At 40.7% G+C, this 144,179-nt stretch overlaps 1 protein-coding gene and 2 pseudogenes across 5 annotated transcripts; 2 read left to right on the top strand and 1 right to left on the bottom strand.

The window, feature by feature from the left end:
* The window catches only part of LOC138395993 (calnexin-like), a 2,264-nt pseudogene extending 1,103 nt beyond the window's left edge, over window positions 1-1,161 (bottom strand).
* Window positions 1,162-27,459: 26,298 nt separating this feature from the next.
* On the top strand, window positions 27,460-139,223 carry SGK1 (serum/glucocorticoid regulated kinase 1). 5 transcript variants are annotated; one of them, XM_069487732.1, is made up of 14 exons: window positions 27,460-27,528; window positions 69,262-69,477; window positions 109,074-109,149; window positions 134,030-134,105; window positions 134,527-134,602; window positions 135,006-135,110; window positions 135,216-135,299; window positions 135,418-135,549; window positions 135,776-135,888; window positions 136,237-136,360; window positions 136,808-136,903; window positions 137,367-137,522; window positions 137,629-137,718; window positions 138,130-139,223. In XM_069487732.1, the coding sequence occupies exons 1-14, from the start codon at window positions 27,460-27,462 to the stop codon at window positions 138,295-138,297; spliced, it is 1,581 nt and encodes a 526-aa protein (XP_069343833.1). In that variant the 3' UTR covers window positions 138,298-139,223. The 5 variants fall into 5 exon arrangements, with proteins under 5 accessions (XP_069343833.1, XP_069343836.1, XP_069343834.1 ...); XM_069487735.1 differs by lacking the exons at window positions 27,460-27,528; window positions 69,262-69,477; window positions 109,074-109,149 and adding an exon at window positions 131,051-131,179; XM_069487733.1 differs by lacking the exons at window positions 27,460-27,528; window positions 69,262-69,477; window positions 109,074-109,149 and adding an exon at window positions 132,893-133,010.
* Window positions 100,487-101,125, top strand: LOC138395594 (ras-related protein Rab-5C pseudogene; annotated as a pseudogene).
* Window positions 139,224-144,179: the final 4,956 nt, after the last annotated feature.

Raw genomic sequence — 144,179 nt, 5'->3', positions numbered from 1 at the left:
GATCAGGCATGCATTGGAGCTCATCATCTAACCAGACTTCAGGTTTTGTGGCCTCTACATCTGGAATCTTAGCAGGGGCATCTTCATCCCAGTCCTCTGGCCTGACAGCATCTGGTTCTGGTATTTTTGGTCTTTCATCCCGATCCTCAGGCTTCTGTTCTTCTGGGGCCTCAATTTCATGTGAAGGATTTGCAGCAGGAGTTATGTCATTTAGCAGATCTCCACTGTTCACAAGAGATTGCTCAACTAATATTACATATTAAAACTATTATCTGGATTCAAGATTAGTGTGTAAAGATGTATTTTCTTATCAGTAAAACAGTTCTTCAGATCTGCGTCTGGCCTCTTAACATGCTTTTCTTCATAAATACCCATCATAGGGTTCCTGTGGTAGAAGATGAAGTGTAATTGATAATCCTGTCCACATTTATCTGGACCAAACCTAATCGTATAAGGGGTCTTGTTGTAGAACTGATCCAGGTCGAGTTCTGGTGTTTTACAATGTAACAGAAAGCAGTTCCACATGGGCACCACCACATTCTATTCCATTTTGGAAATTAACCTCATACAGAACAATGAGAGGCTTGGTATCAAATAGGAAGGGCTTGTTCAGTTTAGCAAAAATGGCATGGCATTTGGCCTGAGACATCAATACAAGTCTTTTATCACCTGAAGTTTTGATTCTTTCATCTCATCTACCTCCCACTTTCCATCATATTTATCAATTTCATCATCAGTATCTTCTTTCCTGGCTTTGGATAAAATCCATCCTGACAGAGTTCCTCTGTCAAAGGAATCAGCTAAATATACTTTCCCTGTTGGAACTGGAGCTTTGTAGGTAAACTTTACAGATGGACGAGGAGTGCTGGTAACTGGTACTGAGTCTTGTACCTCTTCAATGACATTGTCAAGGTCATCCTTGATACCAATCACATCCCCATCATCTCTGTCATGAGCCTGAACGATAGCAGTTCCAAGGGCCAGTAATATACACAATAACCACTTCCTTTCTATGATCTTGAGCCTCCTGGGGACGCTGGTGGAACCCAAGCCTTCTCCACCCACACACCTAGCCTCACGAGGCAGTGGAGACACTGGCAGAGGGGACCCATCCGTCAAGTGCCACTGAACCAAGCAAGAGGTCTCAGCTACCACTGCCATGCAAGTGAGCCCTATTGCACTAAGCCTTGTATTCTTTTTCTTAAAGAAGACTCTCCCTAAGCCCTCACAATACTTGAAAAGAAACTAAATATTCTACCTCCTAGTCTGATGAACTTTGCAGCCTTTCAGATCTTGCCAATTCATTTACACAGTGTTAGAACCAGAAGTTACAGTGGAGAATCTGACCAGTGGTAATTTCCACTAAGAGTAGGTCATTTTTTTTTTCCCAATGACTTATCCATGCTGAACATTTTGATGCCAAAGATTGAGAAATTTTCCCTTCCCCACCCCCAAACCTCCACCCCAGTAGTTTTCCTTTTCACATACGCCTCTTCATTTCCTGATTCTGGCCTGGACTTGAAGCAAAGGTACCTGAGTCCAGCCAGAAACACTGTTATTACAATAGTTTTGGCCTAATAGGGGCAGGAAATACCAACAACCTTATGTGAGCCCCTCCCCAATGGAGAGCCAACCTGAATGTATAAACTCAGGGCCCTTGCATAATTCAGATGATGCTCAGATTAGATCTGAATATTTGGAAACACCTTTCCTCCGTATCTCTTGAGGCCACTGGGTAGGTAATGAATCCCCACAATGAAATGGTGAAACAAGGACCTGTAGTAATTTTTTTTTTTAAATGTAAGCTCCCAAGGAAGAACAAATAACATTTCTACTGGAAATATTGTTCCAAATACTAATGTTAATTGTTAATAGAAATAAAATAAGATTTTCAGCAAAAACAGAGAAGATTCAGGTCTTATTACTTGAGAAAAAGAATTATCAGATTTGTTGTCCAGTCCTTGAACAATTAAATACGTTCACTTCAGTCCCTGACTTCCAGGTAAAATGAGAGAGAGAGAGAAAGAGAGAGAGAAATTACCCATGAAAACTGCTTGATCCTCCCCTAAAGATCAGAAGCTAATTCAAAAAATACATCCCGGCCGGGCGCGGTGGCTCACGCCTGTAATCCTAGCACTCTGGGAGGCCGAGGCGGGTGGATTGCTCAAGGTCAGGAGTTCGAGACCAGCCTGAGCGAGACCCCGTCTCTACTAAAAATAGAAAGACATTATATGGACAACTAAAAATCTATATAGAAAAAATTAGCCGGGCATAGTGGCGCATGTCTGTAGTCCCAGCTACTCGGGAGGCTGAGGCAGTAGGATCGCTTAAGCCGAGGAGTCTGAGGTTGCTGTGAGCTAAGCTGACGCCACGGCACTCACTCTAGCCTGGGCAACAAAGTGAGACTCTGTCTCAACAAAAAAAAAAAAAAAAAAAAAATACATCCCACAAGGCTATGCATCCTGCTTTCAATCAACCACGTCACTATCAAACTGAAGTCATCAGTATCTGCATTATAAAGTTTGAAACTTAATTCTCTTCTTCAACATTACCTGACACAGGTATTTATAATAATCTCTCTTACTTCCGCCTTGGGCAATTTTGAAATCTTTATTGTTGCTTGCAGTATTTGCCATAATTGTTTTGTAGTTCTGTGTACGATGCTAGTAGATATTATTCAGGTAAAACAAACATTTCAGAATTTGAATTGGCCTTGTTGTGACCTGCCTGATGAATCACTCTGGGTTCCCAGCACCGACACAAGGCTGTTCCCCAAATTAATTGGGGAACCCTGTTTACACTGATTCAAGTACATGCCTGGGCTGGAACTGCTTCGGGGAAGAGCACTGAGGCGAGGCCTGTAGGCAGTTAGTTCTTGCCCAGAAGTCGAAATGACAGTGGAGGGTATGGCATGAGTTTCTCAAAACAACTCTCTCCATGGGAGGCCTGGACTTTTTCTCCTCGTATAGTTGGTTCTAAACGTAATTCCATGACTTTTATTTGTTTAGCTCCCAAATATTTTAGAGTTGATGCACCATCCATTGAAGATGGTCTCAAGACTGACAGTGGGACTGGGCAGAGGGTGCCTGGTGACTGGAGGTGGCCCAGAGAGTGTCCATCTCCTGCAGAGTTCCTTATTCAGAGTAAGAACCCAGGTCTGTGTCTGTGAAGAAATGATTGATTGAATAAATGCACGAACACACTATATAGGCTTAGGAGCTAAACTTTATAGGGAATGAGGCCCTGCCAACCCCAGAGGCTCAGTTAGACAAGAGCCTGCTAATCCTAGTGGCATCTTGGTGTGTGATCAGGGCCCACCAAACAACCCAAGTCAGAGGTAAACAAGGACTTGACTCTTCTTAATCATACTATTGCTAAATTAATATGACTGTCACTGACCATCAATGCCACTGAAATCTCTATTATCCGTTTTACAACCTACTCCCCCTGGCTGTTTTTCCCCACCCATGCACTACCAACATTTCACCCTTTTGACTATTCATTCCAATCTCCTCCCAAAGTAAAAGGATTAGGGAGGGTTTTTAAAACCAGTTTTTCTCTTAATGAGGTACTCTTGTGAAAATGAGACCAGGAAATGGGTGGGGGTAGGAGGGGGCAGAGTGTAAAGAGAAGAGAGTGAAAAGCAATTTGGATGTAGCTGTGGATTTCAGGTTGTCATAGAGCAACTTCTCTCCAAGTTCATTGAAAGTAGAAGAGGTAAGGTCTATCCAAGAGGTAAGGTCTATTCAGTAAATCTGGAGTTTGCCCACCAGTGAGGCTCAATGTCATCATAATCCCCAATCCCACTAAACCTGGGAGCAAAATGGAATACAAGCACTAACAAATGGACCTCCCCGTATCACAAATGAAGAATGAAATCACACCGAAGAGGGTGGGGAAGAAAAGAATTAGCCTGAGTTGGGAAATAGAATTTTGTCTATATACTAAAAGGATAAAGAGAAAAGAACTATACACATACATTATACTCAAGTAAATCTGTGTCTCTCATGCGGATGAGTTAGCAGTTCTGAAACTTGTATGTGTATACTAGGATTGAACAAAAGTTAATCTATTGTGGATAAAGAGAACCAGGTTTCTCACTGTGAGAGAAAGAAGTTACAAATTAGGAAAGAGGAGGGGAGGCTAGAATGAATGCTGTGGATCAAAAGCAGAGGTATCAGGATGAATGCATGGGTGTAAGTGTATGAGAGAGAGAGCGTACGTGTGTGTGTGTGTGTGTCTGTGTGTGTGTGTGTGTGCACAGATGGGCTACCTTTAGCAGTGATGGCCTAGAGCCATACTCCCCTCTCCACCCTGTTTTGGAGGGCTCTTCTAGCGTCCTCAGAGAGTGAAGGAAAATATATTTTGTGAGTGTTTTTAAAGAAAGTAGATACCAGGAGGCCAGCAAGGCACAGCCCTGGAGCAAAACTGCATTGAAAGACCCCGTTCCCAAGATAACCTCCATCCAGGGGCCATGATCTAGGTGCTGCAAACTTCTTTTACTGCATTTCAACTCTCAGAGACTACTGCTAAATTTTAGGACACACTCATGATCTGTATATTTGTTTAAAGGTGAAAGTCCTCCTGTTTAAACTTTGTGGGAGAAGAGCAAACCAAACTTTTGGGCCATTTTTAAGCCATTTTGGAATTAATGAATGATCCAAATGAAAAGCACAGCTATCTCAGAGATACCTCACACGGATAGACTCAAGAAACCACAAGCAACCAAATTACTTTCTCCAGGGAACTTTCCCATCTATTAGTCACTTGCACATCTTGGAAGAGAGATTAGTCAAACAGAGAGGCTCGATGCCACATGGCGTGAATCACTGCCGGTTCTGTGAAGTCTCTGAGGGGTACTGACAAGCAATCTACTCCTCCGTTTCCAAAGAAGGATTTACTTATTGAGTTCAAGAATGAGGGAAGATAACTTCCTATCAAACTGAGACTTGAATGAGATTATTAGCAGGTACCCAAAGACCTATGTTGATGGAGAGTGTGGTGGCAGCTACTCCTACCATGTGAGCTCTGTGATTTCTCTAACCTAGGATTTTTTTGTTTTTGTCTTACCACTTAGTAGAGAGAAGATTTTCTATTCTAATAAGTCTCCCTGTCCTGTAACGTCTCTCTTAATCAGACCCACAGCTCCAAGAAACCATGAGGGTTTAAATCAAACTTCAATGTGTTTATTCCCTTTGCCTCATTGTGGTTAAGCTAAGAGATTGACAATAGAAATATAAAAGGAATTTGAAAGAGATAATAATACCTAAATCATAGGGTAAAAAGCCTAGGCAGCAGCTAAAATGCTTGTGCACAGCGCTGTTTTGGATCTCGAAGAGATGCACCTAGAAAGAGCATCACTATTTACAAAGTTTACCCTACAGTACAGCTGGGTATTCAGATTTTTGAAATTTATTAGAAAATGTATTTCAATGGAGTAAATTGAAATCTATTGAGTATAGAATAATTGTTAAACCTAAAATTCAGAATTCCTTGACTCAACAAATATCGATTGTTCAGATGAACAGAAAGATGGGCCTTGCTCTCGACAAGCTTATGAATGGGAAAAGGAGACATAAACAAATGAACCAATAATCTGATGCCACATAACGTGTGAGAAGGATGTAGAACAGCATAAAGGAAAGAGCTATTAACCCTGCTGGTGCCACGTGTAGTAAAGAGAGGGCCCTGCAGAAACTGACATCTGAGTGGTCACTCGGCAGGCTTTTGGGGAAGGAAGTGGAGGAGGAGAGGGACAGGGCTTTCTTGGAAGCAAAGATAACAACAGGTGCAAAGTAATGAAATAGTATCTTGTCCTATAAAACTCAAGTCAGTGCTACTGGTGAGTTCCACGGTGAAGCAACAGGAGGCAAAGAGATGCCTGGAGTGTTATGTCATTCCACGTTTTAACCCCACAAGTCCTTACTGGGAAGATCGGGGGCCTCTGTCTTTTAAATCAAGGTTCCCTCTTTGCAATTCAGTTCCATGATCCCAGTGGTCACTACACATTCCAAAATTCTCTCAAACAGGACCTGCTGCAGAAGATGAAATAGGAGATTTATCAGCTTAAAAACAGAAAAAAAAAAAAAAAAGGAGTTTCTGTGGCTTTTTGTAGACATTCCATTAGATGGAGCAAGGCTGGCATCACAGCCAGCAAGGAAAAGTACAAGCAATTTATACACGCCTCCAACTCATCGCCTCAATGTATCCTGAAGAATTCGTCAACCTTCAGAGAATCACAGATTCATCCAAGGTGAGGTCATTATGTTGATGTTGGCAGGCGTAGAGAGCAGGTTTTGTCAGGCCTATATCAGAGAAAGGGCCCAGAAGCTTAAGAGGCAGGCTCCAAGCTAACCATGAGCTGAGATGGTTTCAATGGCTCTTACATCATCACTTATAAGAGAGTTATTTTTACAGGAGACCATCACTAGCAAAACATAAGCTGGCTTTCACTTTAAAGGAAAGACGCCAGCCTCTAAGCTCTTTGATTGCCTTCTACGTAACAGAAGAGGTTGTTAGTATAGTGAACAAGCCAGAACAGGGATGCAGAAGCCAACTCTTCTCCATTCCAGCAATGAGAAGTTCAATGGGAGGTGTGGTCTGGAGCCAACCACAGGATGCAGGAGATTGGAGAAGAGCTCTCCTTCCATTCAGTCCCATGGCAAAGTACGTAGCCTTCTTTCCTTTGCAAAATAACCACCGGCTACTTCTCAGAGAGATGCTACCAAGATGCTTCAGCCTAGAACACAAGTGAGTCACGGTTTGTACAACTCAATGGTGCTGCCAACCCGCCTCTGCTCTCCCTCACAGTTTTTGTTTTCTTGGTATGATAATTAGTAGTTGGCACTATGAATGTGTCTCCTGAGGAAAAAAGAAAATGTGGGCACCTGTTATTTCTGGAATGAGTGTTCTGTGCATGCTATTGAGGTAAGCCGTTCACTCAGAGTTCAAGTGCTGGCCAGCATATCGTCACTAACCCGGAGCTCCACTGCCCTCGTGCTATGTTCTTACCAGTCCAAGAGGGAAGAACATGACTTTCAGCTCCCACTGTCTGTCTTCTGCTGAGCTAGACAGAGAGCAAGCTTGCTTCAAAAGAAAACAGGAGGTTTAGAGTTGACAAAAACTTGAAGGTTATCGTGTAACGGTTCCCAAACTGGGCCACACATTAGATCTCTCTGGGGTCTTTTTTTAAAAAATACCAGGGCCTGGGCCTACCCCAAGAGCCATGGGGCCGGCCAGGGCACCAGTGCTCTTTCAAAGCCCCCATGGACTTCTCATGGGCAACCAAAGTTGAGAATCACTGAGCTTGTTCATCAAGGTCGTTCCAGATGAAACTGAGACCCAAGAGGCTGATAGATTGTCCCAAGGTCCCACGTCTTATAAAATGTGCCCTTATCTGTGTGTCTGTCTTCTTCTAGACTATGAAATCCTTGAGCACCTGAGCCATAATGTTGACATTTAAATCCCCAGTGCCTACCAAAATACATGTTTGATCAGGGCAGAAAGCCAAGAAGAAAAGGAAAAACTAGAATCTTTTCTTCCCTTTGCTCCACAGCCTTTTGCTGAGAACAATTGTTGTTAAGATAAACTTGCTGTGAACTTTTTAGCCCTAGAAGTAAGTCATTAAATATCAGATTCCCCAAACTTATGACCCATTCATTTTTGGAAAAATTCCATGAGTTGGATTGCCCCCCAAATCCCAAGACAAGTGACTCTACCCTAATTAATCCAGCTGTTTGAAGCTAAGTGCCTGACCTTGTTCAAGACCCCATGCCTCACTAAGCTCTCATTTTGTGGGGTCTCATTTATTTCCCTAGTTAAACTTGACATTTTCAAATTAATAGGCTGCTCAAAATGGCATGTCTTGCTTCAGAATCAAGACTCCAGAGTGAAGGAAAGAATTATGAGAAGTGTGTGCTGTGATGAAAAGATGCCGGCCTAGAGCCTGAGGTGCTGCTGAGGCCTCGGTGCAGAGTTCCAGAGTGTTCCCTGGCTTCACTGGCTCTATCCACCACCCACTGGGCACCTATCACCTGATAGTCAGATGCATTCAAATCAAATTCAGCCAGCGTGCTGTGGCGTAGGAACTCAGAATGGGGGCCCTGGGACTGTGCCACAGATATTTCAGGACCGACCCATGTCCCCTCCCTTCTCGCCCTGGCCACGTTAGCGCATGCTGGCCAGCCTTACAAATGTCCACCTTTCCACACCTGCATTCCTTTGCCTGAGAGCTTTCTCTGGACCCCGAAGCCCACTTTGCCCATCCATGTGGCAGACTAGAGGTGCCAGAGAATGAGTATCTCGTCCCCACCCCTACTATGACCTTCAACTTGAAGCTGATAGGAATTGGGGTCTCTGGCTCCCATCCCCCTCAGGTGCAGGAACCCTGAGACCCATGTTGAGGTTTCCCTGAGAAGCAGCCCCCACCCCCTACCCCCGCAGTGTCACCTGGCTTGCTAATTTATTTTTTATTAATGCCTTCCCTGCCCGCACCCTTTCCCGCTTCCCGGCTGGGGTTTCTAAGCATGTCCTCCAAATAATTGAATCCTGGTGTCATGCTCTGCTGCTGGGGACACCCAAGGCAGACACAGTGGCCCTGTCAATTTAAAGGCATTTGATTTCAGGAGAGCCATTTAACCTCTCTGACAGCAGCTGTCCTCAGATATAAAAGAAGGGAAGGATTTTGACGTCCCACATGGTCATAGCGGCAGGCAAAAGGCTGCCTGCCCAGGCTGCCGCAGCCCTCCCTGAATGGCAGGGCCTCCCGCCCTGGCCTCATGGCTAAGTGCGGCCCTCCCCACACTCCTCTGGGCCACCTGAGCTCCCTTGAATTCTCGCAACGTGCCCTGTTCTCACTTGCACATGAGAGAGACTCACTCGCTGTCCCTCTCCCTGGAACACTCTTCCTCCTTCTGCTTCTTGGCTCCCTCCTACGTATCCTCCAGCTCTCAGCTTAAATATCACTTCCCGTGGGGAAGCCTTTTCAGATGCCCAGTCTGGGATCGCATTCTCGCTCTATGTTCCCAAATATAGCGCTCCATCATGGCGCTTGGCATGAGTGACTGTAATGCCCATTTCCGTCCTGAGTCCTCCTCCCCCCTCACCCCCCAAGCACTGTCACCACTAATCTTTACACTCCTTGAGGGCAGGAACCCAATTAATTCTGCTTTCTACTGTGTCCCTGGTACCCAGCCCGAGGCCTGCCATAGCAGGTACTTAATAAATAACTGTTGAATAAAATGCATACATGTTTACTGAACATTTGCATTGGAAAATAAAAGGATTTGGGAATAAAAATTAAAACAAGGCTTCCCAATGTAAGTTCTGCCTTATGTGGCTTGTACTGTGACAAAATATGGACTTTTTTGTCCCCCTCAGCTCTTCTGCTTTGAAGCCCAGGAAGAAGAGGGTGTGTAAAAGACGAGCTTCCCTCCAACTGAGAATAGCTTTATCTTTTTATCCTACTCTGAGTTATCATTTTTATTTTTTAATTTTTTACTTTTAGAAATGGGGGCCTCACTATGTTGCCCAGGCTGGACTTGAACTCCTGGTTCAAGGGATTTTCCCCCCTCAGCCTCCAAAGTAAGTAACTGGGACTACAGGCATGGACTACCATGCCTGGCTTATCATTTTTAACATGAAAATTTTAAAAGTTGAACAGCACTGTGTTAAAGTAATCCAGCCCAATGCTCATAAAAACGTGGAGTTGGAATGTGGAAAAGAAAGGTTAACAGCAAACATTGTACGTGAGCAATGTTTGGAAGCAGAGGCCGTCATATCTGTCAGCTGTTAGGGTCACTGCAGCCATCCTAGGTGCTGGCCTTTCTGACAATCCTTTGCACTTGGGGGCCTGATGGACTTTATCTCAATAATCCCTGGATCCTCTAGGGATGGGGCTGTGCTCAAAAGGCCACTTCCAACCTTGTCCAATGATCACCTCTCCTAGGGTAAAGTCTAAATCTCTTAGCATGGCATCCAGGCCTCCTGGGGCCCAACTTTCCTTACCTTCCTCTCCTGGTTCATCATCTTCCTCCATATTCTGCCGCACACTTTCCTTGTCTGTTTCTTTGCAGGCATAACCTTGTTTCACATCCCTAGGAAGTTGCCCCTGCTGTTCACCCAACCACAGAACTCTTTCCCACCCTTGCGTCAGTTTTGCCCGCCAACCCCTATTCGTCCTCTGGGACTCAACTCAAGCCCCAGGCAGCCTTCCCTGAGCTTCCAGATTAAAGCTCCTCTCCGGTTCCTGCTGGCTCCTGCCTTTCCCTCCAGCACAACGTTTGTGTATTGAAAACATGTGTTTGCTATGCCCCACCTACTCCATCCTGACACTTCATGAGCTTCTCGAGGACAGGGTGCATGTCTTATTCACCTTCGTCTCCGTAATGCCAAGCACAGGGCCTATTATGATTCAATAAATGTGTGCTCAAATATAATCTAGCCCTTGCTTGACTACCAGCAGACACACTTTAAATAAATAGCTGGTGGTTGATTTACCAACAAATTATAATTAAAAAGGTTTTGCCAAATGCTCTTTTAAATGCATTTAGTAAATTTGCAGAGATTGGAAAAGGGAAGTATCTTGGCTTTTAAAAAGTTCTTATGATGTGCACAGGTCTGTCATTTTTGAATGCTGTTATCACAGACAACAGGCCTGGTGTGAAACACCTGGGCAGGGGAAACGCTTTCCAGGCTTTGCGCTACACACTGTAACTTATTCCTCAGATTTCTCACATATTCCAATGTGTGGCAAGTATGACTGTATGTTGATAAGTTCCTAAGAAGTCTGTGTTCTATTTTTTTTTATTATTGTATTTTTTGAGACAGAGTCTCACTCTGTTGCCTGGGCTAGAGTGCCGTGGCGTTGTGTTCTATTTTAATCAAACTGAATAGGAGTGGTCCTTTGTTAAGATGAATGAAATCTGCAGTTCGGCACTGGAATTCATTTCCGAAGGAGGGGTTATCCAAGAAGGCTTGCTCTGGCCCCGCCCTGGCGCCTGTCCTAAGAGCACCCGAGGCCATCGTGTCCACACCCAGGCCAGGAAAGGGCAGGGTCCCATTCAAGGTTCAGCTGCAGCCCCTGGGGTGGGAGGCTGCCACACCACTTCGCTTGTCCCAGGCTTTCAGCACAGCTTCTCCCGAGGTTGGGTTTCTGGGGCTCTTGCTTGTTCAGACCTGGCACACTCCTCACATCCCCTGCAAACCGTAATGGCAACTGTTTAGTGAGCTGTCGTCAGACAATTACGGCACATTTGCACAATACCTGCCCTCCTTACACAGGTGGAGTACCTGACATAATTTTTGAAATCATTTTCCCAAAGCTGGTGTGCAGGTGTGCTGGGGAACACTTGGGCCATCTGACTCCACACCTGCACCCATGATAAGTGGTGTATTAAAACTGTGATCATCATCATAGCTTTTGTGTTTTTCACATGTCTCAGCTCATTTTATCCCCCTAAAAGCCCTTTTAAGAAAAAGGTGTCCTCCTCTTTCTGATGAGGGAGAGAAGGACGGAGAGGCACAACACTGCCAGGAACCCTGGAGTGGGGGTAAGGACATACTTCATAAACATGCCAGGCACCACAAGAAATAAATTATAAAATCACTCACTGATAATTTGACTACAGTCTTGGGGGTGTCTAGTAGACCCCAAAACTGGCTCACAGTAAAGATGGCTGAGTTTTGCTCTGTTTTCTAGCCTACATTGCTCTAGACTATAATTATGATAAGGCAAATGTGTTTGCAATTTTAGCTCCATGAATAAAAGAATTCACAGTGAATTCTCTGTTAGCACCAGGAATATGGCCTTAAGTGAAGACTCATTATCTCTTGCTATGAAGTATGATAGGCAGTCTTTAGATATCTGAAGATCTCAAACGTCCACTTAGTCTGAAGGCCCAACTATTATTGCACAGTAGAAGGAAGAGTGAGGCTGAGACTAGGGCTTGAAGATAGCCCTGGTGAAAATGAGCTATTGGTTTCATGGGACCCTCCCAGGGAGTGAAGTGCATGATAGATAAATAAACCCCGCAATAGAAAGTGTGGCCTTTGTCCATGAAACAACATGATTGGTTTGTACCACTTGCCGTAATGTGATAGCTGCTCTTTCTGGATTAACATCCTATTGATTAATGATGCCCATTAAAAATCAAAGCATGCTGAGGGCTGACCTTCATGAAAGATTGCAAAGCTGTGTGTATCTGATAGGGGGCTTGGGAAAGGGGAATGACACTGAGAAGACTTTCCTTGATAATTCTGGTAATTAAGGATTTACATTAGAAGGAGGTCAGGTCATGACAATATCAGTTTTAATTTGTCAATAAGCAATCACAGTGGAAACAACCCAAATGCCCATCAATACATGATTGGATTAGTAAGCTGTGGTATATGTATACCATGGAATATTACTCAGCTATAAGGAATAATGAAGATACGACATCTCTATGGTTCTGGAGAGAGTTGGAACCCATTATATTAAGCGAAGTATCCCAAGAATGGAAAAACAAGCATCACATGTACTCACCAGAAAATTGGTTTCCCTGAACATCACCTAAATACACATCTAGGAACGACACCAATCGGATATCAGACTGAGGTGGGGGGTGGGGGAGGGGATGGGTGTATGCCTACCAATGAGTGCATTGCGCACCCTTTGGGAATGGTAATGCTTGAAGGTGCTGACTCGGGAAGGGGGGGTGGGGAAGGGAGGGATATATATCTACATGATGGGTGCAACGCGCACTATCTGGGGAACAGACACGCCTGGAGCTCTGACTTGGGGAGAAAGGCGGTACATGGGCAACGTATGTAACCTGCAATTCTGTATCCCCCATAACAATAAGATGAAAAAAAAAAAAAACAAATTAAAAAAAAAAATAAGCAATCACAAATTGTAGTCACTGACCGCATCACCACCAACGTCCTAGGTGCCAAGTGGCACATCCCTTTCCAGTATTAGAGAAACTGCCAATCCTGCTGGAATGACTTAGTACTTTTATTTCCAAGCAAGAACACAATACTATGTAGAAAAAATTAGGTCAATATTTAGCTTAAGCATCTTCTGGCAGTAGATAATCTTAAACATACAGAGAATGTCTGTTTCCCTTGACCAAAGCCTCATTGTGTAGCATTGCTGTTATAAATCCATCAGCCTTTATGTACCACAAAGGAGCTCAGGGCCTTTGCCCCTGCAGGAACTCTTCCCCAGTTAGCCACATGGCTCTCTCCATGGCCTACTTCAGGCCTTCATGCAAAGTCACCTTCGCAGAGATGCCTTCCCTGACCATTCTTTTTAAATCTGAGCCTTTCCTCCACCAACCCTGGCACTCACAAGCTCCTTTCCCATTTTCTTTTTTCTCAATGATCTACTCTATTTTATACCTGCTTGTTTTGTCTCTTGTCTATCTCTCCCCACGAAGATACAAACACCATGAAAGCAGGGATATTTGTCTTTATTCCCCACTATTAAAATCTCTGTGCTTAGATGAACCCACAATACATAGCAGCCATTCAGTAACTATGCGTTGGATGGATGGGTGGGTGGATGGATGGATGATCACTGGAGCCATGACCTCTTTCAGTTGTCTGGAATCCAACACGGAGACTATGGGGCCAGAAGTAAATAAAGGACAATCTGATTTTTCAGTTCTTCTCTCTCTGCTTGCTGGCGATTAAACCATCCTCTGTACAAGCTAAACATACTATTCCAGTCCTGAATTTCTGTGTTGATCGTATCATTACATGGTAACTTCTTCACTTACCCAGGACCACCCTGTGATAATGATCCTTTGGGGAAATCCTAGAAGAATAGTATTTTCTAATTTGATTAAAGGGATTAAAGTGGTTACAGAAGATGTGTCTATGTGGGACTTAAGTCTTTATATGTAGTCCAGTGTAGAATCTGCCCTCCCCTCAAGGGCCAAACTCTGCCTACAGGTTAACAGTCCAATTGTCAGTGGTACTTTTTATGCACTTAAGAGCAATTCATATTTGCCCATTTTAAGTGTTTTAGATGCTAGTTCTTTTCTCTATGTATCAGGGACAGTGTGGCCACCAATACCCTCACTTAAAGAGGAATTCCCAGGTGATTCTGTTGGGCTTATTTGATCAGAGTTTCCTGCACTTGACACTACTCTTCCTCACAAGACGGCCTGGAGTGTGGCCTTTTGACTGAATCCAAATTTTAAGAACAAATCCTTTTAATAAACGGATTTTTCCTGTGAAGTTTGGATTTAGTCGAGGGGCCGCACTTGGGGATCTGGAGGGCCACATGTGGTCCTGAGGTCACAAGTTCCCCACCCCTGAATGGTCTACATTCATATACAGAACATTCTTGTCTAACAAAACTGAATGTATCCAATATGAGTAATATTGTGCAAAATAAAAATGAAAAGAGATTAAATTTTAAAGTTGGTGTCATTTTCCTATTAAAGGTCTTAATACTCACCCCAGGGAAAGAGCATATTGCATGATATTAAAGGCACTTGTATTTTTTGTGGTGCACTAAAGCTCTCCATTACTGAGGAAAAAGATTTCCACTCAATTAAATCATGAAGCACAGGATTATGCAGTTTGAGTCCCAAGACATAAAAAGTTTGAATAGACTGTACATAGGTAAAAACTAACTGGAGGGAAGAAGAAGGGATGTGCCGTGATATACGTTAACACTATGGTAGTATCTATTACAAGCAGTCAAAGTACTTCTCTTCCTTTGTTCTTTCATGCGGTTACCCTGAATGATATAAGTTTTTTCCAGTAGAAATGAATCATGCACCTTTAAGTTGGATGTGGCTACCTGAGTCTAGAGGGTTTTGGTCCATGAGTGGTGCGTAGTCTGATGTCTGCTATTGCATTTTGTTTACTTAGAATGTAAATTAAATTCTTGAGTTGGTACAAACCAGTGGATAAACAGCAGGCTGAAATTTTTATGGTGAGAAAAAGTAAAACACAGTGTATCCTCAAAAAAAATTTTTAAATGTAAATTGGGTTTGGAAAAAGGCTGACACATTGATTATTAAATGTTGTTATTTAATCTGATTTTTTTCTCTTTTTTAAAATTTTTATTTTATTTTTTGTAGAGATGGGGTCTCCCTATGTTGCCTGGTCTAGAACTCTTGACCTCAAACCATCCACCTGTTTTGCCCTTCCAAAGTGCTAGGATTATAGATGTGAGCCACCACACCCAGCCTAATGTGATTTTTTTCCAAGAAATTTGAATTGTTGGAGTTTAAGGAGTCAATGGAATAAGGAAAAGTTGGGGGAAGTATTATTAAGTTCTCAGCCTGGTTTTGTTATTGATTTCTTTTTAGATGCAAAGTAAATATAATAACCTCTGGGTGGTTGATTTTATTACTCTTTACCTGAAAAATAGTAATAACATTATGGTTAATAATGGTGTTTTTCTCTCCAAATGAGGCTTTGCTGATTGGATCATTTGATAAAGCCATGGAGTTCATTAGGATAAGGTTGTGCCCCCAAAACCCACCCAAGCCTGTTTGCCTTCCCTGTCATACATTGTGCCCCAACTTAGGCACATTGCTGGTCCCAAGGAAGACCAGAGGAAAGAACATAAACAGAGCAGCATGTGGCTGATGCTCAATAAAGACTTGCTGAACGAGTGTTGCTTGAAATTAGAGCCTCAAATGTTACATTTGGCGGCAGTTATTGATAACTGTCATCCTGTTTTAGCTAAATTTGGCTCTTTCATATTGCAGAATATATCTGAGGATGAAACAATAGGAATCTGAGTGATACTGAAAATTGTCATTTACATGTGTACCCTATTAGTTCCATGACAATTGAAATGTGATAAATGTCATTCATTTATCATTATCATTTTCATTACCAGCTTCCTAAACACACACACACACACACACACACACACACACGCGCACACAGAAGCTTCCAGGTCACCCCAATCTAGGCTTCACTGCATAGCAAAGCTGCCCATCCTGCATTGTCTGGGACTTAGACCTGAGAGAACCACAGCCTGTTTGAAACTGACTCCCCAAGAGCCTACCAGTTTCTTTCTTTCTGCTCTCCTTTTGACGGGGAACTTGAAAGAAAAAGCTGTTATATATCCCTGGAGGTGACAAAGAGCCTAGAAGAGGACTCAAAAGGCTAGATCCAGCTCACAGATGATTTTTTTTGTTTATATTATAAAGAGTTTTAAAATTTGGGAAATTTTGCATAAATACATGGTTTTGCAGCTTCTCTTGAAATGTCAGAAGATCTGGCATCACTGGGCCAACATTTCCACGCGGCAGCAATTGGTTGGAGTTGAGTAGCAGCCACCCCTTTCAGAGGGCCCCATTCCTCTCAGTGCCATACGGTGCCCAACTATGTCACTCATCTCCTTTGCCCACCCGGCCCACAACACATTTGAAATTGTTGACCAAGTTTTAAGTTGCTGACTCAACCTAAACATTTGGGGTGAGACTGAAGGGTCCATAACAGTGAGAAAAGCCTCAAAAATATAAATTAATTTATCATGCGATCGTAGCATCAGCTCCTACAATGTCTAGCATATTTGTACTCACAACTGCCCTCTCTTTCAATTCCCCATAGCAAGAAGCAAATAATTGCATAGAACTTCTGGGCTGGGCATTGTTTCAAAATTCATACGTTAACTCATTTCAATTTGCAGAACAACTCTATGACGTAGGTACTATTTTTATCTCCATTTTCAAACGAGGAAACTCTAGGGCAGAAGTTAAAAAACTTGCCCGAGATCACAAGGCTAGGAGGCAGCAGGGCCAGGAATTGAAAGTGGGTAGTCGGACTCCAGGGTCTTGGCTTCTGGCCACAACATTATGCTTCCACACCCCATATCCATTCATTCAAAATTTAATTCTTCAAAATATTTTTCCATGTTTATGAAAAATACTCTTGATCCCCTAAATAGAACAGGTTTTGCCTCCTTGGGCCTCCTAGACACTCTGTGATTACTGTCACCATAACACTTGTCACATAGCCCTGAAATTGCCAGTGAAACTCTAGTCTAACTCTGAAGCAAAGGGAGTATCTTATTTACCACCATGTGGTGTGCAACAGACATACAATAGTGTTTGTTGAATGAAAAAATAAAATGTGTACTCTTTAACTTCTGTATTTCTACCCTCTGGGACAAAATTGTCATGTCAAAATTGGACCAAGTAACAGGCTACTGAATGGTCTCCGTTGCCTCTGGACTCCTATCTTTCCAAAGCAAAGTTCTCCTCTGCAAATACAGATAATAATAGCTTGTTCTCAAAAATATTGTAAGGATTTAATGAGAAAATGCTTATAAAGTGCCTAACCCAGGTCAGTACCTGGCACTTAAAAGGCACTCACAATACAGTACCTACCATTGTAGATGCTCCTGGAATATTTTAATCAATATCCTTTTTATAGAGTTACCCCCAGCAGAACTTCAGCTCCAGCTTCCAGCCCATGCATGTGACTCCTTTCTCATTTTCGACCTGTGTTTCTCCAACTGGCATAAATGAGAGGGTCCCGGAAGCCACAGAATGAGCAGGTTTCAGCTTCCCAGGAGCAGAAATTATACTCAAGGACTTGACATACATGGTGAAGAAGGCACATTACTCTATGTTAACCCTTATGAGCATATATTTTCAGCCTATAGCAAAATTTGCATGAATGTTTCAAAAGAGAAAACATAAGACTTAAAGAAAATTCTTAGTTGCAGATGGCTGCTTTAGGTTAACATCCTCAGACCCCTCTGGAAACTTAGGGTCAACTGCCCTGTGAAAGTACTATCTGGCACCCAACAGTTGCTCAAAACCCTTCCTGCCTACCAAACTTCTGTCTGCTCTTTTGTAGCCACTGGTTTCAATGAGAATCTCCTCTGTAAATGTTTTCAGGTAGCAACTGTAACAAAAATAAAGCCAACCCTTACTGATCTCCTGCAGTGTGACATCACTCAGTGAAGCAACTTACATATATTGTATTGCTTAATTTTCTAGGAATTTAGAGACATAGGTGCAACTATTGTCTCCTCTTTATAGACGGATGACAGGCTTGGAAGGCTTAAAAGACATGTTCCAAGTCACACGGCATAGCTGTCTTTTAGTGAAAACAGATTCAAATCCAGACATCAGCACGCAGCCATTAGCGCACATTGCCTCTAGTCCCATAACCCACTGTTTCATTATTATTCTTATGTTGATTTAAATATGCATATCGGATCTTTGAGAGAAAAAGGTGCAACTCTTGTCCTTTGTTTAGACTCTCTCTCAGTTTTCCCCCACACAGTGCTGGTATACATTTAGTAGACTAAATAAATACAGCTTAGCCTATATACCATTAAAAATAGAGGAAAGTTTTATTTTAGATCCTTTCTTTTTCCTGAGGACTTCATCTTTGTGCACTATCTAGAATGCCTGGCAATAAAACATAAATTTATATTATGTTTTAGAAGCCTTTCAATGGTCCATTTCATTATAAAAATAGCACACTGGGTAAAAATAAGAGTATTACGCCTTCAGTACACTTTAAGCCCTTTCAGAAAGGCTAAAATACTGGCACTCTGTTCAGCCAAAGCTGAGAAGAAATTCTAAGCATAACTCTTCAATAAAATCCGACATTAAAAATAGAATTATAAAGTGATAGGTTAGATAAGCAATAAGTATTTTTAAATATAAATAAATAAATGAGAATTTTAGAAGAACATATTGGTCTTCCCCCTCCTTGTTCAACAGCTTCTGTCCAAATGTGAAGTCTACTTCAATGACAAGATGGTGTGGAAGGAAAAGCCAAATCAAATGAGAAACACAATCACTAAATGGGGTTAACCACTTATAATATTTGGCCTTTCACAATTCAGATAATTTGGGGTTTCACAAAACTTTCCAAAGTAGCCAGCTTCTATTCAGAATGCATTATGATATTTTTAAGTAAAAATTATATCTCCCATTCCATCTGGAAAAGTTTAAAATTTCATTCAGCTCCTTATAGATTCCTGTTTTTTTTCTTTTATTTTTTGAGACAGGATCTCCCTCTGTTGAGCTATGATGACACCACTGCAACCTCAAACTCCTGGGCTCAAGTGATTCTCCTGCCTCAGCCTCCTGAGTAGCTGGGACGACAGGTACACGCCATCATGCCCAGCTGATTTTTCTTTCTTTCTTTCTTTTTTTTTTTGTAGAGACAAGGTCTCGCTCTTGTTCAGACTGGTCTCAAACTCCTGGCCTCAAGCAATCCTTCTGCCTTGGCCTCCCAAAGGACTATAGGCATGAGCCACCAAGCCAGTCTCTCTCTCTCTTTTTTTTTTTTTTTTTTAAATAAGTTCCTGCATGTCCAATGGATTACTTTAGGAACTGATGGAAAGTTTCATAAAAATCTTATGATGCAAATTCAAATTTTTCTAATCACTACAAGAGTCTTGTTGGGATAAGTTTATCTCTTTTGACTAAGAAGTTTACTTTATAGGGAGAGCCTGTTTGACTGATCTTGTAATCAGTAATGGAGAAGAAAAACAAAAAGAAAAAGAACAGTCACCCAAATGAACAGCTACAACCTCTTATGCAAATTTTATTATATAAGCAGCTATAAAAATAAGCATCGGAAAATCAGTCAGAACTTAAAGTGTGACAGACACTTAGTCCTGAACTCAGTGCATAGGGAATAATTGAGTTCCCAACAAATACTGGTTGTCCTATTGCTTCATGGATACATTTTATTATTATTTTCTATTCTATCTTCTGTAGATTTAACATATACTTGTAATTGGCTCAGTTCACACAGATTCAAGGGGAGGAGACATAAACTTCACCTGTCAATGGGTACAGAACTAAAGAAGTTGCAGCCATGTTGAAAAACTGTCACATATAAATATAAACATATAGATATACACATATATGTATATTAAATTCCCTTTAAATTCCTTTTAAGTCTCATAATAAACTAATTGTTAGATAGTATTTTGTTATTTTTATTTTAGCTCATCCAGGATCACATAACTATTTTTTTTATAAACTTTTTATTTCAGCATATTATGGGGGTATGAAAGTTTAGGTTACATATATTGCCCTTCTCTGCCCCCGAATCAGAGCTTCAAGCATGTCCATCCCCTAGACAGTGCGCATTGCACTCATTACGTATGTATACACCCATCCCCTCCCCCCGACATCTGCCCGACACCCAATTAATGTTATTCCTAAATGTGCTCTTAGGTGATGATCAGTGAAACCAATTTGATGGTGAGTATAACTATTAAATAGTAGAGGCAGGATTCAAATCCACTTATACTAAACCATATTGACTTGAGGGGAGATCCCATTAGTTTTAATGCTCATTATTGCCACTCCAATAATTTTGAGCTGATAGTATATTTATGGTGGCTGATTTCCCTTGAAAACAAAGTAAGCCAGATAAGATGGTATTGTATTCAGTTTAAATAAGCATAATTTACAAAACAGATAAACCTCAGGTAGACTTTGAGAGGGTTTCAAATTGAAGCCAATCATGTGCAGGGATTGACTCACCCGAAGGCACGGCATTTTCTAGAATAATAGGATGCAAAGCTCCTGGCTGGTTCTTTGGCCCTTTGCTGGGGCTGCTGCTGCTGCACATCTCTGCCTACTTCACGCTCCCTTCTCTGCAAGACACAGCTGACTGGAATTATCTGAGAAATTGACTCAGTTCTCTGTTTTATGGTGCGCATAGAGATACAGCCAAAGATCATGACTATAGAGTGGAGAAAACAGGACTCCACCTCCTAATTTTCCCCTGGCTCTGTCAATCAATACCAATCACAGTGGCCTGTTACATCACATGCACCACACAGGGAGACAGTTGGCAGAAGCAGCCCTCCCACGCCATGGTTCATTTGTGCTGTATGTAAAGAAGTAGGTGATGAACACCTTCCGGACAAGTCACGTTGAAAATATAACCTTCTTCTGGCCTATCAGTTAAGGGTTCATTTGAACCTGATCTCAAAGGCTGAATGTTGAAAGAAAAAAAAGAGAGGGCTAACTAATAACACAAAAAAAAAAAAAAAAGAAAGAAAGAAAAGCAAAAATGCGTCTTATAGAAGTGCTATAAAATTCATAACTAGCCATAGTTTCTACATCATTTCTCAAGGTCATTCACAAAGCAATCCAATTCATAAATGATAACGACCTTAGCAGGATGCTCTGCTGACCTACTCATTCCCACTGAGTGTGTGCAAACGTGTGTGTGTTTATGAGTGAAAACGTGTGTCCCTATGTTTTCCAGGTCTCTATCAATGAGATTTACACAATGACAAAGTCTTGCTGCAATGCTGAAAATGCCCTCACTGACAACGAGAGGAGAAATCACTATAATCAGGAGGGTCAGATCAAAAGGGAGTTCAAAGGAACATATTTTCTTTAAATAAACAATCTTTGCAGGCTCTAAATCCTTTGTATGATTTAAGCAAGGGAATAGGAAAGAAAGTATATCAATGTGAAATCTGAGAAAGCTGATAAAATTCACTGTTGGTGTTGGATGAATTATCACTGATATTCAAATGAGCAATTACTTACAAATTGATTTGTCCCCTTGGGCTACATGTTGTCACATTGCCACAAGAAAGAGAGGATTTCTTTGTGTCTTTGTGTCAGAAGAGGCTATGTCATAAACATGTTTAGCACCATTTTATCATATAGATCTAATGAGAGAAAAAACAGGGAGAGGTATGTGTGGGTGCCTACGTGGGTGAACGAGCCCAGGTAAAAAGCAAGCAAGAGAGATATAGGGAGGCGGCATGCATTTTTAATCAGCTGCTACAGCTTCTCTTGAACTAAGGAACTAAATTTTCTAATTCCATCTAAAATGTTTCAAGTAATAGGGATAAATAAAAGTCGAGTTCATCTGAAGATCTGCTAAAATCTTATTTCCATAAAAGAACTGAATGCCTTACGTATGGATTAAATACAATTATTAGTGGGATTTGCCAAAACAAATGCAGTTGTCTCATTGGTTTGTTCTCTTCCTTATAAAGGTAATGATTAGCACACACTTGATATTCAATAAATGTCAAATCAATTAACACTGGAAATATTGCTTGACCTTTTTGTCAATTAGAATGAGATAGTTAATAAATACTGATTCTATAATGAAGCTGTGCATCTACAAATTGCACAATTTTTTCCAACATGGAGAGAATGGAAACAAACTGCAAGTATGGAGCACTCTAATTCTAAGTCTCTTATCTACAAAAGGGAGTGTCTTCCTTTGCTTCTTGCACTTTTTTTACAAAATTCCATGAATCCATTCTGGTATTGATTATTTTCATTTTTATATCATTCTTTCTTTCAAGGAAAAAACATAAAGAACTAATGTTTTAGGTTTAATTTTTTTGTTTGTTTAACTTTTCCTCTAGTATATGCATAAATTAAGTGATAAAAGATCTAATTTGATAAAACAAAAAAATTCTAAGTTGGCCAGGCATGGTGGTTCATGCCTGTAATCCTAGCACTCTGGGAAGTTGAGGCAGGAGAATCACTTGAAGTCAGAAGTTAAAGACCAGCCTGAGCAAGAGCGAGACCCCATCTCTACTAAAAATAGAAAAAACTAGCTGGGCGTAGTGGTGCGCACCTGTAGTCTCAGCTATTTGGGAAGCTGAGGCAGAAGGATTACTTGAGCCCAGGAGTTTGAGGTTGCTGTGAGGTAGGCTGACACCATGGCACTCTAGCCCAGGCAACAGAGTGAGACTCTGTCTCAAAAAAAAAAAAAAAAAAATTCTATGTTAAAATAAATGTCTTTTGCATGTACAAAAACAAACCCATAATCCCCAGTGCGGTTTCATAATTCTTAATTACAGACATTACTACCATTGTGGCTGGAGTTTTAAGCATATGACCAGGTCACTCAGGCCAAAGAGGAATGTAAAACATTTCTCATGATATGATCTTATTGCATCTCTTTCTCCTTAGGAACTCTTGTCATCAAAACAGGTATTTTATTGTTTATTATCTTTTGTGTATTCCAGGGAGATATAGGGAAAAAAATCATGTTCTAGTCAATAACTAAATGTATCACACAAAAACACTTTAATCCATGGAAAGATATTGTTTCTAAAAAGTGTTACAGCAGTATATATCTCTTGCTTTAGTTAAACCAAAAATATAGAGTTATTCATTGTTTTGCAAAGCTCTTTGGCATATAATTTGGTACTGACAATTATCTTATGAGGTAGGTGAAGAAGCGTTTTATTATTAATATTATTATTTTACAGATGAGGAAAATGAATCTCGGTGAGTTGAGGGGAATTGTTGAAGGTCACACAATTAGGGAGTGGTGGTTGGTAACTATCTTCCACATCAACATAGCACTCTGTCCACTCCAGGTAGACATGTTGGTAGTCAGTGCTACCTCGCTACTTTACCTTTTGTGTTATAGCTTAAACTATATTGTTGGGAGGACAAGTGGATATAAACCACAAAGAAAGCAAATAGGGGTTCAAGGCATTCTTTTTAACATTAGGATTTTCCATAAAAAAGAAGTGTCATCCCAGGGTAACAGTATCATTGAGACTTAGAAAGGAAATGGTAAGGACCGAGAGTCATTTGTTCTTGCTAGAGCTCAGCACATTGGGTATGATGGCAGTTGACATAATGGTTTCAGAATCTTAAAGGTATTTAATGATTCCTGCAAATGGTCCAGTGCCAGAGTCACTGATGTCAGCTGTACTTGGTTTTATGTTTGGTTCATTTGAAAACCATTTATTGAGTGCCTAGCATGGCCCAGGCACTCCACTGTGTGCAGGAACTACAAAAATAAATAAGCATGTTTAATGAGAAAAAGAGGTAGGTAAATTAATTAATTAGGTTAAAGCAAGTTTGACGTATAAACAGAATGTTGCAAGAGTCCAGAGTTACTTTCTTTTTTATTATGAGCAGGAGCCTATGCTCCTTTCTAAGTAGTAACAGTGGACATGTCAAAGGAGGGATTTAGTAAATAGCAGCCACTCTGGGCCTACCTGCAGGCAGTTTCATTTATGAAAATAGAGGTAAGAGTGAATGAAAGGTGCCTTCTTTTTCTTGGGTAACCAACACAATGCAGTTAACACATTTCTCTGTTACTGCACTGGCCAAAATATAGTGCAAAATAATGGACTAGCAGATCTGGTCAGAACCCCTGCTCTGTACTTGTCTTCCTTCATCTAACTGACCTTTATTCATTCTTCAAGGATGTGCACTAACATTATCCCTTCACGGAAAAGTTCCTGGGCTAATGGAGATTATGGGAGAGGGAAGGTCCCACTCCCCCTACCTCACTCTGCCCCCATCCAAACCCAGACAGCGTTAATGCATAAACGCATACATATACCCCGCCACGCACACACAGCGTGGTCCTTCCTTATTTGAGGGGAATATGTTCCAAGACCCCCAGTGGATGCCTGAAACTTCGGATAGTACCAAACCCTATGATACTATGTTTTTTCCTATACATGCATACATATACATAATAAAGTTTAATTTATAAAGTAGGGACCAGGGGCAGTGGCTCATGCCTGTAATCCTAGCACTCCGGGAGGCCAAGGCGGGAGGATTCCTTGAACTCAGGAGTTCAAGACAAGCCTGAGCAAGAGTGGGACCCCATCTCTACTATAAATAGAAAGAAATTAGCCAAAACAGCTGAAAATAGAAAAAATTAGCCGGGCACAGTGGTGCGTGCCTGTAGTCCCAGCTATCCAGGAGGCTGAGACAAGAGGATCGCTTGAGCCCAGGAGTTTGAGGTTGCTGTGAGCTAGGCTGACGCCACGGCTCTCTAGCCCAGGCAAGAGAGTGACACTCTGTCTCAAAAAAAAAAAAAAAATTTATAAAATAGGCACAGTAAGACATTAGCAATAACTAATAATAAAATAGAACAATTAGAGCAATATATTGTAATAAAATTTATGTGAATGTGGTCTCTTTTTCTCTCTCTTAAAATATCTTACTATACTGTACTCACTGATTTTCTGACCACAGTTGACCTCAGGTAACTGAAACCTTGAAAAGCAAGAAGACAGCTGTATACATTATTCTTACCATACTGTGGTTTTTTTCTAGTAAGCTGTGAGTTCCTTAGTTGTACAAACCATTGGTGTTTGGATTCATAGAACCTTCCATGGAGTCTAGCATAGACTAGGTGAAAGTGGCAGCATCTTCAGAGATATATTTAGCTTTGTCTTCACCTCCTCCCCATAATCTCTTTAGCCAGCTCCCTTGACCCCAAATAAACATACAGTCCACCTACAACCAATGTGCATGCTAGACCAACTGTGGAATCAAGGCAAAGCCCTTAGCACCAGATTGCTTAGAAAACTCTTCCTCTAAATCATGCAAACTCAGTAAATGTCTCTTACAATCCTTTTGGAAGAGTGGCAATGGGAGGTATGAGAAAGAACTCGAATGGCCATCATTTTTTTTAATGAGGTCCATTGAGGTATAATTTTCATGCAGCAAAATCTTTTCTTTTCATATATAAAGTTTGATAAGTTTTGACAAATACATAGTTATGTAACCACTACCATAATCAGGAAAGAGAACATTTCTATCATCCCAAAGTAATTCCCTTTTATCTACCATAATTTTAAATGAGCTCTTTAGAGGAACCACAAAACCTATCGGTGTTGTAGATTACATAATATGTCCTTGCATCTTGGACAACTTAATGAATCTCTTCAAAATGAATAGTTTGTTTCCCCTTGGTTATCAGGCCATCATTTAGTTGTGTTGTATTTTCTTTTTGGAAACCTCAAGGCATTTAGCAAACAAGATTTCATTGCTAGTCCCAAAAAATCTGGCTCAACTATAGAGATTTATACTCCAATTCAATGAAACCAATGCATTTCTTCCCCAAATAACCTGATGTTTCTCTTCTTACCAGAGACTTCCATATAAATATTTTTAGCAATGTTAGGTGTGTTATCTTTAGTAAATTGATTATTAGTTTCATCAAGTTAGCATTATACTTTTTTCCTTATTTATCAATTATACTCCCTTGTGGTGACTGTGAAAAGGCTACACATCCTGGGGACAGTTGGCAGAGTTGGATTTGATGTGATTTATTAATTGAATGAAACAGCAAACAAGTGAATGACTGAATAAATGAATGAGTGACTGAACGAATGAGCGGTTGCCTCCATTTTACGGATGAGGCAGTGCCTGAAAGGCACAGTGAGGTCAGGTGACCGGCAGAAAGCCACATGCTGATGTCACAGCCCTGCCTCATCAGATGCCAAATGCATTTTCCTTGCTTTCACCATTTAGCTATAAACGCTAGTTTTTAAAAATTTCATATAAAGTATTAATATTAAAGAGTAAAAATGGAAAATAAGCCACACACAATAAAATGGCTTTTAAAAATGAATTCAATATGCAAAGGATAACATGAGTAAGAATTTTGGGGGTAGATTTTTGCTTGACAGAAAGAATGCTTTACTCTCTTATTTATTAGACTTTCCTTTCTAAATGGATTCAGTAACACTTTTTGATAATGCTTTTTGTGATTTTTCTTGGTGTAAAATACTTTGTATATGTTCATTGTGTTCTTTTTTTAAACAGGTTCCTTTAGTGAAAAAGACACAATTCCCTTCACTGTTGCCCACTACATTATGGCAATCAGGGAGAGAACGCCAGGAGAGATGCTACATGGTGAGACACCTTCCATTGTTACACCTACGCTTGCACTTTATTTCGTTTTTCTCCACGTCTGGACAGATCAAGACTAAATGTGAATCCATTTCTGTTGAGAGCCTTTTATTCAGGAATAGGTACCAAAAGAATTCCAACAAGCATAAAATAAAAACGGTGTGCAATGGTGTGCAATTTATACGAAACTCTTACATGGTCTAAACAGCAAAGAAAAAAGAAAAAAAAAGAAGAAAAAAGCTATTAAAGTAGCCCTCCGGAGGGGGGTCAACTGCTCTTCAGTGCGTTCTCTCCATCCGCTGCTCAGATATTCATGAATCGTTGCTTCTGCCTCCAGCCTCTCTCTCTCTCTCCCCCCCCCCCCCTTTCTGGCGCGGCTCTCCCTCCCTCCCTCTGGCTTCTGCTCTTTCTTACTCCTTCTCTCCGCTGCTTAACTACAGCTCCCACTGGAACTTGCACAATCAAAAACAGCTCTCCTCTCGAGCAGCCTCCAGACGCGCATCACCTGGGGAAGAGCGAACAGCCAGGTAGCTGGGGGCGGGGAGGGTCCCCTTCTGCGGCTCCGGAGCAGCCAGAGCATCCCAGCGGCCGGCCCCCAGGGTCCTGCGGCGGTGCTGCCCGTGTTTCGGAGCAATGATGGGAAGAGAAAAGCCACTGCCGGTGGCAACTGAAAGTGGGGAGAGCTTGCTGCAGTAGCTGGTGCTGCAGAATGTGTGAGTGAGGACCCGAGCCCCCTAGATTCTCCATCCCGCCCCGGCTTCATCGACTGTCTCCAGGAGGGAAACCTGGCAAACAGATGCACTAGCCAGGCGGGTGCCACCCTGGATCTATAACTGTGAACTCCCTCCTGTGGAAAATGGTAAACAAAGACATGAATGGATTCCCAGTCAAGAAGTGCTCAGCCTTCCAATTTTTTAAGAAGCGGGTAAGGACAGGTTTTGTTTGTTTCTTTTGTTTTCGGTGCTTCTCTTAAATGCCTTTGAATGTTTGCCTGAAGTAAGCCTAAGGTGTTGTTGCCAGACCCTTGGTGGAAATGGGGCTTCCGGCGGCGGTGGTCCAGCAGAGAACTGTACCTGCCCTGGTGCAAATCTGTTGGAGGAGGGGGCGGGGGGGCTAGGAAGAGTTGCATGGGGCGGGGGGTTGGGCTGAGATGTCTTACGGAGGGTTTGAGCCGGGAGTGGGGATTTCTCAATCAAAGCCACAACAAAGATTACAAGGCGGTTTCAAAGAGAATTGGCCTGAGTGCAGTTATGGCTAGTAATTTAGTCAGGGGCTAATTTAGTAGCTCCCTCTCTCTTGTTATCTTTGAAGGGCTCAACTTTTCCACACCTTTCGTCCACTCAGTCCCTCAAGTGCTGCATTATCATCTTCATCCGTCAGAAGCAGCGGCAGCCTCTGGCTCCCCAAATCCATTCAGCCAATAATTTGCTGTGTCTCTATCTATGGTATAAATAGCAAAGGATGACCTTTTACAGATATGATGGAATCCAGCGTTTAAAATCCTCTATTTCAAGTTGCCTCAATTTTGCTTCTGCTTGGCATAGCTGCCTTTTTTTTTTTTTTTTTTTTTTAGAAAGAGAGATCGGTGGCTGGTCTGTATTTGAGTGATAATTCAGGATTATGCTGCTATATACATTTATTCTTAAACTCCTTATTCTTCAGTCCATAGTATTAATAATGTTACATTGGTTGTAAATGAGCAAAAGAAGATTTTTCTTTTCCTTTTTTTTTTTTTTTTTTTGGTATGTTTCACAATAAACTCAGTTCATTGTGATGGCCACACTGGGGGTCTGTGTAAATCTGCAAATGTATACACAAGTAGGAGGTAAGAAATGCACCACTGTGAAAGGAATGATGACTGACACTCTTGTGGAGAGTGTTTGTGAAGCAAGGAAACATCCTCCAGCCTCCAGCTGCCCCATCCTATTGAATACCCTATAGCAGTTCCATCAAAATGGTTCTCCCCATTCATTCTTCCTTCCCTTCATTCAGGTCCTTTCTGTGCCACGCCTGAAACACAACCTTTCAGTTAACTCACCAGCAGAACACAGTGAATTACAGGCTGGGCTGGACTGCCTCCCTGCACCAAATGGGCAAGCTGGGAGGACAAGCCCGGAAACACACAGCATGGCAGGACCAGCCAGAGGGCTAGCAGAGCCTCCTAAGGACCCTTGACTGAGTTCTCATCAGTAAAGCAAAATCTTCTCTAAAGTCTGTGGGCCAAAATGTTACGTCTTAAAACCAAAACCAAAAAAAAAAAAAAAAAAACCTGTCCTGGCCACTGGAGCGGGAGCACCAGGTGAGATCTCTCACTAGTGGAGTCTGCAAACTAAATGAAAGCAAGTCAGTGCAACTTCGTAGAGCTCCACAATGCTTCTTAGTATTCCCTTGTAGCCAAAATATTTCTTTTCAAGGGAAAGGCCCTTTATTAATATTAATTTCCAATGGTAAACAAATGTTTGGTTAATAAAAAATGCCATAGCCTATTATTCAGTACTTAAACTCTCTACTCCCTTTTGGTTAATTTATTTGGTGGTATTAGAAGTATTCTAAAACTCCTCAATCAGATATCCTTAATCAACTAAGTAGCTGTCACATAGATTTTTTTTAAAGTTGTCTTTTATTTTCTTTGCTATCTCAATGTACTAATAGATATACTAATTTATCATCTGCTTTTGTTTTGCTTAAAAGCATAATTAATCAATACACTTCAGTTGTTGCCTCTGTAGACCTTGAATTTTGCAAAGAACAACCCAAGGTACTGATGTCTTATCTGAGTACATGCATAGAGAAAGAAGTTTACGCCAAGGTAACTGGCAGGCAGTTTCATCTGCCTTCTTAGGGGGTCTGTCAGTTGCTGGAGATGGAATCTGAAATCCTCCTAGGGATAAACCCCTTGATTCCTCCCTACTTTGGTTTATTCTACAAGTTCTGTGTTCTAAATGTTCATTTCCGTTTGTACCATGACTTTGTTTGGGTTTTTTTTTTTTTTTTTTTTTGGTTTTTAATTACACCACTAATGTGTAAATCGTTAAAACAATTCTAAGGCATATCCCACTTCCTCTCCAATCTTTCTCCCTTCCCCAGAGGTAATTGTTGTCATATTGATGTTTACTTCCCAGACCTTTTTTATGTATTTACATACACATTCATATACCATTATGCCTTTGTTTTCAGCTAAGAATAATCCATTTTTTAAGATTCTATTATTGAAGTTCCACACATTTCTGCATATTTTATATTTAACCTAGCTGCACAGTCTTACAAAGTGAATCTTTGTCCATTGCCTCCATTAAACTATGAATAGACCTTGGAAAAAACCCATAGGATCTTTTAGGGCTCAATAAAAAGAATGAGGTTCCGAACCAAATTTTGACAGCAGAAGGCTTAAACGGTGCTTCCTGTGCCTCTGAAACATTCCAAAGGGAGCCTAAGAAGCTGGCAAAAGAGAATATAGATTATCTGGCCTCACAGCTGTCTGCCAGACCCCATTTATTTGTGCTGACTATGTTCTAGGTATTATGGGCCAAGTGCATTACAAGTATTGGCTCATTTAATCCTCACGGCAACCTATGAAGTAAGAAAAATTATTAAACATGCGAAGTGTGGCTTAGAGAGATTAAACAACTGGCCCAAGGTCACATGACTAAAAAGTAGCAGAGCTAAAATTTAAACCTTAATCCAGACTTTTTGATTTCGAACCATCCTCCCCTTTCTTTTCTTCCCCCCTCTTCTTTTTTTTTTTTTTTTTTTTTTTATTTATCTTTTTGTTTTTCCAAGTGAAATCTTTGTGCCACTACCCAATTTATCAAACCTATGCAGGCGGCCAAGCCCCAGCAGACAAACCTCTGGCAGCCTCGTTAGCCCTCAGCAGTGAAAGTGGCTGGAGGCAGCCTGGGGGGACCCAGATTCTAGGAACTTAATCTGAAGAAAGGCAACTCTGGTGCTCGGTCGTTCCACAAAATTTCTTGGACTTATGCTTTCCATCCTCGTGTTTTAAAAGCTCAACTAAATCAGCTTAATTTCATTTAGCTGAGAATTACTACACTACACTAGATAAGCGTTCTACTCTCATTCTCTCTGTGTTAATGATAAATTAGCATCAGATGTGTATGGATTATATTTTATTCTTAGAGTCTCCAAAAATTCATTTAAGATGAATGGAAAAATGTCCTTATCAGTTTTATTCTCACAATCCAAGAGCTTTTAAAAGTTATCAATGCTGCTAAAGGTAATCCATTTTCATGGATTTAAAGATCCATTCCATTGGTGGCTCAGATTCTTACGTAATGACTCAGAAAACACAAACAAATGACATTGTTTCCAATTTGATAATCATTCTTGGAAATACATTAGGTATGTGAAAAAGACTGCTATAGCCACGATTACATTACCTTTTGTAAAATTTCAAAGGTTATCTAGCCCTATAGAATTCTGGATTTGGAATGAACCTCAGAAATGCTCTCACTGACCTCCTAAGGAAACTGAGTACCTAGAAGGTGAATCATCTATCACCGTAGAATGGGACTAAGCCAAGCCTCATGTTTCGGGTTTTCACTTCCAGACCTAGTGTGCTTTCCTCTTCATTATGCCATCAAACTAGTCAAGTTCTTCTTGCCTCATTCATTCCTTTTTCAACAAATAGAGTAAAGACAAAATAACAGGTTTTTGTTTTCATGGAGCTGAGTGAATACCTACTTTGACAAGATACTTCTGTTTTGACTCACTATTTCATGATTATGCACATTTGAACAATTCCTTGTATTGTTCTTTAATAACAATAGGTTTTATAATAACTATTACTTATATGACATTAATATTACTGGGCACTGTTCTGTGAGCTCTAAGTATATTGTACATTTAAATCATCACACACAAAAATCCTAAGGTAGTTATGATTATTATTTTGATTTCACAGGTGAAGAAACTGGAGTGTACCAAGGATAAGAAACTAGCCCCAAGTCACACAGCCAGTTAGTGGCAGAATCAGGGTTTGGAGCGGAGTGCCAGGCTCTGGACTCTTTGTCCTTAACCTTTATATAGCCTATTTGCCCGTTGACATAAAGTAATCCACGGTCAGAGGTCAGAGAAGTGAAGTGGTACAACTGCTCTGGCCTCCTCAACAAAGGAAAGGACTTCAGCCTGGATAGGCTATTTATCCAGCAGGGCTGAGAAATAAAATTAACCTCCTCTGAAGTGGTTATTCTCCACAACTGTTCCATATACAGTACCCCTTTACATTTGGTTTCCCTATATTGTTCTATCATGTCTGCTTAAAGCATCCAAATTGGAAGGACAAAGATGCTTTTCTGATGGGAAACCTTCGATGCGTCTCAGAGGGATAACATGATTGAGCATTTACTAACGCTCAGGCACCGCTCAAAACACTTTACTTGTGTAACCCTCATAATCACCCCATCATGCCCATTTTATAGCCAAGGAAACTAAGGGTCAGAGAGATTAAGTAACTTGTTAAAGGTTATTGAGCTAGGAAGAGGTATAGCCAGAATTCAGATTCAGATAGTCAGTTTGAACAACTGTCCTTACTTTTGCGTCCCCGCAGTCTACTGCCGTGCTGGCTGTGGCTGTGGAGAGGTATGTTTCCCAAGTAACTACTAAGGGCAGTAGGAATGCTCCCCAACAAATCAGAAGTCTGCTTTAGACTTCTTCGAGACAGATTTGATCATACTTCCCTGAACCACAGTGGAAACTCCAGTGGCTTCTACTGTGCTTTCTTCAGAATTAGCTAAAATCTGAGCTGTTCAAGTCCTCCTGTGCGTGCTCCCACAGCACAGCACACAGCCCCTTAGGACTGTTCACTCCTCTGTAGCTACCACAGGGCATGAAGGTCCTTAAGGACAGAGAACTGGTTACCTTGCCCACTATATCCCCTACTTGTCAATGCATATTTGTGGAATAAAAGAATGTGTAAAACTGGCCGGGCACGGTGGCTCACGTCTGTAATCCTAGCACTCTAGGAGGCTGAGGCTGAAGGATCTTTTGAGCTCAGGAGTTCAAGACCAGCCTGAGCAAGGGTGAGACCCCATCTCTACTAGAAATAGAAAGAAATTAGCTGTACAACTAAAAATATATAGAAAAAAGTAGGTTTCTACTAGAAATAGAAAGAAATTAGCTGGACAACTAAAAATATATGGAAAAAAGTAGCCGGGCTTGGTGGTGCGTGCCTGTAGTCCCAGCTACTTGGGAGGCTGAGGCAGAAAGATTGCTTGAGCCCAGGAGTCTGAGGTTGCTGTGAGCTAGGCTGACGCCACGGCACTCACTCCAGCCCAGGCAGCAGAGGGAGACTCTGTCACAAAAAAAAAAAAAAAAAAAAAAAAGAATGTGTAAAACAAATGAGTGTACCCTAACATTGACTTGTCCCTAGCTCATTGTCTTCTCCTTCCTCCTCCTCCTTTCTTTAAATAGATTTGTGACTTAGGAATCCGGCACATTTTAATTCTCTCTGTGTTTGGATATGGATCAGATAGAAGAAATTAAGACTTCGAAAAATAACTTCAGTCTAGCTCAAAGACAAGTTGTCACTACCCCTTCACATCTGGCAGGCCTTGACCTCAGCGTGGTTGCTGACCCAACACTCATACACAACTTCTCTTCCATAATGTTTTTCCTGTCAATGCCAAACAAGTCAGATATAGTAGTGATTCACTAATTTCTTTTGATTTTACATTAATATATATCACAAACTTCAGTACTATACAGTATCTGCATTATGTATTCTCCCACCTAGAATCCTGAAAATGTCTTTCCAATTATTATTTTTCCCCATTTTTCAGTGTGATGCTGGGCACCATGGAGCGCGAAGAAGAGTTTTCCCATTTTGACCACTGAGTTGAGGGTTTGGACAGGGGTGAGCTAGGCGGACTGGATTTGGCTGTGCTGGGGAATTAGTCTCCAACACCGCAGAAGGCACATGAGCCATTCTTACGAACTAGATATTTTGTGTCCCCAACAGTTCTCGCAGAAGTCCTACCATAGGCTCTCACTCTGCTGCAGTGCTTGGAAAAGAAAGATTTTGAATGGAAAGTGTAGCAGAATTCCTTGAAACTCTGCTCCATATTTTAAAGAACTTGTGCTGAAGTGTTGCTACCATATATAACACTGGAGTAAGAGATATTCTGAGCTCACACATATTTCATGGTCTGTAAGTGCTTTACAAGGTAAAGCAAAGCTAAAACGAGGGGTGGGGGTGGGACAGCCATCAAAAAGCACGTTCTCAATTGGGGATTTCTGATTATGAAAGCGTGAGGGGAAGAACTGTAATGGGAATTGGATCAATAGAAAAGTTTAATTAGTAATTTAGGTCAAGCTAAAGATAGTTCACTGGAGGAAATAGTGTGGAAGCATATTTTTAAAGTGAGATTTTTTTTTTTTACACATACCAGTTAATTTTTTAGAAATCAGTCCAAAAAGCTAAATGGTAAATATCAACATTCCTAACATTGACAGAGAAGCCTCCTGACTTCTGAGTGGGATGCTGTTTCTTGCCTGCTAACACAAGCCAGAGTTTCCAGCTCGTAGGCTTGTCTGAGTGTGAAATCGTTGGCTCCTCACCAACATGGGGACAAAGACTTTGACCCATTCCGTGGGGTTTAAGAAAGTTAAGTTCACAGAGCAACTTCCTCAAGGGGCTTTGACTGCAGGGATATGCACTATCCCTGTAGAGACCCCCAGCCTTTCTATTGGGAAAGCAAACTGTTCTGGACTGTAGCCTCCGTGTATCCTCCTGCCCCAGAAACGAGAAGGACACCAGCGGACACCTGCCTTGGTTCTTGGACTAAAAGCAGGCTCACCCAGCAAGGGACCAGGTTTCTCTGGCAGACTGCACGGTGATGCTGGCAAATTTATGTGAGGGAAGAGGAAGAGGAGGCGGAGGAGGAGAGGAAAGGCAGGCTGCAAGGCAAGCTAGGTGCTGCACTGGCACCTTCCTGCAGCTGCCCTGGTGTTTGGAGGAAGGATTACTACTGGAGTTTGTTTACTCTCACACTTATTTCTTTGCAGCATTCTGAAATGACATCATAAGTATTTACAACGAAGGGAAATGAAAATCAAAGATGTAACTGGAGCAGTAGGAGAATCTTCAACTTGGTAGTACAAGCTGCCAAAATATTACCCTAATTGCTTTTTAGAGCCTGCTGTGATATTTTCCTGAGAAGAGTTCACTTAGCCACTTCTGTAGCATTAGAGTCACCTTGGCCTCTTTTCTATTCCTAGGTCAGGGCATTCACCCAAAATGCCATTTGCTTGGGGAAATGACTGGTCATGTGGTTCTTCTTCTTCCCTTTCTCTCTCTCTCTCTCTCTCTCTCTCTCAGCAAGGCAGAAGGGAGAAAAGCAGGAAGTGAAATACCTCTAGACTTGTGCCCAGAGAAAGCAGAAAATTCATGTTCTAATCCAGTGGCTTCGGGAACATCTTGCTATCTCTGAGTTTGTACAGTGAGGTCAGCCAGTATGGAAGAACTTGATAGCTCAAAGATTTTAGTCTCTGGAAATAGCAAGGTAGGATAATTTCCCCAAATAGTTAAAACAGATTTATACTCAAACCCCTGCAGGACCAAAATTAAAATATGTGAAGAAGGAGAAAAAAATGAAAGTTAATAGTTTGAGAATTAAATATAAAAAAGAACATGTATTTACAATGTTTATTATTCACAAATATAGTCTTTCTCGTAGAATGTTCTTTCTGAAAATCAACTAAATTTCCTTTGAACCCTGAAACTTTCTGGACCAGTACTTATTTGGATTATATTGTAGAAAAATAATTATGGGAGGAAAAAAACCTATGAGTATATAGCTTCCAGGGTGATTAAAGAGATCGAGGTAAGGCTAAGTACTAAAACAGTGGAGAGGTAGTATAAAAGGTAGTATAAAAATAAAGACATTAAAAAGAATCCTCTTCAGAGACTCATATATTAATAGCTTCTCTGAAACCTAGAATATAAATGTCTTGAGGGCAGGATCTTGTCTGTTTTTCTCACAGCTCTGTGTGCCTGGTATATGGTAGCTACTCAATAATATGTCCTCGATGAATCAATAAAAACAATTTAATCAAGGGGCTTGGGGAAGAGGTATCACATGTAATTATAATATCATTACTTAGTTAAACAGAGAGAGTATTGAGGAAAGGACGAAGTAAGAATTTTTTTTTAATCTTGGAATGATGCCATTGTTTTCAAGTATCCATGAGTTCTGCATCCATGGATTCAACTAGCTGCAGATCAAAAATATTCAGGGGAAAAAATGGATGTTTGCATCTGTGTTAAACATGTACAGACTTTTTTCTTGTCATTATTCCCTAAATAATACAGTGTAACAACTATTTATGTAGCATTTACACTGTATTAGTTATTGTAAGTAATTGGAGATGATTTAAAGTGTACATAGGAGCATGTGTGTAGGTTATATGCAAATATGGCGTTTTATATAAGGGACTTGAGCACCCATGGACTTTGGTATCTGCTGGGGTCCTGGAACCAATCCCCCAAGGATACCCAGGGACAACTGTAATAACAATATGTAAATGAATTTCTCCAAAGAACATCAATATAATTGCTCTCTTTTTCAACCACTTGCCCTCAACAATTAAATTTTACCTAGTACCACCTAGGACCTGGAACTCCTTGTATACAGGACCTTCGTTATCAGCTTTGGCAAAGCAGTCATATCTAATTTATTTGTCTATTAGTCAACTTTGACGTAAGAGGGTCCACACCTTCTATGCATTGTAGCTAATAAAATGGTGAAGCCAATGCTAATAATTACTGTTCTGGTACAAAATGAACATATGAAATCAGTCACTTGAGATTAACCCTTCAGAAGTAATCTCAGGCCGGGCGCGGTGACTCGCTCTTGTAATCCTAGCACTCTGGGAGCCTGAGGCTGGTGGAGCTCAGGAGTTCGAGACCAGCCTGAGCAAGAGCCAGACCCTGTCTCTACTAAACATAGAAAGAAATTATATGGACAACTAAAAATATATATAGAAAAAATTAGCTGGGCATGGTGGCGCATGCCTGTAGTCCTATCTACTGGGGAGGCTGAGGCAGGAAGATCACTTGAGCCCAGGAGTTTGAGGTTGCTGTGAGCTAGGCTGATGCCACAGCACTCTAGCCCAGGCAACAGAGTGAGACTCTGTCTCAAAAAAAAAAAAAAAGAACTAATCTCAATCTGACGGAATTTCACAATGTGTCGTTTTATTTTTCATCTGGTACCTTGGCAGTTATGTCTTACATTATGTTTCATTCTTTTCCAAAATTCAGACCAATGCAAATTTCTAATGTGTCTTCCTTCCTAAAGTCATTATCCTTCAAAATACAGAATCAGAATTTATTTAAGAATTAGTGTTCAAATTGCCCCCGTCTTTTTTTTTTTTTTTTTTTTTTTTTGTAGTTTCATTAACAGGCAATATGAATTAAGCACCTTTGTGTCAGGCATTATGGTGGGAAAAGGATACAAAAACTACAAGCTTCCTTCACTCTCCCCACCCCATTCCTGTCCCAGAAACTTGGATCGTGTCCCCTTACAACATGCTTTTTATAGCTCCCTGTACTATTTTTTATGGCACCTGTCAGTTGGTAACTGCACATTGATGTAGCCATTTAATTAATGTTCTCAATGTTAATTGATGTCCTCCTGGACTATGATCTCTATGAGGGCAGGGACCTGCATTCCCTTTTACTTACAATTATGCCTTCAGGACCTGCCCCTGAAGGGTTATCAATAAATACTTGTTGAAACAAAAAGCTAAAAATTTATGAAATCCTAGTCTACGGTGGAGAGAGGAAGGGAGTTACTCTAAAAACACATATAGAAATTAAAAATTCTTTGCATTTTGTTCTATTTTGATTTATGTTAAAACTTCCATCATCCCAGACACATCTGCATTTTAAATAACATCTTTTTGCGGTTTTTTTTTTTTTTTGAGACAGAGTCTCACTCTGTTGCCTAGGCTAGAGTGCCCTGGCATCAGCCTAGCTCACAGCAACCTCAAACTCCTGGGCTCAAGCGATCCTTCTGCCTCAGCCTCCCGAGTAGCTGGGACTACAGGCATGTGCCACCATGCCAGGCTAATTTTTTCTATATATTTTTAGTTGTCCAGGTAATTTCTTTCTATTTTTAGTAGAGATGCAGTCTGGCTCTTGCTCAGGCTGGTCTTGAACTCCTGAGCTCAAGCGATCCACCTGCCTCGGCCTCCCAGAGTGCTAGGATTACAGGCATGAGCCACTGCACCTGGCCTAAATAACATCTTTTGAAATCATTTTGTTTTCTATCATTTACTGTCCCTGTGAAGGGATCCATGTAATAAATTGCTCTTATTATTTAGTAGAAGATTAAAGATTTTTCTTTTCTGAAAGAAATCACATTTCACGTGTGATAATCCATTAACTTTGCCTCAGTTGCCAGGAAACTCAAAGCTAAATTTAAAGGTAAATTTCAGTGAACAAAGTAGACAAATCTTCAGAAATTAACTTCTCAGTCCCTGAATGTAGTTTTAACCTTACATTTTTATTTGAACATTTTAAATCTCCTGTTACGTGTATCTCATTGTAAACTGCCTCAGATGTTTTTGAAGGTCAAAAAGCAAAACGCAACTATCAAGGACTAGTTCCAAATATTACAAGTAGATCATGATTATACTAATGCATTGCTATGATGAAAACAGCACACAGAGAAGAAACGGAACTCTAAAATATGAAGTGCGTTTCCACTAGCTTTCCTTCTTAAAAATGCTTGCCCCAGTCCAGATGCAATTAGCCACGAGACCAGAGCTAACTTTTAAACTGTAGGTTTATTATCTCAGATGCACAAAATAAGCCATTTGGACTCAAAGTAAAACTATAGGAATGTTTCTGCTTATCCCACCGAAATATAGCATAATTTTCCAACTCTACTAAATTTATGTTATCTAGTGTTGCATAGCAAACTACTCAAAATTTGATAATCAAAAACAACCACCATTTATTTGCTCACGATTCTGTGGATAAGGAATTTGGTTTGACTCATTTCGATGGTTCTGCTCCCTGTGACATTTGCTGGGTCCTTCCTTGGCTTCACTGAGTTGGTGACTGGGCTGAAGCAGAAAGTCCAAGAAAGCTTCACTCTTATGTCTGGTGTCTCAGTGCTTCTCTGTTGGCTTCTTTCTCTCTCCGTGTAGCTCAGACTTCCCCACAACATCATGTTAAGACAGTCACACTTACATGGCCGCTGGTTTCTAAGAAGGAGTGCTTTAAGAGAGCAGGTGGAAGCCACAGATCTCATAAGGCCCCTTGTTGGAAGTTATACATTGTCAATTCTGCCACATTTTATTCATCAAAAAAAGTCACAGGGCCAGCCCAGATTCAAAGGGAGAGGGAAAAAACTCCACCTCTCAACAGTGGCAGAAAGTTTCTTTTTGTTCTATTAAAATACAGCATAATTTTCCAAAATGTACCTGACTGTCCTGAATTTATCTACGACCTTTTTTAAATCAAAATATGTTTGGCACTGGGCACAGTGGTGCTCACCTGTAATCCCAGCCACTTTGGAGGTTGACACAGGAGGATGGCTTAAGCCCAGGAGTTCAAGAATACCCTGGGTGATTTAGTGAGACCTCTCCACACCCCCTGCACCCATCTCAAAAAACAAAAATTAAAAGAACCAATACCAAAATATTTTTAGCTATACTCAAAAAGTAGAAAAAATGCCCAAACCCTTAGAGAAGAAAAATATTAAGGACTCCTAACACAAGATTGAACACTGTTGGATTCTTAACTGTATTACTTTCTAGCTTGGTAACATTGGACAGGGCATTTATGGTCTAAACCTACTGACTTATCTGTAAAATGGATTCAGTAATAACACCTACCTCATGGAACTGCTGTGAGGATTAAATGACTTAATGTACATAAGGTATTTAGCCCCAGTGCCTGGTACATACTAAGCACTCAAAACATGTTAGATGTTATCAAGCCAGACATCAAAATTATGATCTACCTTTATAGCTTACCTTTCTAAAGTTTTTGTTATAGTATAAGTTGTGATTTTACTCTGCTTGGAGATGTTGGGGCTCAGAAACCGATACCCCAAAATATGGCACTTTGATATGCTGAACTGAAGAAGCCTCAAGGTCTCTCTCACCTTCCCCCCACCCCCCACCTTATCTCCCAAAGCACAGAACAAAGTTGAAGTCAGTATCTTTTTCTGCTTAAGATCCATACCTACCAAGGAGAACAATTGTTCTTTCTTCCCTTCCCCGTAAGACCAAGAATGTAATCACACGTACACAGACCCTTTACTATTTACAAATTAATCTCTGTTCCCGGATCTATTCATTCTCCTTAGTAATGCTTTACTGCCCCTCACCAGAATTCCTCTTCTCCCTCATCCCATGACCTGTTTTGCCAGAATGGTGTATGAGCTTCTGAACCCTGTTGGATATCGGGGTGAGTGATGACTCTGTGATTCTCATCGTGTATACATTAATACAATTTGTGTCCCTTTTCTCCAATTAATCTTCCTTGGCTGAGTTGATTTTTCAGTGAACCCTAGAACCTAAAAAGGGTAAAGGGCAAGTTTCCCTTGGCCTTTACAAAGACATGCTGCTATGAAACCTCTTTGCCTTGGATTTTATTGATTAAAGGTCATTTCTTAGAAGTTTGGTGCATGATCAGCAGGTTTGCACTTTTTATTGAGTTATTTAGTTGCTTCCATGGGTTTAGGAACTAGTGAACATATTTAATTTACCTTCTATAGATAGTTGTCCCTAGAGCAACTACAATGGTCTGGCTTCCGTGTTGAAATGGTATTTCATTTACAAGGGACCTCATTAAATCAAATGGTATCAAACTACTCTGCTTTTTTAGTTACATATGCAAAAGGCACTCGGAGAGAAAAAGATATCCAAATACTTATGTCCAACATACAATCAGTAATTGCTAAGATTCTATCTAATTTAATGAATTTATTGTTCCCAAGTCAAGACTTGAAATCCACTTGAAATTCAAAATCACAGACCATGTAACTCATCAACATTCTGAAATGATCTTTTTGCTACTCCTCATTTACAAAAATATTCTCATCATAGGCTCAAAAACTTGTATTGGAAGGCATTCCATCCTTCTGGTTTCTTTAACCCTAAGATCAAGCTCTTTCTTTCTTTCTTTTTTTTTTTTTTTTTGTTTTGACACAGGGCCTTGCTCTGTTGCTCAGGCTAGACTGCAGTGCTATCATCATAGCTCACTGCAATCTCAAACTCCTGGGCTCAAGCAATCCTCCTGCCTTACCCCCCTAAGCAGCCGAGACTACAGATGTGCACCAGCAAACCCAACTATCTTTTTTTCCCTCCCTTAATTTAGGGGGAGTCTCTCACTCTGTTACACAAGCTAGAGTGCAGTAGCAAGATTGTAGCTCACTGCAGCCCCAAACTTCTGGGCTCACCACACCCACCTAAAGTTTTTTCATTTTTTTGGTGACAGGATCTTGCCATGTTGCCCAGGCTGGTCTCAAACTCCTGGCCTCAAGTGATCCTCCTGCCTAGGCCTCCCAAAGTGCTGGGATTACAGATATGAGCCACTGTGACTCATTTAAGATAGGACTCTTTCCTTTTGCACTTCTTTTGTCTTGTAAACACTCTCCATCCCCATTTTAACCTTCCCTTCTCAGCATGCCTCCCTGTGGCGCTTCCATAAATGTATCAGTTCCCTAAACACCAGGCTCCTACCCCACCCAGTAGTCTATTGAACATTCCCATTGAAATGTCTCACAGACCCTTCAACTGATCCTGTTTAAAACTGAACTCTTGATGTTTCTTCCTATCTTGCCCCATTTCGGTAAATGAAACTGCCACTTACCGATTTGTTAGAGCCAGAAATCTAGAAATTATTCCCCCTTCCTTTTCTTCCGACATCAGTGCAATTCATCAGCACATCCTATTGCATTTACTTCCAAAACGGATATTTTTTTTAAAATCACCTTCTCTTTAACCCCAGGGCCCGTGCCTTGGTGCAAGTCACTGCCGTCTTGTGCCTCACCTCTCCCCATCTACTCTTCCCTGCCTTTCCTCTCCGTAGCTTTCCCAAGAAGAAATTGCCGCACTTCACACAAATTAACATCCTTCTCAGAGTATCAAGGTTTTGAAATAGGGGAAACAGGCGTTGGGAGAGGAAAGTGCTTCCCTAGAGTCACATGGAGACGTGGCAAGTGTGATATTAGAAGCCATGTTTGTGGCAATAAACTCTCTTACTGGGTCAGGTACTTACTGGGCTTTTTTCTCTTCTTGATTTACTTTCTCTTTTTGAATCAAAGAAGCATTTTATTTTGTAAAGAATTGAGGTATCTGGACCCTCTTGAGAATAGCCGATGCTAATATGCTTTCGTTTGAATTACATTATTCATCCCCCACCTACCTCAGGGTAAAAAAGTCACAGGGATTGGAAAAGCTACCAAGGCTCCCAAAACCCTGACAGGAGGAAATGGCCTAATTCTTTTCTTCAAAAGTAGAACAAACAGACATATCTAAACTTTGAGTATTTTCAGATTGAGAATCCTTTTTTGTGTGTGGTTTACTAAGCCAGAGTATAAGGAGGATGCAGGGCCCATACTTTCTGTGGGTTTTGCTGTATGTCACCTGAACACTTTGCATAGTTTTCAAAGTCCTCCATGTTCTGGACACATCCAGCAGCCCTTACCTCATCCTCTACACTCCTTGGCATAACTCTCCACCTCTGTTATCTCAGGAACACACTGGTACTGTTCCACCTGTAAGGTCCTCTCTTTGCTCACACCCCTCACCCTTACCCCACACTTAGCTAAATTCTACATATTTTTCCAGAGCCAGTTGTAGTTCCAGGTGATCCATGACAATTAACCAGCTACTGTGAATTTCAGATTGCTCTCTTCAATGCCTCTTCTGATCTTAGTAAATACTGCCTTATATCTTCTATCCTGGGCTTTTGAAAAAAAGAAAGAATACTGAGTTATAGCAATAACCCTTTATTGATTCATTTTCATATTACTAACACAGGTAGCATTTCCAAAGTACTTAATTGACAAAATGTCCAATGACTGTCTCTCTTTCGTGACTCACAACTTAAGAACCCAGGTGTCCTTAGCCTTGCTTTACCAACAAGGATGCTGGGCGTTAGAAAACTTAAGTAACTTTCCCAAAGGTCACACAGATAAGACTCACGCATACTGATGGCGTTTGAGATTCTCTTTCCATTCCATCACATCACTTCTCTGGCCACTATTGTGGTTTTTCACTGGGTGTTCTATGCTGACTATCTATTGCTTATAGGAACTTGAGAAAACTGAAATGGACTATTTTGTTCTCATGCTTATGTTGTCAGATTCTTTAGGAGGAGAAGGGAATCCATTTTTGTCAGTTCTACCTTCTATAAAAAATTGCTTTTGGTTCCCACTCCCCTGTCCTTCCTGACAGTCTGTACTGCCATTTCCCAAACTCAGCCCTCCTTGAACCTTCCCTGGAGAACTTCCACCATCTCTTAACTGGCCTCCTGCTGCCATCTTGCCCCATGGAATCCTCCAAACTGCCATGTAGCAGGGCTTTCTAAAGCACAAGTAGGAGCTTGGTATCCATGTGCTTAAAATATTTCAATGGTGGGCTGGGCACAGTGGCTCATGCCTGTAATCCTAGCACTCTGGGAGGCTGACACAGGAGGGTCGCTTAAGCTCAGGAGCTTGAGACCAGCCTGAATAAGAGTGAGACCCCGTCTCTACTAAAAATAGAAAAAAATTAACTGGATGTGATGGTGCATACCTGTAGTCCCAGCTACTCGGGAGGCTGAGGCAGGAGGATCGCTTGAACTCAGGAGTTTGAGGTTGCTGTGAGCTAGGCTGATGTCACAGCATTCTAGCCAGGACAACAGAGTGAGACTCTGTCTCAACAACAACAACAACAACAACAACAACAAAACATTTCAGTGGTTCATTGTGATGCTGGAAGCAAAGTCCTAATTGCTTAGCATTGTGCAGAGAGCTTTCTGAGATGGGGCCCATCCTCATTCTCTTGCCCTCTCATCTCCTTCCCTTTCTCCTTCTCCTTCCTCATCCACTGAACTCCATTCTCCAAGCATGCTGAATAGCCCACTCTTCCCCAACTGTACCATCCCACTATCTGCTCAGGGGCTCTAAACCCAGGGTCTATAGATCCCTTGGGGGCTGATTCTCAGCTCATTCTAGCATTGTGACTCATCCTGAACCATTCATTCATTCATACGAATATTTATTGAGCATCTACTAGGTCCCAGGGACTGTTCTTGGCACTGAGAATAGAGCAGAGATTAATATAGATAGAAACAGCTACCCTAGATGCTTACATTAGCAATAAGTTAGTCAATAAACAAAAATTTAAATGTAAAATACTCTAGTCACAAAAGGAAAAATACTGTATGATTCCACTTACATGAGCTACTTAGAGTAGTCAAATTCATAGACAGAAAGTAGAATGATCATTGCCAGGGGCTAGAGGAGAGGGGAATGAGGAGTTACTATTTAATTAGTATAGAGTTTCAGTTTGTGATGAAAAAAGATGAAAAAGTTCTGGGGCTGGATGGTGGTGACGGTTGTACAACTTCAATGTACTAATGCCACTGAACCGCACAGTTAAATGGTTAAAATGGCCGAGGCAGGAGGATTGCTTGAGGCCAGGAGTTCCAGACCAGCCTGAGCAACATATCAAGACCCCATTTCTACAAACAATTTAAAAATTAGCTGAACATGGTGAGTCCAGAAGTTTGAGGCTGCAGTGAGCTATGATCATGCCACTGCACTCTAACCTGGGCAACAGAGCACCTGTAGTCCTAGCTTCTTGGAAGGCTGGGGCAGGAGGATTGCTTGAACCCAGAAGTTCCAGGCTGCAGTGAGCTATGATCATGCCACTGCAATCCAGCCTAGGGTGACAGAGTGAGATCCTGTCTCAAAAAAAAAAGGTTAAACGGTAAATTTTATGTGATGTATAGTTCATTGCAAGAAAAAAAAAATGAAAGCACAGTATATTAGATGGGAAATGTGCTGGAGAAAAATAAAGACAGGAAGCGGGGATAGGGAGGACTGCAGGGTCAGAGGCCAGGATAGAAACTACAGAATGTCTCACCTGCCGTTGTTGCTCAGGAGCTGAGCTATATGCACAGCCTCGTGTTCAGAAGAGTCAGCATGACCTGAATCTTCCATCTGATTGTCAGTGGGTACAAAAGTGCAGCTTTTGTAATGTCTTGCTAAATTCCTGAGAACCAAATGCCTTTCATTCCCCCAAACCTGCTGGATATACTCGAGTGAAATCCTCAAGAGGAATAACTGGGTGTCAGATTGTTACTCGGACCTGCCATTTATCTTTTGGTTTGACATCAGCACTTTTCTGCTGTGCGTCATCAAGGAGTCATGAGGCCATTTGAGGAAGTGAAAATGACCAGTTTTTGAAAAATCAGATAATTACATCTGATTTATGTCTTCAGTGTCTCCATAAATCACTTTAATATCCATTCTTCCCTGAATTTGGCTTTATACTACTCACTTTTTCATAACTGACAAAAAATAATCAATGTGGATGCTAAATCTGAATGTAATCTTTTGAGTATGTGGCCTGATTTCTGTTCTTTCTGATGTTTAAGTAAAAGTTTTTAGTAAAATAAATATTATTAGAGCTTGAGGTTTTAAGGTTTGATATCAAAGTTCGATGTACACAATACCAAAACAACTGGTTGAAAAGTAAAACTTCTAGCCAATGACACTGTTTAAGTTTATAGTATCAACCATACAGCAGCTCTTTTTGTTTTTGTTTTCAATGGTAGTTTGGCCAATAAATAAACGCAAATCTTCTAATCCTCTTGTTTACTTCTAACCTAAAGTTTTCACCATTTGGGGACACAGTATGACAGCAAAGCCTCATGAAACCTTAAGTCTAATACTCCTTTGCAATGTCATCTTAGTAAGTTGTAACTACTTGAGATTTTTTTAAATGTACAAATCTTTTTCACTGTAATAATGAGAACTGTACAACTTATTAGAAACTGGCAAACGTGAGCTATCTTACATTATCTAGATCTGAAAGTATAGATTGCAAGAGCTTAATTCTTCAAAAACTAAAAATACTCTCTTCTTCTCTGTGGCCCTCTAAGAAAACACAGAGTTTAGCTGAAAGCACAGCTTAGAAATAAGTGAGTTATCCCATATATGACTTAGAGAATAACCCTCTGTGACCATGGTGTTGTCATTTAATTTCCCCCTTTTGGTCCTTTTTTGTTCTGTCAAATGGGAACTCTTTGACATTTTGATCACTGTGAAGATGTATTAGTAGTACTTCTAACATTCTTTAAAAGATGGAAATATTTAAGTGACTGCTAAATCAGAACATTTGACTGTATAAGTGACTAGTTTAAGTGTTTTAAGGTCAGTTATATCTAGTGCCAAAAACTTTTTACAGCCATTTCTTTCCAATTCAAATGCATTTTGGATCCTTTGCATCTTTTTTTCCTACTTTTCTGAATCTATTTAATTTAATGTTTGTAAAATGATTCCTTCTCCTAGAAAGTGTAACACCCTATTCCTGGGCTTCATTTTCATAACAAAATACACTTGAGCAGAGTAATGAACTCTTTAAGGTTTCTTAAAGGAACTTCTCTGGTAGCATATAGAAGACTCTCGTATTAAAAAAAATAAATAAAGGAACTTCTCGGGATCTCACTTTACTCATCTGTAAAATGGATCTCACTTTCCTTGTTCATAAAATGGCAGAAATTTACTTCACCTCTAAGAGTGTACAGTTCTGCAAAATGATTTGTTCTCTTGCTGCAATGTGTATAAAAGACAAAATTACAACAAATGTAGTTTAAAGACCTCAGTTGGCTTTATAGAATTATGCAACACCTCATTTCATAAAATAGAATATGTATTGTGAGGAGCTGAGCAGGAGTTGGTTTTATAAACAAGGAAGAGGTGAAGGAAGCAGAAACAAAGAACAAAGAGCCATTTCAAAGCTACTTTTCTTGTAAGGTGGGGACAGGGAGACAACAATAGAAAAATAATTGATTAGTTAACATTGGGTTACTTCAAGGTGCCTCTTTTGCGCAAGGATTAAAGCAGGAGTTTCATTAGCATAGCAATTGGAGACTGAAACTGTCCTGTTCGGGAAATCTGCTGTTATATCTTTCTCTTGCTTTCTCGGAAGGTCAGATATCAACTCAGTTTGGCTTTGGTGACTTGGAACTTTAGCATGGGTAACTCCACCTTGATTTTTGGTCTGGTCTTTTGGGGCCTAGTGCAGGAGCTTAGTCCAAAACAATGGCCTCCTGTAATTTTTATTTAACATGTGTTGCTAATGCATACACCCATGACTCTCCTGCGGTACAGGACCTGATTAGTTCTTGCCAGGTTTCCTTCAAATAGCTCCTAACAGGGCTCTCTCTGCTGCCTACTTCTCCTCACTCCAAATCAGCCTACTGAGCTGCAGGTCAACATTTAATGTGCAACTCCTATTAATATGCAGGTCATAGGTGTGGACCTGGTTTGCTCATAGAATTCATTAGAAACCCTTAATGTGGCACCCAAGGCCTTCAGTCAACCCTTCCTGCCTTCTCATCTCCTTCCCGATCACTGGCATGTATATTAGGCATGTATTAGGCCTGGTGCGGTGGCTCACGATTGTAATCCCAGCACTTTGGGAGGCCAAGGTGGGAGGATTGTTTGAGCGCAGTAGTTTAAGACCAGCCTGAGCAACATAGAGAGATCCCAGTTTCCACAAAAATATTTTAAAAATTAGCCAGACATGGTGGTGCATGCCTATAGTACCAGCTACTCGAGAGGCTGAGGCGGGAGGATCCCTTGAGCTCAGGAGTTTGAGGTTACAGTGAGCTATGATCATTCCACTGCACTCCAGCCCGGGCAACAGAGCAAGGCCCTGTCTCTAAAAATAAAGAAAGAAAGAAAGAAAAAGTAAAATAAAAAATACATATCAGATTGTAATGACTCAGAATTAAAAAAAGAATATAAAATATCTCATTAATAATTTTATATTAAGTACACTTTGGAATGATAATTTTGGGGTATATTGGGGTAAGTAAATTATATTATTGAAATTAATTTCATGTTTCTTGTTACTTTATCTAATGTGGCCACTAGGACATTTAAAATTATGTCTGTGGTTTACATCTTATTCCTGTTGGACAGCATTCCTCTGGACTACACACTTCCTGAGTAATGAAGGTTATTCAATTATTCATCTGTTTATCCCCAAGGAACACTAGCTTGTCCGTAGTGAAGACTCAGTGAATATTGTTTAAATTCATTGCCAATTTTCTGAAAGTTTAAAAAAAATACTCTGCGATTTTAGTACACTATCTCCTTTCCATCTGAAATGAGCAGCCAAAATTCCAATAGTGAAAATAATGGGTAGGAGAGGAGGACACAGGTTTTTTTCCTTCTGGGCCCCAAGAAGGCTACATGTATGGAGCACGTGGTGTGAGCACAGTGGACACAATAAGCCACGACTGCTGATTCATACAAGTCTCTCTGTTTCCAGAACAAGAATTTTTATTGCAGCGTATGGAGGGAGCATTAGGACAAGAAGATCTTTGTGGTTTCTCACTGTATCGGTGGAAAAAAAATCTGAGGTTAAGGCTTAATTTAAACTGACATTAAAAGAACCTTTGTAGTTACTACGTGTGTTTTACCATCTGTTGCTATAGCTAAACTGACACTGATTATTATGAATGACAGTTTTCGAGTGATGGAATAAAATGCGGTTTCCTGCTAGTGGACATTTCTTAGTGCTGGCTCAGTTTTCTGTAGTGATGAGACCAAGACCAGGGAAAACTACTAAGAGTATAGAAAACACAACACAGAGGAAAAATTATTAGGATGCCAAGCATTTCTGGTATGGGGGGGAAGTACCTAAGATTTCCCAATACCATATCTGTAATTTTATGAATTATTTTGTCTGGGCTGGCTTCTGGTTTAGCAATTCTCCTATGGTTCACCGAGCTCCCCGCTGGCCACTCTTCATAGGTATCCTCCTTTGTGTTACGGGAACTTTGAGGATGAACAAATGTATTTCTCATCATAAAATGGTTGAGGGCATCTCTTTGCCAATTAGAAAACCTAATTTTGAGGATTTATATGTTACACCTGGAAAAGGCATTTTATTTCAGATGACTTCCCTCCAAGCTTATTTCCTACAGCTTTTTTTTTTTTTTTTTTTTTGAGACAGTCTGACTGTCGCCCTGGCTAGAGTGCAAGTGCAGTAGCATCATCACAGCTCACTGCAACCTCAAACTCCAGGGCTCAAGGGATCCTCCTGCCTCAGCCTCCCAGTAGGGGGGACTGCAGGCCTGCGCCACCACTCTTGGTTAAGTTTTTTCTATTTTTCTGTAGAGACGGGGTCTCGCTCTTGCTCAGGTTGGTCTCTACTGCTTTCTAATGAGAGCTTCTGCTTCAACCAAACCTGTCTCCTCACTGGTCCTTGAAATACCTACTGCTTCTCTGTGTTTATCTCAACCTCTATCCTGCTACAGACCAAGGATTCTCTCTGAACGTTTTATGGTCCCCAACTTCTTGGCACCAGGGACTGGTTTCATGGAAGACAATATTTCCATGGACCGGGCAGGAGCCAGGGGGAAGGCAGAGCTCAGGCAGTGATACACTATCAGGTTCCCGGTCCCTAACAGGCCATGGACTGGTACCGGGCTGCAGCCCGGGAATTGGGGACCACAGTAAACTCCCATCAAAAGGTGGTCAGAGTGCTACTGACTTCTCATACTAGCTCCTCTCATAGGCAATAGCAGACTACCCCCTTGTGAGGTGCCCAGTTTTGGTTCACTTGATTGTGGCCAGTGTTACAAAGTCACATTATTCGTTTTTCCTCAGCAGGGGCAGACAGTATAGCAGATACCTCAAGCTAATAAACTCCTCTTTAATACACCATGAATTATATTTATTTACGTGCCTGCCCTCTTTTTTTTAAATTTCTAAACTCAAAGACCTTTTGTTAGAAATAAATTATTTAATGATATCCAACTCATTACACATGACGGGTGCTACAATAAAAATGTGTTTGCATACTTGTTGTTAAGGTCCAGCACATTCTGTGGAGAAGCTGCAGGAGGTGGTAGATAGGACACTCATAAGACCTGAATTCTGCATCTTACTTTCTGTGTGACTTTAGGCAAGTCGAGTGACTTCTCTGAGCCTCAGTATCTTTCATCTATAAAATGGTAATGATGTTGACCTTTCGGGGTATTTTATACAAAAGAGATAATAATTGCACAGTATCTGCAACACAGTAGGTCTTCAGTAATACAAAGTTGCTTATAATAGATTGGGTCATTCTTATTGAAATGGTAAAAATTGGTAGAAATTTGGTAGAAATCTGACTTCATTTTTACTAAAATAAGAGTCCTTATTTTATTGAGTAATGAGTATTTATGAATCTGGAGTTGGGGAGAAACATCAAACTCAGACTCTGTAACCTCAGATACTACATCATTCAGAAATTGATTACATTTTACATAATCATTGATTATATATGGTTCCAAATACCAAGGAAAACATACCAAAACAACCTCCCAATCATTTAGATTTTAGTTTTGGATAGCCAACATTGCAATCTTGTGACAAATCAGTGTAGCCTATAATAATAACATACACGTGTATAAGCCTTTACAGGTTACAAAAAGTGTTTTCATAAACATTATCTTAGTTAATCCTCACAATAAATATTCTGTCCTGGAGGTAGCTGTATGATGATGATGATGATGACGACAATTAGGGAAGAAACAGTAGAAATATCACCTGGGTGAATGAGGTTGTATATACAAGAAAGCACAAGCCAAGGATGCCAGAGTTTTTGTTTTTAATTCTCAATTTTGTTTTATTCCCTCTGAATAAAAGGAGGGAAGAAACTGATATTAATTCAGTGAATATTAACTGTCACACATTTTATTTGGTTCTTACAATAGCCCTGTCAATTAGATGGTATTTCTATTTGGTAAATAAGGATCCTGAGGCTCAGAGAGTTTAGTAATATGACTAAGGTTCCAGCAAGTGTTTCAGCTAGAATGCAAATCCCAGCCTGCTAAATTCCAATGATCATGCTCTTTCCCTATAACCAAGGTGTTCCTGTTTTAACTTGGGCAAGTTATTCAACTTAATTTGCCTTCCTTTTCCCCAGCTGTAAGAAGAGTCTAAGTGATCCTTTGGGTCCTGTTAAACTCTAACCTTCTAGTCTGAGTCAGATGGTATCTCTTGCAAACGAGTTTTCAGCCTGTAAGATCTGAAGACATCCCAAGACACCTCTTGTCTTAGTTTACCTTATCATTTTATCTATTAGAGTCAATTCTTTGGGCTGTGTAAAGAAGATGGCATCCTTGTGTAAGACAAAATAACAAATGTGAAGAGCCACGTGTACTCGTGTCTGCTTGCCAATATAATTTCACAAAGCCCCTGACTCTGTGACAACATATAGCTCTCCAGAAAGATATTTTAAAGACAAAACAAAATAGGACACATGGCCCCCCACATCTCTTGCCTAATCCAAAATTATTTTTCACAAAAAACTCTAACAAATATAAATAGAAATAATAAAAATATAAAAATATGTTATATATTCCAATTATATTAAATAATCATATTTTTCTAATCTATAACTCACTCTAATACTATTAAATGTATACTACTATACATAATCTACAATATCTTATAATAGTTCTATTAAAATATATTAAATACAAAAAAGTCAAAAAAACACAAATACTAATTTAAAAAATACAATCCAAAACATATTTTCCAATAAATAGACAAATATAAACACTAGTCCCATACTCATACCTTACAACTACAATTAAAAATGACCAACCTTGCTAAAAGAATGCCTTTCTAGCTACACAAAACAATCAACATTAATCTTATAAATACAACCAATGAATTTATAACTGAAATCTCATAAGATAAGATAGCAAGCATTAAAAACCATATTTACTCATTTCTACTTGCCAACATAATTTCACAAAACTCTATGACAACATAGAACTCTCAAAAAAAATACATTAAAGACAAAACAAAACAAAATACACAACCCCTCACATCTCTTACCTAAATCACTATATTCCTTAAAAAATTAATAACTCTAGTTCTTGTCTTTTCCTACACATAAAATAACATTTAACAAAAATAATAGTTATACTTCCATAATCTATAACCAAATATACTCTTACACCCAAACCTTAATATAATTCCTCCTTAATAGAACTTCTTTTTTTTTTTTTGTTTTTGAAACAGAGTTTCTCTGTTGCCCAGGCTGGAGTGCAGTGGCCTCATCATAGCTCACTGCATCCTTGAACTCCTGGCCTCAGCCTCCCAAAGTGCTGGGATTACATTACAGGCCTAAGCCACCATGCCAGACCAGCCACTGTGCCCAGACTAATGTAACTCCTAAACAAATTTAATATAATTTTACACATAACAAACCTCCACCACCTATGTATAAATAATAGTCCTAAAATACTATGCCAAAACAGTCTAACAAAATTTCTCTAAAATACTACTCCAAGACTATAATCATCAGACTATAGTCCTCAATAAGACTGCTAAATAAAACTAATTTTAACTTTTTAAAAAACTTAACTTTTATTTCTTTAGTCAATATTTGTCTCAAGAAAATTCCTGGTAGAGTGGGGCAATCCACTTTGGAAGGCAAACTCTTTAGCAACTCCTTTGTCTCAGCCAGTCCCAATCAATTGTTCCTAATATTTGTTTCCCAGCAAATTTTATCTTTACAGCACTTAAAAAATGCTGATCTTTAGTACAAGTTAATCGTCTCTCATCTCAGAGACATCTTTATCACTAGAAGATAGAGATGTACGTTTGTTATGCCTCCACAAGCACCTAACAAATAATAGGCTTCAAGAATGTTTAAATATATAAAGGAATGGATTAGCATTGATAAAATAGCACAATATCCCAGGTTAACCCCAAACTGGAAATCTCAATCCATGTATAGAATTCGGGGTGGGCTGCTCTAATTTACTCAAAACGACGTGCATGTGTGCTTTTGGTTTTGATAAAAGGAAGATGGCGGCACTGTACAGAAATAAGAGAGTAGTAGGAGGTACGGGCCCCTGAGAATGGAGAGAGGGAGGAGCTTGGAGAGAACGGGAGGACATCCGGTTCCCTGCACCGCAGTGGGGAAGGGGATGGCAGGGCAAGACGCTAAAGCAGCACGGTGTTCTTCGAACTCGGAACGGTGGCTTTCAAACTCTGAGCATGATTAGTGCCACTTAGACCTCTGGTGATGGCTGAATGAGACAGAAAGTTGGGCAAAGGGGTGTTTTTCTGTCCCCCTCTCCACCTGCCCGTCTCATTACCCCCTCTTGCCAGGATCGATACAGAGCAGGACATCGGGCAGTCACCAAAAACACGGACAGTGCTGGAGGCCCAGGAGAGAGGGAGACACACACACACACACACACACACACAGACACACACACTTGAAATTGGATTTATTTCGGGGAGAGTCTGAAGGGAGACTCGTTTGCCCCAGCAGGTTCCTGAGGTCTGGGACACATTCAAATGCGCTAATCAGATTAGTAAATAGTCACTTTAGAAAATACTGACCACTTGGCCTCATGGGAAAGAAAATTCTTTCAGTTGTGGCGAAGGAGAAGCTACCAGGGCTGCAAAAACTTCCCCTTGATTTGAGGGAGAGATACGGAGGGAGAAAATGTGGAGGAACTGTGGAAAGCCTAGTCAGCGGTTCTCAAAGTGTGGTCCCCGGACTAGCAGTATCAGCTTCACCTGGGAACATGGTAGAAATGCAAATCCTGGCCGCCACCCAGGACCTACTGAATCAGAAACTCTGGGGACAGGGTCCAGCAATCTGTGTTTTAACAAGGCTACCATGTGATTCTGATGCAGGTCTAAGTTTGCAAACTAGTGGCTCAGTGGAAGTTAAGGAAACAGGGGTGGCCTATGCGGTGGGGAGAGCCCTGGCAGCAGTACTGCCCGTAGTACTACCGCAACAGGGGTCCCTCTAGACCCCATTTATGTAATGCCTCTCTACTTTCTGCCTTGTCCGCCGGTGAGGGTGTCCACCACCCTTGTAGACCAGAGTATAAGGAGCCCAGGGTCACGCCCACCAGAGCGGGACTCCCCTCTAGGACACGCCCCTGCAAACCACGCCCATTCAGATAACACCCCTTCCGACCTTCCCCCTTCAGACCAGCCCCCCAGCGCCCACTTGTGATTTCCTGCACAAATGGCCCCAAGCTCACTTCTGGGCCTACTCTTCCAAGGTTGTCCATGGAAACTGACCGCAGAGTTGGGGTCGAAGATTGAGTCCCTGGCAGTGGGGTGGAGTTGGGTGGCCTGGCTGGGGCTTCCAGTGGCCTTCTTGGCTCTGCCTCAGATGTCAGGTTGCCCTGGGTGCTATTACAGACACCTACAACTGATGTCCCAGACAAATGACCTGCTCACAATTTTATCTAGAGGCAACCAAGGTGACCCAATTCAAATTAGCATCTGACTTGCTGAGAAGAAATTAGACCATTATTTCTTTGTCAAAGAAATCTCCTAGTCCATGAGAAGAACACAAGAAATTCTGTGAAAATTGACTTTGATATACTCTAGAAAGAACAGTTAATATTTTTCTACTCACCTATTTATATGCTATAACTTGAATTGTGCACCATTCTAAGATTTCTTAAATAGGCTATTATATGTAGGATTCTGGAATAAGGTCTGAAAACCTAGGTTAACTAGAAAAGTAATGTCAATTGAAATTGCATTTTTAGAATAACTTCAAATTCCAAACGAATAAACTTTTCTTCTAGTCAAGAACTAAAAATATTTTTTTCACAACATGACAGCTCTGGAGAATTTTAAATGTATTTGTTAAAAACTTCTCCATTTCCAAGAAAATGAGAAAGAGCAAATAACTAAGAGTACCACCGAGATTTTTAAGATCTGGAGAGTGGGGAAAAATATATTCAAATCTAAGATTTAGTATTCCTTTTCAGATTGATACCAAATAATACCTTTCCTTCTTTAGAAATTCATTTTTAAAATATTTCAAAGTCTACATCTCACTGAATTAATATAATTGTATATAATTTAATGAAATGAAAGTAGAAACAAGATTATGTTAACCAGTACCAGAGCACACACGATATCCTTCAAGGTGACTAGACACAGGGACTTAAAACACACATAATTTCCATTTAAGAACTAATGATTAGAGTGAAAAAGTTGTCTCATTTCAAATGAGGAAATCCATTATATTCATCTCCAGTGGCAAGGGATTATTATTATATTGTAATTATGTTTTATATTGGCTCCATATTTCAGCCAGAGTTGCTAAAAAGTAGAAAAAATAATCATAGCAAGCAATTCCATGAAGTGTACCTTGCGAAAAGTAAAACTCAAGGGAGAAGCCCTCTACAAGTATGTGCTTGCATGTTGGCACACAAGGTTGGGTGCATACAACACACATAAATATATATATTTCGCAGGAATTGTTGGCTGACTTCTAAGTCACCTGCAAGCTTTGAAGTTATTTTCATATGATTTTGTAAGATTTACTCAACAGTGTTGAGCGACACAGAGAGTAGTGTTAGGCATTAAAACACAATAATGTTGTTTGTACATTTCAAAGGCAGCCTTTCTAACAATCTGGTTCTTGATTCTATGCTTATATAGCACAGACTTTGTTTTTCTGGCCACAATGCGTTAGAAAGATTAGTGGAAATTGTACATTGTTAAAGTGATTTGGCTGAGAGATGCTGCCCAGTTTGGTAAGAAAAACATTGGCTGAAAGTTTATAAACTTGCTCACCTTACTGAAGTTCTAATGTGTTACAGAATGGTTGGACAACTTCAGAAAAGCACCAGCTTTATCTTCCACTTAGTGAGACCCGCGTGAGCAGCTTTACTCCGTAGATGGACATACGTTTAGGAGCTTCAGGCTTAACACACTAGTCCACAGATTATATTTTGTATATTATGGTTTTGTATTATATTATGTGTATGTGAGCTGGCAAGAAGGGTTGTAAGAGCAAATAAAATTCTAAGGAACTATAAGGAAAGGACTCATTTAATTCCTGGAACCAAAAATGCATTATTTTGGCCCTTCACTTCAGAGAGTAAAAGATTGGTCAGCCTTCTTTGATGTGCCCTCTGTAGGGCAGCTTCCTCCTTTAAAAGAAAGCCTCATTTAACTTTCAGTAGATGGGAAGCGCAAATGTGCCTTTCTGTCATTTCCAGTCATCGGTTCATCTTTCACATAATAGTTATTCAAATATTCAAAAACTGTTGTCAGGGCCTTTCTGAGTTTTTATTTCCATCTTTCTTGTTTGATCTCTGGATCAGGTAGGGTTAGCCAGAGAAACAGGACCATTAGAATTTACATATGAAGATATTTATTTTAATAAATTGGTTTATGCAATTGTGGAGATGGCAAGTCTGAAATCCGTAGGGCAGTCCAGAAGTCTGATGCTGTAGTCTTGAGGCAGAATTTCTTCTTCCTCAGGAAAACCTCAGCTCTGCCTTTAACGCCTTTCAATTGATTAGATGAGGTGCCTCCGCCACCTCCCAGATTATCAAAGATAAACTCTTTTAAAGTCAACTGATCATAGATATTAACCATATCTACAAAATACCTTCATAGCAACACATAGATTAGTGTTTAACTTAATAACTGGGTACTGTCACCTAGCAAAGTTGGCACGTAAACTAACCATCACAGTCTCCTTTGCTATTCTATGTACTCTTATTTAGATGTTCCCTAGTTTGTCAATATTCCAAATCTAGAACCAATTCTCCAGATTCAATTTAACAGGACACAGGTCAGTGTATCACCTTTCTTTTTCTGGCCTCAATGTTTCCATTTAATACTGATATAACCTCATCTAAGTAGTTCAGAAGACGGATTAGACATTTCCTATAAGGTTGAGTGAACTAAAATCTCTGGGACTTTTCCACTTGAACTGCTTTTGAGCCAGTCTCTCTTATTCCACAAGTAAGGGGAAAAGAATTAATGTGTTGATCTGTCATGGCTCAAATGTCAACAAACTTAAGTATATAGTTAAACTTTATGAGCACATGAGCAACTGTCCTAGTATGAGTTATAGTTGGGCTTATAGCATATCAGAATGGAGCAAATCCTAAAGGTCTTGACTTCCCTCTGCCTCATTCTTGCCACTGCCTGGAACTTTCTCTAGAGTGACTCTAGAGACTAAAATCTTCCCATATCTTGAATGTGAATTGATAGCCAATTTCATCTTTGAAAAGCTAACTGTGAATAATTACAAAATTAAGTATCCCTTTTATGTGTATCTTTGTTTTGCATACTTGCAGAGGGCCCACATGCCTCTGGTTACAACTGTCTATTCATATTTTAATCCTTACCACTTGTTACATAGCTCTGCTCATCACCTCTTAATGGATGAGAAAACAGACTTAGAGGTTAAATTAGTCACTCAAGGTCACACATTTAATAAGTGGTAGAAAAATCAAACTTGAAATCAGATCTTTTAACAGTACTAAGATACTGAAATAAACACCAAAATGGACAAAAACTGAACTATGAATGGGCAGGTGGGTGAGAAATTTGGAATAGGGCCTTAGAAATGTGATCGTGATCTAGATTCAAGGAAGCTGGAACGGAAAATGAGGGTGTGAAATTTCCAAAGACTGGATCTGCCACTTCATTCAGAACCCACAGTACACACTTAGCAGTTAACACAGCGAGTATTTTTTGAGCTTGATCTATGCAAGACACTGTGCTTGGGGTTGCAAGCAACATAAAGATGTCCAAAGTGAAATCTTTATCCATAAAGCATTTACAATCTACTTAGGGACACAAATTAAGAAGCTAAATGATCACCACAAAGCATCTATCCACTTCTTTACTCATCTATTTATTTAACAAATATCTGGAATTTCTATGTGCCCTTGTGACAACCGTGAGAAAGATATAGGTAATAAAATGGTAATAGGAAGTATATCCTACAGGGAAAATACACACTTCTACAGAGAAAGGCCACTTGGAAGAAACTGGGACCAGAAAATAATTATTAACCCAAGAGATGAAAATGATGAAAAGGTGAGGATTGCTAGTAACGTGGGCCAAGCTCTCCTGCCTCCAGTCACAGAAGGTGTTCCTGCAAACATTCTCATGATGGTCCTGTGTGTCTCCAGAGGCAAATGATCAGACAGACTGTAACTATAGCCAGACCAATTCTTTTCAAGAAGACGATAAGTGAAAATGTTAAAGCCTGATATAGTCAGAGAGGCAAGACTGATGCCAGCAGATGGGAAGGTGAGAAGAATCTGAACATAAAAGTATCCCTCAAGTCAAATAAACATCAGAGTCAAATGCTCTGGAAATCACTGGTCCAAGGGCATGTTAGAAGTGTTATTGTTACCCTCTTAGAAAAGGGAAAAAGCAATAGTAGTGGCAAAGAAATTAGTTTTACTGACTGAAACCTAAAGGGAACTCTCTGGGTATAAATGAAGTCTTCCTATTTCAAATATGTGTTATGCGTTATTTTCTCTTATCCCTTCTAGCATGACATTATGGCAAAAATATTCTTCTATAGTTCTCATAGTCCCAGGATACATACCTCATGGTAATCATCCATGAAAGTAATTACTGGCTAGAACCATCAAAGACTGCATGAACTATGGTGCTAGGCAATATGATAGATTCAGATGAGAAGTAGGAAGTAAAATGGGGTTCAAGGAGGAAGATACTTCATGGAGTTGTAATAAGTGTTTGTGAAGATGTTTTGAGAGCTGAGTTTTCAAATTTGGGTAAGATTTGGCCTAGCAAAACCGAGATAAGGTGAGGAATAAAGGACCCCCTTATTAGCAAGAACACATGAGCAGCCAGAGGCTCAAAGGTCAAAAATGTAGAATTTGTTAGGAACAAAACAAATCATCTGTTTGGGCTGGTGTGAGGTTCAAAGGGAGGCGAGTAGTGGGACTAGGATTGTAGACTGTGCTAGCATCAGAGCATGGGGAGAGGACAGATAAAATGCTCAACGGAGTGACCTGGGCCTTATTCAGTAGACAATGAAGAGTCATTGAAAGCAATTAGCGAGAAAGTAATATGATCAGAACTGTGCCTAGGGTGGATGGGAAGGGTGCAAAAGAAGGGAGGGCAATGAGTAAGAAGGCTGCCAGGATGGTGTTTAATTATCACTCCATCTGTGACTCTTAGGCTCCCGAAGAATGTTCCCTTTGGGACTGAGAAGAGAAAATGCACTTCCAAGCCAGGTGTCTGCCTGTCATAGCCCTTCATTCAATCAATAGCATTTCTTTAATATTTGGTTCACTATAAACATATCTAGAGTTCAAACCTCTTGTTTTCACCAACACTGTAAGGTTTTGTGCTATTTTATATTGGTGGATTTATTAGCCAAAGTACTCACAAAAATTTATTCAAAAAATTTTATTCCATGTTTTTGGAAAATTCTTTCTTATTTTTCCATTAGTTTCCCTTATGCTCAGAACATTTACTCTACATTTCTTTATAAAATTGAGAGCTTATTTTAGTTAACTCTGGACAGGGACAAATTATATGTCTATATACACCCTTTATTATCTTTTGGCACTTAGGGGAAAGCTCAAGGACAACCAGATTGGGAAAAGAAATGAAACCTGGTCAAGATCAATGTAGGATGTCATCCAAGACGATCAGAGCCACCACTGTACAAATAATTTGAGTTCAAGCAATTGGACAGTTTGTATTGCCTTATGCAATCTATATCACACAGTCAACACTCTCATTTCCACAAAAGCCAGCCCCAGTTCCATCTCATTTTTCCTCACACCAGGGCTGTTCGGCTGGTATGCACTAGTAACCTGCACTGGTTTGGAAATGTTGAACTATTTCCATAATGGTTGGTAAATAGGCACTGTCAAAGCCCTCTGAACCCACCCTCCACCAACCCAGCTGTGTCTGCCTGTGCCAGAGGACTCTTCAAGAGCAAGCCAAGGGGTAAAGCTTGGCCCAGCAGATGCCCTAAAGGAGAGGACTCTATCCTCTAGCTTCAGTATGAAAAACAATCACAGAGAAGGATCTGATTGGCTCTGTTCAGGGCACATGCCAATTCTTGGACCAATCACCATGGCCAAAGGCATAGCGTTTTATAGCTGTCTTTGCCTAAATCTCATCCTTCTCCTTGTGATTATACATCCAATGTACTATCCTTGGCAGGCCTCCAAAATCATAACAATTGAGATGACTAGTAGAGGTGGAGATGAGAGTGGGGCTGCTTTTACGATTAAAAAAAGGGCAAATGGTGCCAGGGTGACAAAAACAATGAATGTACCCAACATTCAACTTTCTAAGCAAGTGTTTATATTTTTCTTACCAGATTGCAGTATAGTGCTTACTAGACATTTGTTAATTTCAAATTTGTATGTAGACACAATACCAGATTCATTTTGAGTATCCGTTTATAATAAATTAATGGCAACAAGCATAATGATCAGAAGTTTCTGTAAATCACCTTTCCATGTAAAATTTCATACATGAAGTTTTCCCATAAAGCTGAAGAGTTTGCCAATTCTTTTTGGGGTTTAATGAGGGCCATATTAATGTAATAAATTAAATTCTTTTTTTTTTTTTTTTTTTTTTTTTTGAGCCAGAGTCTTGTTCTGTTGCCTGGGCTATAGTGCAGTGGCATCAGCCTAGCTCACAGCAACCTCAAACTCGTGGGCTCAAGTGATCCTCCTGCCTCAGCCTCCCAAGTAGCTAAGACTACAGGCACGTGCCACCGCCTGACTAATTTTTTTGATTTTTATTTGCCCAGCTAATTTGTTTCTATTTTTAGTAGAGACGGAGTCTCACTCTTGCTGATGCTGATCTCGAACTCCTGACCTCAAGCTATTTTCCTGCCTCAGCCTCCCAGTAGGATTACAGATGTGTGAGCCACCACATCTCTCCCATTAAATGTGTATTTATGGATTATATACCCCATTTTCTTTTTTCTTTTTTCCTTTAACAAGGCAGTCCATTGATAGCTGCTGGAAGAATATGCCATATCTGGGGGGGGGGGATGGGATTACCAAGGATAATGTTGCCCAGATCTTTTTTTGGTTCTGACGCTTTAGCTTTATAATTATTTTGATTACTTAAATGCAGCTGTCCTGAAAAATATCTTTTTTTCCTTCTCCATTTACACAGATTCATGTTAATAGTCATTTTCCTCTGTCTCAGTTGTCCTGAGGTCACAGTGAGTTTTCTAATTTCAGCAATTTCCATAGGATCTTTGAACATCTGCAAATTCATTCTCAGTCCATTCTCTTATCTTCCACATTTTCAAAACCTCGCACAATTCTTGGACATAGTAGGTACTTACTAAATATCTGTTTATTAGCTTTGACTCTCTTCTGTTTTCAGGGAACAATTAAATCTTATCATTTTCTTCATTTTTAAACATGAAGTGAGAAAAAAATAGAATACAGAAATAGAAACCATTACCAATACAGCACAAGCATAATTTGGAGGAAAGCTGTTTTTGTACAAAACTGAAACTGAGTGTGCCATGCAGCTTCTTTTATAAGAGGACTCAACAAATGAGCAGAAACATCAGAGAGCGGTAATAAGCCCCCAGTTTGGATGTTAATCATCTTCCCTTTCATTTACCACTTTCAATTTAATTAAGTAATGTACAGAGTTCTAATAATGAGACTTTCATTCAGTCTTTATCTTTGTATTTTAAATGGATTTTTTAACAACTGCCCTTAAGACCATAAGATTATTTTAAAAGTCTTGTGGTATTTTTTTCAATTTATCTAATGGAGGAATTACAAAGTTATGGAAGAATGTGATTGGAATACCAAGTAGGGAGTAAATGTGCTGGGAACAGCAAATATTATTTGATCATTTGTTCATTTAACAAACTTGTGTTGAGCGGTGCACACCACAGAAATAGAGGGATCCAAATTATATTCAGGCCAGGCATAGTGTCTCGCACCTATAACTCCAGCACTTTGGGAGGCTGATGCAGGACGATCGTTTGAGACCAGGAGTTCCAGACCAGCCTGGGCAACGTAGTGGGTCCCTCGTCTCTACAAAAAATTAAAAAATCAGCCAGGCATGTGCCCATAGTCCCAGCCACTCAGGAGGCTGGGTCAGGAGGATCGCTTTAGCCCAGGAGTTTGAGGCTGCAATGAGCTATGATCACACCACTGCACTCTAGTCTGGGTGACAGCGAGACCCTGTCTCTAAAAAAAATTTAAAGATTATAAATGTTTTAGGGTGGTCTGATGGTACTGGGTTATCAGAACTTAATAACATTGGTGTCACTAAAGTTGGTATACAACCAACCACTGCTAAATTTGACTGGCAAAAAAAAAATTATAAATGTTTTATACTACTAAATTTTTTACTCCTACTACATTATATTAGCAGGACTGCAGTGAATAAAGAGCCTTGAATCCATGACAGGGCTAGAAGGGACTGCAAGGACACTCCAAGACCTTCATTTTAGAGATAAGGGCATTGAAGTGCAAATGAATTAAGTGTCTTGTTCAAGGTAGTTACAAATCTAGAAACCAATTCTCTTAATCTAGTTCACTATTCATGTCTGTAGAAAATCATTTTTTATATCTTAGATTTTCCTTTTTGTTCAGTAAATTGTGAGGAAATCCAAATCGCTTATGAACTGTCTAGCCTCAGAATAATATAAAAACAATATTATACTTGCTGCTTAGTAACCCTTTGTGCTCCACACTTGACCCTACCCTTACCCGTAAAAACCTATTTAATTCATAATATACCTAGGTTATCATAGAATTTAATGGCCACATGACACCGTTTTAGATTTGGGGGAGTGGGGAATGGAAGAAAGGAAGGAGAAGGTCTTTGAGGGACAACAGCGTAGAGCTCAGGCCTGGGTGCGGAACGACATTTCCACCCTGTCTCACTTACAGGAATGCCCCTCCCATTGCCTGCTCTGGGCTATCCAGCGACCTCCAGCTCACCCTGTGACCTCAGTGGACAGTGCTGACTCCTCTGGCCCCGGGCCTAACTCATCCAGAATACCACAAATCTGATCAGATCACTCTGAAGTTTAGAATTCTTCAGGTCCCCCTCCCTGGGAGTTAAGAGTAACATTTCAGTATCTAAGCCTTCAGGTCCCTTTGATGTCTGACCCCCTTACCTCCTTGGTTTCTGTCTTTCACACGTGCGCACCTGCGAGGTTGGCCCTTAAACATGTTGCCCTCTCTATCCAATATGCTGCGCCTCACCCATCCCCACCACAGCCTATTCTACCTGTCTTCAGAGATGAACTCATGCTAGCTCTAATGCTGTCTTCCAACAGCTGATTTCCTTGTTGGTCTCTCCTGTAAGTCTCTAAGTTCCTTTTTTTTTTTTTTTTTTTTTTTTGAGAGGGGTACAGGGTCCCACCCTATTGTCCAGGCTAGAGTGCAGTAATACGATCACAGCAACCTCAAACTCCTGAGCTCAGGCTATCCTCCTGCCTCAGCCTCCCAGGTAGCTGGGACTACAGGCACATGACAAATATTTCTGTAGTCCCTATTTTTCTTCACCTCACTTCCCATAACTCAATCTTCAAGATACGGTTTAACTATCACTACCTCCAGGAAGCCTTCCCTAATTTCTCCCAGCCAGGCTGAATATCCTCCACTTTTTCTCCCACTTCACTTTGTATAAAATTCTCTCAAGGAATGGAGCCATAACTATTACAGCAAATGTTTACCAAGTGTTCACCCAGTATCAAGCACTGGGCCTACTTGCATCAGCTCATGTAGTTCTCACAAAATCCAGATAAGGTAGGTGTGATTATTATCTCCATCATACAAGGGAAGAAACTGAGCCCTGGGGAGGCTCAGTCCATTGTCCAAGTGGTGGTTCGGGGCTTTTCAGCCAAGTAGTGCTGTTCTAGAAATCATGCTTTTAACTATTTGCCACATTATATACTTATGACGCAATGATAAGCCACGGGCTCATGTCTCAGTCCCCTCTGAAATGCAAGCAGCCTCACTCAAAGGTCAACACTGCATTTCTTTGTGTCCCCACCACATAATGTCAGCAGATAGGCGTTGAACCTTTGTCGAAGCCTTTAAATGCTGCAGAATATATGCAAATAAGGTAAACACAGAGAAATGTCCATTGGATTTGGCAATGAGGTTTATTGGCATCTTGGTGAAAACTCATTTCATGGAGTGAGATTCTATTTGCATGATCTTCACTTTAGTCCTACCAAATATGAAGCAATCCATAAATATTATTTAACGAATAAATTGCAATGGGTTGAGGAGAAAATGTGAGGCGAGAACATGAAGATTATTTTCTCAGGAAGCTTGGCTAAGAAGAAAGAGTTGGGTGGTGGTGAAAAGGAGCTGCCGGAACATGGAAGAGTTTGTGGGTGTAAAGGGGATGTTATGTTTTTTTGTTAATTCACTGGCTTTTAGAGATATTGCAAGAACATCGTGTTTAATATGCTAAGAGACGGTATGCTAGAGAGAGGGAGAGAGAGAGAAATTAAAAACACCAGAAAAGGGGATTTCTTGGAGGAGATGAGGGAGGACGTTTCCAAAGCTCGGTGGATTTGCTGAGGACAGCAGGGCCAGGTCCTTCCCCAGCAATTAGTCCAGGTTTGCTATTTTCCCTGAGTCTTACTTTCCAATTCCAAAAGCAGGTTGATACACACTGTCCTTAGAGATAGTATCTGAAATAATTCTCTCCTACTTCCTCTTTTTCTTTCTAATTTTCAAAATCCGGAAACGCTCCTTCAAAGAAAAAAGGATCAGTCCCACAACTTAAAGGAATGACAAAAACTTCACCTCCATTTCAAAAGGAAGATTTGTGTTGGTGAATTCCTCCTGAGCTTTAGCCATTGAACTCTTGCCTTGGGGTGGGATGGGGTGGTGCCCCAAAGGGGAGGAGGACAGGAGGATGTAGGGGACTGGGCTGGAAGGACAGAGAAGGACTGTGTCCTCTGAAGAGATGGAGCTGGGGGTGCTGCCTGCTGGGAACAGCAACACAGAAAGGGGGAGAGAGGTGTGTCCCCTCTCCTCCCTCCCTCTTTCCCATCCCCTAGACTAGCCTGGAGAAACAAGTTTAGACCCTGACAATCCAGAACAGGATGCAAGTTCGCTGGTCAAGGCTGAGAGGAAAGGACTGGGAAACCCCAAGGGCAACAGCGTGGAAGGATGGGGAATTCCAAGAGCCACTCAGTCTTCTCAGGGTGCCTGCTCCGGGGTAGGGGTTGCAGTGTGAGGGAAGTCGTTAAATAGAGCACATGTATTACCTTGAAAGAGAATGTTAGCAAAGCATGTTGAGATCCACAACTAAATAAATATAGTCACTTTCAAAAATAATCAAGCAATTCCTATTTTTATTGCCTATATTATTTGTCAGACCATATACTAGCCTTTGGGGAGTTATTTAAAAAAAAAAAAAAAAAAAAAAAAGGAAAGAAAATGCCTAAGAAGCTATCCTCACTCATGCAGTCCACTTGGAAAAATGACGTGGTTATAACAGGACCAGTTAGCCAAAAAGTTCCGTGGTTTTATGTAAGCAATAAACATTACAGACGTTCAGAGAAAAAAAAGTTATATTGACCATGTGAAATAGTTGGGGAGAAGAAAGCAGATTAATGTTACTGCCTATTCTAGCACTTATATTTTAGGAGACATGCTCTGAAGCAGCCCTCGCCACCAATGTGAGAGGCATTTGCTTCCAGGAGCCTTCTCCTGAGTGACATTCATGTCATACCTAGCCTGCTAACAGACACCTTCTAGAAAAGAAGAAGGTATGTGGGTCCCTTTTCATAATCCATTGAATTATCCAAGTAATTTCACTAGAAAACTGGGTTGTTTATATCTGAATTGAAAGATAATGTGGTGTCATATAAACAAAGTGAGTTTTCTGTAATAAAAAGATGCGTCTTTGGAAATTGCAGATGTTGCATCCAACTTCACGTTCCCTTGGCGTTTGAGAGAGAGACAGCTCCTCACCCCACAAAAGAAAGGGGATAAAGAGAGAAGCAGGAACTGCCATCTGAGTTCACATATAAGTGCCTGGACCCTCCATAACTTTTCTGCATCAGTTGATATCATTATCAGCTAAACGATTTTAAACGAAGAATAGGTATCTGTTTGCTATTACATCAAAGGAAGAAACCACAAGTGGAAAATCCCTACAAGCTCGCCAATCTCTTTAATCACATCTGGCAATTTTCTAGTCTGACGGATTGTTGCTTCTGGATAGCATTTTTTTTTTTTTCCAAATAAAGAAATTAATGAAACCAGGGTAGACTGGATTTAGCAAAGAATTTGGCTTAATATTTTATTTACCCGCTCACTGTTCCCTCAGACTATCCGCAGGGTTAAAAGAAGAGCCTCACTTTGCCACCCCGATGTCTATGCAGGTAGTTGCTTGCGCGGGTCTGGTGCGGTCCGGAGGGCAGGCGCCTCTAAACCCCAGGTGAGGGAATTCTTGATTTGTTCAGAATAAGGAGGATGTCTCACCCCAGTCTATGTTTGTTTGCAATGATCTTCACAAAACAGTCGTGCAGCTCAGAATAAAACCGGGGCCCAGGTGGCGGAGGAGCCTGGGCCGCGGCTGCATCCGGACATTGACTTCTCTCAGCGCACAGCTGCTGCAGCTCGGCTGGCCGGTCATTGTGACCGGTCTCCGGGGGGCTCCCAGAGCCCTCACAGTCAGATACTCCCGCCAGCAGGGCAGCTCACCGCCTGAGGGAACACAATGGGCCAGGTGTAGCTTGCATTCCCTCGGGGGCCTAGGGCGGGTGTCTCCACTCAGCACTTTTGGGGGGCACCTCGCCTCACGCCAAGGCGAGAGCACCTGTGCGTTCACTCACGAACCCCCGCTCTCTGCAGACCGAGAAAACACCGCAAACCCAGTCCTTAATTGGGCCTATAAAAACCTCTGTGAGGCTACCGGGCTAGTGAAAAATGTGAAGGAGTCACCGGGAAGGGAAATATTGAAGCCAGTAGGAGGACTTGGGCAAAGGAGATAAAACATTTCAAGACAAAGCATGCAATAAAACCCAGCAACAGTCCTGTTAGAAAATGTGTTGCTATATCCATTTTTGTAACACTTTTCCCTGGTGCTTCTGGAGAAAGAGAATATTTTTCCATGTCCCTTGCTGCACTCTCTGTGCAAAGGAAGAGAGTATCCTATAGCATCCTTGCTCATACTGTTTAAAATTGAACACTCCTACCCCCAAAGATCCTGGTCACCAGCCTGCTCTATTTCTCCCCTTACATACTATGGTCTATTTATTTTATTAAACAAATAATATATCCCTTTAGTAAATAAAATTATTCCTATAACTCAGAGGGCAGATTTTGAGGGGATGGGGAGATTTGCATTTCAAGATACCAAGATGCTTAATCAGTCAGGGCATACAACGTACAAATATATTTCAAGATAAATCCATTTAAATCCAGCTCATAGTAACCCCGAAGTTAAATCTACTTGGCAAAAGAGACACTGAAAGTAAACCAGAGTAAAAAGATTGATTTTAAAATATAAGGTTGGAAACAAAGCAGGAATGATTAGCAAACTTCAAGCCCAAAACTGTCTGAATAATAATAATAGAAGAATTTTCCACCTGTAATGAAATTGAATACCCTTTAGCGTGATCAAAAACACATTTGGTACTAACATCAAGAAGAGAAATTTTATTGTAGTTTCTCTATAGCATTTTGTTTAGACTTCCGTTAATGAATCAAATAAACACTTCTGCATACACCTCCTGATATGGTTATGGGACCTCACAGTGCAAGAAATATTGATGGAAACCCCCAAATCTTAACATTAGGATAATGACCTCAAAAAGATATTCTAAATGGCTATTGAAAATAGTACATATAAATAAAGCAATTAAGAGAGACATATGTAACCAAAGAAATAAATATGGTGATTTAAAATGCTTAAAGAGTCTTATAAATGTTAAAATAAATTATTCTTTAAAAAAAATAAAAGGACAGGAGGTTGTGAAAAGAGGAAAAATAAAACACCCATAATATTAGCAATGAATACATTTTCCACTTTCCCTGTTACTTTCTTGCTTTGTCTATAGTACATATATTTTTACATTTATAATTATAGCTATTGAACAAGTCTGTATTTGACCTTTTTCATATAATTATGTTCTAAACATTTTTCATATTGTCACAGAGTCTTCATAATAGCTATTTTTAGTGATGGCATAATATTCCATCAAGTAATATGACAAATTGCTTAAACATTCTTTTGCTATTGCAATTTTCGTTTATTCTCAGTGTATTTTAAAAAATTTAATTGGAGCATTACTAAAATTTAGTACTGTGTAATTTTATTTCTTTATCCTTTTAATATATGCTAATTTCACTAATTGATTAAATATAAAAGAAGCCTCAGGAGTTTTAAAGGACAGGGAAATAACACATTAAAGCAAAATACATTTCAAGCACTCATGACCATAAGTTTTATAGCAGTCTCACTTTCTAACTCCACGTTAGAAATCCCATGCTGGTAAACTCTGGATTCAAGGTGCCTTGGTCCGTAACAACTGTGTGCCTTAGGGAAATGTGCTTCACTTCTTCTCTGTGCCTCTGTTTCCCCATGTATAAAATTGGATTGATGATAGTACCTATCTTGTAAGACTATTCTGACAATTAAACAGTAATATGCCAAATGTGTCAAACACTTAAAACAATGCTTTTCATTTTTGAAATGCTATGTAAATATCATCTCTTTTAATAACAGAATTGCTTTTTTTTTTTTGAGACAGTCTCACTCTGTCACCACAGGTAGAGTATAGTGATAGCATCAGCTCACTGCAACCTCAAACTCCTGGGCTCAAGTGATCCTCCTGCTTCAGCCTCCCGAGTAGCTGGGACTATAGACATGCACCACCACCCCTGGCTAATTTTTCTATTTTTAGTAGAGACAGGCCCTCACTCTTGCTCAGGCTGGTCTCAAACTCGATCCTCCTGTCTCGGCCTCCCAGAGTGCTAGGATTACAGGCATGAGCTACCTTGCCCGGCCTAGAATAACTTTATATCTTTTTTGTACTTTATGGGAATTTAACATGCAAGCAAGACAAGTCGTGAGTTTTAGAACTTTAAAAACAGACTTAATTCCTTAGCCAGAAGCAGTTTCTTTTGTAATCAAGTCTTTGCGATAGGGAATATGTATTAATTTGCTTAGCAACAATTAGGTTCTAAGCTACGGGGTTGGTATTCCCTAGTAAGAATAGCTAGCAATTCACCTTAGAAATGTGTGAACTTATTCTGTCAACATAATCATAAAGTAATGGTTGAAGTAAAATAGTCACCAACTATTGGGCACCAAACATGAGCCAGGCAAAGTACTTAGACATTTAAAAACATTGTGAACTCTTCACAACCTGGGAGGAAATATTATTACCCCAGTCTTACAATGAGGAGACAGACTCAGCAAGATGAAATGAAAAGCCAAATAATACACAATTCTGAAAAGTGACTGATCAGCATTGACCCATTCGGATTGTATTAAGCTTGAAAGATAGAGAGGTTGTGCGACTACATTCTCCTTTCCTGAGTATCCATCCCACCAAATTTCCCACCAAAACCCCATTAAACATCAAAGGAAGTCAAATGCATTTGTTTTTTCTTTTCCTTTACACACTGTAGGTACGAAGATGGATCAAGAACCCAATGGTCAGTGTAGACAAGCATCAGAGTCCCAGCCTGAAGTACACCGGCCCCTCGGTGGTGCACATCCCTCCAGGGGAGCCGGACTTCGAGCCTTCCTTGTGTCAAACATGCCTGGGTGACCATGCTTTCGAACGAGGGGTTCTCCCTCAGGAGAAGGAGTCGTGTTCATGGGAAACCCAATCCGCGTGTGAAGTAAGTTCATTTTTGCTCGGGGTCCATTCTCCTAGGAAAATTCTAGGCCTTTGTATTTCTTGTACTCATGCCATAGTATGCCCCCCCCCAAAAATTTTGGCACATTTATAAAGCTTCTGAGGAGGATATAGAACTGTGGCCTTTGTCAGCTCATTATATTAATTGTTTAAGATAGGCTTTATATTTTAGAGCAGCTTTAGGTTCACAGTAATACTGAGCACAAGGTAAAGAGATTACCCATATACCCCTGTCCCCACACTAGCACAGCCTCCTCTATTATCAGCATCTCCCAGCACAGTGGTACATTTGCTGTAATCAATGAACCTACACTGACACATCATTATTACCCAAAGTCCTTAGTTTACATTAGGGTTCCCTCTTGGTGTTGTATAGTCTATGGGTTTGGACAAAGGTATAACGAATGATATGCATCCACCATTAAAGCATCATACAGAGCAATTTCACTGCCCTCCCCCTATTCATCCCTTCCTCACCCCAACAAACACTGATCTTTTTACTATATCCATAGATGTGCCTTTTCCAGAATGCCATATAGCTGGAATCATACAGTATGTTGTACTAATTTTTTATGCTGGTCCAAGGGTGATAAAGCCCTGTGTTGGTAAACTAGAAATTCCTCATGAGTTGTTCGATCACACAGAAGATCAATTCTTAGATGATACTAGAAATAGAATGTAATAGTTGTTTATGGGTTTGTAGCTACAACTGAAATATTTAGTTCAACATGATTTTTTTTTTTTTTTTCCCCTTAAAAGACAGAGTGTTGCTCTGTCACCCAGGCTGGAATGCAATAGCATGATCATAGCTCACTGCAGCCTGCAGCCTCGAACTCCTGGGCTCACTCAATTCTCCCACCTCAGCTTCTTGAGTAGCTGGGACTACAGGCATGTGCTATCATGCACAGCTCACTTCAAATTTTTTTTTTAATTTTTATTTTTTTATTTTTCATAAACTATTCACTTTTCTGAAATTTTTTTTATTTTTTTGTAGAGACGGGGTCTCCCTATGTTATCCAAGTTGGTCTTGAACTCCTGGCCTCAAGGAATCCTCTGGCATCGGCCTCCTAGAGTGCTGGGATTACAGCTGTGAGCCACTGCTCCTGGCCTAGTTCAACATGATTTGACCCTTTTATGGAGCATTGTATCAACTTTTCATTAATTTTCCCCAGTTCATATGTACTCATATTTTTACTAAGGCTTATTTTTTTCTGCTACTCCAAGAGTTGTTAATCTTACAAGTTCTAAGATTTCAAAAATTTAAGGTTATATTTTTAACTTATAACTTAACTAGGCTCATATTTATTTTGAATTTTTAAACCATTAGATAAAATTCTTATGTTATTTTTTTACCATCATACTGACATAAAATACATTTAGAAGATAGAACATATTCTTACAAAGTATAATTAATTATAAATCATCTTCCAATATATTATTTCAGGTCAGTGCATCATAAGATGATACATGTCAATAACCACCCCCTCCCTTTTTTTAAACAAGGTAAGCATTTTTCAGAAATAAAGGAATTATTTTAGCTGCTAAAAGAAAAGCTTGAAAACATTGAATCTGAGTTCCTTTGGACTATGGGATATTATGCAGTGTCTCTGAATCTGTTTCCTCATGGAAAAGGAATACTTACTTGTTTATTTTCTAGGGTTATTGGAAAGATCAAATGAGATAACAGATATGAAGCATTTCAAATCTATAGTGTGCCATGCAAACACAAATCATTATTACTTATATGTTCTTATTTACATATTACCCAAGCCTGTGAATTGTAACACTATATTAGACTTTCTTGACTGGGTTAGCACTTTGCAGATCTCTGAACATCTATCCTGGTGCATTTGTTTTTCAGCCAGATGCTGCTTCAGCTCTAGGTAAATAGATTCTAAATGCAAGAGTTGGCCAATTTTTTATGTAAAGAGCCATATAATAAATATTTCAGGCTTTGCAGGTAATACAGTCTCTGTCACTTTTATTTAGCTCTGCCCTTTGTAGGAAAAGCAGCCGTAAATAATATGTAAATGAATGGGCCTGTCTGCATTTGAATAAAACTTTTATTTACAAAACCTTGTGGCCATAGTTTGTGGACTCTTAGACTCTTAGAGTCTAAAAGAGTTTGCCAATTTCTTAGAGTCTAAAGAACTATTTATGACTTAGAGGCGGGGAGAGGGCTCTACACATCCTATACAGAGCACAGTGCCTAGTGCTAAATGTTTACTTGAGGGCCTCCTCTATGTCCCATCTGATAGGAGTCAGGGATAGATTAGTGAATACATGGAATTCCCGCACAAGAGGAAACAATAAACAAAGAGCTGGAAAGAATTCAAAGTGACATTGTGATTCATCCTTTTACTTTACCTGAGATAACAGGTAAATCATTTTCCAATTTACAGTGGATTACCTGGCTCTCCGACTTTGCTGGTTTTTTCTTAAGGTCATCGCAAATCAAGAAGACCTATTTTAACAACTAAAAAAAAATTATATTTTGTGTTCCCGTAGGAATTAAACGCTGAAATAATGCCTTCAAAAAGCAACTCTGTCCTTTTAAAAAGGAGTTGCATGGTGAGAAGGTGGAGAGGCTGTGAGGTGCAGAGGCCTGAGAATAAAGAGCCCAAGTTGTTCTCCTGCCATCTGCTGTGCATTGTTTTAGGCAAATCATTAATTCATTCCTCCCTTTCAATGTTCCCTCCTGTAAAAATTGAGGTAATACCTGCTTGCTGTCAAGTTTCTTTCCAGGAGTTTTTCAGTAGTTTGCAGATGAGATGGGATTTTTAAAACTCTCTTGCACATGTAAATTTATGTGTAGTGTACTGGAGTCAGATGACCCATATTCTCCCTCCAGTTCTGCCACAGGTCAATGGATGAACTTTGGCAGGGCGAAAACCTCTGAAACATCACATGCTGGGCCTAAGTTAATTAACTCTAACGCCCTTTTTAGTCTGAGATCCTGTGGTTGGAATTTGATGACCTATAAATGAAAATAAACTCTGTAGTTGATGTGTAAAGATAAAATATAGAAAATGAGGTGAGAATGTTTTAAATAAAATAAGAAAGCATATAAAGGGCAAGTCCTTTACAAATAATTGTGGTTTGTTTTTTTTTTTCCTAACTTTAAAAATAGTACATTCTAAAGGCTACCTTTAATGGCCACAAATCACTAAGAGTTATATTGTACTTCGTTCGTGCCAGGCCTTGCCAATAGTCTGGTTAGTGGCCTTTAAACATGTTTTTCCCATGGAAGAAACTAGGGTATTCATGTTGTCAATAAATCACCCCAAAGAATAGCAATATTGTGATGTCACCAGGAGTGCTGTCTAAAATGGACAATTTAAACAAATCTTAAATGGACAAATTAAACTAATCTTTCTGGGAATGATATGGGAAAGACGATAACACAGAGCTGTGTAAGCTGTTACTAAATAATGCATGCTGGTGGAACACAAGTTGTAGCCTGAAATCAACTTGTAGGCCATAAAGAGACGGAGTCCAAAGTAGTTTCTCTAGGGGTGCTGACTAAACATAGTCACAAACTCTATTCTATACTATATCTCTCACAGCACCAGACCAACCAAGCTGGAAGGAAAGGACAATGTTTTGAAGTGGAGGTGGAGAAGGAAATCTGGTGTTAAGGAAAGCATGGGATTAGATCAAGATGGCAGCCTGACCAATGTCATTTCTCTTTTCTGTCTCAAATGACAGAAAACACCCCCGCGCGCGCGCACACTCACACACACATTTTAATTTATAATAGTGCTAGAAAACAAGGTATGCCATTGTGTGGATAAGGGATAATTAAGAATCTGAAAATCAGAAGGCAGGTAGGATTATCAGGTTGATGCGGAAACCAGAGTCCAAAATGATCACAGCAAAGAATTGCTGCAAAAGCTAGGGATATTGCAAGCTATGTATTCAAAAGGACCCAGGAAATTGGAAAATAAAAAATGTTCCAGGCAAAGTCTAATACAAGGAAAATAATTTTAGCAATATAAATATCAGACAAAATACAATGTAAGACCAAAAAAAATTGAAAAGGACCAAAGAGAAATATTTCATACTGATGAAAGATATCTATCAAGAAGATAAAACATTCACAAAACTTTATGCATTGAATATAACATGGAAATATTTAAAGTAGCTACTAATAGAAATACAAAGAAAATTTGGCAAATTCATGTTATAGAGGGAAATTTTTCTCATACTTCTGGAAATTTCAGATTCAAAGACACTGAAAATATATAAAGATATAGAGAATATTAGTAAAATGATTAACCAAACCTGATTTATGTGGATATTTATATCTAATAAACAAAGAATACATATTATTTTAAGCATACATGGAACAGCTACAAAAGCAAATCAAGAATGAGGTCATGAAGCACAGCTCATCAAATTCCAAAATGCAGAAATCATGCAGATCACACTGGCTGATCATAGTTTGATAAAATTAGAAACTAAGGACAATATGAGAGCCAGCCACCATCCCAGCCAATCTACCCACCTGGAATTCAGAGTCACCCTTCCTAATAACTCTGGGCTTACATAAACTTTTTTTTATAAAAGGAAATTAAAGTCTATTTTAAGTGCTTATAACACCACCAGGGAAATGCAGATTGAAACAATGGAGGAGCCAGGCAAGCGGTGGCTCACGCCTGTAATCCTAGCACTCCGGGAGGCCAAGGCGGGAGGATAGCTTGAGCTCAGGAATTGGAGACCAGCCTAAGCAAGAGTGAGACCCCGTCTCTACTAAAAATAGAAAAAATTAACCAGGCGTGGTTGCATGCACCTGTAGTCCCAGCTACTCGGGAGGCTGAGGCAGAAAGATTGCTTGAGCCCAGGAGTTTGAGGTTCCTATAAGCTAGGCAGATGCCACTGCACTCTAGCCTAGGCAACAGAGTGAGACTCTGTCTCAAAAAAAAAGAAATGAAACAATGGAATCCCTCATTTGTTTTTAATCCATCAGGTTGATAAAGGATGAAAAGATTGCCAATGATACTGTGTTGGTAAAAGGAAGGGCGAAAACACCGTTGGAAGAGTGTTTGGGCAATATTCCTCTCTTAAAAATTTTAAATCTCATACCTTTTAATATAGCAAATCCATGTCTCCACATCTGTCCTAGATGAATACTTGCTTATGTAGTAGTGGAGACAGGTACAATACTATCCATTGCAATATCTGAAGTGGTAAAAAATGGAAACATCAGTGGATAACAAAATTATACACTCATAGGGAATTATTAATTATGGCATATCCATACTATGGAATACTATGCAGCAGTTAAAAAGAATGAGATCTAGAAAAGCAAACTGAAAATGAATATATATATGTAGCATTATCGCATTAATTTTTTAAACACTTTTTATTTCTTTCTTCATTTCTGTGTGTGTAAATGCAAATAAAAAGATCTGGAAGTGTATATATCAAACTGAAATGGTGATTACCACTTTCCAGGGATTAGAATTGGCTGGTGATGAGGTGGAGGTGATTAGTCAAGAAGGACTTTAGCTCTATCTATATTGTTTGAATTGTTCAATACCGTATTAATATATTACCTGTGAGTTTGGGGAAAACACCATGCCTACCAAGAGCCTCGCTTGTAGAAAGTGAGTAGCTACAACTCCACCCTATTGGTGGGAAGCCAGGCACCATCACAAAGACAGTTTCACACCATGAAACTGTTCATTCCATCACCACAAAGAAAGGCATTTGGAGAAAAATAGAAAACACACATAGTTATGCTCCCACAACACACTGATTATACTTCTGCCTGTCAATGAGTTTGCTCTGCCCTGTGTGTTGTTTGTGTGCATGTCTATTCATTCTCTAAGCAACTTGCAGTCGCGAACCTAATGTGTTCATTTTCTTATCTCCTCCCAGGGCCTTGCATTATATGCTATAAAGTTAGTGTGCTCTTTCTTCTCTTTGCCTTTATTAGCTAAAATGGAAATTTTGTTCATGCGAATTTTTTTTTAACACGAAAGGAGAGACCAGGACTGAAAACTCTGCAGCCCCTGCTGGCTGTAAGTCACGCGCATTCCAGAGGCACCGCATGCCTCTTAATGATTCTCATTAAGTTTGCCCTCTCATATGGGATAGATTTGGCTGAGTGAGGATTTCCTCAGACTTCAGTCTGGCTTTCGATTGAAGGCAGCTTGAAAGTTGCTTAGTCAGCGCCCGAGCGCTGAAGCCAGGGCACTGTGGGCTGTTTTGAAGGCCTGGTGAAGTCAGAGTCCTCTGGAAGGAGCCATCCAATTTGGGGGAGTTATTAACCACGGGAGTACAGACAGAAGACTTAACGCTGAGCCTTTGACGTGATTAAATATAAGGCCACTGCCTCTTCCTCCTCCTCAGCAAATTATAAAAGAAAAGAATAGAAGGCACTTTTAATTAAGCAGATTCATACAGTTCTGGGATGGAGTCTGACCCGTGTGGTATGTTCAACATTTCAGAGACCTTATCCCCATCTGTTAGGCTGCCAAAGCTCAAGAAAGTGCACTGTTACCTTTATATTTCTTCTGAAAATTGTTGAGCTGTTCCTTCAAAGCCCAGGAAGCTTGGTAGTGAACAGGATCGGTGAAGGAACAGTTTCCATACTGACTGGCTTTCATGCTGTCTTGAGTTTTTCTGATCTTTCTTAAAAAGATGCTGTAAAAAATATACTTAAATCAGCCAGATGGCTTTATAGATTTCTGGTTTCTTTTCATTTCTATCATAAAATTTTTTTTTATGAAGTCTTATAGGGACTAAAATACCAGTGCTTCAAATTTCCCTTTTCCCCCACTTTTCTGCTGTTCACATTATGGTCCGGGGTGGGAGTAGAGGGCAGTGTCTGGTGATGTCTAAGTTTATCACCCACGATAGTCCTTGTTCTTCACCATAATTTTCAACCATGTTATCCTTGAGAAAGCATTCATCACATAAAACTAATGACCAGGCTACTAAGGGAAGGACAAGAAAAATACCCCTTTCTTTGCTGTGTATACTTGGAATGTGACCAAGTGCTTGACATTCTATCCAGAACCAGAAAACCTGAGTTCTATACCCAGCCCTGCCACTGGCAGGTCACGTGACCTTACAGCTGTTACTTGACCTCTGAGCTTACCTGTAAGTTGAGAAGAATAAGAGAGCACTGCCCACTCCCAGGGCTGTTGGGAGGATGGGAATCAAATGAGAGAGCACTTGCGGGAGCTCTTTAAAAAAACTGTAACAAGGCCGGGTGCGGTGGCTCACGCCTGTAATCCTAGCACTCTGGGAGGCCGAGGTGGGCGGATCGTTTGAGCTCAGGAGTTCCAGACCAGCCTGAGCAAGAGCGAGACCCCATCTCTACTAAAAATAGAAAGAAATTATATGGACAGCTAAAAATATATATATAGAAAAAATTAGCCGGGCATGGTGGTGCATGCCTGTAGTCCCAACTACTCAGGAGGCTAAGACAGGAGGATCCCTTGAGCTCAGGAGTTTGAGGTTGCTGTGAGCTAGGCTGACGCCACGGCACTCACTCTAGCCTGGGCAACAGAGTGAGACTCTGTCTCAAAAAAAATTAAAAAAAAAAAAAAAACACTGTAACAAACATTTGAAATACAATTAATTGGCAAATACTCTTAAGGACAAAAAAAAAGCCAAAAAGGCTTTAAAGCAAGTACATCTGTCTTAAGCAAAACAAACATCACGTTTCCAAGTTTTCCTAATTAAAAAACAAGAATATAATAACAGATACCACCTGAAAATATATGCCTTGAGAAACATTAAAAATGATTCATTAAGTGGCCCTATTAGAATAGCAAAAATCCCTACAACTACTATTGCTAATATTTATTTGAATACATTATTGTTGACTGAGGCAGAATTGAAAGAAGAGATAATTTTATCCAAAAATACTTGGAATTCTGTTCCCTAGAAAGGCAGCAGTTTTTTAAAAAATATATATATTTATTCCACTCAGAGGTATGTAAAATAGAGGAAAGGCTACTAGTTTGTCTTTAAGATTTTCAATTTTTTTTTCCTTCAATCAATAGTAATTTGAAATGTCCCCAGTAACTTTCAGTTCAAGTAATTCTCTTTGGATGAAAGCCAGAGGAAAGCTCAGTGGTCCTACAGCTTCTGCTATGAGCTATTTGGTTAGCTGAAATTTCCATGTTCACACTTCATATTTTTTTAATATAAATCCACCTGATTTATAATATAAAATCCTTTCTGACTTTTCCCCATTATTAAAAAATTATATGAGAATTTTTATAACTGTATTATTGGGACATTTAAAAATAATTCCATTTTCTTTACACACTAACTTTTTAAATTTTTTCATGTGCTCTTTCAATTCTTCCCTGTGTGCATTCAGTTTGTACATGATTGTTATCATTGTGTATATATGATGGTGAGGATGCCTTTTTTCATTTAACATTTATTAGACACATTTGTATAACTTAAATTTAATAATTATCATTTTGGTTAACATTGCATCAAAATAATATTTTATGTAATCATATACCATTAGCCCTTTCATTTTATTAATTTTTTTTCTCTTTTGGATAAGGCTGCAAATTATGGGGTTTTTTTCTCAATTTGAATAACCAGACTAATTTAGAACACGGCAAATCAAATGTTACCAACATTACATGAATAAACATATTCCACTAGCACTTCACACTTTGACAGTAGTGCCATGTTCTAATTTTTGTTAATTTAGTTAAATAATACTTCATTGATGTAATATACATTTCTTTCATCATCAAAAAAGTTAAGGAATTTTTCCATGTTTTAATTTATTACTCGTAATTCCTCATGGGAATTGTTTCTTTCTGTCTTTGCCTGTTTATGTGTTGGAATTTTGCATTTTCTTTTCATCCATTTAGATGAATTGTTTCTATGTAGATTTAAATTCTTTTTTAATCCTATCTGTGACAAATTTTTTCTTAATCTGAGTCGTGTTTATTAAATTTACAAAAATGAAACAGATCTGTTTGCTGCGTCATTAGATGTTAGTTGAAAGCTAAAATAAGCACACTCTCTTTCTCCCAGGCCCTGCTCCCAACACAAGGGTTGCATGTGAAAAGATTCGAGTATAACCAGCTCTCTGTTCCACATGCACATTTGTGACTGGCCAGATAGCCTTATAGGCAGGAAGCTGGATCCTTCTCTTGCAGTACTCTGTTTTTCCCGTCCTGTTTCCCCAGGGCTCCTAGAACCAGGAGGTCACCTTCACCTGAGTGCTGCCTTTCTCTTCCAGAGATGAGGGCCAAGAATCTAGAAAATTCTCCCAGGATCCAGGATATGAAGGAGACAGTATGGACTCCAGATCACCCTCTTTCCCCTCTAGGCATGAGCCAAACAAATGCCACACATGCTTCTCTGTATTCAGAGACATGATTTGAGTCACAAAAATTAAATTTTCGAGTCAGGACTTTGGGGTAAAACAAGTTTATGCCTGTACTCATAGCTCACTTAATTGTTACTATTTCATAAGCTCCCTATGAGTTACATCCCACCAGTCAGTATGCCATGTTTCCAGAAAAGAGTCTGGGAAGGGATAAGGGACCTCATCCAGGCCATTTAGGATATAAAATATTCTAGGAAAACTACTCCCTATCCTCTCCTGGAAATCTCTAGCCAGCGGTTACACTTATTTTGTTGGCTTTTGTTGTATGTAACCAAATCTTTCCTGCTTCTAATTAAATTTATTCCTTTTAGTAAAATCCTTCCCAGAAACCATATGGCTATTTTCCACTAAAATAATATCCTGTCTTAGTAGTTTTGAGACTTTTAAAACTTTAAAAGAAGACTTTTTACAAACTATTAAAAAATCTATAAGCAAGAACAAAATTTAAGGGATAAAGCAAAGTTTAATTGTATGCCAATTGATCTTTTTGCCATTATTTCTCTTTTTCCTCAAAGCTTATAATTATATATTTTTTTCTTGGGTTGCTTGTTGAAATGACAGAATTTAATTTATCAAGTAACATCCCTATAGTGTAAACTATTCCATAAAGAAAACATTTAACAAAAACATGAAGAATTTTAAGATAATTTCCCAAAACAGTATAACTTAACTCTAAAATTTACCTTTGGGGACCTGAAAAGACTCTTCTTATAAATCTTCTTAAGAAGAGGGAAACAAAAATGATTAATATCACCTTGATATTTCTTATTCACATAAAGTAAATTGCTTCTGGTTCATTCTGCTTACACAGAGCCTTGAATAAACACCTAAATGTACCAAAACACACATTTGTCCATGGTGTTCAGGATAAATAAATCTTTCTTTTTCATTTGTCATTGATGTTAGATCTTTTTGACCTAGCAAATAAATCAAACTATTTTTAGGCAAGATCCTAGCAAAACTCAATTTGTGTGACATCATCTCTTGAAAGAATCATCACAACCAACAGAAATACACTGATCTTATATGAGTGACTCAGCTCTATTCCATAAGAAGATTAAACTTTTCTTATCGACCTTGAGTAGCAGACAGGGGTATAACAACATATTAAAACTCTCTTTGAAGGCAAGCCAAATTCTACAGCTTGCTATCTATAATTTTAGTTTGCTTTTCCAATGTCCCTCAGCCTTGATAGCTGTAAATACACAAATCTATTTTCAGTTCACTTTTCTCTTCTACTCTGGTGGGTATTCCCTGTTGTGTTCCTTATGAGTTGATTTTAAAACGACCATTTCAGGATATTCACCTAGATTTCCATGTGACAAAAAATGCAAGAACTCAGCACCTCTGGCTGGGTTCAATGAGTAGCAGAAAGTTGGCTCCCTAGTTAAGTAATAAAGGGAGCAGAGGTTATAGGTCTTTGTAGATTAGAAAATGCTAAATGCATTAACTTGGTAGTACCAAAAAAAAAAGAAGAAGAAGAAGAAGAAATTGATGACAGTTACAGTTCTGTCCTTGGCTTAGCATTGCATGTATCAGCAGCCCTGAGTTATTTTTAAAACAAGCAAATCTGACACCAGCATAAAGGCAGACCTTTCAGGTAGTTGACCACCTATGCAATGTGGTAATGAGGGCACCAGAATGCTGAGTCCCCTCCCAGCTCATGAGAGAGCCTTGATTTGTTCTCTGAACTGCTGTGTATTGAGAGTTTCTGTTATAGGCTTGGCAGTGAGCACCCCACGCAGTGCTTCCAGGAGAAGAGAAAATACTGACAAGTAACCAGGTGGTTGTAATACACTATGGCATGTGCTACAAGATGGGAAGGTATAGGCTGCACATTAAGAGGGTGGCCCACTATTTGGGGGCCAATGAAGGCTTCTCACGCATGAGAAATCTAAGCAAAAAGGTGAAGGGTGAGCAAGTTAGTGAGGTAAGGAAGGAAGGGTGGGAAAGAGAAGCCCAGGCAGATGGACAAATAATTAAAGGCCTGGAGACCTGGAATGGCATAATAGATTTGGAGCAAGGAAAAGGTGTCTCAGCTGGGAAACAGTTCAGATCATTCAGGGTTTTCACAAGGCCTTTAAAATAACTTCTATATTGTCTTTAGACAATGAGAATCCATTTAATGTTTGAATGACAAAGGTGTATCAGTAGGAATAAAGAATACCTGGGTGACAGTTGAATTCCAGAAATTCTTCCATTGGAGATTTATGGCTTTGGATTAAGGTTTATGGCTCTGACTCTGTTAAGGATAAATATGCTTAAGATTTAATACAATATGTTCAATTCTTCTGCAAAAAGAGATGAGGATTCCAGATTTGGGAAAGAGTAATATTAACTCAGGAGCTCTCATTACTGGAATGCAAAAAATGATTAAAAAGAGGAGTCTGAAACCATGAACAAACTTTGTTATTTACCAAGTTTGTCATTGTTTAGTGACTGAATAATGGTAAAGGTAAAATTAAGATTTGGGAGAATTGAAAAGCTTCAAAGAGGATAGTAGTTGAAGGGAGAAAGGGTTAAAGACAGAGAGGAAGCACTATGGATAGGAGGCAATCGATGTATTCTGTTTTGTGTTTGACTTGAGGGTTCTTAGTCTCTTAGGGAGAGGCAGAGCCTACCGGGATCAGAGTTCCGGAGTTCTCTCTGTTGAGATTAGTTGTATAGGAGTAAACAAAAAGCTATAAAAAGGAGGAGGTGAGCAGATGTTTCAAAGATGGGTCTGCATGTGTGTCATCTGTCCTTGTATGGGAAAATGACATTATTGACCCTGTATCTATATTGAGGGTGGGTTGAGTGACATTTGCTAGCATTAAAGACTGGATTTGTACTGATCTGTTTATACTTTCTTGCCTAATCTCACTGAAGAAAAATGGAGCAGATTTTCTTTCTTTCTTTTCTTTTTTTGGAGACAGAATCTTGCTCTGTTGCCCAGGCTAGAGTGGCTTCAGCCCTCAAACTCCCGGGCTCAAGTGATCCTCCCACCTCAGCCTCTCAGCGTGCTAGGATTATAAGTGTGAGCCACCGTTCCAGCCTAGAGTAGATTTTCAATAGACTTGGAAGGTTAATCTAGCTGACCTTCCCTGGGCTGGAACAAGGGGCCTTTGGCTTTTAGCACAGTGCTCTAATCAGCTACACTAATCAGACCCACAGCTCGTGATATACATGAGAAAAAAAAAATAGCTTATTTGAAGAAATATTTTTTCTGAGTGATTTTAACCACTGAAGAATGCAAAAGTTCCAATTTTCTTCATAATTGAAATCATAACAGCTGTGAGAAGTAGGCTGTTTATCGAAGATGCAAGCACAAGTCATAGGCTTTATTTCATGGATTAAGTTTAAAAGCCGTATGTATTTCACAATGTCTCATAATGGATTGGTAATGGTTATTATGAATGACAATATTCATTTAGACAAGTCAAAAATACCAAGTAAAGTACAAAAGATGTTTAAAGCAAAAATGGCATGGACTATTTTGCAAGTTTACAGGCTGAAATTATCTATAATTTCAGTGAATGGCATAAATTGTATGACATAGAGTTGGCTGTGGCTTCCATTTTCACGGCAAGGATGGCTTGTAAATCAGTGACGTGACTCATGGGTCTCAGCCGTGGTGCCTCAATCTAGCACCTGCTTTCCTAATCAGTCGAGTTACATTCATATCCAAACACAAATAACCGTACTATTAACCTCAGCCGCCCAAATTAATCTTCCAGTATTGAGAGGATGTGTGAGTTCAAGCTAATAGGGTTCATTTCCTCCTCGTGACATATACCGTGCCCTTAATTTATAAAAACAGTGCTTTCCTTTCCATTCAACGTCTCAGAAGTGGTGAATGCCATTTTGAGTTCTGTGTTTGTGGCTTTGTGTGGGCCATACGTAGGTGAATTTTACAAGAGGCCCCAGCGGCTGTGACTTTGAACTGAGGCCATGTGACAAGCAGTAGCATGCTACCCTAACCTCGTCTCGGGGAAATCCAGGCTTCACAGTTGCCACACAGAATGTTTCATCAAACAAGGGATTTTCCCCCTCTGCACTGGAAGGCTTTACTTCCTTCCCCTTCCTCAACTTAACAGTACCAAAGTATCCTGAATACAGTTAATTTACCTTGACATGGGTGGCTAAAATCATAACAGCTGTGAGAACTAGGCTGTTTGTCAAAGATGCAAGCAGAAGTGTGTTGGGGGGTGGGGAGTTGGGGACAGGGGATGGGATGGGGGGAGGCAGAGCACTGGGGTATGGAAGGGGTGGTAAGAACAAGTCCCCCTGACTACTCTGGTCAGCCCATCATGTCTCTGGGCTTGTTACTTGCTATTACCCAATATTTTAAAAAATAAAAATCACTGGCCCTTGTATGTGTCAAGCATGGTTTTGGTGTTAGATCTCAGTTCAGAGCCTAGCTCTGATACTTACCAGCTGTATCCTTGAGTTTTCCATTTACAAAATCAATAATGACACAAACTTAGCAGGGTTGCTGTGAAGTTTAAATGAATGTGTGAACATCTACTTCATTTCTCTCCACTTTGATCCTCCCCCTACTCTCACCCCAGCTTTCCAAGCCTAAAAGAAATCAAACAAGCCTACACGATGAAAATTATATGGTGCTCCTGAACTGTGTAAGGTATCCAATCTACTACTGCCCTTTACCTTGAAATTTGTGTCCACCGGACACCATACTTACTAATCATAAGACTGTGTCCTGTAATCCCAGTTACACTGGAGGCTGAAGCAGGAGGATTGCTTGAACCCAGGAGTTTGAGGTTGCTGTGAGCTCGGCTGATGCCACTGCACCCCCTACCCCAGTTGACAGAGCAAGACTTTGTCTCAAAAAAAAAAGAAAGAAAGAAAAGAAAAAGAAAGAAAAACAATTCTACTGGCATTTTATCCTATTGGACTGCGGCCCTGTCTGGAAGGGCAGATGGTCCACATAATCTCAGGAGAAGGCATCTCAGGCAGGTGTGTCTTTAATTCTTGGAGATAGACACTGCTTGGAAGTCTAAACTATTATGACCTACAATGTAAATAAAACCATGAGTCCTAGAGTTTTTGTGGTTGTTATTTAGAGCTTTATGAAATTTGATTTTATTATTTTAATGTTTAATCTCAAGATAATTTTCCTTCACCTGTGTAGATGAAAATGCAATAGAGTTTAAAAACCACAAATAACAATTATCTATAGATTGATGAGCTGCAACTTGAGCTTTCTGAGAACAAGCCAGGCAGTACAATTCATTAGCGCAGGGTTAATGAATAATGCAGATTGGAAAATCAGTAACAATTTAATTTCTCCAAGGATCATATTTTAAAACTATAAGTTAAAATGGAAATATTTCCTATTGCCATAATAAATTGTTCTGGTTATACTTTTATCATTTATATTTAATATGCCTCCATCTCAGATAATTTAGAAATAAAACTTAGTCATTAGGATATTAAAGGTGGCATATATTCTATATTATTCTCTTATTCATCCCTTATTATTAATTCTTTTTTTTTTTTTTTTTTTTTTTTTTTGAGACAGAGTCTTACTCTGTTGCCCAGGCTAGAGTGCCGTGGCGTCAGCCTAGCTCACAGCAACCTCAAACTCCTGGGCTCAAGAGATCCTCCTGCCTCAGACTCCCGAGTAGCTGGGACTACAGGCATGTGCCACTATGGCTGGCTAATTTTTTCTATATATTTTTAGTTGTCCAGATAATTTCTTTCTATTTTTTTTTTTTTTTAGTAGAGACGGAGTCTTGCTCTTGCTCAGGTGTTCTCGAACTCCTGACCTCAAACAATCTGCCTGCCTCGGCCTCCCAGAGTGCTAGGATTCCAGGCGGGAGCCACCACGCCCGGCCTATTAATTCTGTATTTCCTGTACCCAAAGGCAAAAGCTAAATAGGGAAAAGAATTGACAACAACACTTTTAGGTATTTTTATTTGGAAGACATGAGAATCATTTTAAGGTTTTTTGGTTTGTGCTTTTTGCTATTAGTTGAAACATCTATTCAGACTATTACTGTATAATCTAGTTCACACTCAAGGACAAATTACCGTTTTGAAAATTTTAAAAATTCTAAATGTCCAAAAGGCTACAAAGTAACATTGGGTAAATTTCACATGTTCGAAAGAGCTCTGCCACTGGCCCAAATTGTCCATCTCCCTCACTCGTATTCTTCATTTCAAAGCTCCATTGTGACGTTGCCCTGGAAAGACATGCAGACCAACAGCCATCTCATCGCCACCCCATTCCTCAAACTGCTCCCCTCCTTCCCTTTGCGGTCTGCCAGCACCCTGGCAGTGGCTCCCTTGCTCAATCCCTTCTCACAGTTTAACCCTACTTATTTCTTGCCCAACCTGTTTCTCACTCAGCCACACCATTAATCCCCTTGCTCTTTCTTTCTTCAGAGACTGTTGTCAGTCAACTGCATTAAATCATTAAGCTTTCCTCCAAAACCCTCCCTCTGCCCTCTCATCTTGTTATGCAGGATTGTAATTTGTGCCATATATTAAAACAGGTTTGTTGGCCTCTTGTGCTTTGAAAACGCCAGGCTAGACTTCTCAAAGCCTACATCCCAGCCTGGTGCTCTGTGAATCCCCAGAAGGGAAGGGTCCTCAGCAGCATTCCCCAGATAGATCGGATCAAAAATCTCTTTTAAAAAAATTCTGGGCCAGGCACAGTGGCTCACACTTCTAATCCCTGCACTTTGGGAGACCAAGGCGGGAGCATCACTTGAGTCTAGGTGTTCGAGAGCAGCACGGGCAACATGGGTAATGTCTCTACTGAAAAAAAAAAAAAAAGTCCTGGAAATAAAAGTACCACTTAAAAGAAAAAAATGTTTATAGGAAAGTACTGTCTTAATTGAGATTTGACTGTCTTTTTCTTTTCTTTTTTTTTTTTCTTTTGAGACAGGGACTTACTCTGTCGCCTAGACTGGAGAGTTATGACACGATCATAGCTCATTGCCACCATACTCCTGGGCTCAGGTGATCCTCCTGCTTCAGCCTCCTGAGTAGCTGGGACTATAGGCACATGCCACCATTCTCAGCTAATTTTTGTATTTTTTTGTAGAGACAGGTCTCAATAAATTGCCCAGGCCAGTCTTGAATTCCTGACTTCAAGCTATCCTCTGGCCTTGGCCTCCCAAAGTGCTGGTATTCCAGGCACAAGCGTCACACCCATCCTGACATTTGACTTTCTATTAAAATGGTACAGCTTCACCAACACCCTCAGGCAGAATGGCTTTCCATTCTCATTTGCCTGGGGGCCAAGAATTCAGCGAGCATTCCCTAATTTAGCTTCCCAGAAAGTCACCACCTTGGCTTGACCACGCTCACCCCTCTCCTGCCCTTATTGTCATCATCTGCTAACCTCCAAGACACTTCCTCTTATATTTAAAAACTTTTTTTGTTGTTTTTATTCTTTTCTTTTTTCCCCCCCTCATATTCTTTAATCTCTTTGATGCCTGATGTAATCACTTTCCTTTCTACTCTTTCACAAACAACCATTCTGGGCAAATTCAATAGTCACACTCAGATTTAGCTAACAATAAGAACAGTAATAGTGATCACGATAGCTAATATATCATTTCTGAATGTCTGCTATGCACTAACAACTATCTTTAGTACTTGACATGCATTATTTCATTTAATCTCAACAACTACTGTACAAAAGAGATATTATTTACAATTTGCTGATGAGGAAAATATTTGTTATTATTATTTTAGACACAGGGTCTGGCTTTGTTGCCCAGGCTGGAATGCAGTGGTGCTATCATAGCTCACTGTAACCTCGAACTCCTGGGCTTAAGCAATCTCCTACCTCACCTTCCGGAGTAGCTGGGACTACAGGCGAATGTCACTACGCCCAGCTAATTTGGTTTTTTAAATTTTTTGTAGAGACAGGGTCTTGCTATGTTGCCCAGGCTGGTCTTAAACTCCTGGCCTCAAGGGATCCTCCCTCTCAGCCTCCCAGAATGCTGAGATCACAGGTGTGAGCCACTGCACCCAGAAAATATAATTAATAAGTGCAAGGATACAAAGGCTATTCAACAGCAGAACCAGGATTCTGAGCCATATTTATCTGACCAGAATGTCTTTCTCTATGTTTTAATTATTCAGACTCTCTCCATTCCTTCATCAACCTGCTGGCATGGCCATTTTTTGGTTCTTATGATTATCTTAAACTGCTCCTTCTACAAGTGTTTGAACTCTGCAGTTCCCTCTTGACTAGGGCTTTCTGCCCCCTGAGGTCATCCTTCCCAATCCCTGCCACTCCCTCCTCCTACATATGCCCTCCAGTCATTTTCCTTATCCTACTGCTGAAGCTGCATGTCCTCCCATCCATTCGTCAACCAGAGATGCCCGCAGTGTGTTTAATGTGGGGCAGCCCCAAAAAGCTGTGCAGTTTGCAGATAGCTTAGAGCAAAGAGGACACTGGCTTAATTTACTGGCAAGAAGATAAAACATATTTATAACATGTGAGAGGTCATCTTTGAGTGCAGCCTTCTCCAATGATCTGACGCCATCAAGCAACGTGCTCCCCTAGTGCCAGTTGCAAATGTTTGCTGTCATTCCTTGTTATTTAGTAGTCCTTACTTTCTATGCCCAGAATATTTTCTGCAAATCATAAACCGATGGGATGTTAGAACTAGAAAGGATCACAAAATTCATGGAGCCCAATCTCTTCATTTTACAGATAAAGAAAGGAGGCCTGGAGGAGTCCCTGAGCTGACATTATCAACAGCAGTTGCTGAAAGGTTAAATAGAGGTATCAGAATTTGCTAAGGCCCTTTCAGAAAGGGATTTATTTTATGACTCTATCCCTGGCTTCTTTTTGTCTGCCAGGTTGTCATGGTTTTAGATCCAGGTCAGCTAGTGAGAATTTTGTGCACGTGGTATATTTCTCTTGATCACTCACCAGTTGAGAAGCTGGTGTATTATCAGAGGGAAGTGGGGCCGACTGCTTTTCACAGCAGCACAATGAAGTCCTTTCTGTTGGGTGGGACACTTTGTCCAGATTTCCTTTGCACCAGATGGCTGTCCCCCAAATGCCCAAAAGCTCCTGGGATCATTAGGATTCCAGATGTGCTTGCTTCTGCCGATCTGGAGTAATGAGACGGCAGCTCTCTTCTTGCCAAGTATATGCTCAGCTGTTAGACTATTCAGAAATGTTTGGCATGCTTCTAATACATTGGTAATTTTCATTTTCAATTTTGATCCACTAAATAGGCATTATGCAGTATTTCAGTATATTTAGAATTCATGTAGCTAAAAACAACCTGCTATATGAATATCGTGTTCTAAAAATGCATTGCTGAACGTCTGAGACCTTCTAAATCCCAGATTCCACAGTTTCATGTCGTCTCCTTTCTTAATACATATGAACTTGTTCTGCATCCAATTATACTCTTTCCATTTTGCAAAATAACTCATTTTGTATTAGTCAGTAGTATGCACTTTGATATTAGAAAAAAAATGGTTATACTTTAATGTGCTCCAGATTGGAGACCCTTATTAAGGCCAGTCTGTCTGCCTTATTTCCCAGTTGTACTAATTAAAAGCACTAATTATTTCCACACTAGTATCTCAGGACCATCTTTTGATGCATGAAAGTTTTGAGGGAATTAAAACAACCGACTGATTTTGGGAATCATGTGAGAGAATTATTATAATATTCTTCGGTCCCAATTATAAAAAGAGTTTTATGTCAGTTCATTAGACTTTTGCCCCTGCTTCTTTGGTTCCAAGTCTGTCCTGGACTTCTGCCATGTGGAAAGCAGTTGCCAGAATCCCCTTTCTTTGTACAGCAGTTAATGGAATTAATGCTGAACAGGGACTTACCTTGCTGCTGATGCCGATCGACTTCTCAGAAGGAGTTTTTATACCCAATTCTTGTCTTTATAAGGGAGTTAAACCAGATTTCCAAGATCTTTCTTACTTCTAAGGTCAATGATTCTTCAAGACCTTATGGTCACTTGCCTAATTCATAAATCAACCCATTTCTTGCTCACCTGAGAAATAATCCAGTTGTGTTTGGGCAGGAAATGGCTTATTTACTTTTCTGATACAAAAGGTGGAAAAATAGAGGGAAAGATTACCTTTCTGGCTGGAAGGCAATCCTTTCCCAGAGATGCAGGTAGTCTATTTAAAAAGAATTATTAAATCACACAAAATGAGGGAGCCATCATACTGGAGAATAAGATTTCACACTTTTTGTGATGCAAAATTTCATGAGTCATATGAATTATTTATAGTATGTTATTCTCAATGACAAATTTATCCTAATTTAAATCCTATGGGATTGCAAACACGTAACTTATTTGCTCCCTTTAGTATATATTGCATGAGAGAAGAGAATATTTTGGTGGAAAAATATTTCAGTGAAGCCAGACTATGCAATAGGACAGAAAAAACAAAGCTACACTAGAAAACCACTTTCTTAAAAAGCTGTATATAAATGAAATTGAGAGGCCGGGCGCGGTGGCTCACGCCTGTAATCCTAGCACTCTGGGAGGCCGAGGCGGGTGGAATGCTCAAGGTCAGGAGTTCGAGACCAGCCTGAGCGAGACCCCGTCTCTACTAAAAATAGAAAGACATTATATGGACAACTAAAAATCTATATAGAAAAAATTAGCCGGGCATAGTGGTGCATGCCTGTAGTCCCAGCTACTCGGGAGGCTGAGGCAGTAGGATCGCTTAAGCCGAGGAGTCTGAGGTTGCTGTGAGCTAAGCTGACGCCACGGCACTCACTCTAGCCTGGGCAACATAGTGAGACTCTATCTCAACAACAAAAAAAAAAAATAAATAAATAAATGAAATTGAGTTTATTTTATGAAAACAAGGCCAATGAAAACAAATTCCAAAAGTGGAATGTATCCCCTCAATGATGAATTCATTTATAGATCATAGAGCAGCAGCCTTGAAGATGGTTGCTGTGGGTGCCTTGTGTTCAGATGAAATGTTGTCAGGAGGTGTAGGAAAACTGGAAATAGCAGGGATGGCTTCTACCTGAATCCCATCAGTACTTGCAAGTTAATAGCCTGATATTTTGAGAAGGGGAGAATTGGAACTCAACAGGCAGCAAACCATTCCATTCTGCAATTAGTATAATTATCTCAGAAAACCTTTAACATGCAATAATTAGAATAAGGCTATTGTAGATATTTGAGTTGCTGGCAAGCCACCCCAAAACAGTCATCCATTAATGTTTTTTTAAATCACTTATCTAGGGCTACTGTTGAAAATAACAAAGGAAGGGCCAGGCGCCGTGGCTCACACCTGAAAATCCTAGCACTCTGGGAGGCCGAGGCGGAAGGATCCCTTGAGCTCAGGAGTTGGAGACCAGACTGAGCAAGGGCAGATCCCATCTCTACTATTATAAAAATAGAGAAAATTAGCTGGACCTGGTGGTGGGCCTGTAGTTCCAGCTACTCAGGAGGCTGAGACAGGAGGATCACATGAGCCTAGGAGTTTGAGGTTGCAGTGAGCTAGGATGGCCGGGGCAACAGAACAAGACTCAGTCTCTAAGTAAATAAATAACAAATGAAGCAGAGAAACAGTTATAGGAAGAGAAAGTACCCAGTATTATGTAAAGTGTGTTGGAACTGAGTCATATGTAAAATTTTTTTCAACTTCTTCACTCTTAAATTCTAGTTCCTGGAATCCCCTCCTTCATAACTGACTCACAATCTATTTTGGGACACACCGGGTTGTATTACAATCTTTTCACTGTACATTAACATTTCTACAGAAAAGTCAGAGACTAACAGAATCATCAGACAATACTGACTAATGGACCTCACCCACTGGTGGCCCTGTGCTAACACGGAGCATCTGGCCCCAAAGTCAGGACTGACAGAAACGCTCTATGTTTCAGAGTCATGTTGCCTAGGTCTGTGTTTAAAAAAATGAGTTGATTCAAAATACCTCATTCACAGTTTAAGTGAAACATTTGATCTTGTTCTTTATTTAAAATATCTATTTTTTCCACTTCCTTCCTGTCAAAACTTCTCTAAACTTTTCTATAATGAATTTTACTATTATCTTTTTTTCTAAACAGGGTTTGAAGCTACATTTTCATGTTGATTCTAGTTGCTTTCTTCCCTCTTTCTTTACTATGTTCAGTTAATTTGGTTTCAGAGTTGGCATTAACTCCCTGACTTCAGAAAGATGTTCTCCAAGGAACTGAATCTCAGGCTTGGAAATGACATGAAAGTTTATATAGCATATCTTTCACCTTCAGGCAGAGCCACGCACAAAAGATGTTATCTTATTTTTCATAGCTCTAGAGAAGACAGCACAATCTCAACCTGCATCTCATTTTGACATTTAGGTCTAACCAAGGCCTTTTTGCTTCAGCCTGTTTCCCCTTGTTTTTTACTCAGTGAAGATAACTAACCATTTCCTTATAACAAACTCTCCATAAGCTCAAAGAATGTATTCAATTGCCATCTGGCCGTCTCGTCAAGGAAATTGATAATAGTCTTGCGTACCTCTCCTCATTAGTCTTCTTTTCCAACACTTGAATCATTTTGCCATCTTTGAGGTTGTCCTCTAAATAATCTCCAAGTTCTCCAATCAGTCTTCAAACATGGACTCCAGAAGTTCACATTTCTCAACTGTACTAATTTGAGATCACCTAACAGCTCCTTCACATCATATTCTCATTCTACATTTATTTATTTTTATATTGGTCTTTTTTTAACATCCTATTATTAAAACAATTTTTGGTTAAATTTGGACTTGTTTTTCATCCAGCTGATTGGGTTCAGATAAAGGTGTCTATATAGAATAAAGGTTATTTAAATACGACACTGACACAGATGTAAGATTTCTCAAAGAAGCATTTATAGAAATTCATAGCTAAAACTAAAATAGGTTTTTTGTTCCTCTAACTTTTTAAAAATATTTTTCCTCTATTTAATCTTGGATGAATTTTCCAGTTCTGTGTTTTTCCAGCAAATTTCTGGCCAAAAAAGAAAGAAAAATCAGAAACTAGCTGCATAATACTAGTAGAATAACCATGCCAATTTAGCTTGGCATCAGTGTGATTTTGAACAAATTTAGAGTCTTTAGGAATGTTTTGGGCTATTTCTGCACAAATTATGTTTATTTTGCACAAATTCTATGTTTATTGTTTTCTTTTCTTTTCTTTCTTTCTTTCTTTCTTTTTTTTTTTTTTTTGAAAATCAGCCTGAAAATGATTACAACCTATACAAGTAAGCAATTTGGAATTCATTAATCCCTCTGAAGGTTCAGGCCTTCAGAATGGCAGCCGAAGGTAACCTTGTCTGGAATATTCAGTATTGGTCTTTGGTTTTTTTTGGTGGTGGGGGGAAGAGTCCCACTTTGTTGCCCGGACTAGAGTGCTGTGGCGTCAGCCTTGCTTGCAGCAACCTCAAACTCCTGTGCTCAAGCAATCCTCCTGCCTCTACCTCCCAAGTAGCTGAGACTACAGGCATGCACCACCATGCCTGGCTAATTTTTTCTATATATTTTTAGTTGTCCAGATAATTTCTTTCTATTTTTCAGTAGAGACGGGGTCTTGCTCTTGCTCAGGCTGGTCTCGAACTCCTGAGCTCAAACAGTCCGCCCACCTCGGCCTCCCAGAGTGCTAGGATTACAGGCGTGAGCCACCGAGCCAGGCCAGTCTTTGGGAAGTTGAACAAAGTGCTGCCCTGGCATGTGGATTTTCATTTACTTTTGGAGAGAACCGTGTCCCTGAGGAAACTAATCAACAGAAATAATGATTGAAGCTCATAGGACTTAAAGGGGAATCCTCATAGAGGAACTTTGACACTCTCTGTCCCCTTTTCCCGATAACACAAAATGAACCATCTCTTGAATTAATACTAGAGAGCCTTATCTTTGCACAAGTCCTAAGAAACTCCCGGAGAACACCAAACTAGAATGGAAGATTAAGTGTGATATACACGTATTCAGGTTCATCAGTAATTCTACACAGGCACTCCGGAGGCCGAGGCGGGAGGATCGCTTGGGCTCAGGAGTTTGAGACCAGCCTGAGCAAGAATGAGACCCCCATCTCTACAAAGATAATATAAAAATATTATTAAAAATTGAAGAAATAGGAAACAAAAGCATTCATATTCCCACTACGTGAACACTACATGAACAATACATTAACATTGCTTCTTATAGTGACTTATCTGTTCTTCTATACACGATTGAAACATAGTTTTATTGCGGGTTTTTTGTATTTTTTTTTTGAAACAGGGTCTTGCTCTGTCACCCAGGCTAGAGTGCTGTAGTGTCATCATAACTCACTGTAACTTCAAACTCCTGAACTCAAGTGATACTCCTGCCTCAACCTCCCAAGTAGCTGGGACGCCCTGCTAATTTTTCTTCTTTTCTGTAGAGATGGGGTCTCACTCTTGCTCAGGCTGATCTTAAATTCCTGACCTCAAGCAATCCTCCCGCCTCAGCCTCCCAAAGTGCTAGGATTACAGGACTGAGCCACCACGTCCAGCCTAGTTTTTATTGTGATTTCTTTTATTTAACACAATACATGTAATGCTTCTCCATACTACTAAAAACACTTGCTATGTACCATGTGAATAGTGAATAGGCCATCCTTTACTCAACCATTCTCCATTGAATGTTAGGTGGCTTCCAGTGTTTTGCAATTATAAATAATGTCAAGATGGCTTTGTGCATATAGATTTATGAATTAGTTATTTCAGATAAATTACTTAAAGTGAGATAAATGGAATAAAAGTATTAAACATTTTCAAGCTCTTAAAATATAACAGCTTTCAGAAATATTTAAAAAATTAAAATACAATGAGCAATCTATGAGAATACCAGCTTTACTAAACCTTGCCAGCATTGAATATTGCCATTTAAAAAATCAGTTCTGGGTATTACAGTGAATATCATTTTCTTGTCAAACATGACTATTCTAACCAAATACCGTTATTGCTAATCCTTTCTCTTTATATGGAGGAGAGAGAAAAGTATGTATTGTTTAATATACATAGACACAGCATTTTCCACTTTAAGTTTCCAATGAGTAGCTTAGATTATTTGATGAGTGTAGTGATAAGTCATTACCTTCCTGGGTTTTGATTTGCCTCACTAATCTCTGTGGCAGATTTTCCATAGCATAAGCAGGGGCTAACGTCTAACTGGTACTTAATTGCTGTGTTCTGAGCTGTTGTCCTCCAGCCTTTCTCAGCATCTAATTATCGCAAGGTCAAGTCCTGTTAATTATCACCCAGCTGTACATCAAGCTTTTCTGTCCTGAACTGAGTGGTTTTTTGTATATAGGCTTTTTAGTGGCTTTAATTTGGGAAAAAATTGTTGACACAAAGAAGTGTTGAGCCTTGGAAAGGAATTCCAAAGATTCTAAGCATGACTTTTCCTTTTCTCTTTTTATCTGATTTTTCCATTCCTGACCCTGAGGCCTCATTCTTGCTATTCTCTACGGAGAACAAAGTCCAGAGACGTACATGCAAGCACGCAGGCACACACACAAAGAGGAAATCATCGCAGATGTTTAGATGCATGGACGTTCTCTGAAAGAACCTACCAGAAACTGTTGGTGGTGATTAGTGGAACATGGGGACAGAACGTCTCTTTCTCAGGCACTCCATCTGATAATCAGGAATTACCTCTCCCCTCAAAAAATCGATTTAGTATAAAAATGGATCACTTCCATGAGTGTTCAGAAAAGATATCCATTCATTTCCTTTAAGACACTTAGCATTTGTGAACAATATAAATGGAATTGGCACTTTTGTGTGGTTATAGAGTAAATGCAACACAATGGGGTAACTTTAGCAGCTGCTTAAGTAATAGAGTGTTCAGATTCATTTTCCTTTATGCACTTGAATGCTACAGGCTTTCTCCTGTTGAGTTCAGTAGGAAGGGTAAAGGAGGTTTGCAGACCAAGTCAAAATGACTAACAGGAGCAGTATATGTGAGAAAAAGCCTTGCCATAAATCCACCCCTTGTATCTCTCTTCTGCAGGCCCGGAGATTTGTAACAAGAGCAAATACAAGGCCTAAATTTTCTTTCCTTTTAAACTCCCCGTGGGGGCTCTTGGGATACATTAAAAATAAGCAACCACCTGTATCTGTTTTCCTAGGATCCATTTCAGGCTTTGAGCAGAGCCCAGTAGTAACATGTGTACAAGTAAAATACATGTTTATTATTCATTCACTTAACAAGTATCCATTGATTGACTACCATGGCCAATGTGAGTATGCTGCAATGCCAAGGCACTGGAAATTGGCCCCTGGATAATTCAGGATACAGTCCCTTCTTCTACAAAGCTTACAGTCTGGGGATTATCTAAATTGTAAATAATAAACAATAGAAATGCGTTATTTTGGGCTGGGCGTAGTGGCTCACGCCTGTAATCCTAGCACTCTGGGAGGCTGAGGCGGGTGGATTGCTCAAGGTCAGGAGTTCGAGACCAGCCTGAGCAAGAGCGAGACCCCCATCTCTACTAAAAATAGAAAGAAATTATCTGGCCAATTAAAATATATATAGAAAAAATTAGCCGGGCATGGTGACGCATGCCTCTAGTCCCAGCTACTCGGGAGGCTGAGGCAGGAGGACTGCTTGAGCCCAGGAGTTTGAGGTTGCTGTGAGCTAGGCTGATGCCACGGCACTCTAGCCCAGGCAACAAAGTGAGATGCTGTCTCAAAAAAAAAAAAAAAAAGAAAGAAAAGAACAAAAAGAAAGAAATCCTTTATTTTGTTCAAGGATTTTTTTTTTTTTTTTTTTGCCTTCTCTGCTTCCCTCTCTACTTTTTTAAATTCTATGTCCCAGAAATGAAGATTTGCTCCTAATTAATTTTAACCATAGCTTTGTGAAAAGGTATCCTATCACCTTTATTTTCCCACAAGAAACTAATAAATAAAACCTTTCCAAGTTACTTCAGTTTCCTCGTCTGTAAAATGGGGACGGTGATAATTATCCTTTCCTCATAGGATGTTGTGAGCATAAAGGGGGTGAGTTAGTGTAAAGCACCTAGAACAATATGCTTTTTCCTCCTTGGCTTTAGGGATAATCTTTTGTGCCAGGCAGCTGCAGGTTGTTCATCTGTCTCAGAAGGTTTTCCAGCAATGCCCTCCCTCCACAATTCTAGCCTGAGTGAGTGACAGGCAGCTTGCCTCAGTTCATCAGACAGATTAGAAAGGACATGCACGCCAGGCCCAGAGCCCAGGGCCTGGCATTGGGGACTGACTCCTAACATTGACACAGAGCTGGGCAGGGGCTGGGGAAAGAACATGTGAAAACACCATGAACTTTTCCTACCATTTTTAGGGTACCCTTTTTTGGGGGGGCAGGGGAAGGTGCAGGATGCAGCACTTATTTGCTTGCTATAAACCTTTGCCTGTTTTCCAGAGTTTTAACAAATTTGGTTTGACAATTTCTGCTTGCTTTTTGATGTTTCTGTCGGGGGACGGGAGCTTGGAGCTGCCTACTGCACCACTTTGCTGATGTCACCTCCCTGGGTGAGATTTTAAAGATTAAGTTGTCCATGACTCCCCTCCCTGCCAGAAATAAGAGTACTGACAGTGCTCAGCTGTTCTGAGGATTAACTGAGGTAATTAGATAATAATTGTGCCTGGCTCATTGTAAATACTCCATAAAAAATATTATCAGTAACTATTATTCTGAACTGTAGTGTGAATTGAAATGCTTGATGTCCTAGGTCTAGGAAAAGTTCAATACGAGATTGCAGTGGCACTTACTGCCTTTTTTGAGACAGCTGAAGGTAGCATCATTCATTCCTCAGGGGCAGCCTCTTGCCCTCAAATATCTGGAATATCTGTGTGATTCTCAACCAGAGTTTGGACCCTCAATTATATTTCATAAATATTATAGGATTTCTAAGGCTAGACCTGGGCAAAAGGAATGATAAAATACAAATTCAATTCACGTAAGGATAAAGGAGCCTTGTGGGATATTGCAATATTTCTTAGAGTAAATAGAAAATATAGACAGAAAGAAAAGATAAAAAGAAAGCTTTCTATGATGTCCTGCCAGAACACCCAGAGAAAAACATGAAAATGCCGTGGAAAATACCTGCAAAGGGAAACAACTAATATAGGATCATCTTAAAACGTTCACAGATTCGCATTGTTATTCTTAACTTCCCAGAAATTAAGAGCTCATGTGATCTGGCTGGGATCAAGACCTGCACCTCTTCAAGTTGAATTTCAGTGCTTAGTAAAACTATCCACTTCTCCACATGTTATATAGATGTTTTTCATTCCCTGGACGCTCTCCCACTTATTTCTTCATAAGTCTAATGACCTACCCACTGAATACCAGAGAGATGTTGGATAAAGAATCATTGTCGAGATGTATGATTAACTTGGCTAAATGCTAACCCAGTTTCGCAATGAAAACCTTACTTTGCTGCCATTCAAAACTTTGTAAAAGATGTATTCACATGGTGTTTTTGCTTATGCAGAAAAGTGCATTTCATATGTGTCAGGTATTGTCTTTTAACATGTGTTTCATATCAAACACAAGAAAGGTCAAATGAAATCTAAAAAAAATATTGGCAGGATCTGCTAATAGTGTGTCTTCCAGCACATCTGGGAAGCTCTGTAAAAAATTAACTCAACATTCTGGACTCTTGGGATGGCCAGATTCTTAACAGGTTTAGCAGAAGAACTTTTTTGCAAGCCAAGGCATATAAGAAATATTTTGGACCTGTAGACCATTAAATACTGTACAGTTAGCCTAGTGTATGAGAAAAACAGCAAATATTTTGATGGAGATGTCTAATTCCATTCACAACTAAAAAAAGAAACCATGCATTTGTTGACGATTACATTTGGCAGTCTGTACTCTGTGGCTAAAGTGTAAATGGAAGATTGAATATCAGACTTTTTTTTTCCTAAAAGAAAATTAAACATTGCGGGCAATTTATAATATCACATTGGCTTTGAGTTTGACAGAGTGTCTGCAAAGGAGAGAGTAGGAAAATTTCTCCTAGAACGTATATGAAATCCAGATCCAGATTTCTATTTTCTCCCCTCTTATTGAGTACCTTTTTGAAGGTAAGCTCAAGGAGAAAAATACTGAAGAATATAGTGTCATTTGCAATGAGAGATATTTCAAACATTTCTCTTTTCCCCTTACAGAAATGGATTTTTGTTTATTGTTTGACCCAGACCTGAGAACCATTTCTTATATTATCCTTATACAGTGCAACGACCCAGAAATAGCCATACTTGGTTTCTTGCCATACTCAGTGGATAAACACCAGTCAATCCATGTTATTTCCATTTAGCAAAGTTGGTCTAAGCAAATTAGAGACCCCTAGGGAGCCTAAAAATATATTGATACCCCATTCCCCTCACTTCCTTTGGAACTGTTATTTCATTTGTTTTCTTTTATGTTTCTTTTTTGTTTAATTTTTTTTGGAGACAAGGTCTCAATCTATTGCTCAGGCTGGAACACAGTGGCGTGATTACAGCTCTCTGCAACCTCCAACTCCCTGGCTTAGCCTACAGAGTAGCTAGGACTACAGGCACTTGCCAACCTCACCCAACTAATTAAAAAAAAAAAATTGTAGCAAGAGGGTCTCACCATGTTGCCCAGTCTGGTCTAGAACTCCTGGGCTCAAGTGATCCTCCCACCTTAGCCTCTCAAAGTGCTGAGATTATAGGCATGAGCCACTGCACCTGGCCTGTTATTTCATTTTTTAAGTTCCTCATTGTGATGTGTAGCTATGATTGAGAACCACTGCAAAGCAATGTGCTTTATATGAAGGAAAGAGTATCTAGTCAGTTTTTGGACAAATCCAAATGAATTGAACTTGAATCTATGTAAAGAGGGTTTTTTTTGTTGTTGTTTTGTTTTTGAGACAGAGTCTCGGTTGCCTGGGCTAGAGTTCAGTGGCGTCAGCCTGGCTCATAGCAACCTCAAACTCCTGGGCTCAAGTGATCCTCCTGCCTCAGCCTCCCAAGTAGCTGGGACTACAGGCCCCTGCCATCATGCCCAGCTAATTTTTTCTATTTGTAGTTGCCTGGCTAATTTTTTTTCTATTTTTAGTAGAGATGGGGTCTCACTCTTGCTCAGGCTGCTCTCGAACTCCTGACCTCAAGCAACCTCCCATTTCAGCCTCCCAGAGTGCTAGGATTACAGGTATGAGCCACTGTGCCTGGCCTATGTAAAGAGTTTTGAAAATTACTTTTCCCCAGTCACATATTGTGTCATAGTGATAGATAATACTATGATGATGAAAACAGCCAGTCATTAATAATTTTTTCTAATGAGTGCATCTGGTAGTTGACCACAGCCTAAAATGTTTTCTACATCTTTATGTAAAGAAAAAAATATTATTGAATTGCAATGTCAAAGCTAAACACCAGGCAAGTCACAGCCTTATTGCTTGGTTGGGAAGTAGCCTCCTTCAGCTCCAGTCACTTATGGAGGAGTCCACAACGCTGAATTAGCCCCACCCTGTATCATTTCATTGCCCAACACTAGGAATTCAGAAGGACTAAAGCACTAGAAGAAATGAAGACGTGTTAAAACACAACATTTTAGCACAATGATTAGTTCTAGCAGCTCAAGTTGAGTGGGGGTTATGATTCTCATTTTTAATTGTTTAAAGATTCATAACTTATTCATTAAACAGAAATTTATTGAATGCCTACTCTTTGCCAAGTATCCCTTTAGGACTCATGAAATTTACAGGAGACCATAAACAAAAAGAATAAAAAAAAATATTAGGAAGTGTTAAGTGCCATTGAGAAAAATAAATCAGGAAGGGAGAAGGAAGTTTCCATTTAAATAGGGTGACAAGAAAGGCTTCACTGAGAAGAAGCCATTTGGGCAGATACCTGAATGAGATGAGAATTATGCAGATATCTGAGCAAAGGAAATTCCAAGCTTGAGGTCTCAGAGAGTGCAATGCCTGGAAAGTATTCTTTTTACTCTTGCTACAATTACTTGCATATAGATTATTCAATTAAGAGAGCAAACTTTTTCTATCAGAAGATTCTGTCTCCTCCAACAGGAATACATGACTCCACCTAAGTCATTATACTCCTGGTGACATGTTTGATGATATGAGTATGGCTAATAACCCCTACCAATTATTGAAACTTAGACCTGGCTGTATCCCTAAACCTAACCTTAACCCCAACTCTAACTCTGCCAACTCTCCCAATAAGAAGACTAAGGCTAAAAAAAGATTAAGTAACTTTCCCAGGAGCACATAAACAATCAAACATGACTTAAATTACTCTGGGTCTGTCTGACTACAAAGCTCAGGCTCTAAACTGCTATATCTAATTACTTCCACCAACTCTGCTCTAAAACAAACGCAAGCCCAGGTAACACTGCCACCTGAGCCTAGCCACCATTCAGCTCTGTCCTCCCAGAGCACAGGAGTGGTTCCAAGCTGCGTTAGAGGGACTGTTCCTCCTGGGACTGCCGTCTGCAGGTCTATAGAGAGAATAAGACCAAAAACGAGGAGGCTGGAATTGAAGGGCCATCTCTTTCCCACCCCCAAACACACGCACATACACCACCCTGCACAACAGGTTCACACCACACCAGTTGGAGGTTCCTCCTCCCCACTGAGTGCCTCTTTGCATAGCACCGGCCACGCCCCCACGCTCCCTGGTACCGCTAGGCTGGACCGGCAATGGCAGGTCCGGGAGGCAAAGCACAACCCAAGGGACCAGCCACTGGGAACAAGATCTGTCAGTTTAAGCTGGTTCTCCTGGGGGAGTCCAGCCTCGTCCTCTGCTTTGTCAAGGGACAATTCCACGAGTACCAGGAGAGCATAATTGGAGAGACATTCCTCACACAGACTGTCTGCTTGGACTACACAACAGTCAAGTTTGAGATCGGGGACACCACTGGACAGGAGTGGTATCACAGCCTGGCCCCATGTACTATGGCAGGCCCAAGCTGCCACAGTGGTCTATGACATCACCAACACAGATACATTTGCATGGGCCAAGAATGGGTGAAGGAGTTGCAGCGGGGTGCAGCCCCAACATTGTCATTGCATTCTCGGAGGGACCTGGCCAGCAAGGGAGCCATAGAACTCCAGGAAGCACAAGCCTATGCAGGCGGCAACAGTTTGCTGTTCATGGAGACATCAGCAAAGACTGCAATGAATGTGAATGAAATTTTCATGGCAATAGCTAAGAAGCTTCTCAGGAACGAGCCCCAGAATGCAGCGGGTGCTCCAGGCAGAAACCGAGGTGAGGACCTCCAGGAGAACAGCCCAGCCAGCCGGAGCCAGCGCTGCAGCTACTGAACCCCCTCGCCTGCCCACTGCTCCGCCCCCTCCCCCTGAACTATCCCCCTGGAATCCACTCTAACCAATCGCACTTAACGACTGGGCCACCACTGGGGGAGGGAGGGGGAAGGGTCTACCATGATTTCTCTGTGTAAGTTTGATTATAGGCTGGAGTGAGTTACTCCACCTGCACCTTTCTGTACAAATACCAATTCAATTTTAAATCTTAAGTCACTTTTTAAATATATGTGGTCTTCTGCTCTCCCCACTTCCTCCCCTTGCTACTGCTCCCACACTTTTCCTTTGCTGGTAGCAGCCATGGGCACCTGTTCCCCCCGCCTTGTACCTGGGGGCAGGGATGGAGCAGTTACTCGTCCTGTCCCTCTTGCTGCAGGGCAGACTCAGCAGCAGCAGCAGCAGCAGCAGCATCCTCACCTAGTTGGGCACAGTCTTGGTTTTGGGCAGTGGACAGGCCTTGGGGCTGGGGAAGGGATAGGCAGCTCTTCCCTCACCTGGCGGTCACCAGGTTGCTGCCCCCTCCTCGCCCCTGACTCCCAACTGGGAGAGAAGCCACAGTATCACCACAGCATTATTGTGACAGCCACAAACCCATTGCCCACAGTCCCTCCACGCTCGGTCACCCTGACTTCTGGTCCTGAGCCCTGTTCTTACCAGATCACGATGACAAGTATTTTTTGTGGGACTATAAGGCGGGGAGTGGGAGGGGATGGAAGCAACTTTTTCCGATATTTTGGTTTTTGTGTTTTTTGTTTTTTGGGGTTTTTTTTTTTTTGAGACAGAGTCTCACTGTTACCTGGGCTAGAGTGCCCTGGCGTCAGTCTAGCTCACAGCAACCTCAAACTCCTGGGTTCAAGTGATCCTCCTGCCTCAGTCTCCCGAGTAGCAGCTGGGACTACAGGCATGGGCCACCATGCCTGGCTAATTTTTTTTATTTTTAGTTGCCTGGCTAATTTTTTCTATTTTTAGTAGAGATGGGTCTCACTGTTGCTTAGGCTGGTCTGGAACTCCTGCCCTCAAGCAATCCTCCTGCCTCGGCCTCCCAGAGTGCTAGGATTACAGGTGTGAGCCACCATGCCTGGCCTCTGTATTTTGTATTATCTGTTTTCTTTAACATGTAACCAATCAGTATCTTGTCAATATAGTCAGCCAATCAATCAACCTCAAAACTAAATAAATAAATAAATATTAAAAATTAAAAATAAAAAATAAAACAAATGCAAGAAAGCTTAACCACAGATGTCCATAAACCATATAAGTTCTAACTATCTGTATAACCTTCTGTAAGTCATTTTATCTCTTTCAGACTCTGTTTCCCCATCTACTAAATGAAGAGACTGAACTAAATCATGTTAAATATTTTCTAGCCACAAAGTACTATGATTCTGTGATAGATTAACTACTTTAACATAGTTTGAGTCCTGCTAAATCAATGATATAGTCAATAAACATGTATTGATTGCCTTCTCTCTGAATCAGGCACAATCTACAAACACCGTGACACAAATAATTTTTACTTAAGAATTTAATTATGTGCTTTGGTGTAGAATACATAAAGGTTTAATCTACCTATCTTCACCTTGTGTAGACTTTTAGGTCAAAACTCAAATGCCTGCAGAACCAGGGAGGAAATTTAAATAGGTGAAGGGGGATGGGTATATGGACATGGCTCTATGCCAACTTAAAACAGCAATTTTAGTACTGTGGCAAAGCTGTGTTTGGCTGGGCACAGTGGCTCATGCCTATAATCCTTTGGGAAGCCAAGTGGGAGGATAGCTTAAGGCCAGGAGTTCAAGGCCAGCCTGGACAACATAGCAAGACCCTATCTCCACAAAAAATAAAAAATTAGCCAGGCACAGTGGCGTGAACCTGTAGTCCCAGCTACTTGGGAGGCTGAGGCAGGAGGATTGCTAGAGTCCAGGAGTTGGAGGTTGCAGTGAGTTATGACTCCTCTGCACTCTAATCTGGACAACATAGTGAGACCCTGTCTTACCCTCCCCTAAAAAAGGAAAAGCTGTGTTCTAGCCAAACCAAACTCTCTGTGCCTATCTTGCTATGTGTTTTAACTTACTAATCCAGACGTGCAATTGTTGATTCTGGAGATATTATTGAAAAACATATATAAGAAGGTGGATTCCCTTAAAGAATCTAAAATGACCATGTGTCCCCTCACTGCCTACTCATGTCTCCCTATTTATTGGCTCCATAGCACCTATCTCAATCACCAGCATTAGAAAACAAATTCTGGAATCCACTTGCTCAAGGCTTCTTGGGCGTGGATCTCGGTAAAAAAAATACTAAAAAAGAAAAGAAAACAAAACAAATTTCATGAGGGCAGGGACTATCCATCTGTTCACATCTATGCCCATGGCTCCCAGCTCTGTGCCTACTGTGTAATAGATTATCACAAATACTTATTAAATGAATAACTGAATTAACTTCGAATTTGAGGGTAAATCTGATTTTTAAGAAACCAGTGTCAGTTCTTGGCTGATATCTTCAAATGTAACTGTCAAGACATGAACTCTAGCCTTTAATTGATCACTAACATAAGTTATGTTACCCTCTCATCCTCAGTTTCCCCAACCATAGAGCTCCCCAAACCTCTGATCCTGTGAACTCTACTACTGGCATAGAAGGTAGAAAACATTTGACTTGATGGAGGTTTGACCTGGATATCTTGACCTTGTATAGACCAGAGTTGAAATTCAAGTACCTGTGAGCTAGGCAGGAAACAGAAATAAGTAAAGTGGGTGGGGTGGCAAATTGCCTTAAGCAGCTCACAATCACAAGGGCCAAACTGAAAAATATCGAAACCAAGAAGAATGCAAATGAAATAAAACCACAAAAGGAGGAACATTTGTTTAGTTGCTTGGAATCACAATCTCTTCAGGCATCAAGAACAATTCCTATGGCCAGGTACAGTGTCTCATGCCCGTAATCCTAGCACTCTGGGAGGCTGAGGCAGGAGGATCACTTGAGCCCAGGAGTTTGAGGTTGCTGTGAGCCAGGCTGACGCCGCAGCACTCTAGCCCAGGCAACAGAGTGAGACTCTGTCTCAAAAAAAAAAAAAAAGGAAAAACTGTTTCTATGCTCCATGTTATAGAAATATCATTCATGTTAAGCAACTGAATAAGGATAACTCATTAGCTTGCAGAGATCAAAATGACAAGACTCCTGATCGCCGATCCTGCACTAATCTCTTACCAGACTCCTACTGTCCTTGTCCAAACCATCATCTTTATGAGGGTGCAGGTTAGTGGTCCCCAATTTGCAAACTGCGGACATGTTTGCTGTAGAGACTGTTACCGAAAACTCGGCACTTGTCCACAAGGCTGAAGAAGAACAAGGATAAGCGGTTTGAGGAGGAAGGAAAAAGAGTTTACTTTGCCTGCAAAGGAGGAAAAATGATAGAACTTCTTGTCTCAAAATCCCAAATTTTCCTGCACCTTCGCATAATACGGAGCTTTTAAAGGATGGGTTCTCAGCTTCAGGCCATTACTGTTCAACTACAGTTGGGAATTCCCACCATCCCCTCTCCACTGAGGACCTGACCCAGGATCTCCCTTCACCAGCCATCTCCTGCTGCACCAGTAACAAAAGACTTACCCTGCCCCTCCCAACCACTGGCCTTAGGCAGGGATGCGGGCTTTAGTTCCCAAAAAAGGAATGGAGGATGTTTTAAAGAGACAGAGAATATTTTTGCCATTTTTTCCAGACCATTCCCTCTGTTACAGGACAGTGTGGACACATCCACCCTGCCGTGTGTGGTGTGAAGTGGGGGACAGCTGGCTTGAGCACAGAATGGCATGCATCCCCCAGCTGCCGGGGCATGTGGACAGGCACCCTGTGGCCGTCCTCCCGGTCACCAGATTCCAAAACTCTGAAATAGTTTGGACTCCACCATCTTCCCTCATCTTCAGTCATTCATCAACGCATTCTTCAGCTGCCCTCCACGCGCATCCCTGGCCTTCCCCTTTCACGGTCCCCATCTGGTTCACACTCTCATCAACTCTCCTCTGATGTTACAGCAGCCCCGGAATCTCCTCAGCTCTTGTACTGTCCAACTCTGGTCTTTAATGCAAACTGCCAAGGCTCGAAGCATGAAGGACGCAATGACATTGAAAACCTTCCACCTGGCCACCTGGCTTCCACTCATTTCTCCCATGAGTCTTCTGTCCTCATGAAATTGTTCAACCAATTGTTGCACAAATGTGCATCTCAAGTTCCGCTCTCACACCTTTGTGTGCCGTCCCACCCAGTGTGCACACCATCCCACGGCCTTCTCACCAGTCCAGATGTTGCCAGTGTTTTAAAAACCCTGTTCAAGTCCTACTTCCTCCTTGAGGTCTTGCCCAACAACTTTGCCCACATTTGTTGCTTCCTCCTTTAAACCCTGTGAAAACTTAACAGCTCTGTGGCATACTTCACATTTAGAGGTACTTAGTGTAGCGTTCCCTATCTGTTTTGTGGATGTCTTATGTCCTGCTCAGCGGTCAGAATGTAATGTCCTGTTGAACAATGAGCTTTCTTTGTACCCTCATAGGAACCAGTGTAATAGCATCTTGGACTTAAACAAATGCTCAATACATACTTGTCAAATGTATAATAATAAGCACATTCAGGAGAGTCAATGGAAGAAGACTTTTCTTCTTCCTGCATACAAAGAACTGAACTCAAAATTAGTATTTGCAGGATGGCATTAGACCCTGCGATACCAGCCAGGAGGCCTCTTCTAAAGCCTCACTAAAGCAGTTTGAGAAGCAAACTTTCACTTCCCTAAAGTATTTCTGCTGCTTTTGATCATGCAACTTGAGATGGGAGAAAAACAACTTCACTGGCTAAATAGGAGGCAAGGAATTCAAGAATTTCTGTTGTATCTTAGGAAGAACTAATGACTTTAGCACAAACTGCTTGAATGATTTATGAAAAGTCATATGCAAATTATTATGAATAAGTTAAAAATAAATCAGGGAGAAATCCATGTTTGCTGTTTTAGTTCTCCTATATCATTATCACAGATGACTTTAAAATTATTTACGTACATATTCTACACATCTGACATCTCCCCAAATGTGATATTCTGATATACCCTATCTTCTATTGTTTAAATCACAACCTGTGATGGTACTTCTATGTTTCAAAAAAATAGTGATTAAGCATCCAGCAATTACTTTCTCGGGATGGTCTTTCCTCCATCTTCACACCCCAATACTGTCAATTTTATCAGACAAAGAAATTTTCCCTCTATCTCCTGGGTCTCATTGAAAATAAGCTGAAAGATAATAACACTTTTTTTTCTTGGAGACAGGGACTCACTCTATCTCCCAGGCTAGAGTGCAGTGGCATCATCATAGCTCACTGCAACCTCAAATTCCTGAGCTCAAACCATCCTCCTGCCTCAGCCTCTTGAGTAGTTGGGACTACAGGCGAGTGCCACCACGCCCGGCTAATTGTTCTATTTTTTGTAGAAACAGGGTCTCGAACTCCTGGCCTCAAGCAATCCACCCACCTTAGCTTCCTACAGTGCTAAGATTACAGATCTGGGCCACTGGGCCCGGCCACAATACCACTTCTATTAGAAAGATAATTTTTTAAGATGCTTCCCTAAAAAGCTGTAAGGATTTAATCAAGTGAAGCTAAGTTCCACTGATTTTGTGGATCTTGCCATTTAAAACCATTTATTCAAATTGTTCTGTCTGCAAAATAGTGCAATGCTCATTCTGCTTTTCAGAATGTATGTATTGTCATTTATTAAGTAAACTTTAATAACTTTCATTAAATTTTAATAAATCTAGTTATTGTTGAAATTGTTAATTGTGATAATGGCATGATGGCTATACAAATATGTTGTCAACTAGAAACACATTCTAAAGAAATTATAGATGATGTCATGATGAAACAAGGTAATTAGAGCTTAATACAGAAATAAAGCTCATATATGGCCATTTTCCAAATAGGTATATCATTACTATACAGGATCAATTAGGACTTTTTGGCATTAAAAAGTGTAAAGAAGTAGCTAAGTCATAGAGCATTCTTTACTGTCGTGGTATGTTAGATTTATGGGTGCCTGGAAACATTTTAATTACTCACATCAGGAAATAATTTTGGCAGTCCTCCCTGAGAGCTGCCCCTCAAAACCAATTCCTTACTTTGGTGACTATAGTCTGACCCTGGCCTGGGAGCTAGTTCATATGCCAAAGAGAATGTCTTCTGGGGCATAGTGACCTCAATAAAGAGACTTAAAACCATCTTATGAGAAATAGTGGAAGGAAAGGGGACTGGTTAACTTGGAAATGGGAGACTAAGGTGAATCATAATAGCTACTTTCAAATATTTGAGGTATTAGTTTATAAAAGGGAGAGTAGACTTATTCTATATAACTTAAGAGTGAACTAGGTCGGGCGTGGTGGCTCACGCCTGTAATCCTAGCACCCTGGGAGGCCGAGGTGGGCGGATTGTTTCAGCTCAGGAGTTCGAAACCAGCTCTGAGCAAGAGCAAGACCCCGCCTCTACTAAAAAATAAAAAAAAATTAGCTGGACAACTAAAAATATATAGAAAAATTTAGCCGGGCATGGTGGCGCATGCCTGTAGTCCCAGCTACTCGGGAGGCTGAGGCAAGAGGATTGCTTGAGCCCAGGAGTTTGAGGTTGCTGTTAGCTAGGCTGACGCCATGGCACTCTAGCCCGGATGACAGAGCGGGGCTCTGCCGCAAAAAAAAAAAAAAAAAACAAAAAACAATGTCCTTAGTGACACTATTTCTTTGATTGTTACTGTAATGGAAGGAATTTATCCATTAAGTGGTTAATGAGACTGAGGTTTTCACAGTAATCAAATGATCACACTACAAAATATACGTAAATGGAAAGTCAGTTTTAACACTAAGATCTATATTTTACTGATTGAGGATATGTTTGAAAGTTACATATCACAGTAGTATGAAGTTGTCAAAAAACATGGGTCATTGCTGCTCCCCAGAACTTACTGTAAGGAAACTATTAATTGGATTGCATTGGGCAGAGTTGAAAAAATAATACATGCTGCATATATGTATGTGCTACTGTTTAAGAATAGAAAGACTCTTTTATGATCATAAAATAAGAATGCATTTTTATTTTTTTTGTTTGTTTTTTTGGTTTGTTTTTTTTTGAGACAGAGTCTCACTCTGTTACCCGGGCTAGAGTGCCGTGGCGTCAGCCTAGCTCACAGCAACCTCAAACTCCTGGACTCAAGCAATCCTTCTGCCTCAGCCTCCTGAGTAGCTGGGACTATAGGCATGCGCCACCATGCCCGGCTAATTTTTTTCTATGTATAGTTTTAGCTGTCCAGATCATTTCTTTCTATTTTTTTTAGTAGAGACAGCGTCTTGCTCTTGTTCAGGCTGGTCTCGAACTCCTGACCTCGAGTGATCCTCCCGTCTCGGCCTCCCAGAGTGCTAGGACTACAGGTGTGAGCTACCTCACCCGGCCAAGAATGCATTTTTAAATGCCACTGAATTAAAAGTAGCTCTTCACTAGTATGTACTTTCCCAAGCAGGATTTACTAACAGTACCGTTTCTGTTATGTGGAGATCCAAAACACTTGTTTTGTGCTGACTGTCTTTACGCTCATGTTTGCTAATCACCCAGGGCCTCTGCCGTCAGCTGTGCGGTGTATGCCCGGCACATGGCACCGAAGAGGGAGCGAGTAGCGGCTGAACTCCAGCCCCCATGTGCTGACCCCGCCACCAGCCCTAGCAGTGAAACTGTATCAGGCATAAGGTGACCAACTAGGATATGGGACTTTCAGTTCTATAACCGGCCTGGGCAAATCACCCTATTTAGAGCACAGACATGCCATATGCTAGCTTCAGCCTTGGAATCCCTCCTCTAGAACTGTAGGCCTAAAACAGTTGAAATGATCAGGCTATTTTCACATCACTGCTTTTCTCCTTATGTTTTAAAGGTGAAAGAGCCATGTAATCATGCCAACATCCTGACCAAGCCTGATCCAAGAACCTTCTGGACTAATGATGATTCAGGTATTTTCAGAAAAATGCACTCTGGCCTTGCGTTGTACAAGATACATTCTGTAGTAAAGTTCTGTGCCAAGGCAAGGTTTGGGGGAAAATCTTGTTTTTTGTTGGTTTGTTTGTTTGTTGATACCTAGCCTAACATTTGAATATACTTCACAATCAATTTTATTATTGTAAAAATTCTTTCCTTATATCTTCTTCTTCAGTATCTAAAGCATCTATACCATCAGGTGCAGCTTTGTGGAATGTGAAGTATATCCAAGAATTGGGAGGAACAAAGGAATGGGTGTATTTCCTGGAGTGGGAGTCAGGAGTAGAAGCAAGTGGCCAAGTACACTTGTCCATGTTTCTCTTCCAGGGCAAGGATGGGATTAGAGAACCTAAGGTGAATCATACGTCAGAATATTTGCAAGAGGGCAAGGATGGCTTGCACTACAAGATCTAGGGGCATAAATCTAATCAGAGCCAGAGGAGTACTGCTTTCTGAGATCAGAGAATATGCTTCAGGTTATATAATTAAAAATTACACTCGGACAGAGAGTAGGGTATGTTCTCACAAGAAATAGAGGACTTTTTAAAAGTCTTTTTCACAAACACACATGAGCTATGAGGCCTAGTTGCACAAAGTAGACACTAGAAATGAAAAGAGGAGGTAAAGCAAAAAGGAGCTAAAACCATTAAGAGAGTGATAATAGAGCTTTCACCTTTGCTAATTAAATAGGGTCTAATGAAATGAAAAACCAGTTTCGGTATCTAATATTTGTATTCTGCCTCACTTCTGCCTCACACTTTCATGAAGTGTGTTCACGGAGATCTAATTTAGTGTTAGCAGCACCCCTGTGAGAGAGGAGGGGCAGCCGATCCTCATTATCCTGCTTTGGAAATGGAATGACAAGCTGGAGGGGGTTAGCTGACATATTCAAAGCTCACAGCCAGCAAATACCAAGGCTGGGAGGAGGATGCAGAGCTGGGTGCCCAGTTCTATAGGCCACTTCCTAGAAGAAGCAGCTCTCCCAGGAGAAACAGCTTGGACCAAATCTGTGCTTTAATCTGTTCTTTATAAAAGAGAGTCAGAGACTGTGCCTATTAGCAGAAGCAGGAGGACTTGAGGAGGAAAGTGAAAAACTCTCGGCTGGCTTTTTTTTTTTTTCCAAAGACCAGGCTTATGGTCTAAAGTTACTATCAATTTCATCTGTCCAAAATCATTTTTTTCTGTCTTGTTTTATGTATGTCTTTTGAACAAAGATGAAAAAGCCTGAAAGCGAGTTGGTCTATTTATGCCATTATTTTGGTCCATTAGCAGTACTACAGCACAATAAACAAGCCATCTGCTGGTTAATACTACTATTTAGAGCTGCAGCACAAGTATTGTGAAGAAGCAATGTAGAATGAAACATTACCAGTAAAAACTAAATGATTCTTGATGCCATATAAAGAGAATGAAATGTACGGAGAGGAACAGTACAGGACAGGTGCAGAAAATGTTGCTCGGACATTTTCAGGAGCTGAAGGAATTATCTTACAAGAAAAACTAATGTAGAACACGTAGACAAATAGGAATAGGAATAGGAGTACTTCAGCTCTGCTCATTTAAAAAATCTTTGTGTTACTTTTGCATATTCAATAGGGTTACAGTGAGAGGAGTGTCCCTCGTTCCGTAGCTCATCTAATATAGGATCTATGTCTACAGTGATTTTTTTTCCTAGTTGTTCAATTAATTACTAGGACAGAGTTATTGAAATCTCCATATGTAGTGGTGGAATTGTCTTTTGGTTCTTTTACTTCAGTCAATGTTTGCCTTACATATTTTGAAGCTCTGTTATTAAGCACATCCATCTTTATGATTGCCATGATTCCTTGATGAATTGATCATTTGATCATTAGGAAATGTCCCTCTTTAACTCTGGTCAAAGTCTTTGTTCAAAGTTTATTTTTCTGATGTTGATACAGCCAGGCCAATCTTCTTATGCCTACTGTTCACATGATATATCTCTTCTATCGATTTTCTTTCAACCTATCTGTGCCTTAAAGTGCTTCTCTTATAGACATCATGTGGTTAGGTTTTTCTTTTAAATCCTATTTAACAATCTCTGTTATCTGAGATGTTTGGACTCCTTACACTTAATGTAACTGTTGACACAGATTTAACTTTACCATTTTGTAATTTGTTTTCTACACGTCCCTTCTCTTTGGTTGCTATTCTTCCTTTCTTGACTTCTCTAGGATTATTTGAATATTTTTTAGAATTTAATATTAGTTTACCTATTGACTTTCTTTTTTTTATTTTTTTAAAAGCCACTCAAATTTAGCAGTGGGGAGTTGAATACCAACTTTAGTGACATTAATGTTAATAAGTTCTGATAACCCACCACCATTGGACTGGCCTTGACTTTCTAATTATACCTCTTTGCATTATATTTTTAGTGGTGGCTCTAGAGATTACAATAAGTAACTTTAAATTTTCCTAGACCATTGTCAAAATCTTGAAACAATACAGGTCCATTTACCCCACTCCCACTCTGATTTTTTACATTATAGTTGTCATATATATTATCTCTCATATGAAATAAAGGCTATAGTACAACGTATTCAAGATAAAACAAGAAGAAAATCATCCCTTGTACTTACCCAGGTATTTACCGCTTCTTATGTGCTTCATTTCTTCCTGAAGATCCCAGTTTCTCTCTGCTATATCATTTCCCTTTAGCTTGAAGATGTTCCTTTAGAATTTTTTATAATGCAGGTCTCTGGCAATGAAATAGCTTAGTTTTCTTTTATCTACATGATAAGTCTTTATAAATGAAAATATCATTTTTAAAAATTTCTTTTTATAGTATTTTGAATTGCTGTTTTAGAAAATATCTTTATTTCATTCTTGAAAGATGTTTTTGATAGATGTGGAATTCTGAATGGCCAAATTTTTTTTCTTTCATCACTTTAAAGATGTTGGTCCATGTCTTTTGGCCTCTAGAGTTTTTTTTTTTTTTTTTTTTTTTTTTTGAGACAGAGTCTCACTCTGTTGCCCAGGCTAGAGTGAGTGCCGTGGCGTTAGCCTAGCTCACAGCAACCTCAAACTCCTGAGCTCAAGCGATCCTCCTGTCTCAGCCTCCCGAGTAGCTGGGACTACAGGCATGCGCCACCATGCCCGGCTAATTTTTTCTATATATATTTTTAGCTGTCCATATAATTTCTTTCTATTTTTAGTAGAGGTGGGGTCTCGCTCTTGCTCAGGCTGGTCTCGAACTCCTGAGCTCAAACGATCCGCCCACCTCGGCCTCCCAGAGTGCTAGGATTACAGGCGTGAGCCACCGCGCCCGGCCGCCTCTAGAGTTTTTGATGAGAAACTGATGATGTTTAAATTATTGCTGCCTTGAATGTAATGTGTTGTTTTTCACTGGCTGTTCTAATTTTTAAAAAAATTTTTTTTATTATTTTACTTTATTTTTGAGACAGGTTCTTGCTCTGTCACCCAGACTGAAGTGCAGTGGCACGATCACAGCTCACTGCAACCTCCATCCTCTGGACTCAAGCAATCCTCTTGGCCCAGCCTCCCAAGTAGCTGGGACTACTGGAGTGCACCACCATGTCCTGCTAGTCTTTTAATTTTTGTAGAGGCACTATGTTGCTTAGGCTGACCTCAAACTCCTGGGCTCAAGCAATCCTCCTGCCTCAGCTTCCCAAAGTGCTAGGTGAGCCTGGCTTGAGCCACCATGCCTGGCCTCTAATTTTTTTTTAGTCTTTGTGTTTTGTTAGTTTGACTATGATGTGCCTGGAGTAGAATCTATATCCTTTAAGATGTAGATGCATCGTGTTTAAGAAGTGAAATACTCTTCTAGTCTACTAGTGGTTTTCTTACAATTGCAATCTGGAGGATATAATTGTTTTCCTGGGGTTTCTACACTCCACCATGCCCTTTCTTCATCAGTGTATCAGCATTCTAACTGAAACTGTTCCCAACTGCCTTCAATTCTGCTAAATGCAAACACAGCCTAAAGAAACTCCATAGCCATTCTTCAGCAATGCGTAAACTTATGAGCTTGAGAATGGATTCTGTACAAAAGCAATGTTCTAATTATTGTCACAGTATGAATTTTGTTATTGTAACTTTTACAGATTACTGAAATAATTTTAATAAAATGATTTTATTATATCCTATGGAAAATATATTCCAGTGAATGGAATATTTTCATTCAAAGTCAGCCATCATCAGCGAATATTTTATTTATTTAACATAATGTGTAGTCTTTTGATACACAGTATAAATAGAGTTAAATATTAGGGGTAGCTAGTCCACATTGTTTGATGGAAGTACAAGTTAAAGCTGGGCATGGTGGCCTGTAATCCCAGCATTTTGGGAGGCCAAGGTGGGAGGATCTCTTGAAGCCACGAGTTCAAGACCAGCCTGGGCAACATAGTGAGACCCCATTCCTACAAAAATTTTTTTTAAATGAACTGAGCATGGAGGCACGGGCCTGTAGTCCTAGCTACTCAAGAGGCTGAGTCAGGAGGTTTGCTTGAGCCCAAGAGTTCAGGAGCAAGGTTATAGTGACCTATGATCACACCACTGCACAGAGAAAGACCCTGTCTCTAAAAAAAAAGTTAAATAAAAACATTATTTTGTTAAGAAGTAAGGAATTACTGAAGGTAATTTCATTACCTGAAATCTGATGGGCTTGCCTAGATTTTCACATTCACTGTTTTTTGCATGAGTACCAGAAAACAGGACCAGCATGCTCAGTTGCCATATGTAACTTGATATGTAGATGGAGAAACAAAAGTCACTTTTTGAAAGTCTTTTTTTCTACATGATTATAATCTAACAGTGGCATATGCTCATCACAGGGACAAAAATGGAAAATAGAGAAAGGGAGAAAATTAATCAACCATAATCTTACCACCCATGCTTTTGTTCATTGGGCTTGGAATTTCTCATGTATTCCCAACATTTGTTCACACAATAAGCAAACAGGCTGCACAAGTTTAGGTTCTTTCCCGTTATCTTTGTTTTTAGGCTTTGAAACCTGAGTTGTTTGTTTTTGTACACTTTTGCTTTTCAATTGCTTGTCCTGCAGTAGCCTGTAATATCCTCTTAAATTGGAATTTCAAGGTAGGATGAGTTTCCCCACACTTTCAAAATATGTGTTTTTCACCCAGTACTATTATTGGCAACATGGATAATGTTCTTTGCTTAGAGGAAGTCAGATAATGAAGTGGTTAAACAATAGGGTTTCTTTGCAAGGGCCATCATTTTAGCTGGGCACTTGTTTTGCCAGGTAAGAAAACTGTGGCTCCTTAATGTTCTCCCTGGGCTTTTACTTGAAGTCTTTTGTTAACAAGACAATTCTATCCTTGGAGTTTTCAAACTATCTAGATTGCTTTCAGGCAAAAATTAAAGAGCAAGAATCATTACTGGACAAATTTTTCCCAGAGGAGAAAATAAAACGTTCCCTTATATTTCCAGGATTATATATACATTGTTCCTTTATGTTTTCTAATGCTTCATCGTGTTTTAAAATTTGGCTTAAATTTCTGGGGACTTAGAAATTGCTACAAAGTGGTATATCCATATGTATTCAGGAGCAGTAATAGTTTATGTACCAAACGTAGAAATAAAATGACTCATAGTTTGAAAACATATGGACTACAGAAATATTCCAGTATTTCAGAGAATATATAAAATTAGATCATTGGATTAATATAAGTACAAGAAGGACTTCATTACCTAAATTTTTAAAGTGAAGAAAATAATTTCTATATTTTTTTCCTTTAAAAAGCAAAACATTCTCATATTTATATCTATAAAACAGTTGGTTTGTCTAAGTATGGCATTATCTAACAAAAAAGAGAAATGTGATAAAAGGTGAACATGACCTGCTTACCCAAAAAAGTTTCCATCTGATACATGTTGGCCAGTATATTCATTGCAGACTTTGCCTCTTGATATTGCAGACACAAAATTGTAAAAATTTGTGGATACATGGAAATCCTGCAAGTAGATGGACCTCATTTACTCAGGTCATAGCTATAAAAAATGGCAGCTATCTCAGTAATAAAGTCATTTTTCACACAGTGAAGAATTCCAAAGTCTCACAATGTCATCAATGGGAGAAGAAATGAAGCCAGGCTCTGGAAAGAACAAGGACATAATCACTAACAACTTAAAATTACCTTTTGGCCTAAGTCTTACATCCCTCCACCTCATTAAACATAAAAAGTCTGTGCAAAGACTGGTTTTCTTAAAGCCCACTTACATTTCTTGAGGATGTTCTGCCATAAAATCAGTTCTACTACTGTTACCTGTCATTCAGACTATTTTCACTTCTTGTGTGTGGAAGTTTGATCAATAGTGACCTCATCATAACAATAGCTGCTCACATTCCAGCCCAACTAGAGTTGGCAGGTCATACTTGTTATACCATCCAATGAAGGGCCCCCTTTAGACTCAGGTTGCTCTATGCCAGGATACAAATAAAAGCATAACACCCTTGGGCAGAGAGAAGTGAGAAAAAAATGTATAGATGGTGTTACCGAAAGCTCGGCATCAATAGAACGTGGACAAGTGGTTTGAAGAGAAGGAAAGAGGAGTTTATTAATTTGCAGGCAGATGAGGAAGTTGGCAGACTCTTATCTCAAACTACCAAAGTCCTGTTTCTGAATAGAAGTACAGAGGTTTTAAAGGTTCTGATTCATCACATCTTCAGCTAAGACTATCTTGTGACCTCTGCCCAGACAATTCCCTTGAGCCATCTCCTGTGGCACAAAGAACAAAGGACACTTCCCTACCCCTTTGGCCATTGGCCTGAGGCAGGGATATAAGTTTTAGTTCTCAAAACAGGTAAGGAGGTTTGGAAGTGACAAAACATTTTTTGCCCTTTTTTAGGCAATTTTCTCTGCTACAACAGGTAGTACCACATCTCAAGTTAGAGTCACCAACTCCTTAGTTATCTCCCACTACTCCCTGAAATAATTTCCAGGTCATTCAGTTCTTAACAGAATTCCTTGATGCACAATCTAATGTGTTGAGAAAATGAATACACTAGCACATCCCAAAATTAAATAGATGGAGATCCATTTTGAAGTTTTTATTTATTTATTTATTTTTTGAGACAGAGTCTCTCTCTGTTCCCTGGCTAGAGTGCCGTGGCATCAGCCTAGCTCACAGCAACCTCAAACTCCTGGGCTCAAGTGATCCTTCTGCCTCAGTCTCCCAAGTAGCTGGGACTACAGGCATGTGCCACCATGCCTGGCTAATTTTTTGTATATATTTTAGTTGTCTGGCTAATTTCTTTCTATTTTTAGTAGAGACAGGGTCTCACCCTTGCTCAGGCTGGTCTCGAACTCCTGAGCTCGAACAATCTACCTGTCTCAGCTTCCCAGAGTGCTAGGATTACAGGAGTGAGCCACTGTGCCAGGCCTTGAAGTTTTTATTGAAGACTTAATCCATCAGGACAGAGATCCACTCTGCCACTCATGTGCTGGTTTTGACATCCTCTATTTCTCCAACTCAAACTTTTCAAAATCAAATCCTCCATCTTAAAATAGGTAGCCACAATTGTCTTCAGTTTCCTGAACCACATCTCTTTGAGTCAACTGAACTCACTTCCGAGTTGACCAGTGGCCTATGAATGGAGCAGCAGGAACCTGCCCAGCAGTGCACAATCTGTGAGGTTTTTCTTGTGAGCTCTTGAGTAAGGTCTTTTGAGTTTGCTGCAGATTTCAATACTTATTACCTGTGTGACTTAGGGCAAATTATTTTTTTCTTTTTCTTTTCTTTTTTTTTTTTTTTTGAGACCAGGGCTCACTGTGTTGCTCAGGTGTGTGGCATCATGCCCACTAGGCAAATTATTTAAACCTTCCGTGCTTCCATTCCTCTCACCTGAAAAAAAATGGAATAGTAATGGTAAATTATAGGATTTTGTGAGGGTTAAAGAAAATAATGCAGTGAAGGTACTTGTGTTTAACGTATAATTAGTGGTCAATTTATGTTAGCTCTTCTTAGAGAAAAAAATTCTGTCATTTACATAGGATTACTCTTACCCAGGATGCTGGATGTGGTGGCTCACACTTGCAATCCTAGCACTCTGGGAGGCCAAGGAGGGAGAATCTCTTAAGCTTGGGAGTTCAAGACCAGCCTGAGCCCTGAGCAAGAGCTAGACCTGTCTCTACTAAAAATAGAAAAACTAAGCTGAGCATGGTGGTACACACTTGTAGTCCCAGCTACTTGGGAGGCTGAGGCAGGAGGATTGCTTGAGACCAGGAGTTTGAGGTTGTTGTGAGCTAGGCTGACGCCACGGCACTCTAGCCTGGGCAACAGAGCGAGACTCTGTCTCAAAAATAAATAAATAAATAAATACTCTTACATAGGATTTATAAACTATGGGTTGAAAAAAGAATACATTCTATTTTATCATTACTGTTAGTATTTTGTACTTTCCTGGACCTTTAGCTTGTTTTTTCTCCCTGAACCATGAAGCTCATCATTTGCTATATTCCATTATCTGGGGCCCCAGACACAAGACTGATAAGCTTCCTGGAAACAGACACATGGCTAGACTTAAAATCTTCAAGTTGGAGAGAACCTTAAACACTGCCTAGTCATTTAGATAAAATATTGCATTCTTAAGCTAGGATCTGTAAAGCAAAAAAACAGTTTTGCATGACTTTAACCATCTACAATGGTTTAGGGGGTTCCAAGTTCAAGGATGGGTTATTTATTCCAATGAGTAGTGAAATGTCATTTCTAAACTCTTCTCTGTAAAGATACTTAGAGTCATGCTCATATAGCATGTGAGTTACGTTTGGCAGTGAAAAGTTTGTCAAATCCGACTCTCACAACTGTCCTGGTGCCAAATGTGTGAATGTGTGACTACAGACTCAGTTTAGCTCAACACAGAAAGGCTCCCTCACTCTCTCGGATTATGGAAATTAAAGGTTTAGCTTTCTGATTTACAATTGGAGCAAAATCTGTTTCTGCCTTTGTGGAGCTTACAATTTTCTCTTCTGCTTTGTTCTGACCAAAATTGCTTGTTATTTCTGATGTTTTACTAAAGGCTAAACTAACAGTGTTTCACAATAGCCGATTTTTCTGATTCCCCAGGACTCTTTTTAAAATATTTTCACATAGTATTTTATTTTTATCCAAATCATTCATGTCCAAAATCTTTGATTACTGTAGTCTTAAAGGACATGTTATTATGGCTAAAATGGTACCAGGACATTTTCTCACTTAAAAAATACAAAGAAAGTAGGTTAAATGCAATTTCATAATTTTAGCAAAGTTATCTTTCTCATATTTTAATAGACCTTTTCTTATTTTATTAGTTTGTATCAGACTAATATGCAACAGATCCAAAAAAATCTAGTGGATTTTAGTTGCCACTAAAGTTAAAACATCCTAATGTATTTTATTAGTTTAAACATGCTCAACTATTCGGCCTTTTGACAGCTTTCTTTTGGTCCAAGAAGGGTGTCTCATAATACATGACACATAGTACTGTTAAAAAGAAAAATTTCCAGCAAATGAAATTTAACAGAGTTTATTTCAGCAAAGGATGATTTGAGAATGGGGCAACTCTCAGAACCAGAAGAGGTTCAGAAAGCTCTGCGGGCAATAGGTGGGCAAGGAGTATTTATAGACAGAAAATGGAAGTGAAGTACACAAACAGCCTGATTGGTTACAGCTCCAGTTTGCCTTATATGGGCATGGTCTGATTGGTTGGCAGCCTGTGATTAGCCGAAGCGTGGTTGCTGTGATTAGCTGAGACTCAGCCACTTATAAAAAAAAATATATAGCAGCTCCCCAAATGACATGGTTTCATTGTAACATTGATGAGGAAAAAAAAATTCCCAGCTGATGTCACCATCTGTATGGAGTTTGTGTGCTCTCCTCATGTCTTCCTGGGTTGTCTCTGGGTGCTCCAGTTTCAACCCACATCCAAAAATGTGGACATGAGGTTCATTGGCTGCCCAAGTTTTCCCAATCTAAGCAAGCATGAGGAGTGTGCCTTGGAGATGGGATGGGATGGGGTCCTGTCCAGTGTCGGTGCCCACCTTGTACCCTGAGTTGCTCGGATAGGCTCTGACCACCCGCCATCCTGAACTGGAGTCATTGGCTAAATACTTATCTAACCTGTTTTTACTAATCTTTCTTAAATGTATGTATAGCTCACATTTATTTCAATGTTTAATATTAGAAGTGTTTTTGGTCTTTATTTAGAAGTCTGATGATGTTTTTGAGACTAGGAACTTAACTCTTGTTTTTATCAATTAGCCTATGGTAAAGTACATCATTTTGCTTAAAGTCACAATTTCCATGAACCTATCAACTACTTCAAGTGAGGACTTACTGTACTCCTAAAGTAGGCTTTCAGATTAAATACTAAGTCAAGGTGCAGTCTGATGGGAATTCCAGGTTCGGTGGCAGGCTCAGGACAAATTTAGTTTAACAATATGTAAGACAATATATAAGGTTATATGTCTCTCATAGAAAAAAAGTTTTTGGATTTTGGCTGTTAATAACAGATGTATTTTACTTGGTTAAATATAAATACAGTTTTTTAACATTTGAAGGCAAATTATTTTACAACTATAAAATTTTACATAGTAAGAAAAATAAGCCAATAATTAATAATAAGAACAGGCTATTCCAAGACTCAAATGGCCCACAGAGTGGGGCAGGTGAGTGGTAGGAAATAAAGGGCTATGGATGGTGGTGGGAGGGATATAAGGAAAAACAGGTAAAAGCAAAGATATAGGAGAGTAGAATTAGATCTTAGGGCAGGGAGCCTCCAGCAAGTGCATTTGTAAAATGAGAGTTGATTGAAGTAAATCAGTTCTAAGATTATTTCTCTAATCCTAGCACTTTGGGAGGCCGAGGTGGGAGGATCACTTGAGGTCAGTTTGAGCCCAGCTTCAGCAAGAGTGAGATCCCATGTCTACTAAAAAAAATAGAAAGAAATTAGCCAGACAACTAAAAATAGAAAAAATTAGTTGAGTGTGGTGGCACATGCCTGTAGTCCCAGCTACTCAGGAGGCTGAGGCAGGAGGATGGCTTGAGCCCAGGAGTTTGAGGTTGCTGTGAGCTAGGCTGACACCACACTCTACTCAGGGCAACAGAGTGAGACTTTGTCTCAAAAAAAAAAAAAAAAAGAAAGAAAGAAAGAAAAGGAAAAAAAAGAAATGTATGGCAATCATTTCTTTCCACTGATTAAAATTTTGGCTTCTAGAGGAAAATTTTATATTAATAGTTAGGCTGTGCTGTTCTTGCCAGTATTAAATTGCATAACACAGTTGAGTTTTCAAATTGTTCTCCCATGTGTAATCTAATCTGATCTTTCCAATCACTCTGTGAAATTAGCAAATGGGTGTTAACCCTGAGGATACTCAAAGAATTTAAATGCTTTGCCCAAAGCTAAATGTTGAATCATAAGTGCTGAGACACAGGACTCAAAAGTCAATTCTCCAGGAAACTCCTCCAATTCTCCTTCCACTACTTCAAAAAGACAAGAGTGGAGGTATGCAATGAAAATTCATTGGCTTAACGTGGACGTGAGTGTTTGGGAAAAGTACAGTAAGTAAAGAATGAGATTTTAAAGCTGGATTTATATTGATGTCTAATAAGGTATGTAAACAACATGAAGAACGAATTTCAAATAAGTCTATTGTGATGATCTATGTTTGTGTTCTAGGGCTTTGGAATTTTAAGCAATACTTCATGAGTTGTGAAATAGAATCATTGTAGATACTAACTGATGGAAATAGTCTTGTCTCTTTGGGGGGTTGTTTTGGTTCTTTTGTTTGTTTGTTTGCTTGTTTTTTGAGACAGAGTATCACTCTATTGCCTGGGCTAGAGTGCCATGGCATCAGCCTAGCTCACAGCAACCTCAAACTCCTGGGCTCAAGCAATCCTCTTGCCTCAGCCTATCAAGTAGCTGGGATTACTGGTGTGCACCACCATGACCAGCTAATTTTTTCTATTTTTAGTAGAAATGGGGTCTCACTCTTGCTCAGGCTGGTCTCAAACTCCTGAGCTCAAGCGATCCTCTCTCCTCAGCCTCCCAGAGTGCTAGGATTGCAGGTATGAGCCACTATGCTGGGCCAGTCTTGTCTCTTGGGAACAGTTATTTGTTCTAAATGAATATAGAATACAATGCTTTTTTTTTTTTTTTTTGAGACAGAGTCTCACTCTGTTGCCCAGGCTAGAGTGCTGTGGCGTCAGGCTAGTTCACAGCAACCTCAAACTCCTAGGCTCAAGCGATCCTCCTGCCTCAGCCTCCTGAGTAGCTGGGACTACAGGCATGTGCCACCACACTCAGCTAATTTTTTCTATTTTTAGAAAATAAAAAAATAGAAATAGTAATCCTAGCACTCTGGGAGGCCGAGGCGGGTGGATCATTTGAGCTCAGGAGTTCGAGACCAGCCTGAGGAAGAGCAAGACCCCGTCTCTACCAAAAATAGAAAGAAATTATATGGACAACTAAAAGAAAAAATTATATATACATATATATATATATATATATATATATATATAAATAAATTAGCCAGGCATGGTGGTGCATGCCTGTAGTCTCAGCTACTCGGGAGGCTGAGGCAGTAGGATCGCTTGAGCTCAGGAGTTTGAGGTTGCTGTGAGCTAGGGTGACGCCATGGCACTGTAGCCCAGGCAATAGAGTGAGACTCTGTCTCAAAAATAAATAAATAAATAAATAAATAGAAAGAAAGCTACTCATGGAAGTTCTGATGCTTATAAAATGCAAGATATCATGATAAAAACAAAATGAATTTATTCCCACGAACTAGTCTGAACATCTCCCACTGAAATATGTTGCCTGAGTAAAGGATCAAGGCTTAGAGTTTTAAAGCTGAGAAATAAAGACAAAATAGGAGAAATCATCATGAGCCCAGGAAAGAAAATACTTATTCATCAAACACATATAATATTTACTGAACATTGATTATGTGCAAGGCGTATGTGAGGAAGTGGGGGAAAATTGCACAAAATAATCCTGCTCTTTTGGTGTCTCAGATTACTAAAAACCTGTAAATATGTACACAGACTCCTAAAATCCCTGATAAGCTGAAGGGTTTGTTACTAGTGATTATGAGAACAGTGGCGGTTATTGGTGGTCTTGAGAGTTAGGGATGAGCTTCAAAAATTCAAGATAAGCTGTGTGGAAAAGGAGAGTCCTACAATCCTAGGAGTAGCCAATTTCGGAGGCATAAGGGGCACCTCCTAAAATTATAGATATCAAAAAGTCATGTTTTCTCAAGGCTTTGTTAAGCATCAAAAGGATTAAAGGGCCATATCCTGGCATATTGAGTGTTTAGCAAATTCACACTGCCAAATTGTGGTGGTACTTTGTGAAATATAAATCTCTGAAGTTTCCAGAAAAAAAACTGTCTATTGCTAAAACAATGGCTTTCATACTGTGACTCAATATTTTCAATATATTAAGTGAACGGTCAGCTCGTATAATATGGTATCACAGTAATGTTTCTCTGAACTTTTGCTTGATGAACTGCTACAGCACCCAATTTTCATAGGATTACAAAGAATGTTGCAAATTATCGACTAAAAGGTGGGTGGGGGACAAAAAAAAAAACCCCAACAAAACCCAAGTAGCAAAGCCAACCAGGGTAAAAATAGTGGGTGTACTCTGAAATCTATGTGCTAAGACAGCAGCAAATGAAGATGTAAAATCCTCAGGAAATAGAAATCTTAGCTTGTTCTTTGTATGAAGTTGGTGGGTTATTGCATTTTCATATCTCCATGTGATGTGATCCCGTGTGTCATACCCTCATGCTCTGGGTAACACCACCAAGTCACTGATGCTATCAGGTGTGTATAGACCTGTACATGTAAAATCACTCAAGTGGGCGACTGCAGCACTACAGTCTTTTCCTGGCAAGTCCTTGAAGGACAGTAGTGAAGGGATATCTTCCCAGTGGGCAGAATTTTGAGCACCTGATTGTTCATTTTGCTTATAAGGAGAAATAGCCAGATGTGCAATTATATACCAGTTCTTGGGCTGTGGCCAATTGACTGGCTGGATGGTCAGAGACTTGGAAGGAACAAGATTGGAAAATTGATGACAAAGAAATATAGAGAAGGGGTATGTGGATAGACCTCTCTGAATGGGAGGGAAAAGTGAAGATATTTGTGTCCTGTGAATGCTCACCAGAGTGCCCTCAGTAGAGGAGGATTCTAATAATCAAGTGGATAGGATGACCATTCTGTGTATACCAGTCAGCCTCTTTCCCCAGCCACCTCGTCAGTACCCAGTGGGGTCATGACCAAAGTGGCCATAGTGTCAGGGATGGGGGCTATGCATGGTCTCAGCAACATGAACCTCCACTCACCAATGCCAGCCTAGCTATGGCCACTGCTGAGTGCTCAATCTGCCAGCAGTGGAGACCAACATTGAGCCCTTAAAATGGCAGCATTCTCCAAGGTGATCGGTCAGCTCTCTGGTGGCAGGTTGATTACAAAGGACCACCTCCATCATGCAGTGGGCAGCATTTTTGTCCCTACTGTAATAGACACTTACTCTGAGTATGGATTTGCCTTCTCTGTATGCACTGCTTCTGCCAAAACTACCATTAGTGAACGCCCAGAATGCCCTATCCACTGTCATAGTATTCCACACAGCATCGCTTCTGACCAAGTAACTCATTTTACAGCCAAAGAAATATGGCAGTGCCAGGTATGGTGGTGTGCCCCTGTAGTCCCAGCTACTTGGGAGGCTGAGGTGGGAGAATCACTTGAGCCCAGGACTTCAAAACCAGCCTGGGCAACATAGTGAGACCCTCTCCCTCTGAAAAAAAACAAAACAAAACAAAACTAGAAATAAGAAACATGGCAGTGGGCCCATTCTCATGGAATTCAGTAGTCTTATCACATTCTCCCTCATCCTAGAGCAGCTAGCTTGATAGGACAGTGGAATGACCTTTTGAAGTTGTATTTACAGCACCAGCTAGGTGACATGACTTTGCAGGGCTGGGGCAACATTCTGCAGAAAGCTGTACATGCTCTGAACAAGAATCTGATATATGGTGCTGTCTCTCCCATAGACAGGATTCATGGGTCCAGGAATCAAGGGGTGGAAACGGGAGTGGCACCACTCACCACCACCCCTAGTGATCTAGTAGCAAAATTTTTGCTTCTTGTTCCCATGACTTTATGCTGTGCTGGCCTAGAGGTTTCAGTTCCAGAGGGTGGAATGCTACCACCAGGAGACACAACAATGACTCCACTGAGCTGAGTCAACAGGCTAAGAAGGGAGTTAAGTGTTGGTTGGAGCAATTGATCCAGAGTACCAAGGGGAGATTGGATACTACTCCACAATGGGGTATCTCTGGAATACATGAGATCCCTTAGGATGTCTCTTAGTATTACCATTCCTTGTGATTAACTTCAATGGGAAATTACAACAACCGAATCCAGGCAAGACTACGAATGGCCCAGACTCTTTAGGAGTGAAGGTCTGGGTCACCTGCCAGGTAAAGAACCACAGCCAGCTAAAGTGCATGCTGAATGGAAAGGGGACACAGAGTGGGTAGTAGAAGAAGGCAGTTATAAATACCAGCCCTGACCATGTGAGCAGTTACAGAAATGAGCACTGTAATTGTCATGTTTCCTCCCTTTCTGTGAAGAATCTGTGTGTGTATATACATACATGGATATCTTTGTTTTCATTCCTCTGCTATTCATTTTTCATGTACCATAGGATTTATTGACTTTGCCAGTATTTGTTAATTTTACATCATAGTATTTCATTTATGGGATATCAGGAGAAGAGTAAATGTCACCCAAGGATTTTACCTTCTCTTCTGGGGCAGGGATTAGTGTGTTTTCAGTTGTACACAGGACAGTTGCGTCATGTTCGGAGGAACTATTACCTTGTTATTGCCTTTATTTGGCGAGTACATATGGTTTAAAGAGATCTGGGTGCCAAGTTGACAAGGGGTGGACTTGTGATGGTTAATTTTAGGTGTCAACTTGACTGGATTAAGGCTTACCTAGAGAACTGGCAAAGCATTATTTTGGAGTGTGTGTGTGAGGGTGCTCTCAGAGGAGATTGGTGTGTGAATCTGAGCGGACTAAATGGAAAAGATTTGCCCTTAATGTGGGGAGTTACCAGCCAACTTGCTGGGGGACCACATAAAATAAAAACAAAGGAAAGGCGAATTCATTGCTCTCTCTCCTAGAGCTGGGACACATTCCTCTGCCACTGTACGTCAGGGTCTCTGGCTTTTGGACTCTAGGACTTACACCAGCAGCACCCCAGGTCCTCAGGCGTTCAGACTTGGACTGAGTGACGCCACCAGCACCAGCATCCCAGGGTCTCCAGCTTGCAGACCGCTTGTCGTGGGACTTCTCAGCATCTGTAGTTGTGCAAACCAATTCCCTTTATAAATCCCCTCCCCTATATCTATCAATATATACTATTGGTTCTGTCTTTCTGGAAAATCCTAATATTAATACTCTGTGTGTGTGTGTGTGTGTGTGTGTGTATAAAATGAAAGTGCAATTACCTACAGACTTGGTATTAAGCATTTGTACCACATGCACACGTGTGTGGCTCTTGCCATTTCTGACAAATTCCTGACTAAAGGCTGCAACACTGCACTGGCATGGGGAGACAGGTTCTGAAGGATTAGCTGAGTGTGGGGCATTACCATAGGAAGCCACACTGAGTGTGCAGTATTGGGCATCCAGAAGTTCCTTTTGGATTTATTATATTTTTTCCCCAGACATCACAGAATTGTCTAATATCAGAGCTGCAGAAGACTTTCCAGCTCTTTTCTCACTTAAAAAAGTGAGAACCCAGATATAAAACTATCCTCATATTGTCATCTGATCTTTGAAAAAGCAGACAAAAAGATACACTGGGGAAAAGAATCCCTATTCAATAAACGGTGCTGGGAAAATTGGATAGCCACATGTATTAATAGAAGACTGAAACAGGATCCGGACCTCTCACCTCTAACAAAAATCAACTCACGGTGGATAATAGACTTAAACCTAAGACATGAAACCATAAGAATTCTAGAAGAAAATATTGGAAAAACTCTTATAGACATTGGCCTAGGCAAAGAATTTATGAAGAAGACCCCAAAAGCAATCACAGCAACAACACAAATAAATAAATGGGACCTGATCAAATTAAAAAGCTACACAGCCAAGGAAACTATCTTTATAGTGAACAGACAACCTACAGAATGGGAGAAAATATTTGCACGCTACACATCTGATAAGAGACTAACAACTAGAATTTATATAGAAATTAGGAAAATCAACAAGAAAAAAATCAAACAACCCCATTAAAAAGTGGGTAAAGGACATGAACAGAAATTTTTCAAAAGAAGATAGACTAATGGCCAAGAAACATATGAAAAATTGCTCAACATCTCTAATCATCAGGGAAATGTAAATCAAAACCACAATGAGATATCACTCAACTCCAGTGAAATTGGCTTTTATCAAAAAGTCCCAAAACAACTAATGTTGGCTTGGATGCAGAGAGATGGGAACACTCATACTCTGCTGGTGGGACTGCAAACTAGTACAACCTCTATGGAAAGTAATATGGGGATACCTCAAAGAACTAAAAGTAGAACTACCATTTGATCCAGCAATTCCACTATTGGGTATTTACCCAAAGGAAAAAAAGACATTCTATAGTAATGACATCTGCACCCGAATGTTTATAGCAGCACAATTCAAAATTGCAAAGAAGTGGAAACAACCCAAGTGCCCATCCATACATGAGTGGATTAATATAAAATGTTAACAAGAATTTATTGTATATTGAAACTAGCTAAAAGAGAAGAATTGGAAGGTTCCCAACACAAAGAGAAACATTTGAGATGATGGATATCCCAATTACCCTGATTTAATCATTTCACGTTGTATACATGTTTCAAAATATCACATATACCCCCAAATATGTACAACTATGATATAGCAGTAAAAATAAATAAATAAATAAATACATAAATAAAGACATGCTCCGAAGAGATCTGGATGATTAAAAATAACAGAGAACAGGATCAGTTGAAGCTTGTTCCTCTTCTCATTCCTGGAGGATAAGCCCATTGACCTAGAAAAAGCATCTTAAGCACTGACTGGCCTTCTCTGACCTTCTTGCAATGACTCCGCCCTTTCAATAGGTCCACGGCTGCCTTCCATTTTTCCCATCCCCCTTGAGCAATTAAAAACTTCTTTGAGTTAGCTTTTGGCTCACTCTCTGTTTTTTTCACCCTCAACTTCAGTCTTTACTTCAAACGTTCAGTAAACAAGTGTTTATTCAGTAATCATGGCATTTAATTATTTGATACAGCACATTCAGGAGCATTGTCTGTGGGGGAGGCTGAAGAGAGGAGGGGGAAGTTTGAAAAACAAAGTAGATAATCTTTCCAACCTTTCATGGAATTCCTATCACAGGCATATTCTCGGCCCCGCAGATTAAGTGGCCCATGTCATTCATGTGCTTTAATCACAGCACATAAGCAGTCGGTGTATTATTTTGATTTGTTGGAGCACTTTGTGCTGTGTGACGGTGGTATTTATTTGTAGCTGGGACATGTGTAGGGTGGGGTGCCAAACATACAAACATAGATGCATCGTATTTTCTGTATGAGACTCCAACTTGAAAGAGGCACTTACTAAATTATTTATTTCCATAACTTATATGAGGAGAGTATGAGTATCCCCATTATACAGATTACAGGAGTAAAATTTAGAGAATACCTTGTCTAAGACCTCACAGGTGGCAGGCCTCAGCTTTTGCCCACTAGCGGGGCACCCCGGTAGCTGGTTTTCCACTACCGGTTACTATTACAGTCATCTTCTTTTGTTGCTGCAATTTGTGGGCAGAGTTTACAGGAAACAGTCCCTTAGGGGTGGCCTCAGCTTCTGTTGCTTCTTACTAGATTGATTACAGGGTCAGGAATGGGAGAGACTTGGGGAGAGATTTACACCGGGCAAATTAAAGCTTTCAGGTTTCACTTTAGTTTGATGAAAGTTGTCTGCCAGAAATCCAGACCCCTTATTTACTGTTGGCCCTTTGGAAATACAGTGGAGGTGAAAGAGAGCCCTTTATGTTGTCTTCACATAGGTTACAACTTTAACATGTGTGTCTCAGAAGGATTTGGCTTGCAAAGAAATTCCAAGGCCCGTGCTGCCTGGACTCAGAGGCTGGGCTGCCAGACTTGGAAGGGAGGTAGAGGCACATGTGGGTTCACCCCGGACAGAGCGAAAGGAGAACTGGCCAGATAGAGCCAGAAGCCCCTCACCCCAAAGCTCTCAGGCCTGCTCCTTGCCACAGTGCTTGGCATTTTATCATTATGAGTTAACTTTTATATGCAAATGCCTAAGAATAAAGCTATGTCAATAATATATAATATCAATACATATCTATGTATATATAATAATATATAAGGGTTTCAATAAGGCCATGGTCCTCTTGAATTTAGAAAGTCACAGATAATATTGAATTTTGACTTAAAAATTTTTCCAGTTTACACTTATCCAGACCAATGTATCATTTTTAAAAATCATATGGAAAGTTCCATGGACATCATTTTCCAGGTCAGTCCTGGCAGCCAAATATAAAACTATCAAATATGTACTATTCCTTACCTATCATATCATATTCTAGTTGGTTTGTTATTTTTCTATTGTTATTTTTCATTCATTGGATTGTGCCAAATTCAACATTGACAACATTCCAAGGTGAAGACAGGGTAAGTGTTAAGCCCTCATAGACTGGTTAGTTTGTTGCTACCTAGATTCTCTCTCATTCCTCCCGTGTCAAGGGCTGCCACTGGCTTTTCCTGTTTAACTTATCTCCTGATTGGCATAAAAAATTTACTACAAAACTGTGCCCCTACTCTCCCATGAGCTTCCCGGTGGTCTCACTTTCTAGAAAGGATGGGTGTAGAACATTGACGCTATCACCACCGTCTTGGGGAAAAAAACAAGCCCTGCAATAAATAGAGCATGGAGTTTTGCTGGTTTTAATAACTCTTAGCGCTATTATCATAGTTTTAAGAGTACTGTATCGCATTCTTACCTTCTTTATGCCTGTCAATTTTGACAATTATGAATATGGAAGGTAATAATCACTATAGAACCTGTGTTCCATAAATAGACATCTAAATAACCACCACTGCTAGCTACTTGTCCATAATAGCTATCATGAATAAACTCATAAGTCATCATTTTCTGTTTGATGAATACCATTAAAAAAAGACATGCATTTTGTGACAACCTTCAACAAAAACTGATCCATCTAGTTGCTCTCTAGAGTAATAATTATGTTTTCTGGTAGTTCTATGTATTTTTTTGAGGATGCTCCAGAGAAAGGTTTCTGTATGCATCAAGCAATGAATCAAAAAGAATGGGAGCCTAGACTGTGCACAAAATTGTTCTAAAATACTTTGAGCAATATAAAACAATTATATTGCCCTGTTATCAGTGGAAGATACTGTATCTAGAGAATCATGACTAATGCAGCTGACATACTTAAGAATTAGTCCAAGAGTAGATACAGTTAAGTCCTTATACAAATATTTTTCAAAATATTTCTCCTAATATGTTGACAAATATTAATATCAGTCATTTGTGAGCCTTTAAATGGAAAGTCAGACCCTAGTGTAGCTCTCAGGTTTTAGCATTTATAGTCCATCAGTAAGGAGAAATAAAATAAAGGAGCAATAAACAGTTTTCTGAAGTACTAAAATACACATGCGCTGGAAAACGTTTTGTTTCGGTGCAAACTTTACATCTTGGTGAATCATTTCCATTTGAGAGTTTGGATTGTGGGTTTTGCCAGCACCGAGGCACAAATGTGGGACGATTGGCTTGGAGGAGTGGGGCGGTAATTAGCCTATGTCAAATCAAGCCGTGTGTATTTCCTATGACTGCACAAGGTGTTAGAGAGAAATTCTCTGGACCGACTAAACCACAAGGGAAAGAGACGAAAATCATGCATTCTGGTGAGGTTCTCCCAGAGAACTCGATCGCCCTCTAGGTTGCATTTACACACGCGGAGTTGGGTGAGGCAACTCTGGCCACTTTGCCACCGGGGAGAAAGAGGAAAGGGGGCTGAATTCCTCCCGGGAGGAAGACTAACTTGGACCAAAGCAAGAGGCTGGCGACAGGAAGGAAGAACAGATCAAGCATTTGAATAGCTGCTACAGGGCAACCTAAAGCCTGTGCAGGCTAACAGGCGCGCGTCACACACAGTCCCCCGTCTCCCCTCCCCCCACACACCCCTCTGCCGTGTGTCACCTTCCTGTTCGGAAGTCTTAGTAGGTTGCTGGGACTGAACAGGGGGCGCCCGCTCCACCCATCAGGTATCCGGTTGGAAGAAAAGCCAGTCTCAACAACTTGATTTTCTCCGTTAAATGATAAGTTTAGCAGACCGTCCGTCTCCAAGTGCCGAACATTAGGGGAGGGGAGGAAGGGGCACATCAGACGCTCCCTTTCTGTTCCAACCACAAATCATATGGTTGTCCCTCTTCCCTATTCCACTTAGAGCCCTCCAACTTGAATTCCACGTCCCTCCTGGAATGCATGCCGCAGAGCCTCTTTGAGAAAATGAACCCCATGCATGTGTTTTGAATTTTTTTTTTCTGGACTGATTTGTGATGATAATCAGTTAAGTTACATTTCTTGTGTGTCTTGCTAGGGATGTAATAAACTTGGGACGCTGATGACTGTAATTTTCTGGGTGATGTTGCAACGGAGGGAATAAATGGCCCAGTGTTGAACTTTGCAGCTTGTTCCCTTCCTGTATGTAAATTGCCTTTATATAAAGTGGGGTTCATAACAACAAAACAAGGACAGCCGCCTCTGGCTCGTGCTCTCCTGTCATCTCAGAGCTGCCAGCCTTATCAGAGGCACAGAGCAGGGAGGCTACTCCAGCTGTCACTGAGCTCTACCTCCAGCCTCCAGGACATAAACCCCAGCCTTTCATATCCTGGGAAATCTGAAGAATGAAAGAGGAGGCTATAAAATCCCCTTTGAAAGGTTAGTGCTTATAGTACTATAATTTGGCTGGGATGGGTAAAACAAAGAGGCCTCAGAGGATTGGGCTTACTTGGCATGGGGAAGGCACATGAGGTGGTGCAGGGAAGGGTCTCTGATGGAAGGTTTCTTAATTTAATATTTTAAAAGAAGCAAGCAAGAATCTTCCTGACAGTTGCTGTTTCTGGGCAGTCTGAGCAAAATTTGCTCTCTCAAGAGGGCAAGGAACGTCGTCGGAGCAGAGCTGGGCTGGGCTAGGCTAGATGAATGGTGGGATGTAGGGTGGGTGGCATTGGCCCTAACAAAGTCATGCTCTGTGAAGAATCCATGCAAGGGGAAGCAGACATGGGCCAGTTAGTGTGATTTGGAATTGCCAACCTTGCTTTAGGCTGCAGCGTCAATTTCAGGCATTAGATAGTTTTTTAAAGGGGGCACTGAGCAAAATTTCCCAGCCGGTCTCCAGGAGGAAGGATGTGCGTCCCCTTCTCCCTACTGGAGGCTGCTGCAACTGAGCAAACCAAGAAAGAGTTGAGAGATCACATTAGGGCAAATGTGCTGGTTGTGCCTGTAAAACAAATCCCTGCCCACGACCGAAGAAAAAGCGCTTCACATGCTATTCCTGGTTTGACAGCTGGTATTTCTGAGTGTGCCAGAGCCAGCAGGCAACTCTAAAATGGCAGGGCCCTTGGCAGCAAGGGGTCATGGCAGGGCAGCCACCGCAGACATCACCAGCGAGCGCCAGGTACCCGGCCTTGCAAATATTGGTAACTTGTAGCTGTCTGCCCCGCTCCCGGCCCAGTCGCGCTTGCGGCTTCCCGGCCAGCGCTGGCGCGCGTCCCCGCGCCGCGGTCCCACTGCAGCTCCCGGGCATCTCGCCGCCGCCGCCGCCGTCGTCGCCGTCGCGGGGTCACGGGAAGGCACCGGCATAGTTGCTCTGCAGAGCCGGGGCTGCCGCCTGCAACTTCCCTCCCTCCTCTGCCTTCTGGAGCGGAGTCACCCGGCTAACCTTTCGGGATAACGAGTCACAGTTTATGTGGGTCTTGCGAGAAAGAGCGAGGTGGCAAAACTAAGACGAGTCCTGGGTCAGCCCTGAGATAAACCCAAGGACGGGTAGGGAAGATGAGGACAAAGGGATCCTCAGACAATGTGACATGACATGCAGGGTTTTCAGGTGGGAGAGCGGGAGAGGACCAGGTCCGGAGAGGGGAGCTGGCGACGCCCGGGTCATGCCAGGTCGGCCCCGGAGCGAAGCCGTCGCTCCCTTAACGTGCCACCTCCTCACGTGTTCGTGGCATGGCGGGGATTAAAAGGCAAGGAAAAAAATTACATGCGGAACGGACAAAATGTTCTCAGAGATTACTTCAGGGGAAAAAAAAAGTGAAATGCAGATTGTACTTTTTTTTCCCTTTGGTGCAGAGACGAATTTTATTTCCGCCCCCTCCCCTACACATTCCTGACCTCTCCCTCCCCCTTCCCTCTTTCTTTCCTTCCTTCCTCTTCTTCCAAGTTCTGGGATTTTTCAGCCTTGCTTGGTTTTGGCCAAAAGCACAAAAAAGGCGTTTTCGGAAGCGACTCGGCCGCACACAAGGGCCATTTGTTTGTTTTGGGGCTCGGGGCAGGAAATCTTGCCCGGCCTGAGTCACGGCGGCTCCTTCAAGGAAACGTCAGTGCTCGCCGGTCGCTCTCGCCCGCCGCGCGCCCCGCCGCCCGCCGCGCATGGGGGAGATGCAGGGCGCGCTGGCCCGGGCCCGGCTCGAGTCCCTGCTGCGGCCCCGCCACAAAAAGAGGGCCGAGGCGCAGAAACGCAGCGAGTCCTTCCTGCTGAGCGGACTGGGTAAGCGCCGCCGCCCGCCCCGCTGGGGGCTTGGCTCGAGTTCTCCGAGCTGCTCTGCTCCGGCCCGATTCGCGGGCTCGGCGACCCGGGCTGCTTTTGTTGTCGCTCTGGGGGCCGGGTGTGGAGGCGGGGTGGCCGGGCGGCGAGGACGGGGAGGACCCAGCGGGCGCCCGCGCCCCGCGATGACCCGCAGGTCCCGGCGCGCTGCGCCACCCTGCGCCGGAGAGATAACCCGGCTGGGGCGGCCGACACAGGATCCGGGCGAGGGTCGGCGCCAGGGCCAGGGAGAGGGACTCTGCAGGAAGGGTGTGAGCGGGCACAAAGCCACCCCGGTCGCCGCGCACCGGGCGGAAAGCGCTTCAGTGCCGCGACCCCGATTTCCATGCCCCGCGGAATAAATGAGAAAGGTGGAAAACTACCCCGGACTGCCCGTCCCTCCCCGCCCCCTGTGCCCGCGGCTTTCCCTCTCTCCGGCCCCCGGGGCTGAAGGCAAATGATAACAGCCCCACACCGGGCCTTCCCCACGGGGTGGGGGGGGGTCCCCGCGCTCCCCGCGCTCCCCGCCCCCGCCCTGGGCTCGCCTTACTGCGGGGAGCAGAACCGCCCGCCGCGGGCAGCTGCGCCGCCTGCAAACCGCGCGCCGGCCGGGGGCGGGGCCGGGCTGCGCCGCTTCCTCGTTGTCGCGCGGTCCCCGCCCCCGAGGCGGCGCAGCGCATATAAGGCCGAGCGCGCGGCTGAGCGCAGTGTTGGCTGAGCCGGTCTCTAGTTAGTAACGATCTGCGGTCTTCCGTGTGTGGCGATGACGGTGAAAACCGAGGCTGCTAGGGGCACGCTCACTTACTCCAGAATGAGGGGAATGGTGGCAATTCTCATCGGTGAGTGCAGGAACAAGGCTAGACTTTTCTACTCCAGGATGCGCAAAGTGGAAATTTTTTGAAAGTCCCGGATCAGATTAGTGTGCGTAGCGCTGGACGTTACGAAGCTGTCTAAATGTTTCTTTATTTCTCTTTAATTCACAGCTTTCATGAAACAGAGGAGGATGGGCCTGAACGACTTTATTCAGAAGATTGCCAATAACTCCTATGCATGCAAGCAGTAAGTTTGGGGGGATTTGAGGAAATCAAATGAGGGTGGTTTGAATTTACCAGCAGTAAGGACTCATTCTCGTCACGGTGTTTTTCGGGAAGGTGAAGACTTCCCGCGGGGTGGGCATCTCTTTTCTCCTTAAATTCTAATATATTTGAAACATCTTAAACATTAAAATTAATTCGCTGATTTGGTTTGATCTAAAGATGTAAGAGAAGTTTTTCATGTCTGCCTAATGCACTTTCTCCATGAACAACTCTAATATCTGTATTTAGCAGGGTTTATCATTTTCTTTAACTGAGTAATTTGAATATTTTCACTTTAAACACTGAATTCTCCCAGAAAAGTGAGCCAGATACTCACTGTTGATGTTGGTGTGCCCCCTAGTGGCGAGGTGGGAGGTTCTAAGTTGTTCGTTTATTCCTTGCAGCCCTGAAGTTCAGTCCATCTTGAAAATCTCCGAGCCTCAGGAGCCTGAGCTTATGAATGCCAACCCTTCTCCTCCAGTAAGTATTTTCTATGTGTGTTGCATCTGTGGGGGAAAATTGCAAATGAGCCATTGCTCATTGCTACATTGATGGATGGAAATAGCATTTCTAGAAATTAGTATCAAGGCAGGTGCCTCATTAGTGTCCGGCATAACAAGTGACTTAAGTATTGAGTCAGAGAACTATTTTAAAAGGCATATTTCCTAAAATTTTATCTGGTTATAAGACCATTGTGTGCAATTTCCATACTCATTTGAAATAATGACTTGTATGGATGAAAAGTAGTTTTGAATGTGCTCAAAGATGTATGGAGATTTGCCGCAGTGATTTGTAGATGTAACATATTTTGCATTGTCTGTAGTTTATTATAGATATCTTCCTTTGAAGCAATGATCTTAAAAGAGAATGTTTTCTTTTCTAGCCAAGTCCTTCTCAGCAAATCAACCTTGGCCCGTCATCCAACCCTCATGCTAAACCATCTGACTTTCACTTCTTGAAAGTGATTGGGAAAGGCAGTTTTGGAAAGGTAATTTCAAGTCCGAACACCTTTTGATACACTCCTTCATGTACTCATTTTATATTCTTATCCTGGATAAGGACAGAAAAAATGATTTTTTAATTGAAATTTCAGGTTCTTCTAGCAAGACACAAGGCAGAAGAAGTGTTCTATGCAGTCAAAGTTTTACAGAAGAAAGCAATCCTGAAAAAGAAGGAGGTATGAAATATGCTTGATGTGTTGGTGTTAGAGAGAGACGTTCCTCGAATAATCTTGACCTTGGCATTTTGGTGCCAAGTTGAAATTTGCCACTAAATCTTAATTATCTTTTTCCTAGGAGAAGCATATTATGTCAGAGCGGAATGTTTTATTGAAGAATGTGAAACACCCTTTCCTGGTGGGCCTTCACTTCTCTTTCCAGACTGCTGACAAATTATACTTTGTCCTAGACTACATTAATGGCGGAGAGGTAAGAGGGGGAACAAACACTGGGTTTTAGTTTGAGAAGAAAGTTTTCAAAGATAACTTGGGGGGCAGGGGAGTTACCAGAATTAGCATTTCCTTTTACCTGTCAAGTTTCAAATAGTTAATAGATTATTTAGGGCCGCTTCCTGTAATTGTTCTCTTTAGCTATATGTGTCAAGATTAATTAAATGCTTTGGCAACCCAGACTAATTTTGTTATGTCTCCTGCAGTTGTTCTACCATCTCCAGAGAGAACGCTGCTTTCTGGAACCACGGGCCCGTTTCTACGCTGCTGAAATAGCCAGTGCCTTGGGTTACCTGCACTCTCTGAACATCGTTTATAGGTGAGCTGAAGAGCTCGTCAGGCTGCCTTCCTGGGAATGGGTATAAAGGACTCCTGGCCCTAGCTCTTAGATAGAGCCTTAAAGTAATTTGTTTCTGTACAACTTGGTCACCTAAAACCAGCCCCTAGCATGTGAGCTGTCTTGACTTCGTGCCACCGGGGAACCAGCCAAGTGGGATTGTGCCTAATCCAGAATAGATGAGCAGAACAAGGACTCCCCTTTTTTATTCACTATGCAACTGCAGTGAATTTAAAATGCCTCTAATACCTTTAGCAATTATCTTTACAGAGGATTTCTTATGAAATGAAATTAACTTACGCAATTACTTTCCTATTCACTATTTTACAGAGACTTAAAACCTGAGAATATTTTGCTAGATTCCCAGGGACACATTGTCCTTACTGACTTTGGACTCTGCAAGGAAAACATTGAGCACAATGGCACGACGTCTACCTTCTGTGGCACACCTGAGGTACGAGCTCCTGAGATCAAGTGCCTGGTTTATCCCCTTCGTCCAGGAGATATGTGCAATAATGCCTTTAAGTACCAAACAAGTAAACTCTTCTCAGACTTCTTAGTACAGTTCAGTGCAAATAGAATACATTTGCCATTTGATGCAACATGAGAAACCCCAAGGCCTTCTGTTACTTTAATTAAAACTGGCTGTAAGATCCACATCATGAAAGGTTTCTAAATCCCCAAGTTGAAATATCTGGGTGTTCAGTAGCTTCCTAAATACCAGTACACATAGGTAGCCAGTCAGCCTCAGAAAGTATAGCAGTTTTATCGGGAGGTGATCTAAAGATATGTATCCTCCAAGTTTGCTATGGGTCCCTTAGCTTTTTCAAGGTAGATGCCTGGTCTGAGAATTGCCTGGTTTCTCAGCTTCTGAACTGCGTTTTCCTGGTCTGTCTTTCAGTACCTGGCACCTGAGGTGCTGCATAAGCAGCCCTACGACAGGACCGTGGACTGGTGGTGCCTGGGGGCCGTCTTGTATGAGATGCTGTATGGCCTGGTGAGTAGCACATTGTGGGAACCACAGAGCACTGTCCCTGTTCCTAGAACACTGTCTTGCTACAGTCCCTACTTGTCTGGGCAAAGGCCAAAACGCAGGCCTGGCCATTGTGTCTCGCCCTTATCAGAAGCTGATAAGGGGCATATTGGTTATAAATGTATTCTTTTTATAAGAGTCATCTCTTACCTGGTGGATTTTTTTTTCGTATATTTTGCATTTTTAATAGATAGGACCACATTTAACCTGTGTGATGGTGAAAACCATGACTTATTAACATATCCCTGCCCACTGCCCATGAGGCTTGCAAAATAGACACTTAAAAAGCAAGGGAAAAGAAAACTTCAAGGGGAAGACTTTCTCAAATCCAGCTTAGTATATTGCAGTTTACATCTCTTTCTCTATTGGTAATATATGCTGTACAAAACTTCCAATTAAGTATAAAGTAATTTTCCCCTTCTTTCAGCCTCCTTTTTATAGCCGAAACACAGCTGAGATGTACGACAACATTCTGAACAAGCCCCTCCAGTTGAAACCAAATATTACGAATTCCGCAAGACACCTCCTGGAGGGCCTCCTGCAGAAGGACAGGACAAAGCGGCTGGGGGCCAAGGACGACTTTGTGAGTGATGTTTTCCTGTTTGTCTGGGCGGGCTGGGGGTGCACTAGCTCTCACTGCCCTTATTGAATAAGCCTGTCTAAATTAATCTCGGGTTTCCTCTCAACAGATGGAGATTAAGAGTCATGTCTTCTTCTCCCTAATTAACTGGGATGATCTCATTAATAAGAAGATTACTCCTCCTTTTAACCCGAATGTGGTGAGTATCAGTTTCTCTTTTCAGTGCATTGAGGCCCAAAGGGCATTTCTTTTAAGTCAGAATTGTTGTGGGAGGGGCTTAAGGAATAAACTGACAGGTGTTTTCTCTGTAGAGCCATTATTTTTTCCTAGAGAAAGAGTACAATTTTTGTCCCAACAAAGCTTACAGAAGTTAACATATTTATCAGTTAGAGTACGAAAAGAGAAAAAGTGAACATTATCCTCATTTATCTAAACCATGTGTAGTCTTTGAGATTTTTATGCTTAAAATGGATTTCTGTATATGGTTTCTATAAATGGTTTCTGTATAGCGGCCCTAAGGATTTGAACTCCAGTATTTAAAGCCCAGTCTAGAGCTCCCTGTATCCAGTGTGAATTTTTGACATTCAGCGTGTTTTCTTTCTTGGAATAGAGTGGACCCAGCGACCTGCGGCACTTTGATCCTGAGTTTACCGAAGAGCCCGTCCCCAACTCCATTGGCAGGTCACCCGACAGCATCCTCATCACAGCCAGCGTCAAGGAAGCGGCTGAGGCTTTCCTAGGCTTCTCATACGCACCTCCCATGGACTCTTTCCTCTGAACAGTCTTAGGGTTGCTTTTGAAGGATTTTGTGTGTTTTCAATGTTTTAGTTAGCCTTTTGGCGGAGCTGCCAGCTGACAGGACATCTTAAAAGAGAATTTGCACATCTCTGGAAGCTTAGCAATCTTGTTGCACACTGTTTGCTGGAAGCCTTTCGAAGAGCACATCCTCCTCTCAGTGAGCTCATGAGGTTTTCATTTTTATTCTTACTTCCAACGTGGTGCTATCTCTGAAATGAGCATTAGAGCGCCGCCTTAGACAGATGCAGGAGTCTTGTTAGAAGGAAGGCGCTGTTCTAAGAGGGATCTCCTGCAGGTCTATCTAGGCTGTGATAACGAATATTATGACATGTGCCTTTTCTGAAGAGATCGTGTTAGCTCCAAAGCTTTTCCTATTGCAGAGTGTTTCAGTTCTTTATTTTTCCATGTGGACTCAACTGTGTGAACAGTGGAATGAGTGTGGTGTGCGTGATCACAGAGGGATTTTGTTATAAGCGTCAATGTGACACGTGCAGGACACTACAACGTGGGACATTGTTTGTTTCTTCCATATTTGGAAGATAAATTTATGTGTAGACTGGTTTTTTTTTGTAAGAGATAGTGAATAACTAAAATTTATTGAAATGGTCTTGCAATGACTTGTATTCAGATGCTTAAAGAAAGCATTGCTGCTACAAATATTTCTATTTTTAGAAAGGGTTTTTATGGACCAATGCCCCAGTTGTCAGTCGGAGCCGTTGGTGTTTTCATTGTTTAAAATGTCACCTGTAAAATGGGCATTATTTATGTTTTTTTTTTTTTGCATTCCTGATAATTGTATGTATTGTATAAAGAAAGTCTGTACATTGGGTTATAACACTAGTATATTTAAACTTATAGGCTTATTTGTAATGTAAACCACCATTTTAATGTACTGTAATTAACATGGTTATAATATGTACAATCCTTCCCTCCTCCTACCACACAACTTTTTGTGTGTGTGATAAACCAATTTTGGTTTGCAATAAAACCTTGAAAAATATTTACATATATCGTGTCATGTTATTTTGTATATTTTGGTTGAGGGAGCAGTAATGGGTCAGCGTAAAATTGAAAACCATGGAAATCCTGCTGTCATCCCCAGCCTAGCGGTGTCCTTCTGCCTGCAGGGGAGTACAGGACGGAAAGCCAGCCTCGTTCCAGGCTTCATTAGCATTTTATGGTGCCTGTCATTCCTAAGTCCATCCAAACAAATCCTTTTCAATTTACTCATCTTGCAGGGATGGCTATGAAGTAATGTTCCCTATAATTTATTGCCTGCCCTGGGAAGGTGGACTGTTTGTCCTGCCATTGGGCTGTCTTCAGTAACAGGTCGTTCTTTTGACAAATATTTGAAAGCTTACTCTGAGCCAGGCCCCATCCTGAGTGCTGGGAATATTGCAATGAGTGAAGCAGACAAATCTCTGATGAAGGCCGACTCAAAGCAGTTTACTGAAGTGGAAATCAAGCAATGGTCTTGAAGTTTGGGAGAATGCCGCTAAAAACGGAAAGAGTCTTTGTAATAAATGGATACGTTCCCAAAGGGCTGACCTGGCCAGACTTCTGGTTTCTAAGAGTACCCAGAGCTGACCCGTGTCCAGAGCGGCCTCAGGAAAACCACCCTGGAAGAGGTCAGTGGCTCGGGCGGGAGCCTCCGGAGCCTCCGGAGCCGCTGTGAACCCAGCACCTGGAGGGGCCAGCAGGTATGGGGCTGCCCTCAGAGCCCACTCCTGGAGCTCCCCTCCCGGGACGTGTACTGCAGGGGAGAAAGGGAGGAGGCACGATGTTCAGAGATCATCATCGTCAGTCCAAAGTGTTTGGACTTTTTCACTTTTCTAGGCCGTTCACACAAACATCTAGGCAATCAGCAGGGAATCCCCAAACATCTGGTCCTGTGCTGCCTTGACACCCACCCCCCACCCTCCAGCCCCACCCCCTCTTGCCCTCCACCCTGCCCTCCAGGCCTGCCCTCCCAGGATCTCCCCCTGGGACAGCTGTGACCTTTTGTCCTCCCATGACTCTTGGGTCTCACCTCCTCTCACCTCACGCCCTCTCCCCCACCCCTCAAGGCTCCTAAGGGCTGAATTGGCATTTAGAGATCACTTAGTTTATCTCCCTCCTAATCCAGCGGAGGAATAAGATGAAAGTGAGTCAATGACTCCTCGCTCAAGACGGGCCCCAGGTCGAGCTCTGCAGCTGAGTTACAACCCACGGGCACTGGCTGCAATTTAAATTCCCCACCAAACCCAAGTGACAAATAGAGTCCAAAGTATGCATTTTTCTAGCAAAAGTTGATGCCAGCTCTGACAGGGATTTTTTTTTTTTTTTTTTTTTTTGCATATTTCCCCCTCATTCTCAATAACAGCTAGGAATTCCTCCTTGAACAAAAGTGTTTAAATCACATGTTTATCTGAACACAGTCCATGCAGGCTAGGAATCTACAACCTAATTATAGGTAACCCAGAAGGGCCAGTCAAGAGTTACAAAGCTGCTTTTCTTTTCTTTTTTTTTTCCTTTTTCCTAAAGGTAGAAATCTGGTTTATTGGGTTACAGTCAGTCACTACAGGAGGTCTGGGACGTGTTTCTCTGGAATCAAAAAGTGCCAGAGGAGCCCTAAGCTGGTCACATGGATGGGAGATAAGATCAAGCACAAGTGGGTGGGAAGGGAACAAGGAAGAACAGGGAGTCAAGAAAGAACAAGGGATCAATAAATGGGTGACAAATATTTGCTAAGTACCATGATGGCAGATAACATGCGGGCAGAGGCATCTTTTATCTGGGGGAGCAGGGCCTGTCCCTGACAGCGTTGTCCCTGAGCCCCAGCCAGCCCACACGTGAGCACCATGATGGATTGGAAGAGGGGACCCCTCGCTTCTTTACAGCTCTCCAGCTGCGGGTCTGCTCCAATAAGAGTTTGGGGGGACTCATTCTGTGAGGATTCTCATAAGTTCAATTGAGACTCTAAGACCACTGTTGCCATGAAGAATACGTCAGTCACTGTCCTTACGGAACTTGCCATCTACTTGGGGAGACATGATTCCTGCCCATAATACATGACAGATGGAAAACAAGGCGTAAAGAGAAGTAAGGGGTAAGACTTCAGAAGTCCAGAGTTTCTCTGTGGGGTCGGGTGCCTAGAGGAGGCTTCACAGAGGGGCTGCCCTAAGATCCTTCCTAACCAGCTCTTATTCTAGGGACTCTAATGGGATGTAGGCCCCGAGCACTGGATAATAACAGCAACAGCTCGTACTATTGAGCCCTTACTGTGTGCCAGACATTGTTCTAAGCAATTTTATACTCAATGTGTTTAATCTTCACAACAACTCTGTGATGTCAAAAGCAGGGAAACTGCACAGAAAAGTAATTGGCTGGTTGGTAAGTGGTGAGATCAGAAGTCAAATCATGTCAGTCTGGCCCCAAAGCCTATGCTTGTAACCATTACATTATCCTGCCTAAGAGGTGACAAAAGAATATAAAAGCAAGCAACTGTGTGCTTGTTAGTCATTCATTTATTAATTCACCAGTCTTTTATGAAGATACCTTCTGGAGAGATGTCATGCTAAGAAAAGAGAGGGGGAAGGAGAGGTAGTGGGAGAGAGAAAATGTGTAATTATAGGCACTATCAGTGGTTGATGAAGATGAGGAACAGCTGCAAAAATAAACATTGCAGTGGGAGGTATAAATTAGTGTAGCAGTTTGGAAAACTGTTTGACAGTCTCTGCTAAAGGTGAACATATGTATAACTTATGACCCAGTAGTTTCACTCCATGGTATGTACCCTGAAGAGCATTCATACATGCAATAAAAATATTTGCAATAGTGTTCACAGTAACAACTATCCCTGTTAGCCCCCCAATGGGAACAATTCCAAATGTCCACCAACAGTTAAAATGAATAAATTAGTGTGGTTTCATATAATGGAAAACTATGCAATGAAAATGAGTGAATAATTACCATCTATAACAGCAGAGAATAAATCTCACCAACAAAAACCAGACTGTATGATTTGATTTTTATAAAATTTAAATGCAAGCAAACAAAATGAATCTATTTGGAAGTCAAGATGTGCTTCCCTTTGAGGAGGGAGGCAGAGCTAATGGTTGAGAGGATGCGTGAGGGCAACAGTCTTCTGGGTGCTGTTGATTTTTTGATCTGGTTGGTGGTTTTGCTTTGTACTATTTCATCACGCTATCCACATCTGATATATGCACTGTTCTCTATATTTGTTATGTAACAACAAAAATGTTTATTGAAAATATATGGTGTGATAAAAACTAATTGTTATAGGAACACACAGTGGGGTACCTTCCCCAATTTGAGGGTCAGGCAAAGGCACTTAGTTTTCAGATAGTTTAGGAAAGAGATGCTGAGAAAGATCTGGAGGATCCAGGTAAGCTGTCTTGGAGGAACTTGACCTTGAAAATGAGGCAGAAAGAAGAGCATTCCTGGTGCCGGCTTGCAGTGGTGGGGTGGGGGCGACTTGCGTAACACAACGAATGGGATGTCGGCAAGCAGAAGGGACTCGGATCTAGAGCAGAATCCCAGCTTTACTGACCAGCTTTCCAGCTTTGGGCGAATAGCAGCTTAGACGTATCTTGCCTAACTTAAATTTCTGCAGGGGGATAAATGCACCCAGTTCCTCTCTCTTCATAAAACAAGGCCAGAAGGAATTGGAATTTAAAGAATGCCAATTAATTTCTTCTCTCTCCACCCATTGCCTTTTCCAATTTCCTCTACTCTTTACCAGATTATATAAGAGGAGAAAAAGATATAAAAAAGCAGCAGAAAATAATTTTAAGTAGGGAGGTGGACCATGTCATTCAGATTCTTGAAAACCCCACGGAGTAGAAGTTTAGATCTCATCAGGTAGAAAAGGGAAGTGTTTGAAGGTTTTCTATGAGGAAAGTGAAGTGATTAAAAAGAACCCTTTGGTGGCTCTTGCTAAGAGGTGTGAGAGTAAAGAGATCTTTGGAATTTAAAAAAAAAAAAAAAAATGTCACTTAGGAGACTTCTGCCAGTCATCCCAGTGGTGGTGGTGAGTAAAGGACAGAGGAGAGATGGTTCAAAAGTCCCCACATCAGTGAGACTCAGTGAGTTCCTGGGAGTGGAGGAGTAAGATGAATCCAAAGCAAAGTACGTTTCATGTAATTCATTTCTTTAATGTAATTACTTAAATTACTGAAGGGGTTGTCACACCTGCAATAATAGCTTCTAGGACAAAGGCCACCTACCAGTTTCGGTGACATCCCCAGGATATAATGAATCAGCCAATCAATAATCAACCAATTTAATTGACAGATGTACACGGCAGTCAATCTCTGCTCCCTCCTGTTAAGTATTATAATATCTCTCCTCATCCATCAAAAAGCCCCTAAAGCTCCTAGAATCCTATTCAACATGCCTCAAGCCTTGTATTAGGAGCATAGTGACGTTAAAACTTTTCCTGGTATTAATCAGAATACTTCTACTAAGAAAACCATATACATGCAAATTAATTAAGCTGAATTTGAGAAATTGTTTAAATGTTTTTCTCATATTGCATGACAATTGTTAACTAATAACCCAAACCAAAAATTAAATTATTATTGCTTCAGTTTCACTGTGGTTTACATGTGATCTTTTCTAGTCTAATTTGGCTACTGTAAACTTGCTATACGAGAACATGTTTAATTTATGTTTTCTCTACTTTCTGCAAAGACTAGGAGCAATCCTTAATGTTTACACAGTGTTACCTGTAACATTGTGTTCAGACAGATATCTTTGTGTATTTGGGTGTCTTGGAAACCATGGACTCTGATGGGCAGGGTTCTTGGTTTCTCTTTTCCCTGTCCTCTGTCCTGTACTCCACCTACTGTATCACAGCCG

Source organism: Eulemur rufifrons, chromosome 15, assembly GCF_041146395.1.
Source record: "Eulemur rufifrons isolate Redbay chromosome 15, OSU_ERuf_1, whole genome shotgun sequence".
In the NCBI taxonomy this organism is placed as follows: domain Eukaryota; kingdom Metazoa; phylum Chordata; class Mammalia; order Primates; family Lemuridae; genus Eulemur; species Eulemur rufifrons.
Note: the sequence above shows the minus strand (reverse complement) of the source record. Positions and strands in the feature narration are given on the sequence as shown.

What these genes read in the sequence shown, in the direction of transcription:
- SGK1 (XM_069487732.1), top strand. Translation starts at nt 27,460, where the DNA reads ATGGTAAACAAAGACATGAATGGATTCCCAGTCAAGAAGTGCTCAGCC. An exon ending in TCCAATTTTTTAAGAAGCGG is followed by an intron (nt 27,529 to 69,261) that starts GTAAGGACAGGT and finishes TACACACTGTAG; the next exon opens with GTACGAAGATGGATCAAGAA. An exon ending in ATGAGATGCTGTATGGCCTG is followed by an intron (nt 136,904 to 137,366) that starts GTGAGTAGCACA and finishes CCCTTCTTTCAG; the next exon opens with CCTCCTTTTTATAGCCGAAA.